The sequence below is a fragment of the Opisthocomus hoazin genome, chromosome 24 (genome assembly GCF_030867145.1).
Source record: "Opisthocomus hoazin isolate bOpiHoa1 chromosome 24, bOpiHoa1.hap1, whole genome shotgun sequence".
Lineage (NCBI taxonomy): Eukaryota > Metazoa > Chordata > Aves > Opisthocomiformes > Opisthocomidae > Opisthocomus > Opisthocomus hoazin.
In genome coordinates, this window is record NC_134437.1 from 6,703,948 (window position 1) to 6,836,815 (window position 132,868).

Sequence of the window (132,868 nt, forward strand, 5' to 3'; positions counted from 1 at the left end):
ATGCAAGATGGCTTTGCTACGGATCCCATTGACGTGTGCTAGCGTGAGTCACCCAGGGAATTCACTACCCTGTAGGCAACAGGTTGAGTGAGAAGTGTCCAGAAAGCCCGCAGAATATGGCACGCTCACTGTTCGTACGGGCTTGCTCAGCCGTGACGAGCGTTGGTGCTGGATTCCCTGCCAGGTTTGCCACACGTAGGCATTGGACGAGTGCCTTCATCCCCGGTAGCCTTGCTGAGGAAGAAAAGCTGGTCTCAAAGCTACCTGCCTTAGCCGTTGAGTTTCCAAAGGCCGCCTGTTTACACTTGTCTTTCCTGGGCCGGCAACTCGTGGCCTGCAGAGTGCGGTCTGTGCAGCCATCTCCTTGTCCTTGCTTGCCTTTCCCGCTTGCTTCCTCCGGGCTGTTGCTGAGGGTTCTAAGGGAGCAAGGATAAAGCGACAGCTCGCTTGGCCTTTGACATCTCTTCAAGCCAGAAATAAAGCACCGGGAGGTTAAATTTTATGTTTTACTTAGCCTTCCCCTCTGGAGACGTGGAAAGAATTATAGGAGCTTGATCTATAGCGTGGCTGGGCAGCTGTGATGGGTGCTTTATTAAAGTCTATAGCAATCAAGCTAACACAAACCAGAGCCTTCCCCTGTAGCTTTATGTAACCCTTTAAAAAGTGATGGATGTTTTGCAGCAGGAGTTGGGGGAAGTCAGTAGGCTAGGTCAAACAGCACAACACGATAACCAGAACAATTAATGGCGCTTCATGTGAAATAGCAAGCTCTTGGCTCCTCAGATATTGTATGGTTTATAATCCAGGACAGATTGCCTGTGAAGTATGGCTCGCATCAGAAGTGTGGCTACAGAGCCCTCGGTACCATCAAGCTGTTGCGTGGAGATGATCCTTTTCGCTGTCTGTGATGTCTTAAGTAGTTTTTTTGCTACTGGTTTTGCCCCAGCTGGATCCCGTGCTCTCGAGAACTGGCAGCTGAACTGTTCGCTGAACTCTGGTGGCTGCGGTGCCTTTGCCATCAGCTGCCATTTGTGCAAATTCACGGAATCAGCTGCAGAGCTGTAGCTGGGCACGATCTGTTTTTGTCTTTATAGCTAAGTGAGGATGCCAGAAAGCCTGCAGCTTGAATTCCCATCTCGAAGTGGGTTTGCAGGACCCGTGCTCTGAAAAAGCCTTTCTTTTGTTTGCTGTCCAACACAGAGACTCTGAGCTGGGTGTTGGGAGAGACAAAGAATCGAACAGCACAGAATGCAGCTTGCTTGACGTACCGGGGCACATTTTCCTCTCCCTCAGCACCTTGGCTATTTTGATCCCTTAATTAACCAGAGACATTCAATTTTCTAGGTACCTGCAAGTAGGCCAGGCAGCTACCTCTCTGTCTTCTTTCCTAAAGCTGGAGAGGGAGGCATCAGACCTCAGCAGGAGGAATCAAAGAGGCAATTCCTGCTGAACAAACACCACTCTTAGCAGGGTGTAAAAAACAGCCTCCTGGATCTCCCTGACCCCTGGATCTGTGCAGGGGCTGTAGGCGTAGGTCTACTCCGTGTCCCCGTGCAGTAACGTAGCGTTTTATGCAACGCTGTGTGCTGTTCCGTGGGGTGCAGCCACATCATTTCAGGGCTTCTTGTGAGGTTGGCACAGAGACTGAGGTCCTCATGCCCGTAATATTTTGTAGACGACTGCATAAAATTAATTAGCGTGGGGTTTTTTTATCAGGGGTGTCAAGTACGTCCTCTTGTCTCATTAAAGCTAACGCTGTTCTGAAACTCCTGAAGGGAGACGGGGGAAGGAAGAAGCGGCGTTTTGGTTTTCTTAAAGTGTCTTAGAAAGAAAATTAGTGGATTGTTGTAATTATCCCCAAAGCAAGAACAGAAAACTCACAAAATTAGAAACTAATTTTCACTGCAACTTTTTAATCTAGAAGGTAACTTTCATTCCGAGTTGGTGGTTCATTTTGAAAAGACAGACTTTTATTTTTTTTGACAAAATAAGTCGATGTTTTTGAAATTGCCTCCTGAAAATGTCTCTGTTTTTTTTTTTTCCCGTGATATACCTTGCTATTAAAGGTTTTCTTCCTGACTTGGAAGACAAGGTGATTTCAGATCGTTAACATTTTTCACAAAGAGGACGCGGTTCCCTGCAGGACCCTGGCTTAGCCTTTCGGCCGACTCGGGAAGCCAGCACTCCCTTAGTTGCATTCGAGTCGTGTTTGGTCGTTTGGCTTTGGGGCAGAGGCGATTTTGTGATGGTTTTCAAGACTAGAAAAAAATATCCTTAATTCGCTTCGTGAAAACTGAAAGGAACTGCGCTGGAAGATGGCAACCCCCCCCTAAAAGTGCGTCGAGAAGGGCAGGTATTTGCAGCCCTTTTTCAGCTGAGCCACGTGTGGTTCCATTGCCCTAACCATGGAGCAGAATGCTTGCCCTCTATATTCTATTTATAGAAAACATGTACAATATCATCAGAACGTGAGAGGGGCTGGACTTAGTAAATTGCATTACCCTACTGGCGGAGTTCAGATTCCTGTCCTGGAAGAGCGTCCGTAACAAAGCAGTCTGCTTAATTACCGCTAAGTCCAGCAGCCTTGAGTGAGAAAAAACAGATTTTGCAAAGTCAAACCAGTTCTGCTGTTACCTTTCCGGCGCACTGTCCTTAAACAAAGCAGTTACATCTCTGCTTAACCTTGCGGTGAATGAATTTCAGGTCTCGAAGCCAGGTCTGAATTTAGCTTGTGTTTTTTTATCTCCAGAGGTGTTTCGTTAGCTCAATTACAAGTGACATGTTCCACTATGTGCTGTTGACTGAAGAGGCTCAGCCAACCTAAATTCTTCTCCAAACAGAATCCAATTAACTTCTTAGTCCTACTTCCTTTAATCCTCCATGCCTCATGACTCCTGCACAGCCACACCTTTTAAAGAAGACCAAAGTAAACTACCTGAGATAACTACCTACCTAACGACTGAGGTGTTGGTACTTGATTTCTTGGTTGGGCTTGGGTGTGTGCTGTTATTGTTCAAAAAAGTAAGAGCCTGTGTTTTTTGTGGTGGTCTCCAGTGACAGTTTGCTCTTGCGTGACCCACCATGTGAGCAGGTCTCTGCGGAGACCACCCGAGGACATACCTGCTGTCGCGAACGTGCTTGCGAACGATGCGGTTTGCCAACGTGAACTCCAGATCCTGGGTGAGCACTGCTCTGAAGGCGGTGGAGGTGCCTGGGCGTTACACGGGCTTCCTGCTCGGGGCTGAGGTTTGCCCTAGATCCATTAATGTTTTGGCAGCGGCGCTTCCTCGCTGGTGTTGTCAAGACAGTTAGATGCTGAAGTCATCAGTAAGGCATATAGCCCTAAATGGAGGGGTTGGAGCGGTGACCTACTTTAACACACAAGTCTTGCACAAGCCTGACCTTCTCCCCGCCATCCACCCCGAGACCTCAGCAGCCCAAACCCGTGTCAAAGCATCCCGCGCGCTGGTCTGCTCGCGTGTTCAAGTCTTGCTAGCGAGGCAGCGAGTCCGTCAGCTGGGGCCAGGAGCTGTGATTTGGAAACCCTGAGTGCTTGATTTGGCTGCAGCCTTGCTTTGCAAATCCACACAAACATCTCCTTTTCTCAATTATTTTTTTTCCATGGTATCCACAGTCCGTGTCCTGAAGAGCTTGTACTCCCTCTGAATTAGGGGTAGGATTATTACTGGAATTTTGTCTGCTTGCATGCTTAAAGAAGCTCTCAATCTGTGCTGAGATTTAGGCTGCAGTAGTTGTCGGGTTTTGTGTTGTTAGCAGACAGTTATTTTTTAAAATAGTTCTGTTTTCGTCTTACAGGCATTTTCCACCAAACGTGACTACAACAAATGAGCGGTAAAACTCAGAGGGAGAACGGCATAAACGTGGGGTCTGATCACAACAGGTTACAGCGAAGCTATGGGCTTACACCCCAGAAACTGAGGAGTACAGTAAGACGTACAGAGAAACTCAATCTCTTCCAACGAGGATGCTCTGAGCATTTTGTGGGTCTTGGATCAGCGTGATCCAACACTCTGCGTTCCAGACAAAGCTGGTTTTGGAAGTGTTGATACAGACAGCACCATAAAATTTCCTATCTTTGCTGGGTTTCGCTTTTTATTGGTTTGAATAGGCTGGCAAGCGTGTTTCCTAAAAACCCGGCGCGTGGACTGACACTGGGAGCGCCGTGTCACTGTCCAAAACGAGTCAGTGTGACTAGAAAAACAGGCATCTGTCTCGGGAGGGCTGACGGGCTCTGGGTGGGAGTCGGGACGTGGTGTTTTGGTGGGGTGACACGGGCAGGTCGTCCAGCCTGGTGCGTGCATTCGTGCTGCTCGCTGAGCGAGGAGACAGGATGAGCGCTCTGTAACGTGGGAAGGCAGCGGTGAGGCTGGACGGAACGGCGAAGCCGATACGGAGGGAGCCAGTCTGGTCAGGTTTTCCTCAGGCAATAATCTGTTTACTGACTTCTCTTCGCATAACATCTCTCTAAATCCTTTTTTGGCATTTCTGCTTGTAATTCCCCTGACCTGAGCATCCATCCTTCCTATCTTGCGCTGTCTTTTGGACGGTTGGCTGCTAGCTGAGCTTAGGCGGTTTCTCTGCCCTGGGCCCGGCTAACGTGGCTGGGTTTTACGTAGCAATGGGCCCGATCCCAACCCTGAGCTAAGCCTGCCCAGAGGCTCTTTCCCCAGCTGACCCAGGCTGAGGTGTTCGCAGGTGCCTGTCGGGTTCGAAGCACGGGCGAACCGCGTCCCTCGGTGCTTTGGGCCGGTTGGAATCTGCACGGCGTTTCTGGGGCTTTAGCCTATTTCTTCGTTTGACGTTCTCCGTTCTTGGAGATGTTTTGCTCCTGCCTGTCCCCCGGAGAGGTCAAGTGCTTCCCCGGGGAGGTCAGCCTGTAGTTTTCCATGCGCCCAGACTGCTCCGCGCACGAGGGAAGTTGTTCTGTGATAATACAGCCGAGCAGGCAAAACCACAAGTAAATCAGACTGGGGTTTTTTCCCACTTTTAATAACAGTTTACTATTCTGTAAGTGCATGTAAAGCACATGCCCTATTCTCCCAGCCAAGGAGCTTGACAGCTTGTCAGCAAGAACTACCCTAGGTCTAGAGTGACTGATTTATACAAGTAAAAGCACACGTGCCAAGACCTGGCAGCAGCTTGCTCCTTTTTTTTTTTTTTGTGACGACTTGGCAACCCTCTCTCTTCTCCTTCATCCAAACTTTTGCCTTTTATAGTCTTTGAATAACGCCTTTTTTTTTCTTAATGTATGTAGCAGTTTCCCCTCCCTTCTCTTTCAGCCGTTCGCTCTCCTTATCTGAATTGGCCGTGGGACAGGAGGTCTTGGCTTCACAACAAGCAGTTCTTGACTGAGTACACACAATCACAAACCTGATTGCACACGGACTCGTGTTTTTGTGCACGGGAATAGGTGCATCAGGGCTCCGGAACGCTTCCTTACCTGTGCGCTGCTGTTCCCATGCTCACGTGTTGTCCATGCTTGTGCTAAAACTCACCTTCCTTTGCAGAAGCATAGGCACATACAGGAGCTCCCACCAGTGCAATCAAGGGTTTATGCACATGTTCTTCCCGTGGAACGCTCATTTAAGGAATTACACAAATTTGTCTGCATATCCAAGCGGGAATTCTTACACGCATACCTACACACACCAGTGTAAACCACCCTGCGGGATCGCACGGCCTCCAACATAGGGCCCAGCTTGATTAGGTATGAAGGTTTATTGATTTGCTCTTCTCGCTCAAGCCTGGATTCAGGTACAGGCTCCTGCACAGCTGTGCAGCCACGCGGTTTCTCAGACACACGCATGCTTAGGCACAGACAGTCTCTCACACATCAGCTTATAGATTTATGATTTGTTGTGAGAGTGGAAAACAGCTGCTGCGGGCTAATCAAATACAGCAGAAGATTTAATGCAAAATATTGAAAAATACTGTCTGGTGGGAGGGTGAAATGCTTAAAAACACGCTGGTCTCGTGGCGCTAGGCCAGCGCAAGAAGATTTGCACCTGGCCGTGACGAACGTCAGCAGCGGGTCTGGAGGAGGCTGCTTCACCCTGAGAGGGCTGCCAGACGCACGGGCTGAAATTCACGCTGGGTTTGGCCCTGGGAAGAAGCCGCAGAAGTTTGAGGCTGCGGTTTTTCAGGGAGGCGCAAGCAGAGCTGCTGAGCGTGGGCTGGTAGGAAAGAAGAGTAGCCCGACTCGAGCAGAAGCTTTGCAGCACATGGGCAGAGCTGGTCGAAGTTCTCACTGCTGGCTCACCTCTGCCCGCCGCTGCGGACAAATGGAAAGCCTGTTTCTCCAGGGCTGTCAGTTCAGCACCTTCCACCAGTTCTGCTAAGGCTGCAAAGGCTTGGAAATAATTAACTGCAAAGGAAAGAATTTCATCTCGGGTTTCTGCTGACTGACGACACAGGCAATTTATGATGCCACAAGAAGCTCAGGCTGGGATTATTTCTGTGTAACTCCCAACGCTGCTGCTTGGCAGCTCGGTGACTGTGTTGGAAGTGACTGGACTAGATTAATACCTTGTGGATTTGAACTATAAATTTCCACGAGTTTTGGGGGCTCAGCTTAGCTGAGTACAGGCTAGAGCTGCGGCACTCACAAGGTCCTCATCTCCCTTTCCCGGTGCCGGTAGGTGGGACTCCTCAGCATGGCTCTCCCCTTTCTCACTCAGCAGGTACCATCTCGCCCATCCGTCTCCAAAGGTGAGACCGCAAAGGCCTGGGCTGTGAGAACAGCACGGGATCAGGCTGCAAAGTGTCCTTCCTTGGCATCCTCAGCGGGCCTGGGCTGCCGCTCGCTCTCTGGAAAACGAAGCGAGCGGCTCCTGCTGCCTTGGGTGCTGGGCAGAGAAAATGTGGTGTCTGAGCCGGGCGCTCAGATGTCGCGGCTGAAGGACAGGTGTGTTTTGTTCCCACTTTTGGTCTGCAACGGGAGACGAGAGGCTGCTGCTCCGGTGGTGGTTCCGGCTGATGGATCCTACCCACACGTGCTGTGGATGCCTCCCTGCCTCTGCTGTGTGTTCCGAGGTCATCAGGCGAACGGCGCTGTTCAATCTGTTCTTCGCAGTGAGACACCGACCGCGCGTCTGCATGCTGGTGAACCAGCAGCTCTGACTCATGGCTGATGGGTGCTCCTCTGCCAAGGAGCCCACGTTCCCTCTCTCCGTGAGTGGACAGCCCTGGGTGGCATAAAGTACACACAGAAACGCGCCATCCAGGGATACGAGGAGCATCTGCTCCGTCCAGATGTTCAGTCATCTGATTATTTGTTAGATTGGAGGACAGGGACCCCCTTCAGTTATGTGAGGCACTCGCCGTTCCCAGATGTCCCCGCGAGTGTGGGGTGGGGGGAGAGCTGGCGTCGTGTGATGCCAGCAAGGAACAGAGGCAGAGGTTTCGTGCTTTTTGGAAAACACTTGAAAGGCCTTGGAGCTCTGGCTAATCTCCATTGTTCGTGTGTTTTCCGGCAGCAGAATGGCAGAGGAAGAACAGAAAGAGGCAAGAGAGCAGAGCTGAGAATTAGAACTGGAAGCCTTTCCCGTGCTCAGGCGAGCTTGGCAGAATCCGTCGTGGCAAATGGAGCTGGAGGCAGCAGAATCCAGGCTTCAGCTTGGCTCGGCTCGTAGACCCCGCAGAGCCTCCTTAGATCCGCGGGAGCTCTGTGAGTAGCCGAGCGCACAGCAGCCAGCCTCGCCGAAGCAGACGCGAGTGCAGCTGTCGAATTCAGCTGCGGAGCAGGGCAGGGGCCGGCGTTGCCCAAATTTGAGGACTTTTCGCCCAGAGCTGTTTTATGTCATTGATTTTTCTACAGGCTTAATTTCTTCTTCCCTAAACGAGACTCTTAGAACTACCCAGGCGCTGACCCATTATTAATGACCATTATTAATGCATATTAATACATGTGCAGCAATATGCTGCCAAATGACAGGCACCAAGTCGCCGGTAAATGTCCAGCAGAGCTGTGTGTTGTACCTGAAACGCGCTGAATTCCGTGTTCAGCCTTTAATCCCCCCCACTCCCAGCACGCTGCGTTTTAGCACTGTATGGGCTATTTGCAGAGCGCCGTTTTGGTCTGTCCACATCACTCTGTCCTAGCTGACGGGTAGGTAGTTTGAGATGCGTGGTTCCCACCTGAGTTTCGTCTCTGATGGAGACGTTTCCGAGTCCAGCTAAGCCTGAAACAGGCGTGACTTGAGGAATAGAGGTGGCGTGGCTATTTTTCTGTGCGGCTTCAACCAGGTACAGACTAAAGCAAGGCCAGAATAGACCTGGCATCGTCTAGAGCAGGGCCAGAAAGAGCTGTCCCTTCAGTATATCCCTCCCACTTCTATTCACCGAGGGGAAACATTGTGCAGCCCCCAAACTTTCCCCCTCAATACTTGTTCCCTTTCCTCTGCACCAGCAGAAAAGCTTTCTTAAAAAAGAGTCATTTTCAATTCAAGATTTTATATGTTTTGTTCCTGACGGTGAGTCAATGATTTTTCCAGTCCCTCCCCCACAATAAACAAGTGCAGGCTGAGTGTGGTCCAGAGGAAAATGTGAGTTACACATGTCCTGGCCGCATGCTTCTTCGGTACCAATGATAACCATATGGTGGCTTCCAGACCCCAGCTCTCCGACGAGGGGAAGCGTGAGCGAGAATCGGTGCAAGCTCCTGCGGAGTAGGTACATGACCCAGCCTTGCCTGTAGCTCCTTGCATGTGCCTGGCAAACCCCTTCACGGCCTACTGACCAGGGCTGCGGTGCCTTGTCTTGTGGTTCAGCCTCACCTAAGCTGAGGAGGATTGGGCTAATGAGCTTGGTTGAGAAACTCCTGGAGGACAGGAACCCTCATGTAATAAATTCCCGTCACTGAGCCCGCAGCTCCTGTTGCACTTCTCTGCTCCAGCACTTCGCTGGGGCGAGGGAAGCGTCCTGCCCATCGCCGATCCTTTCCGTGTGAGCACAGAAACGGCGTTTTCTGTTCTGGGACAGGAAATTAGAGGGGTTGGGAAAGGGCAGAGACAGGCCTCGGGCTAGTTTCAACGTTTAGGGGCAAACCAGGTACAACAGGCACATTATAATTTTGGCATCTCGCTCATCTAGGGCGCAAATACTACCTACCATGCCTAGCTAGACCAGCCCACCACCTGCTTGTCAAATTTGAGCCCTGTCCCCAAAGCAGTGCAGGAAGCACAGCGTGCAGCAGGCCCCCAGACCCCCTTGCGCACCGTGGGTGCGGAGCTCTCGGCTCCCCCTAAGTTGGCATCGTCGTCGCCGTTCTCTGCGGAGTGATAGGAAAAGGCGAAGCCCGGATGTCTCGGAAGACGTTATTCCCATCGCGACCTAAGTACCTGGGAAGACTGGGTCGTGGAAGAAGGTCCTCTCCCTTTGAGGCTGGTGTCTTAGGTTCTCTTTCTCCGAGCTCGCCGTGGCTCACACAGTGAGCGAGATTTCCCCGCGCACGGTTTCCCATTCCTCTTTGAAAACAGCCAGTCCCTGCAGGCACTCCGTGTCTCACTTACCTGTGTTTCTACTGCCTAATTTTGAGCTACTAGGGGAGCAAACGGGAGGAGGTTCGTTGATTATTTTCGGTGTAAAATCTCAGCTAGGTAACCTTTCTTAAAGCTGAGCTAAATACACAGCAAACACAAGCTTTGCTCAGGCAGCAGCTCACAGGAACTTGGCAGAGGCCTGCCTGCGTTTCAGAATCCTTGTCCTTTTTCTAGATGAAAGCCCTGCAGAAGGATTTGTTTTTCAGACAGAAGGCAAGCCAAGTTGGTGATTTCATCCCAAGGCAGGCTGTGTCAAGCTGGTCCTATTCAAACACGCAGGAAATCAACCTTGGAGCTCGTTCAGAAATGAGGATGGAGAGCAGGGGTAGAGAGGGGGCCCCCGAGGAGGACAAGAGCTTGGATTCTGAAGCTGAGCTCGGAACAAGCAGGGCAGATACCTGCTGTCGGTGTAGTGCTGTGGGGACCCGTCCCTCGCCCTCTGAAGGATTAACTGGCAAGGTTTCAAGTAGCATTTCTGAATTTCCAGCTCTTCCAAGAAGTTATCCCATCTCTGTCCTCGCAGAGCCCAGCATCGCTCTGCTAAGAGGTCAGGTGGCTACCGCAGGCGAAGGCAGATTTTCCCAGAGTCCCCTCATTCCAATACATTTTTTTTCTGTTTAAAGCAACCATTGTCCAATTAAAACAGTTGCTTTCTGAGCGTCAATGTGGATTACTGAGGAGAGAAAGAGGGGGAGCTTGCTCCGAGCAAGGGAATGGGGAGAAGGGAGAGGGAAGTGGAAGAGGGACCCCTGCAAAGCCCCTCGTTGCAAGATCATCACGTCAACGTTTGTAGAGCGGCTACGTAACACCAGCAGTAGAGGGGAGGCAGGGGATGGTAGAGATCAGAACTTTTGTTCTTGGGTCTGCCACAAAATCTCTGAGAACTTTGGGCAGTCCCTTCCCCGGGAGCAAGGGGAGCTCAGTGGGGAGAAACCTGGCGTCGCTCCATCCGCTGCATTTCTGCAGCTGCAACCTTGCCTGCTGGTGGGCGAAGGCACCGCTCCGGGAACCTCCGTCGCTGTGCGGCGTTCCGAATACAGTTATTCACACGGGAAATCAGCGGGAGAAGCCTGCTTGGGATGTGTGTGTGCGAGCTTGCGTGATTCTTCAGCCCTAAATAACGTCTGCGGGGGCTTCTGAGCAAGGCAGGCAGAGTTTGCTGTCACTGCTGGCAAAAGCTCCGACCTGCCCCTTTGCGCTCGCTCTGTCTGCAGAAGAACCTCAAGGACTCCAGTCCTTCCTTTCTAGCAATCGCTTTCATGGGTCCAGGTTTTAGTGGTTTGCTTTTTTTTTATTTTAAATCAAGCCCTTTCTGCTGTGAATAATACCCACAAAACGTTCGCAGCTTGGCCTGGAGGATGGGAAAAACGCAGCCGCCAAAAGCCAAGGCAGTTTCTTGATGTCGATGCTCATTAGGTGCTTTTTAACGATAGTGGCTGGTGCTGGGATCTGCCCACGCAGGCTGGAGGCTCAGGAAATACGATTTGGACACATCTGCTCCAGGAGATACTGTCAGACTTGGGGAGCATCTTGTGGTAATTAGGGGAATTCATTTCCTGACGTAGTCCAGGAGAGTTTTTTCCCGATGAATTTTTTCGTTTGTGGGATCCTTTAAAATTTTATTTCCTGTTTTTTTTTTTTTCCAATAACTGGGGGGTTCCCAGGCGATATTTAGACCCTGTGTTCACATACATAGCACCTTCCTCCTTGCTGCGAAGCACCTGGCAAAGCTGGGTAAGAAGTATTTTGGAAGCAAAGGAAGAGAAACTAGCAGCCACGGGCTCGAAATACAACCTAGAGTTGTGGACCTTTCCTGTTTTGTATCCCTGCCATATCTTCTCCCTTCTCCCTCCTCGTTTCCCAGCCTACGTGGGTGCATCTGCTCGCCAGACAGAAAGCCCCTGCGAGACCCCGGTGCCGGGGTTGAAGCAGACCGGAGTTTTGACTCTGCTTTCCCAAACACTGCCCTGAGCTCTCCCCCGCTCGCTGCTGTGCGAGGGGTCCGCGCTCACTCGTGAAAGACAGTCAGTTTTGAAATCCTGTGCGTTCTGTTCCCATTCTTACTCTTTCGTGTAAAAAAAAAACCCTGGCTGCCAAGAAAGCCAATGGTATCCTGGGGTGCATCAAGAAGAGTGTGGCCAGCAGGTCGAGGGAGGTTCTCCTTCCCCTCTACACTGCCCTGGTGAGGCCTCATCTGGAGTACTGTGTCCAGTTCTGGGCTCCCCAGTTCAAGAAGGATGAAGAGCTACTGGAGAGAGTCCAGCGCAGGGCTACAAGGATGGTGACGGGACTGGAGCATCTCCCCTACGAGGAGAGGTTGAGGGAACTGGGCTTGTTCAGCCTGAAGAAGAGAAGTCTGCGAGGGGACCTTATAAATGCCTACAAATATCTGAAGGGTGGGTGTCAGGAGGATGGGGCCAAGCTCTTTTCAGTGGTGCCCAGTGACAGGACAAGGGGCAATGGGCACAAACTGAGGCACAGGAAGTTCCGTCTGAACAGGAGGAGGAACTTCTTCCCTCTGAGGGTGACGGAGCACTGGCCCAGGCTGCCCAGGGAGGCGGTGGAGTCTCCTTCTCTGGAGATATTCCAGACCCGCCTGGACAAGATCCTGTGCAGCCTGCTGTAGGTGACCCTGCTTCGGCAGGGAGGTTGGACTAGATGACCCACAGAGGTCCCTTCCAACCCCTATTATTCTGTGATTCTGTGATTCTGTGTGTTTAAATCAGCACATTTCCAAATAAGGTTTTTGCGTGCTCGCTGCGGATCTCCGCGCTCGCTCCTTGGACCTCAAATGCTTTCTGTAGCGCTGAGCAGTGACAGGGTTACGTTAACCTCTCCGCTCAGCTCGGCACATTTATTCCCTCAAAACCAACACAGCAGCTGTAGACGCTGACATCTGAAACAGTCCTGGCTCTCTTCTTCATGGCACCGAGTTGCTCTCTGGGCTGTGTGGATTGCACGGAGTGCCCTGCAGTGGACGCAGGCCAGGAAAGCAGGTGCTCAAGGACGATGAACCCTTAGGGAGGAAAATACAGGCTCGGGGGCTGTTTTCCTGTTGGCCGCTCTTCCCATCGGAACAGGCGACCGCTGCCCTCTGAGGCAGAGGCAGGGTGACTCCCAGTTCAGCTGGCTAACTGGTCGCCTGGGAGCAGTTTCACTTGGCATGGAGGAAGCTGCTTGGGCAGCTGGCTAGACTGGGTGGACACTGGGCTGTTCTGTCAGTGGTGGGGACCAGGTGGGTTCACTTCAGGCCAGGCTTGGTTTGGGGCCAGGTGCAGCTCGACCCAAATCTGTCAATTAGGCTAAACTTGAGCAACCTGCCTGGGTATAAATGCTGCTCCTCGGGGGAGAAGAGCTGGCTAGCTCTGCCTTCTGCTTGGGGAGCTTCCGCAGCCCTTCCTGGGGAGCTGGAAACCTGAAGGAGAGGAGCTGGAAACCTGAAGGAGAGGAGCTCAAGTGGGAACGTGGTGTTGCAGGAGGTGAAGGTCGGAGACCTTGGCTGAAACTCCTCTGCATCAGATGGAGGAGACCAGGCTGTGCTGCTTTTGGGATCCTGTGGTTGGCAACAGGCTGAAAAACCAAGGTGGAAAGTGAGTAGTACAGCCTAATGCTGAAGTGCAAATGCCCTTTGAGTTGGGGTGGAGGGAGTAAAGCTGTGCAGTGACTGTATTTCTACCAAGTCACACTCTGGGGAGCGGAGAGCTTGGGAATGCTGCTGGGAGAGGAGGCAAGGGTGCCTGTGTTTTAGCTTATGAAAAAGATCTCTGAGAAAGCAAAGGTCATCTTGGAAAAGCCTGCATTGAGTCTCAGAAACTTGTGAAAGTAATGCAGGGCTTCCCCTTGCTCCTTACTTTCCATTTCTAGCCTGACTGGCTGCTGGAGCCCTTCCCTGGGTGGCTGGGGTTCTCGAAGGCCTTTCCTCTCCCTGAAGCAGGGGCAGATGACAACAACAAATGGCTGTCTTGAAGAACCGAAGCTTTTTTTGGAGCAGCTCTCTGGTTCGTATCCAGATGACCGTGCTGGGAGGACAGCGTGATCAAAAGGTGCTGGGAAGATGCAGCTGACCTGAAGGTAGGGGGAAGAACTTGCTTCAGTGTGAGCTGTTGAAGGTACCTGGGAGGTGGGCTGGGAGGGTGAGGGTGCTGCTTCGCTCAGTGCCTTTTGCCTGCGCCGCGGTCGCGTTGGTGCGGAGACTGGAACAGTTTTAATTTTGTTCCTAATTTAATGCGCTGTGCACTGCTCGTAAAAATCAGTGGTGTGGTTGCCTGGTGGGGAGGTGAAAGCTGCTTACCTGACACATACAGTGAATAACAATGAGAATTAAGTTCCACGTCTCAGAATTGTTTCTGCCTTCTCTGTTTCTTACCACCCCTGTTGTTAATTTTCCTTTGACTTCCCCATTTGTTTTTTCCAGCCTGTGGAAGCCGAATGCTCAGAGGTGACTGCCCGGCATCCATCTGTGTTGGTTTTGAATTGGGGAAGGTTGTGACCCAGCAGCAGGAGATTTGGTGGATTCCCCTGCGTGTGCTGAGATCAGGTATGGTTATGGAGGGGTCTCTGGGTGGAGGGGGAGCCTGTGTTATGGCACGGTAGTTCTGTGCCTGCCCAGGGCAGGGGGAATGGAGGTGGTGGTCACGGGGCTTGTGTCTTTCAGGAGTCATTTTTTGTTGCCTGATACTAAGAAATGAGGGGTTGTCATGGTTACCGGCCTCCTCTTCCTGGTCTTGCCAAATGTCTTCTCCAGAGCCCCGGGCTGGGAGCAGGATTCAGCGTTTCTCTCCTGTTGAGATCGTGCTCCGATCCAAGCACCTTGAATTTCAAAGGTGCCTGCTTTGCCACGCTGCTGTGACGTCTGCGGTGTCTCTAGAGCCTTTGGTACCTCTGCCTTCCTGCTGATGCTTAAGAACAGGGAAGAAACATGCAGTAAAAAGGACTGATGGGCATCCTTCGGGATGCAGAGCTGCAGGGTGTCTGGGTGGGCCTGTGGGCTCTTGGTTCCCTGTACCGTGCGCGGTCTCAGGGACTCAGTGCAGGCGGTGCCTCCTGCAGAACAGCTCTAAGGTGTCAGAGATAGCTCTGTCTTCTCTCTTGTCCTTGTTTTCTGTGTGCAGACCACACCGTGTCTAGTTAGAAGGTGACCTGAACCATGGGGGTCAGTCTCTGCAAACCTTATGGCTTGAATCTGACTTTTATTTTCCCCCTCTTTGTCTCAGTGCCAGTAGAAGAAGCTCGAGGGGGAGATGAACAGATGAGCAAGGAGTCTGTTTGGGGGTTTTTTGAGCTGGCTTTGGTCAGCATCGCTTTAGGGAGCGAACAGAGCTCTGAAAAAGGGCTCGTGCGAGTCCCGTGCAGCAAGGGGATGGCAGGGACCGCAGCAAGCCATGCTGCAGACATTCTTGGAGGCGGAGGAAGGTGAAGAGCCTCAAAGGAAATGTGAGGTCATTTCCCTTTTAACATAGTACATTTCAGAGATGCTTGAACAATTAATCAATATCTAAATCTGCAGTCCATTACAGGGCTTGGCGACGTGCTATTTTATAGTCTGACAAATGGGAGCCTGCCTGTGCTAATAGACCGAATCCCCGAGCTGCAGTAAAGGTTACTCTCGCATGGCGAGTGATAACTTGCTCCTCCCTGCCTCTTTTGAGATGAGGTCAATTACATTTACCATTTATGGAAGGTGTTCTTCCAATTAAAATGACGAGGAATCCACTTTTGCTTTCTTTATTTTAACCTTTTAAAGTATTAACCACTACCACAAACCTGGGAATGGGGGGCAGGGGAGTCTCTCGGCGCAGGCGGCCAAGTGTTACAGCATAGCTTTGGCTTCGGGCGCCGAGGCTGCTGGTGAGCCCCTTCGTAGCCCGTGCTGGAGCATCTGGTCGTGATGGAAGGTCAGCTGGGCAACGGAGTCGGGTCCCACCTCCTGCGTGAGTGCCTGGACTGTGGGGGCTGAGCAGCTGTGTCCGGTGTGCTGGGCTCGGAGCTGGGAGTCTGCGTGGCTCAGGACGCTCCTGGGGAAGGAGCTCGGCTGGCGAGGTCGTGCCGGGAGGTGCAGGCTGCAAACCCTTCCAGTTCTGGCTCCCGGGTGGCTCGAGTGCCTCTGAGGAGGGTGCTGGGCTCGCCGGTTGCCTGGGCGTCCCCAGCCCTCCAAACGGGGTCCCGGGGAGGTGTTCTTGGCATGAGGTGTGCGTGTCAGGAGGCCTTGTGCGTACAGCAAGGATCCCTTTCTGCTTTGCTAGCTCTGCAGCTGGTGGTGTTGGCCAGCACTGACTCCTCTGTCCTGCTTACCTGGTTTAAAACAAGTTGGGTGTCTCATCCTTTGGCTTAACGAACCTGCCCATAATGGTGCAGGATGACATTGGGTGTTTTTTGTTTTTTTTTTTGTACCTACCTCCTTCATTCTCCAAAAACCAGATCACGCTTCTCTCGCTGCTTACTGGGAGCAGTGGACAGGGATCCACTCCTGGCTGTCCCGTTAGTTAACCTCGGCCCCTCTGGAGATGGAGAGGGAATGGACTGCTGCGTCTGCTTTGGGGGTTATGGGTCAGCAGTGTCACAGCAGTGTAAAGGCATTAATCATCTAATTAGCATTAATAGGGCCATTACTATCTTAATAAAATGACCGATTATGACGTTGCACTTGTATTTGAGGTTTAGCAGCTGCAGCAGCCTGACTGAATTGTATGTTTGTTAATCCTCCATCAGGGTGTTCTGTTTCACTGAGTGATGTTTATTTAACATGCAATAAGTGTCTTAGCGAACCTCTATGAAGGGCATATGTGAAAACCTTAATTTGAAGCATTACAGGAGAGAGGGAGACTGTTCAATTCATAAAATCCTATTTAAACACTGCGAGCTCCAGACCCCAGCCAGTGCCAAAGCAAACAGTATCCTGTAAGCTCCGTGCCAGATGTCTCATGTGGGGTATACTCCAGGTCCAAAGAAAATAAGGTCTGAGGGGAACAGTTTGGCCATTGAATCTCCAATCCAGCCTATATAAAGGGGTTTCGTTTCCATTCAGGAAATGCAGACCTCTTCTCTGTGGATCCTGTTCAAAGTGTGTTTGCTGAACGATTCTTCCCAGCAGCAGCAGTTCTCAGTAGCACCTACGCCTGGGAGCAGAAACTGGATCTGGTGGGAAGGTTTGGGATGTTTCCCAAACCTCTCTTTGTGCTTCTGAGAAAGAAGAGACAGTAAATCGCGTAGAGGCATCTCTGGCCGCTTCGTGTGGCACCAGCTGGTACCCAGGTTGGTGTTCAACACCCTGGCTGTTCTGGGTCAGGCGTGAGATGAAGCCTTAGCTAACCCAAGTTCATTTTTCTTGTGTGTCCTATGACTTTAGGTAACTTGCTACCGTGGTTCGTCGTGCTCTGGGCCGGCCACTGCAGGATACTGGGGAGCTGAGCTTTGGGAGACAGAGGTGGTGCCCCTGGAGAGCCTGACTTCGCTCTGAGCCTGGCCTGTTTGGTTCTGGGTGCCTCGGTACGGTACGTGGCAGGTAGGTGCGTGTCCGTTTTGCCTGTGTTCAGAGGCAGTTGGGTGCGAGCCAGGTCTGAGCAGGCACCCTGTAGCGGCGGTGAACTCGGTTGAGAGGTAGGATCCTTTAGTGCTGATCTGGCACCGAGTTCATGCAGCCACACGACTCCTGCTTGGCTCAGACGCAGGCAGAGCACATGTATAGACGTGACAGAAGCTGTGTCTTGAGCTTCTCTGAGCTTTTATAGTAACTCAGCTCCAAATCCAAGCACAGGCACTCCGATGCCAACCTGCTGGGCCAGGACCAGGTGATGTGCTCACCTTTCCTTCTGCCTATCTGTGACCCCGTCCCGCTGGGTGGGGGAGGGAGGGATGGGCAGCCCTGGCAGCCTTCAGGGTGAGCCACGTTCGCTTTGGGTGAAACGCAGTGATTGGAGAGGGACCAAGGCTTAAGGCTCCTGGGTGCTCTTGCCCACCCTGCGCTGTCTCCCCGGGGGAGGCAGCGTCATCTCTGTGAAACATCTTTGCTGGAGTGAAGCCTGCTGCGTGTCTGTATGAGGTCATCTGCTGCAATAGTGATGTCCTCTGTGTTTTCTCCTTACCGAGGTGGTTCTGAAGTGTCGTCCTGCCTTGGAGAAGGAAGCGGAGGGGCTGAGAGGATTGCCTGAGGCCATTCCACGAGGCTGGCATGGAAGCTGTCCCTTCTCCAAGGGAGGATCCTGTATGGGCAAGAGTGTCATCTCCCTCCTCCGCGGCTCCTGTCATCTTAAACTCCTGCCTTCCTTCAGTCATGGTGCAAGGTATGGCTGGAAGGGCTCTCCAGCTTGCCGAGCTCTCCTTGCCGCTCTGACCGCGTCCGTGGCCTGGGTGCCAGCGAGCCCGGCAGGGCTCTGCTTGGGGCGAGGGTCTCGCTAGCTGCTGCGTGGGGCTGGAGGCCTTGCCGCTCTTGGCCAGCAATTTACCTTTCCTTGCTTGTAATCTCTTCGGGGCAGCAAGCCAAGCAGCCCCACGGGTGTGATCGAAAGACGGGATAAATATTCCAAGTGGCTTCATCTATAGGAACAAGCGCGTGGGGGAGGGAATGAGTTCATCTCCTCCGCGCTCTTGGCCACGGCAGGGCTGTTCCTGTGTTCCCCCGCGTGCCGCGGTGGGGTGATCGCTCTGTCCCTTCCCTGGAAGAAGAGATTCATCTGAACCTGCCTCTTGGGAGGCAGCCGAAATGTTCCTTTTCCTCTCGTCCCATGACTGCTAGGGAATATCCAGTGCCTTGCGTTGTCAGGAATAATTCTGCTGTCCGGGAGACTGGTGCATTCCTGGAGGTTGGCTGCTTCCTCGCATGCGCTGGTTTAGCTGCTTTCTCCCAGGTTGGTGCCTTCAGCCCTTAATAATTTCTCTTCTTGGAGTAGCAGGTGGTTGCAGCTTGCCTGCAGGAAGAGGTCTGACCTACAGCAAAGGACATCACGGCTCTTTCCCTGCCTCTGCCCTAGCCCCAGCGACCACGGCTGCGGTCGAGCTGCGGAACACGCAGCCCCTCCGAAACCCCCCTGGCAGCAGGACAAAAACGAAGTGTGTCCCTGTGGTTTAAGGAATGGCTAAACCAGTCTGCAGGCTTTCCAATCCCATCAGTCCCACTTAAAAAAACAAACCAGCAAAACAAAAGCACAGAAGCTTACTGACAGAAGTTGTAACTACATTTTTTTTCTGTATAGAGCTGCCCAAACAGGCGGGGTGAAGCTGGTGTGAGCTTGTGTGCGGCGAGTGGGACGGAGCAGCGTGAAAGGCGACCTGATACCCTGTCACGCTGAAGATGTCTCAGGCTTCTGTCGGTCACCGAGCTGCGGGCAGGAGGGTGAGTGAGAACTGTGCTTGGGGGAGTGGGGTGAGGTGGCGTTTCTGAGAGGGGAGGAATCCCATCTCTGATGGGGAGTGTTCCGAGTTTCCCCTCTATCTGCTCCCAGCTCGGACTCTTCTGTTCCTCAGGGTGCTTGCCCAGGGCTGTTGTATCTGAGTGTTTAAACAGCCGTAAGCCTGTTTATTTACTAAGGCTATAAACTCTTGAAATATGAATTCATCGTGGTGCAGATGCCTTGTTTTAACAGGCAGGCTGGCTCTTGGCTAGCGTGACAACAGTGACAGACCTCCCAGCCGCTCTGCCGAGTCTCTGGCAAGGGCAAGTGTCCTTGCACGGGCAGCTTCTGCCTTCCAGAGATCCAGGCAGACTCAGGGGGGTGATTTCTCTCTCTGGGTTTATCTGCTAAGCGTTCTGGGGAACACAGCAGCCAGCGCAGGCCTCCGATGGATGAACCGTGTGCTCCAGTCATCTTGTGCTTGCTGGGATTTGCTGGAAAACTCATGAGCTGTCCAGTATCTTCCAGGTGTTAGCAGCAGCTCTTTCCAAAAGAAACTGTGAGGCTGATAGTCAAGGAGCTTTTCCTAGTGGAGTTTTCTTCCTGACCCCAGGTGAGCCTGAGGTGTGTGGCTCTTGAACACCGAAACCAGCAGTGTCCAGTGCTCAGTCAGGCCTCAGACTTGGTAACTGGAAGAATTCATCCAGAAACACGTAAACATCACACTTTGACTGCACAAGGTGTAAATTCTCGTTGGTTAACTCCTGTCTCAAGTGCCCGAGCTTGGCAGTTTGACCAGTGAAGATGAAAAGTCACCGAGGTGGCAGCTGTCAGCTCGCTGCCCCTGGCCGTTGTGTGGGCTGCGGGTTTTCCTGTGGGCGCTGATGTTTCTCCTCTCGTTAGAAGCTGCTCGTGGCCCCGAGCTGAGTGTGGCCCGAGCAGCCCGGGGCCCAGATGCTGTGTGAGAGCTGTGTTGATGGGGCTGACTGGCTCTGGCAGGTTCGCAGCCGTTAATCATCCGCCTTACCTGTCCTGCGCTGTGTAAGCTGTCGCCTCGGCTAATTCCTGGAACCACAAGAACTGGAGATGGGAGAGATGTGAGGTCATCCAACTCCTCCATTTTCCCCCCATGGGGGAAGGCTTGTTCCCTACACTAGATTTTCCTGTACTGGGTCCAGTTTTAAGTGACTCAAGCAGCAGGGTTTTTGCCGTTTCCCTTGGGAGCCTGGCAGACTTCTCGCCATGAGAGAGGTTTTCCTCGTCCTCCACCTGATCCGTTCCCCTCCTCGATTCCAGCCTTCAGCTGGAAGAGTGGCCAGCGCAGAGCTGCAGCGGGCTAATGCTCATCAGATGGCTCGAGTACTGATTAACTCCTTCGGGGTCACTTTGCATGTCCTGAATAAAAAGGCTTTTAGAGGAGAAGGTTACGGTGATGCTGGAAGAGTGACGAGCACTGATAGCGTGGGCAGCGTGAGCACCCAGAGCTGTGCTGATGCATGGGAGCTATGGCTTTGGGGCAGATTTTCTTCTGTGGAATACAAGTGTACTTGCAACTGGTGGAAACTGGTGAGATGACCCCGGGAATGTTCAGCTACACGGCACACTGAACACATGGCAACTGCTGGTTTGATTTTTAGGAGCTGCTTGTGCTGAGCACTAATAGAGAAGCTTGATTTTTTTATTTTTTTTTTTCTTAAGCTGAGGATTTTCCAAGGTCAGGCCTTGGGTACGCTGTCAAATGGGAGCCCGCACAGGAAGGGGGAAATAAATGTTGAAAGCGTGGGGAAGGGACAGAACTAGCAGCAAGGCCGGTGGTCCACCACTGAGATGATTGCAGCAATATTTAGGGCGAGCTGGGAAGCTGGTTGTGGTTAGGAGGTCTGTGGTAGCGTGGTATCCCCTGTGATGGGGAGCTTTGCTCTTCATTGAGGAAATAGAGGGTGGGCAGTGGGTCTGTGCTCCTTTCATGACCTCCTGCCGCACAGCTGGTCCTTCCAAGCCCCTTCCAAAGGGAGGAACCGCTGCTTTCGTGGGGACGAGAGGCTCCTCTGCGCTGATGAGCGCTGTGGCCATGCTGGGGAGGGCGAAAGCCCGAGAACCTGACTAATGGGGACGTGAAGACCCACCGTCCACGTGGCCTGATTCACCCGAGGGCTGCGCAGATGGAGCCCTTCCTCCAGGAACGTTTGATCGCGCACCGCTGAGGTCACCCTTCTGGCGAGCGCCCGCCGCGGTGGAGACCCAGTCATCTGGCAGCGCGTTGCTTACTGCGGTCTCCAAGGCAACGCTCCATGCCCGTTCCTCCTTGGAAGCTCTGCTGCTTCGTAAAGAAGCTGTCATCCTGCTTACAGTAAGTGCAGCAGATGTGAAAGGTTTTTACCTTTGCCAGTGAACTCTAGACCGGGACGCCGTCGCTCTGAGGAGCGGTGCTGCCTGGGGCATAGCACTTAGAGCTGAAGGGTGCTGTCTGCCCGCTCGTGGGGTCACAAGCTGTCTTTCTGTCCTGCCAGTGACCCTCTCCAAGCCCGCTGCTGTGCTAGCACGAAGAGCCTGGGCTGCCCCGAGGATGGCTGGAGATCCCTGCCGAGGCAGGGCCTTGCCACGCTGGCACATGCCACGCCAAGAATCGTTTCCAGATGAAGGTTCCCAAGGTGGGTTTACCAGTCCTGTGGTGTTTTAGTGCTGCTGGTAAGGAATCACAGAATGGCTGGGGTTGGAAGGGACCTCTGTGGGTCATCTAGTCCAACCCCCTGCCGAAGCAGGGTCAGAGCAGGCTGCACAGGACCTTGTGCAGCTCAGTCATGTCCCGTGGGGCTGTTACCCGCCTCCTGTGTCTCAGAACAAGTCCTCTGAGCTGCTCAGAGAGGGGCTGTGAGTTGGGGTAGGGTGGGTGCTTTGTCTGCTGGCTATGCCCAAGACAGAAAGCAGCTCCATCGGGGCCGTGCTGAGCACTGCCAAAGCTCAGCGTGGAACTGGGAGGCTGGAGGTTTGTGTTCCGTCACCTGCAGCTCCCTAAGAGGCTGCTCTTGTTCTTCCTTTTCAGGTTCCTCAGTAATATGGAGATCGGGGTCTGGTGCTTCCTTCCTGCTGAGGGGATTCTGCGTTGGTGGGGGAAAAACTCTGTATGCTGTTTGTGTGAAAGACCCACACTGCTGGGCTCTAGGTGGACCTGAGGCCTCTGTCCAGCTCCAAAATGGGTGTTTAGTGTATGTTCTTCATCTCGGGGTCATCAGAGACTGGTGAGAGGCTCCTGTCTCTCTGGAGAAAGCCAAGGCTGCTGTCTCGGCGCGGACAAACCATCCGATGGCTGGAGTGAAGTGAGGGGATGGTAAGAGCTGGCTCAGGCAAAGCATCTCCTCTTCACTACGTGTGACAGCGTGCTCCTGAGTTCTGGAAGCTGCTGTCCTTGTGCCCGGCTGTGAGCCCTGGGCGGGAGAGCGCTGGGGTGGGTGCTCCGGCACGCTGGGCAACGCGTGTGGGGACGGCGGCGGGTGGAAGGGCTCTCCCTGCTGCCACGGGCGCCGTCGCGGAGCAGCCATACGAGGGGCGATTCGAGGGCCGGAGGTAACTTGCTGCTTTCTTGCTTGCAAGCCCTAAAAGCTCTTTTTTTAATCTATTTTGTCCACAGCTTGCAAGTGATGGGGACAGGCTGGTGTTATAGCCCGGGGTAGCATGAGCTGAAGCTTTGCTGGTGAGCAGGCACGTGAGACTCTGTCTCCCTGGTAAGACAAACCCTGAAATGTTTGTAGTTTCTTTTTTTTCCCCCGCTTTCAGCTCTGCTTGGGCAACAACCAGACCCCGGCCTGGTGCTCTTGCTGTGCGTGGCCATGGGGAGCGGCTGGGCTGCCCCAGCCAGGCTTTCCCAGCAGTCGCGGGGATGTTTTCCTTCGATTCATCAGCTGTAATTCCTCCCGAGGGCCTGGCTCGCTGTCCCGGTGCTTCACCTCCCGCAAGCCATCCGTTCCCCTTCGGGATGGGCTGCTCGGGGCGCTGACCTCCAGGCAGCCTTGCCTGGGGTGGCTTCCAGGGGACGCGGCTGTGTCCCGGCAGCTCCCAGCAGCGCGAGATCCCCTGGGCTCCCTGACCCTGGTGTTTGTGCTTGGCTTCCTGGGCTGAGGCGTTGCCCACAGGGATCTAACTGGGCTCCCTGATCTTTGCTTTTCTCACAGTTTCTAAGACGACCGAGGTGCCAGTGTGAGACCCTCGGATGGATGTTGTGTGCTCCCCTCTGCCTCCGAGCTGCTGCTGGACCACGCCAACCCCTCACCTTGCTGCTTCTGGGTGTGAGTGCCAGCACTTCCCACCCCAGCCGGGCAGCGTTTCACCCTGCCAGCTCTGAGCACCAACCAGAGCTGGGTGGGTACAGAGGGGGAATAGTTTAGGAACTGCTGGTGGACGGAGAGGGGAAACCCAGCAGGCTGCTGGCCATCTGAGGCTTGGACCTTCAACCCGAGGTGGGACTTTCCAGACTGATTCACTTTTTTTTTTCCCCCCCCGAAATTACTTCACTTCGCAGCTGGCCTGGCCCACAAGGTGCCTGCGAGCTGCCTGGCTGGGCTCTCCAGCCAGCGCTGCCTACACGGGTTTCCCTTCCCTGCCCGCTGACTCTTTCTTTCTCCCCTTGGCTCCCTCCTCGGAGACCTGCCCCTTGGCCGCTGGCCCTGGCTGCCTTCTTGGTGAGGATTCAGGAGCCCTTCTGCCTTGGCCGAGAGGGACATCTAGTGGGGTCGGAGCTTGGGGACCTGGTGCTTGTTTTATTAAAAAAAAAAAATAAAAAAATTTCTATGTATTTATTTTTTTCATCCCTAGGAAGGGCTGGTTTGTGTAGGAGCTGAGTACTGGTGCCCTCGGAGCCAAGGGGACCTCTGGTGGGCCAGTTCACGGGGTGATTCTGTCTCCACCCGGTGCTGTGGGGGTCTCAGGGCTCTCTGCTCCCCCAACATGCTCTGGAGGTGCCTCTCCTCCAGCGAGGAGGTGTCTCCTGGCCTGATCTGGCGCGATGGGCCCTGGGGACACTAGCTGGGTGCCGAAGGAAAGAGCTGGCCTTCACAGAGGGAGCAGCGAGGAACTAAGTGCCTACAAAATGGCTCTGCAGCAGCAAGAGAACCCGCTGCTTTCAGATGGATCCTGGTCTCCAAGAGCCCCTTCTGTGTCTCCCAGCTTCCCCCCTGCCAGGGCTGAGCTTTAAAATGGTGTTTTGTCCCTTGGTGAAACCCTGCTCTTGGTACTCCTTCTCCTCCTCTTCTTGCCCCGGTGGTGAGCCAGCCGTAGCAGCAGGGAGGAACGTGTGTGAAGTCACATCTCGGCTCACCTCCCTCGTTGGGTGCTGGGGCTGACTGTGGGTGTTCTCTGCTCTTGGCCTAGGGTCTGCGTGCCTGCCCTCGGAGGGAAGCGGAACAGCGTGGTGGCCTGCCCCTGCCCCAGCTCCCACCAGCAGGGATGACTCCTACATCTCTCCAGGTACGAGGCTGCTTCCAGAACTGCTCTGTTTCACTCCTGGATCCCCCAAACCACTCGATCCCAGCTTTTTTCCCCAGGCTGCCCAGAACAGCAGCGTGGAGCTTTCAGAGCCCAGCGCCGGGGATCGGTTCCGCACGTTTCCCTGGTCAGGAACATCACCCAGAAGCTCAGGAAGAACCACAGAGCCAGAGTATTAGAAAATATCTGTTTATTAGAGGGTCTGGGCTTCACAGGGAGTTTTACAAAACAATGTATTTACAGGCACGGAGGGGGCTATCTCAGCTCGATTGGAGTGTGCGCTCCATGGGCAAGGAGACGTCTATGCAGGAAAAAGAAATCTAAGGGGCACATTCACAAGTCTTTCTGTTACATTTATTTTCTTTACAAAAGTAAGAATGGTCTAAGAGTGGTGTCTGGCACTGCTAACCCCTGTTCTCGTTGCAGGAGCTGAACTCCAGGACTCTTCAGCACCCAGAAGCCGTGTCAAGACCTGCTGCTGTGCTGCCAGCCGTGTCCCTGGGGGTGAGCGACAGCCCCACTTCTCTCCCTGCAGCCCCCAACTCGGCACGACCAGAGGACAGGAGGAGACCACGGCGGCGTGGGACACCACGACGGGAGGGATCCCAAAGGGGATCCCCCCCAAACCAGGGTAAAAACCCCATTCCCCCCCCCCCCATGACTCAAGACCAGAGAAAGGGGTGCGGACGGCAGTTTGAAAACAAACGAAGGAGATAGAATATATTCTACAAGGTTGTTTTTGAACCTGTCCCAATAAACTTTGCCTCTAAACACACCAAGTGTTTGTCTTTTTTCTTTTTTTTTTTTTAATTTAATTTTTTTTTATTTTTTAAGTTTATTGTTTCTATATACCTGGAATGCCTGCTCATTCAACTCAGTCATGGGCGCTGCGCTGGGGGGGAAATGTCTAAGTTGAGCTGTGGAATACAAAGGACTAAACCAAACCCTCAGCTCCACGTGGAGTCCCAGATGCTTGCGGCGAGGTAGAGGGAGGGCTCAAGTTCACAGTAGAGGCTGGAGCAAAGCACAAAGCCCACCAGCTCCAGCCAGTGTCACACAAGAGGAGCCTGCACCCAGGCAGGGCTGCGCGTGTCCCTAAAGGCCCGTCTGCTCTCTGATCCAGTCCCGCAAGCTGGTGACACGGGTGTAGACTCCGGGCTTGTTCCTCTGCGCGCAGCCGTCGCCCCAGCTCACCACGCCGGCCAGGAACATCCGACTGCTGCCCTCCACGCTGACCAGCGGCCCCCCGGAGTCTCCCTGCGTGGGCACACACACAGTACCATAAGCACCAACCCCACACAAAGCAATAAACAGAGTAAATCACCAAAAAAACCCCCTCCACAACCACTAAAAGGCTGAAAAAAAATATCTAAGTCAGCTGTCTGTCCCATTTCATGCCTGTTTCTCTGTATCAAGGAAAAAAAATTATTCATATGGCCAAAATGAGTATTAAATCACTGCAAGAGGAATCACAACACAGCTAAACAAGCACCCTGTCTGGCTAAGTGAGGCCCACAGCGTTCTCCTGCCTGGTTTGGAGACTAAGTCGTGCGTTGGTGGGCTGCAGTTTTTCAGACTAAGTCATGCGTCGACCCAGTTCGCTGCTGGTGCTCCGTCCATCGTCCCGGTCGAGGAGGATCCGCGGCGATTCGTTGCACGGTCGGCGTGGAAATGCCAGAATAAAAAGGGCCTTGAGCTGACGCTGCCTACCTGAGGCTAAGCCCGAGCGCCGGCTTACCTGGCAGGCGTCCACGCCGCCGGTCAGGACCCCGACGCACATCATGCGCGGCGTGAGCTGGTCCGTCAGCAGCTGGTTGCACACCGTCTGGTTGATGAGCCGGATTTCTGCCTTCTGCAAGATGGAGGCTCCGCTGCCTGCGAGGAACGAGGGGCAGCGTGAGGCGTTGGGAAAGCGGCGTTTCCCTCCCCGCTGCAACAAGCCTGCTTTTTCCGGCAGGACCGAGACATCCACGTCGCACGCTCCCACAAAAAAAATTGTTCAATTCCATTTAAACCCCAAAAACAAGGCAATGCCAGCGCTCACCTCCCTCCGTGGTCGCTCCCCATCCGGTCACCCACAGGTCCTTGCCCACGGGGAAGTTGTGGGTGGCATCGGGCAGGCAGACGGGCTGGACGACGGAGGAGAAGGTGACGGGGCTCTGCAGCTCCATCACGGCGATGTCGTAGTCGTAGGTGTAGTCGTTGAAGTACGGGTGGGAGACGATGCGCTTGATCTTCCGCGTCTGCACGTTGGCACCGTCGCGGTTGCCTTGGTCGGTCAGGCCCAGGTAGGCCGTCCACAGGCTGGTGTCCGAGTACCTGCGAGCCGCAGAGCCCAGGGTGAAGCGCAGTCTCCTCGACAAGAGCCTCGCAAAAAAAAATCGTGGCTTTTTTCCTCGAAACGGCGGCTCCCACCTACCTGATGCCCTGGAGCTGCAGGAAGCAGTGCGCCGCCGACACCAGCCAGCTCGCCGAGATGAGCGAGGCCCCGCAGATGTGGCCCTGGCCCTTGGCGTGGAGGCTGACCTGCCACGGCCACTCTCCCACGTCCGAGTTCTGCCCGCCGACGATCCGAGACTTCCTGGTGTAGGAGCGGGTCCCGCAGTCTGCGGCGGGGGGGAAAAGGCACTTGGTCACTCCTCTTCCCGCACAACACCTCCCCTGCGATATCTCCCGGAGCACAAACGCTAAATTTGCCAAAATATTTACTGGCCAAGCCATAAATGTGCAGCTGAACCCCCGCATTATCCATGTGGATGCTGCTGAAAGCAGCAGCTCGGCTCTTTTCGATCAAACCACCCCATAGCAAAACCCAAGGGCTCTCTCTGCGCTTCAGTATTTCTCTAAGAGGCCTGGAAAACCACGTCCCCCCCTTCCCCGGGGTGCTCACCGCAGTTCTCCTCGTCAGAATTGTCTTCGCAGTCCTGCTCGCCGTCACACTCCGGGTTCTGCTTGCTGATGCAGCTCCCGCTGCGGCATTTGTAGGTGTATTCCTTGCAGGCGACCGTCGTCCGCACCGCTAAAGGCGGGACGAAGGGAGAAGGGTTGGTTCTGCGGAGGTCACGCTGTTCCCGAGCCCTTCTGCCCACCCCCAGGATGCGACAACCCCATGAAAAGCTGCCCGGCGGCGAGGAAACCCCCGGGATCCCACCCTCACCTTTGTCGCAGCTGCCCTCGTCGCTCCCGTCCCCGCAGTCGTCCTTGCCGTCGCACGTCTGGGCGCTGGGGATGCACTTCCCGCTGCTGCACTTGAAGCTGTCGGCCGCGCAGCCTGGGGAGAGGGCAGATCCCAGCGAGACACGTCAAGCTACAGCACGCTGCATCCCCAGGCTCTAGTTCCTGCATCTTTCCTTCTCCAAACTTCACCCCACCACTGATTAACGCAGCCCTTTCTTTCCCAAAAGCCCACGGTTCCTACAGCTCCGCTCACCCTCAGGGTTCTCTGGGGTGCATCAAGAAGAGTGTGGCCAGCAGGTCGAGGGAGGTTCTCCTTCCCCTCCACACTGCTCTAGTGAGGCCCCATCTGGAGTACTCTGTCCAGTTCTGGGCTCCCCAGTTCAAGAAAGATGAGAAGCTACTGGAGAGAGTCCAGCGGAGGGCTACGAGGATGATGAGGGGACGGGAACATCTCTCCTATGAGGAGAGGCTGAGGGAGCTGGGCTTGTTCAGCCTGGAGAAGAGAAGGCTGAGAGGGAACCTTAGAAATGCCTATAAATATCTGCAGGGTGGGTGTCAGGAGGACGGGGCCAGACTCTTTCCAGTGGTGCCCAGTGACAGGACAAGGGGAAACGGGCACAAACAGAAGCAGAGGAAGCTCCAGCTGCAGATGAGGAAGAACTTCTTCCCTCTGAGGGTGACGGAGCCCTGGCCCAGGCTGCCCAGGGAGGCTGTGGAGTCTCCTTCTCTGGAGATATTCCAGCCCCACTTGGACGCGGTCCTGTGCAGCCTGCTGTAGGTGACCCTGCTTGGGCAGGGGGTTGGGCTGGGTGACCCACAGAGGGCCCTGCCAACCCCCACCATTCTGTGATTCTTGCCTGCTCCTTTCCGACACGGCACCGCGGGGCGAGCTACTTACCGCACTGCAGCTCGTCGCTGTTGTCGCCGCAGTCGTCCACGTTGTCGCAGAGCCAGAACTTGGGCTTGCACCAGCCGTTCTGGCACCTGAACTGCTGGTCGGTACAGGCTGAGAAAGAAGGGAGAGAGAGAAATCAGCCACCTGCCACCAGGTTTTTCCAGGTGTGCTCCACCATACCCTCCCGCTTCGGTACCAAAACACGTCCCTTTATACCACCCAGCTCAGCCAAACCCACAACAACCCCGGGGATTAAATGGGAAAAACACACTCCCAGCTGGGAGGAACTGGAAAGGGAGGGAGATCCCACTGGGAGAGGGCTGGATTAGCAGGAACCCGCGGCTCCGAGGCCGAGTCACCCAGAACGCGGCCCTCCCCGTCACCAGCCGCACGCGAGCCGAGGGACGGACTCACTGCAGGACCTCTCGTCGCTGCCGTCGACGCAGTCGAGCCACCCGTCGCAGCGCATGCTCCTGTCAATGCAGCGGCCGGTGTTGCAGGTAAACTTGCCAGGGCAGGCTGAGGGCGGGGAAAAAGGGACAAAACGACGCGTGAGCCCCTCTCTGCGTCCCTTCCCCACGGCACCCAACGGTCCCTGCAGCCTCCGGCGTTACAAGCAGCTTTTCCGCAGGAATACGGGGAGGTTTGCGGGATGAGACGCGCTCCAAATCCCCCCAAAAGGGCGCTGCCTGATTCACAGGGCAGTGTAAAGGCAGAGGAGGGACAGCCTTCCTCCCCAGCCCCCCCCAGCCCCCCCCAGCCCCCCCCAGCCCCAGGGTCTCAACTCACGGTCGCTGGAGTCGTAGGACAGGTACTCGGCAGAGAAGCCAGTGTCCGTGTAGGAGCGGTCTGAGTGGAACCCGACCTCTATTTTGTTGGTGGTGCTGACCACCACAAACTGGGCACGCTCCCCACAGTACCTGCAGGGAGAGAGAGCAAAGATGAACGAAGAGCTGCGGGGCAGCGCCCAGCAAGCCTTCCTCCGTCCCCGAAGCCCCCGCCAGCTGAGGGGCCCAGGAGTGGAGCGCGGGGCTGGTTCTGGCACAAGCTGCTGGACCTTGGGGTCCGCACGCAGGAGATGAATTTTGCTGCCGTTGGCAGACGATTTGGGCCTGCTGTGGACATCAAGCTGGGAGCTGCTGGAGAGAGTCCAGTGGAGGGCTATGAGGATGAGGAGGGGACGGGAACATCTCTCCTACGAGGAGAGGCTGAGGGAGCTGGGCTTGTTCAGCCCGGAGAAGAGAAGGCTGAGAGGGGACCTTAGAAATGCCTCTAAATATCTGCAGGGTGGGGGTCAGGAGGACGGGGCCAGACTCTTTTCAGTGGTGCCCAGTGACAAGACAAGGGGCAATGGGCACAAACAGAAGCAGAGGAAGTTCCAGCTGAAGATGAGGAAGAACTTCTTCCCTCTGAGGGTGACGGAGCCCTGGCCCAGGCTGCCCAGGGAGGCTGTGGAGTCTCCTTCTCTGGAGATATTCCAGACCCACCTGGACAAGGTCCTGTGCAGCCTGCTCTGGGTGACCCTGCTTGGGCAGGAGGGTTGGACTGGGTGACCCACAGAGGTCCCTGCCAACCCTGAACATTCTGTGATTCTGTGAGACCATCCAAACCCCTGCCCGACCCAGCGATGCCTCTGACCTCGCGTCCGCCGTGCCCCGGGACCCCTGCGGCCTCCGAGGCTGCAGCATCCCACCCCACCGCGGGCTGGCAGGACCCAGCCAGGGCCAGGGATGCAGCTGCCGACTCCGAAACCTCCTCCCTTTGAGGAGGGGTCAGCTCCCTTGCCCAAAACGTCGCGAAACGACACCGCTCGCTTCCCCTGCGCAGCACCGAGCCGCCTTTCCGGCCCAGCTCACGCCGGGCTGTGCAACAGCAAACAGCGAACGCATCGCAGGACACAAAGCGACGGAGATTTGCTCATTCAGGGGAAACCACGCCAGATGTTTCTGCTTTTCCTCACGCGAGGCTCCACAGTGCCAGGGGGGACTCAGCCGCAGCACGTTACAAACCCCAGGTTGAAGCCCCGGAGCGAAGCGTGCGGCTCCCCTCACACCACGGGGCGTCGAGCTACGAGAGCAGGTCAGACCCAAGCCCCCCCCTGCCTCGCTGCACCCCCCAGAAGCACTGGCACGCTCGTTCCCACCACAAGCTGGAGGAAAGCCCGAGGTGCCGCGGAACCGCACGCCTACCTCGTGCCGTTGATCTGCACGTAGTCCTTGGTGCAGGAGCTGACGGGGATGCCGGGCTCCAGCACGAAGAACATGTTGAAACGCACCTTCACGTTCTTTTTCGAGGGGACCTGCAGAAGGAAGCAGAGTCAGAGCCACGTTGTTTTCCGGAGCACAGAAAACGGGAATAAATTTGGGGGGGAAAAGGGTTTGCTGCGGGGACAGAAGAGAAGTGAAAAAGGACAGAAATCCAGCAGAAAAACAAACACCTTCTTGAAAAGCCACCACGGCTCACGCTGTCATTTAGATCGTTGCTTGGCTTGCTGACCCCACAACCCCAGATCAAACAAGCACTCAGAGGGGCAGCTTGAGGCCAGAGACTTCTTCCCCACCGCCAGTTTTGCCGGCAAGTGATCGGCCTGTCCCAAAGCCCACGTCCTCTAGTGCTTTTTTTTGTGTAAAGCTACAGTTATCGGGGGCTTCGGTGAGCGTCACGCGGGGTTCGGGCCTCTCGCAGCCTCTCCTGCCTTTGGCTCCTCGAGCCTCCCTCCAGTCGCGCCAGGCTGGAAGTCTCCAGGCAGCTACGCCGTGAGCTCGCTTGGACGGCGTCCCGCACCCGTGAGCTCATTTGGCAGAGTAATTAAGGCCCCCGTCTCACCTCTATGTTCCAGACACAGTCCGTGCTCGGGGGGTAGTGTGCCGGGTAGTAGGGAGTGGTGAAGGTGCCGCTCTCTCCTTTCAGAGTCCCACCGCAGGCTGGAAGATAAGCAGGAAGATGGAAGCGGGTGAGGGACATGGAGAGATGAGGTTTCCCCAGGCTACCGCCCGAGGCAGGAAGGGAGGCAGACGCTAAGTCGATCTCTGCAGAGAGCAGCTCTGCTCCAAGGCTTGGAGGGAACCCAGGAGATCAATTAGGTGCTTCCTGCATGCACCAATCTGCGTGTCTAATCCACCGTAATTCTTGTTTTGCCCTCCTCGGGGGACGTCATTACAGCAGCCAAGAGCACCGAAGGCAAGGGATGCTCCAAGAGCCAGGACGTGACCTGCTTCCAGGTCTCCCGGCCCTGGAAACGTCCCCGGCAAACCGACCGCAGCCGCAGCTGCGCCCGCGGCGGGGAGAGGTGAGGGGGGAACCGGGCCAAGGCCTCCGCTCACCCTTCATCTTCGGGAGCTGGAAGAACTCAGCCTTAAAGCCGGGGAATCTCCCCTCCTTGTTGGTAACCAGCGTGACGAGCATGACGTTCTGGGAGGACAGGAAGGTCAGGTTGTAGGAAGGGGCGTAATTCCCACAGAGCCTAGGAAGGGAGGGACAAAATCCGTTAGACACAGCAGCACAGGTCACCTCTGAGCAGGGACAGGAGCTCAGGGACCATCAGGACCTCTCAGTGTCACCCTGCCACCAGTAACGGGGACGCCCACCTGACCAAAGCGTGGGGCTCCACGGGGCTCAGAGAGTTGTACACCTTGATGTAGTCGCTGTCCTCTCTGCACTGCTCCAGCTCCAGCGTCTTGAAGGTCAGGCTGATGACGGAGCCGGCGTCCGCCCTCAGCGTCCAGTAGCAGCGCGCGTTGTTGGGGTACGGGCTGTTGGGGAAGCCCGGCGTGGTGAAACTGGTGATCTCCCCTTCCTTGGCGTGGAGGGCGAACATGCAGCTGTCTGCCCAGGAGAGAGGAGGAGAGTTAGCACGACACAGGAGGAGGTTCTGCCCTGCCTTTCTCGGAGACTGCAGCACTTGTAATTCATCGTTCCCGGGCAGATCCCTCTTGCAGGGAGCACCCTTTGCTCATCAGCACCCAAGGGATGGGCAGCCAGGGCCACTCGCTCGTGCTAGGTAATGGCCGACCCCAAACCAGCTCCGGGCAGGACACGGGAGCCTGCCTTGCGCACGGGGCACCTCTCTTCAGGTCCCTTCCCACCTCACCAGGGAAAATGCCACCCCAACAGAGGTCTTGGGGATGCACAGAGGCTGTTAGGAGACTGAAGAAGATATTCAAGACCCGCCTGGACAAGATCCTGTGCAGCCTACTGTAGGTGCCCCTGCTTCGGCAGGGGGGTTGGACTAGATGACCCACAGAGGTCCCTTCCAACCCCTATTATTCTGTGATTCTGTGATTCTGTGATTCTGTACTTACTGTCCCGTCCGGAGTTCGCTATGCTGGGGTCGGCAGCTGCAAGAAAAAACAAGAGGCGTTGTCACCCTTTGGGCCGTGGAAAGTCTCCGGGTGGAAAGCTGAAGTGGTCCCTGGGACCAGCACTGACGTGGCCTCGCTCGAGGGGTCTCTCCCTGCGAGCTGGCCAGGGGCTCCGGGGAGTGATCTGGCCCAGTGATCAAGCTTTGCCTCTGCAGAGCATTCGAGCGAGGGGAGAGGGTCTGCGCAGCCTCCCCCAGCGACACGTGTGTCCCCCCCGTCCCACGCCAGAGGCCCGGGGACGGCCGAGCCAGCACTCACGGAAAGCGACGATCGACTCCACCTTCAGCATGGGGTTTCGCAGGCGGGGGTTCCAGTTCTGGACCAGGTTCTGCTTGTTCATCATCGCCCTGTCCAGACTCTGCTCCCGATACTTGGGGACGAGGAACTCCGACCAGTAGTAGGCGATGACGCTGCCTTCGCTGCGGGGGAAGAGGAATTAAGGGGTGAGAGCATGGACGGACACAGGAAGGATCGGCAGAAGAAGGGTCCAGGCCACTTTTCTGGAGAACGGCCGTGGGGAAGGGAGAGTCTCAACGCCCAGTTAAGCAAACTGCGCCCAGCGAAGGTCCCTGCCCGCCCGGGGGGTCCCTTTCACCACCCACCGCGGCTCGCAGGGCTCTGCTGCACCACACGTTCGAGTTTCCCCAGACATCTCCCTCAGCACACAGTGATGAGGACTGGCAGAAAAAAAACCCTGTTTTCAGGTCGCTTTTCGCTGCCCGCCCTTTGCTGCGTCACTCGGGGTGACTACCGAGGTGCCTCCGTCCCCAGCAGCCCGGGAACGAGGGTCTACGGCTGCGGGACATCCCAGCATCGCCCTCCTCCAGCCTCAGACAGGGCTCAGACAGCACCTGACACCCACCTGAAGGCAGTGATCACTGTCTCTTTGTGGTAAGGGCCAATATCTGCATGATTCCTGTAGATCTCCTCCACCTGAAAGGTTGAAAGAAGGGTGTTCAGCACGTCTGGAAGCGAGGAGCGGGGAAAGGCTCAAGACAGACACGGAAAACCAGGGCACGTACCCGGCATCGCTGGCTGCAGGGGCCAAAGACAGGAAGGGGGAGAGCCGAGAGTCCCAGAAGCGCCCAGCCCTGCACCCCGCTCTGACTCAGCTCGCCCCGCTCTTCCCCAGATACCCGAGTCTGAGGGGAAAGGCGAGACCGGCCACGGCTTCAGCGCCAAGGGGCAGACACCCTCCTGCTTCAGCTCCCAGCCCTGACTCCTCCACCGACACCGGCATTAACCCAGGCAGGCTCCTGGGTGGCAGAGGCAGGAGAGCCTGTGGCCTTGGGCTGGAGCTGTGACACCAAGGCTCCCTGCACCCAGCCCAGCGTGTCACGGCGAGCGGGGAGAGCTGAGAGGAGCGAGAAGGCTCCAAGCAGTCCTACACGCGAGCTCCCCGTGGCCAGGGGGCAAGAGGAGGGATGCAAGAAACCTCTTACCGTGCTCTTCACCTTCTTGGCCAGCAGGATGAAGTCCGGCGAGCTGGAGTTCTCGTACGTGTCAATGAACTCCCAGTTCAGAATCCGCAAGTGGCCATTGAAAACCTTCTGGACGGGCGCGTTCCTGTCTGGGAGGCAAGAGCTCGGGGTCAGAAAGGGCAGTCAGGCCTGGGATCGCGGCGTGGCAGGTCCCCCGTGACCAGAATCAGGGGATGGAGTGGAAGTGCTGTCCCCCCACTTCCTAGAGCCTTCCTGGACCTAGAGAGGGCACGCGTGAGCAACGCAGGAGAACGAAGCTTTTCCCCGTGGATGCGCTCCCGGGGTATCGCCCTACACGCCATCACCCATCAGTCACACTCACATTTGAAGTGCCAGACCAGGAGGCCGGTGACGAGGGAGACGAGCAGGAGAACAACGATGGTGACGGCAACGACCACCCGCCGCTTCGGGCCGCGCTTCTCCACCTTCTTGGAGTTCATGGCAGGGAGGAACTCCACCCCTTCCTCCAGGTTGTTCATGTCCTGGGAAGGGGAGAGAAGGCAGGACGGTGGGAAGGCTGTTCCCAAAGCTGGGTTTGGAGAGGTCCAACCACCAAGCAGCCGAGAGCAGAGCCTCGGCGTCGGCTCCACAGCCACCCTGAAGGCTTCTGCTTTGCTTTTCCACGCGTACCTAACTCCTTTTTGGACCTAACACACGGTGATCGGCTCGAGTAAACTCACGGGCAGGTCCACACAGCCTCTGTGACCACGGCAGGTCACAAGCCCATGACCTCCAAGGTCTCTGCCTGCCGGCAGATGAGACCGCAGACAAAAATTCACCCCTGCAAAGCGCTCGCTACTTGGCAGGCCCGTCACCCGCCGCTGATGTGGCACCGCGTGCTCTATAAATAGCGTTCCTGTAACAGCAGAAACCGAGCTGCTTCCTCCCTCTACGCTCGCACGACTCTCTGGATGCCTGCTGAGCCAACACAGCGCTCCTACATTTCTGCTGGGGATTCCCCATTCAGAGCAAATACCCTTTAAAATAAATAAACAGAGAAACGAAGATGCACACGGAAGACATCCCCCAGCCCACGACCAGCCAGTCTCTCAGGACTTGAGGTGCTGGCTAATGAAGAGCAGGTCCTAAAGGCAGCTGCCAAGGAACGAGGAAAGACACCCGCCGCTACCGCCGCCCTGCGCCGGGCCGGGTGATGAAGAGGAAGGTCTCCGTCGCCGCGCCGAGCCCTCGGTGCCCGGGGGTTTCGCTTTCTCGCTCCTTTACCCTGCCTGCCCTCCATCCCTGCCCTGCTCGGTACCCACCTCCGGCCCAGGGGGGAAGCAGGACGGCTGCAGACCCAGATGTTTCCAGAGGGTGCCACGCAGCTCAGAGCATCCTCGGCACGGGCGGATTTCGGGGGCCCAGATCCGCACCGGCTACCCCAGCACTTCCTCCGGCTGACACGCGCCGAGGGAGCAGACCACATCTTCTGCTTTCTTCTCGTGCCTCCTCCAGGTAGGGAGGGCTCCCTGCCTGCTGCAGACTGCCCAGACCGTGAGGACGCCTCGCCTTTCCAGCCGCCACCTTCCCATTTACCCCTTTCCTGAGCCTTACTGGGACTCCATCAGCCTCCCGGGCAGCGGCGCGGGGCTCTGGACGACAGCAAGGATGCCACATGGCAAAATGCACAAACTGGCTGCATCCCAAAGCATTCCCGCTCTCCGGAAGGGGCAACGTCGTCCCCGCAAACACAACGCCGGGTCAGACGCTGCCCGTCCTCTCTCAGCCCAGGGCTGACACAAACACGTGCGAACGGCTCGGGCTAATCTGATGCCAGCGTCACAAACCCCTAAAAGTCAGCAAAAACCACCAGCAAAGGGGATCCCCTCGACAGGGGGACCTCCGAGCCCCCTGTGCTCTCCCAGGCGACGAGCCACCCTCGCTCTCCGGCGCGATGGCTTCGCCGGCTTCTCTTTCCCAAGCCTCCCAGCGCAGGAAAGCCCAGCTCCTGCTTGCATCATTCCCCCACTCCTTTTGCCCTTTTCTTCACCCAGTCTCTGCTCTCTCCTCCCACTCTCCACACCTCACCAAAGCCTCTCCTCCCTGCGGTATTCGCCCCGGGCCCTTTACAAAAGAAAGGGACGTGGCAGGCACCTTACCCTACATTTCTGAAAAGGGCTCCGTAATCCACAAACGCTTACTAGAAGGCCACCAAGACCTGAGCAGCCAACTGGTTTTCGCACCGTCTGCTCTCACTACAGCACGGGAAAGAAAGCCTTTGCTCACTTGTGAGATTTACTGCCTAAGGCGGGGCAGAAGGAAACCAAGGTGAAGCACACCATCGCCCAGGGGCCAGGCTGTTTCCATCACCAACATCCAGCCACCGCCAGAAGAAACAAAAGACCTAGCAGGGCCACCGAGGACAATCCCACAGGGGATGCTCAGATTCCCGCTCAGCTTCCACAATCGTACAGGAAAAGCTTGAAACCGTAGCCCAAGGAAACTTCAAAACAGAAGACACACACAAAAAGAGCTTAAATACATCCTCAATCAAGAAACATCAAGACATCCTAAACCAAGAAGCACTTTGATCAAAGTCAAGACTGCCTGGAGTTTGAGGCGTCTTCGGAACGGCCATCTCATTCCCATCAGTTCCCAAATCACGCAAGAAATCCCCCCCCAGACCGGGTAAAGAGAAGAAACCCGCCGCAAGGAAGGAAGGAGGAAGAAGAGCCTTGCCTCCAGCTTGCAGGGGGAAGGCAGCGTCTCTGTGTGCTCCGAGAAACAATTTTTGGGCACAGGCTGCTCAGTCTTGGCCTTCGTAACACGCTCCCCTGGCAGGCTGAAGTCGACTCGGTGGCATTTCTTCCCCGAAAGCAGCATCGAGCACTTCTGGCATGCCAGGCGTAACTTTACAGGGCTGCTGTGGCAACAGCGAAACAGCACAATGAAATAGGTTTCCTCGGGCTACCACGAGAGCAAAGAAAACCCTGTTTTCAGCTGAGGGTCCCTCTGCAAAATTCCCAAGATTCAGTTGCACCAAACTGTCAGGAAAAAACAAAAAAATGGGGCCCAGCTGCGAGCAGGAGATGCTGCTGTACAAGGCCAGCCTGCACAACACCCTGGTTATACCACCCTCTTTTGAGCTAAAGGTTGTGCCTCTGCAGAGAGAAAAAATCTTAGATGGGAGGAACTCACCAGAGTGATGAAACCAGGAGAAAAACCCAGCTCCCCTCCGCCTCCGACACACACAAACGCTCTCGCCGCTCCTCTGCCTGCCCCGCGACCGAAGGAAGTTAGGCAAGAAAACTCACCGTCTGATCTTTCTTTAGACAATTTCTCTGCTCTTCTTGGAAAAAAAGGATGAAAGATCTCAAACCTGCGAGAGTTTACAGCACGCCTGTGTCAGTCTTGCTCCCAGGCTGAGACGGCAGCGACAGCACCAAGGAAATTACAGGAGCGCGGGGACTCCTAGGGAGGTGATTTCTGTTCCTCCTCCTGTACAAGGTGCCCAAGCAGCCACTGACACCGTGACCCGGTGATCAGCGGCAGGCAGGAGACGGGATCCAAAGCGGTTTCCCTCCCTGCCCTCTGTTTTGTATTCCAGATCCGTCCTCACACCTCCCGCGCATCGTTACGTCCCCCAGCCAGCCCCGACACCGGAGTGCAGCCGCTCGGAGCAGCCGTCGCGTGTCGCAGCCCGGGTGAGCAACAGCGATCCCAGCGAGCCCTCTTCTCAAGGCCAGGCAAAGGATCTGAAGCATCCCCCAAGCACTACAGGAATGCCAAATCGGGTCGTGCCGGGAAGGTTTCACACGAGGTCCCGTGTCCCGACCTCTGAGTAAGAGGCTGAATCTTCCCTGCCCGAGCTCCGCACAAAAAGCACCCGTTTGACCTCGGCACCGGCCCTGCCCGTGCCCGAGCAGCGCGTCTCGGCCTCGGCTCGCTCGCTGTGCCGCACGTCCCCTTCGCTGCCGCCGCTCCTGCCCATCGGGGGAAAACACCTCCTCCTCACAGTTCAATCCAGAGAAAAACGACCACAGTTGTCATCTCCTTCAGCCAACGGTCGCTGCACGTCTCCCTCGCGTGTACCGAGCAGTCCGCCGCGACGGCAGACGTGAACCGGAGAGGACCTGCAAGCACGTCCCGCTCTCACCTTGTCCATGGTTCCCCGAGAAGCAGCCTCCAGCCCAAAGTGACTCAAGGTCTGACTCTCTCGCCCTTCTCAAGGAAACTACTCCAATAAACATTACTAACAGAAAACCTTCCTTGATATTCTCTCCACCTTAGTCACGCGTTCAGTTACTTCCTCTTGCTCCTCCTCGCTCAGCCCTCACCGTCACCATCGGGCTCCCCGCGGCAGGACTGGAGGTTTCTGGTGGCCACGCGGTGCCCGGGCAGGAAAGCCACATGCCAGCCAGGAGAAAGGCTCATCAGAAAGACCTTGCCCCGTTTCTTCCACGCCTCGGTTTCCCCTGGAGCAGAGACTCCACGAGGAAACTTGGGAAAAGGAACAGGCACAGACAGATGCATAGAGCGCTCGGAGGTCTCCTCCACGCAACTCCTCCGAGAGGAGAGCTCGGCGAGCAGCCCTGTGCGTAAGCAAACCTTCCCACTCCCCCTCCGTAAGCCCAGCCGCGTGATGTATTTTTAGACAGCAACCGTGCTCTGCCAGACTGGACAAACCAGATGCAGAAGTGAGTAATTCTGTCAGGAGGAAATTCTGCAGGCACACGGGGATGGTGGGAAGTCCCGCAGCCGACTCTGGGCTGGAGATGCTTACCAGAAAGCAGACGTCCTCCTGCAAAGGGGGACCGCAGAAAGGGCAGGACGTGCCACAGAGTATGGGCTCTCCAGCAGCGAGATTTCTGGGATCAGCATCTCCCACAGAACCTGATTTCTGGCTTGTCTGGTGGTCCCAGCAAGACAGCGCGATGCGCCCCGGGCACCAAAAGCCCTCGCTGCACCCCTCTCCTCCAAAATCGGTGCTTCGTCTCCCGCTCTGCGTCTGCGCCGGGTTCGCTGGACCCCGACCCACGGAAGGACTGGGCTCCTGGCCACTAGTTTCACCTGTCCCTCATCACCAATGGTTATTTTGTTTGTCCAGCACAAGGCAGCTACGAGATTCAGCTGCTTCCCTCGAACTTTACCACGTTCCGGCCTCAGCTGGTCTGCCACGGGACTGCTCGGGCCCACAGCTGTACAGAGCACAGCAGGGAAGAGCAGACGTGCAACCAAGGCAGCCTCACCGCCAAAGACCCACTGTTTGGCTCTGATGTGCACGGCCAAGAAAAGGAACCCATCAAACGTGAAGTTGGAGGTGGCCCGGGGAGGTCTCGGATGAAGCAGAGTCACTGGACTACGCGGTTGGACTCTTGCTGGGTAATTACACCCCGCCGATCCCGGCCTGTGTATCCGAGAGGCAATTCCCACCTCCCCTTTCCCAGCCACACCTGCCTCAGGTGGCATTCAATAAAAACTAAAACAAATATCACGGGAGAAACCAGAGGAACGAAACCCACCGGCTCATCAACCAGCAAGCTGGGATCAGAGCTCGGGACGCTCCGGCCTTGGAGATCAACGGGGTGGGCTTCAGCGCAAGAAGAGCCGAGAACGTTGCATAGTCAAAGCCCGAGGTTCCCCAGATCGTACTGCAAGCTGACACCAGCTTTGTGCTGGCGGCATCAGGGGAAACCGCCTGTTTCCCGTGAGGAAAAACCAAAAAGGTCCAAAAGCTGCTGACGTGTGGTGTGCAACCCGCTCCAGCCGGGCAGCTCAAGTGCAGCCACGCGACTCTGGGGATCAACTCCCGCACCGACTCTTGCTGCCAACCCCGATACTCCTCCAGGAAGAGATCCGATAAGAATAATCTTCTCACTTCTCACTCTTGATAAGAAACCCATGAAAAGAGCTAAGTTGCTTGCTGTAGGTGACCCTGCTTCAGCAGGGGCTGGACTAGATGACCCACAGAGGTCCCTTCCAGCCCCAACCATTCTGTGATTCTGTACAGCACGGTCAGGCTGTTGCCCCAACACGGGCAGTAAAGCACCGAGGAAACTTGGCCAGCGTGTTATTTCTCATCTCCAGTTCCTTATTAAGGGCAATGACACCATAAAATACCGGCATCCAAACCGACAAGGGAATACAGAGCAGCACAAAAAGAACACCGAGTCCTCCAGACTCCCTCCCTTCCGGGCACAGAGGGCAAGCGCCACAGTGAAAGAGACAAGTCACACACACACCCCCCTATTTCAGACAGCAATTTCGAGCTCAATCCTCACCAGCCTTCGACTGTCTTGTGACCATCCTGAGTCACCCGAGAAACCAAATTCCTGCAGGTTTATTACAGAAGAAACCCAAGTTAATGTTTGCAGCGGACAGCGCAGGCTTGGCTCGCGGCCCCGCGCCGGGCTCATCAGCGCGGCTGCCTCACGCAACCCAGCGGCTCTGAAACAGCCACCCGGCTTCTCGCTGCGTTTCGGTCGCAGCAGAGACTTTTACCCTGAAGTCTCGGCAGTTCCTGGGGAGAAGGGGGAAATGCAGCTACCTTACAAGCCTGATACACGTCGCTATGGGCCATGAAATTCCTCCCCGCCACACACTTCATGTCCCAAGACCAGACAAGAAACATGCCATGGATGCAGACAGCTTATTTAAAACTCTCTTAATCCTTTCCTGGTACAGAACGTACTGCCTGAGCAGCAGAAACGCCCTCCAGCAGCCCCACAAAGCCAGCTGCGCTCCAGACCTCGACCGAACACGCCACGCTCATCCTTGCATCTCGCCCACGCTCTTGACCGACTCTGAAGGGTTTTGTGGCGGATCTGGCCCGCGATATTTGAACGTTCGGAGCCGACAGCGGGGCGAACACCAGCACCTCCGACCGGGCAAAGCCTTTGTCTGGCAAACCCACCCCTCTCAGCTGCCCCTTCCTCCACCCCAGCCCAGAGCCTGGATCTCACAGCGCTTTATTTACAAGGCAAGCCCCGGCGGCCTTCGGGTGGAAACGGCATTTTCTAACCCTGGGCAAGGCGAGAACCTTTGCTCTGACACCTTCCCCCCGGCCAGGCCCTCGACAACGCTCACGCTGCTCCCTCGGTGGCTTTACACAGCGATCGTTTGTTTGCTGAGCAAAGGTCTGGCGTGCTCTCGATTGGCCTCAGCCTTTTTCTCATCGTGCCTTCCTCATCCCAGCTTGGCACCAACAGCAGCAAAACTGGCCTGAGCAAGCAGCTCACGCACCAGCCCCTACCCGAGAGGAAAGCTCTGCACCTTCCCGAGGAAGAGGAGCAGCTTCTCCTCGCTGCGCCCCAGCGCTGTCGCAGCTCCTTCTCAGTCATTGCTAACCAACTCACATTTGCTCCGCTGTCCTGTTTGTAGGGAGCCAAGTCCAACGACGCTCGGTCCACGGCGGAGAAATCCCTCGGGCTGTTCGCTGCCCGGCAGGCAGGCACCGTCTTTGGGGAAGTCCTCCCGGATCAGACCAGCTCCTCTTAAATGGACGCAGGGGGGGGAAACTGATCCAGAACCAGGGGGAAGGACCCGGCGCTGAAGGGACTCGCTCGAGCGCTCAGCCCCGCTGTGAGGACACACCAGCGTGCAAAGCTACCTTTTGTCAGGAGAAGAAGCCCGGCGGGGAAGATCACGCTGCACGCAGCAGTGTCACCCCGACCCGGGCAGGGAACCCCGAGCTCGAGCTGCCAGAGCATCTCCTTGCCGCTCCCAGCAGTCACGGTGGCCCCGGCAGCCGCAGGACAGCGGAGCTGGAGGTGAGGGAAACTTCTTCTCGCTGTAGGCCAGCTTTCTGACAGCTCCATGGCACAGGACAAACTCCGGAGGTGCAACCCAAAAACAACAGTCCCTGCCCGACCCTCGGCCAGGAAAACCCACACAAAAAGCCGAGACCGCGGCTTGACCTCGCTCAAGTTTTGAAGCACGCTGATAAAGCCCCGGTTAATTAACGCAGCCCCAAAGCCCTCGGTTCAGGTCAGACCTTCTGACGGCCCGAGCAGGTTTAGTTAGGTCTGTTGCTAAACAACGCTACGAAGGGTTCGCCTCCCCGTGTACTTTGTCTTTACTCCCATCCCCAGCGCGTAGCTTCAGCCGAGGTGGTCTAACGTCGGCCGCACCGCGACCGGCAGGGATTTCCACTTTCCCAACGCTGGTTTTTCTCTCCCTGGCTCCGCTGAGCTCAGCAGCGTCCCCCCAGATTGGTTCTCCTGCCCTGACCCGATGGCGGAGGGGGGGAGCGGGAATGTCCCCCTCGTCCCGAGGGATCCGGAGCCGCCCCGCTCACTCCTGACCCGCGAGGCTCAGAGGAACCGGAGCGAGCGGAGGACGAGGCGGCTCGGCGAAAGGCTGGGTGCTTTCGGGAAACCCCGCCGTCCCCCCCAGCACCGGGTCCCGCTCCTACCTTCGGCCGGGCGCTGTACCTCATGCCGGCACCGGCGGCCGTGGGGCCTCGCTCCATGGCGAGGGCGGCTGCCGCGCCGGCTCAGGCCGCCATGGCGGGGCTGCTGCTCGCCTCGGCACGGCTGGGCTCGGCACGGCGCCCGGCTCCTCCTCTCCGCGCTCCGGGCAGGTGCGGGAAGGCGGAAACGCTCCGCGGGTTCCCCGACGCTCCCGTGTCCGGCTGCTGCTCCCGCGGGGGAGAAAGTCGTGCCCGGAAAGCCGTGCCCAAAAGCCCCGCATCGTCCGAAGGGACCCTTTGGCCAGGCGCTTCGCTTTGGGAAACAAAACCTGAAAAAGCCGTCTTTGATCAACGCCAGCCACCCGCAGGCAGCTGGAGGGCTCGCCAGCACTCACGTACGCAGCGGTTTCTAGGGCAAAGCTTTATGTACCCGAGGTCTTGTCCCTTCTCGGGTGACAACAACTCCCATGGTACGAAACCCCGCTGCGAAGAGGGCACTTCAGCCCCTGGGACAAGCCTGCTCTCCCCAAAAACATCTGGCACACTCAGAGGTTGCCAAAGGAAAATATTCCCTTTCTCCCAGCCTGCAACCTGCTCTCAGCTAGGGTGCAGCGCTTGAGGAACGAGCCATCTCTTACCAAGCAGAGGAGACCAGCTGCAAAACGACGAGCCACACAGCGGCACAGCAGAAATCGCACAGGTATCCAAATTTGGCACGCGTCAGCAACAGCTCCCGGGGGCTGCGTGGCCCAATATTAAATGGTGCCCCCGGAGAAGAGAAGGAGGGACCAGCAGCAAAGCCCTGGGTTCTGAGAATGCTCTCAGGCAGGTCTGAAAGCGGCTTTTAGCACTGAAATCGGCATTCCTGACACAGTCTTGCTCCGTCATTTTCTCCTTCTTGGAAAGATGGCTCCTCCCCGCCTCCAGGATTTCGATTTCTCACGTTGAAGAGTAAGTTAAGATTAAAGACAGCCAGACCAACGTTATATTTCTTGGAAAAGATCTTCCCTTCTCTGTCTTACACGTGATAGTCTATACCAACACGTGACATGCCCATCAATCTACCTGAAGGCTGAACTGGCCATCCCACCGCTGATCTGAACCCCTTTACACCCCAAAATTGATTTTTCCCCCACACCTGAACATCTAAATTTCCCAGAAAGCTGTTTTTGGTGTAACAGGAGTTGCCCACTGATTCACACGCCGCAGGGAGATGCTTGCTGGGTCACCTTTGTTTACGCTCGCTCTGAAATGCCCCCTGAAAAGTGTGAGTTTTGTGTCCCTTTCGCAGGTGTTTCTCCGGGGAAAAAAGCCAGAGGGTGCCAGGTCTCTGATCCTGCATCTCCGGATTCCAGGTATCCCCCTTCCAAGGGTGGCTTCGTTAGTCAGCCTGCAGAAACCACCCGGCTGGCTGATGTCAGGAGCTGCTCAGCTCCCCCGCTGATGCCCAGCCCTGCCCAGCGCTCCGGTTTTACAGCCACTCCCTGACTGGCTGACTGCAGCGCTCCAGCCTGACTCGATTTCCCCGCAAAACAGCGTATTTTAGGTACAAAGGAGTGAGTCCCAGCTGAACCGCCGCTCTCCGTTTCTGCTAATTTCTCCTCTTCAGCAAATCGACTGATCTCCTCCAGGAAGGTGCCAGGCAAACACCCCTGATGCAGCTAACGAGGGCAAGATGCCGACTCGCTCTGTGAGGCCTAAGGTCTCTCTCGCAAAGATCCACAACCCGTGGTTTCACACTGAGCTGCGACTGCCCACTGTTTCCTGTCCTTCAAGCCGCTGACATTTTACCAACTAATTCATTTAGCCAGCTGGCTCTTTGAACGAGGGGATGCAATCACCGTGGGGGAAAAGAAGAAAGCAGTAGACATGCTAAACACAAAATGTTATATAGCTGGGAGGCAGCTGGTTCAGAGCCCTAAATGACAGGATTCCCGTTTCTCTGCTGTGATTTATTTTGTGGCTGTGTCGCTCAGCCACCGCGGCGGATGAGGGCCCCCTCTTTCTGGGCACCGTACCGTCCCAAAACACCAAAGCAGCCATTCCCAACAAGCAGCCTGCCAAGTGCTTTCGCAGTAAGACACTCCACGCGTCCCTCTAGTCTGGCCGAAGGATGCCGAGCCCAGCCCAGCCGCGACGAAGGGAGATGTAACTGAAGCATAAAGATCGAGCCACTTACCCACGTGCAGCAGTCAGCAACAAAGCCTCTGTTTCTTCCCGCTTAGACCAGTTCATTCAACAAAAGCTGCCACCTCCTCCTCCTCCTCACGTCGTCCCTTCGGATCAGCGTGGCCCCAAGGGCATTACGAGAGCAGCGAGCCGAGGTTCAACGCGCCTTTGGGAGGAAGGAGAGCACTCGCTTTAGGCACCGCTGACAAACCAAGTCCGTCTTCGTCCGAACCGCATGCAAGCTGCGAGAGCGAGACCGCCTGGAGCTCGACCCCCGGGAGAGTCCCAGAGGAGACGTGGATTAGCTGCAGGAGCAGTATTCTCTGAACAGGCGGGATACTTCCACGTCAGCTCCCAGCCCTGGGAATGCCATCCACGGGAAAGCAGGGAAAACACAGCTGCTTACATCGGGAGCGAAGGCAGGCTGCCTGCGGGGGAGAAGTCTGCTGGTGGAGGCAGCTCCCAGCAATTCTACCTCCGTGAAGGAGCACCATCCATCCCCACCGCCACGCCAGCGAAGGGCCGGACCCAAACTGGAAAAGGCTTTTCCTCCCCGCAGTGTGTCTCAAGGGTTCTGCTCTACTCCCAGATTCAAATTTCACCGGCAGTGCCCTCCCACCCAGATTCCTGCCAGACAACCCGAAACCACCTCTTGTCTGCAGCTAAAACCTTCAATCCGGTCCGGCAACTTTGAGAGCTGATACAAAAGATTGGGAGAGAGATAAAACTCACAGGGTGTCCTGTTACTTTGCATTCCAAAGGGTAAACACAGGGCTGATTCAGCGGGAGGAGGGGAAAACGTCACCCTGGGGTTTCCAGCTGAACCCGCAGCCCCCGAGAGCAAAGGTGAACGCTGGGTACCCCAGACCGACACCCGCACGGGGACAGCTCTTCCCGCACCCCGGCCGGAGGCGAGTTGTCTTGGTGTGATTCAGCCTCTCCCATCTGGAAGGCAAGGAGAATAATTACTGACTGTGGAGAGTGGGACCTGGAAAAGTGCAGGGAGCTGCCCTCAATTGGCCACATGCTGCTCCGAGGCAGAGCCGACCCGTGGTGCTACTTTTCAGAAAGCTGTTGAAGGATTACTGTGTAATTTGGACGGGAACCCACGCTTTGATCTCCAATGCTTCTCTCAAGAGCTCTGGAGCCAGAGCCCTGCTTCCAAAACGTGACTTTGGCAGGGATCACAAGTACCTCTCTGCCCTCCTGAGCTCACGAAAGCTGGCCAGAACAAGGGGCACCAGCGCCCAGCCCCGTCCTGTGGAAGGTACGGCCACGAGCGGCCAGCAAAGGACGTGACAGCGTGCAACCAGCTTGCAACGAGAAAGTCCACCCTCGGCCCTCCGACGCTTCCCAGACAGCTCTGAGACACGCTGTCAAAACTACGGGGCATCGCTTCCTACGCCTCAGTTGCTGATGGTGCCAGTGGAGTCCAGAGGGAACCCAAAGCACTAGGAAACACACCACAGGCTGTAAGCTTTCTCCCAGGACTGCACTATTAGCCGGGTGTCTTTGCTGAGCTCCTCGGTGGCTCGTGAAAGCAGAGAACCTCTTTTCCTGAGCTCTGAATCAGCAACAGCAGCGTTTGCCGGCCGAACTGCAAGTGCAACAGAGCGGACAGGCTTGACCGACTGGTTTCTGGCACTGCCTATTTTGAAACCTGGCTGCAGGCTCGGGCACGCCCAAGATCGAAAGTCAGTTAAGGTCCTGTCTGCCTAACGAGCTGCGAATGCGTAAGCTGAGGCTGTGACTTGGCTGGGAGAGAGATGCAGCCAACGCGCTGGAATTGCCCATTTCTCCTCTGTTTCTGACAAACAATAGAGCTGACCCATGCTGGCTTGCCTGGCCACCTTATTTCCCACAGAAAATAGAAGTTCAGACTTCGTGTTGGTGTCCCTTCAGCTGTTTACAACCACAAAGAAAGTACACAGCCTTGACTTTTCACTTCTTCCTCTCACTTCCCTTTGTTTGGGCAGGGGACAAGGGATGTGGTACGCCGTGAGGGGTTGTGCTGGTTTGTGGTCCAGCTCCTGCCGTCTTTCAGACAACAAACCGCCTGATGCCCTTCCAGCTGTCCCTCAGGTGGGGTACGGTGAGACTGCACGTGCTGCTAACACACCCACCCTGAAGCAGGAAAAGCGGCTGCCCACTCCGAGTTCAGTCTGTCAGAGGTGAGCAGCAATCCCTGCTCTCTGCCGAGGCGATGCCAGCCCTCTCCAGGATGAGGTGGCAGGCCGGATGAAACACCCTGCTGACTGCATCAGGCGTGCAGACCTGCTCTAGTCCCTTCTCCACCCCAGAAGTAGGATCACTATATACTTGTCTGGAAACTCCCCTCCTCCCACGACAATTTATTCTAGCATTAAGGTGCCCTTACTTTCTGTGAGTTTTCGTAACATCCAACCTAGATCACCCTCACCGCGTGAAAAACTGGTAAGCTCTCATTTACTTTCCCCTGGCTCTTCTACCAGTTCTCTGAAGCTCAGACATTTTTTGCTGGCTCGCAAGGACTTGTCGGGAAAAGGCTGAAGGAGAGCCCTCAGATTCCTCCCCCCAGATGTCAGGGAGATGCTGGCAACCTGCCTCACCTTGCAACCCATCTCAACCACCAAGAGAAGAGAGCGCTTCTCTTGCAGAATCAATGAGCTGGGAACAGTGGTTCCCAGCCAATTAGTTGTTGCTCTCTGTGATGCTTGATTTACATCATAAAAAAAGCGGGAAAAGCACAAGCAGGGATTAAATCCAGCCCTAATGTAAAGCCTGATCCTTGCTACAATCGTTAAAATCCAGGCACATGGACACAGTCAATGCAAGCTTTCTTTCTACTGGAAGGAGCTCCTGGGTTTGCTCTCTCTGAACAGACACAGTACCCTTTCAGCCTGCTCACGTCACTTCGACTCACCTCCACAACACAAGTTGAAAAATAAAAATGGAATAAATCCCAGCAACCACACAGAAACTCAGCTTTCTAATTACAAAGGACTCTCTCCGACTCACCTCCACAACACAAGTTGAAAAATAAAAATGGAATAAACCCCATCAACCAGACACAAACTCAGCTTTCTAATTACAAAGGACTCTCTCCGACTCACCTCCACAACACAAGTTGAAAAATAAAAATGGAATAAACCCCATCAACCAGACACAAACTCAGCTTTCTAATTACAAAGGAGTCTCTCCCTCTCGGTCACAGCTACCTGAAAACACAGACTAAGCTCTCACATTGCCCCTCAAAGCAACAGGGTGCTGCTCCTGGGACAATGGAGCACTCTGGGCTTTTGGAGAAATCCTCAGCTTTGCACATTAACACCTTCCCTCCCGCCCAGCTGTCCTAGCCCGCAGGACTTGTCCTAGCCCACATTTAGAACAACCACCTAGTTAAGCTTATGATTTGTGGTAAGCTGCCAGCTTACCACATACAACGCTGTGACAGAAAATGGAATATCCTCCATCTCTGCTTTACACCAGCTTTAAGACCCCTTCACAGCCATTACAGGGGCCAAACGAAGCTGGAAGTGCCCTGTCAGTACAGGAACACTGTTAAAAGCAAACCTCGATACAACGGCTTACCAAGTTAACACTTAACATTTAAGCTACCCAGTCCACCTTAGCCACGAAACAGAACTTGTGTCCTTACACCAGCAAAGCAGTGCAAAGGGAGTTCAGTGATTCACGAAGCTGCAGTGACTCAAGGGCTTCTGACTGCCTATGCCCGTGATGTCACTGCGTAACTGAGCACGCGGGAACAATTCTCACCATAGGCTTGCTTAAGCAGCTGAAAAGTCCTTTATTTTGAGTAATCAAGCATATTTTTCCATGCACAGAAGCATATTTTTGCATGTATGTCTCATAAATACCAAGTAGCCATTGTTTACCCAAGCACAAACCGAAAAATGTTTCTGTTGCCAAAAAATCCTTCAGAATGACACACAAGACCATTAAAGTCACTTACCGGGTTTCAAACCACGCCAGCATCTTTGCAGGTCCTCGCTTCCAGGTCCTTTTTAACTCTTCAAGCGGTATCAGCACAACAAGTATAACAGCATGACCTCTGGCAGGTTTGCTCTTCTCTTTCCCAGGCCGTGAGGGCCTTGCTCCGGGTCAGCACATCCACTTCTTTTCGCTCCCTCCTGTGTTTGGTTGGTGCCTTCTGCTCTCAGTGTTGTTGCGAAACCGCCTGATCCTGGAGCTCCGAAAGGCCAGCACGTTTCTGCTGCAAGGATCTTGGTTCTGGCAGCTGAATTATTCTGCTCCAGGTCTCGCAAACTGGAGGGCAGTGAAAAAAAGTAACGTCAGAAAATGCGGCTGCAAGGCGTACCAAATTGGTTTGGTGATTACTTCTAGATGGAAGGAAACCAATCGGTTCTTAAAATCCTTACCTCTGATTCAGCAGTTTTCGGGCCTCAACGCAGCATGCCACATACAAAATTAATCCACACTCAAGGGGTCACTTGACATCACACGCGTCACGCCTAAATTAAATCATTAAAAGCCCAAATTCGAGCTACTCATCCAGAATTCTTTTTACAGCCCGCAGAAATGGTTGCATCCAGAGAGTGACTCACCCGACGAACCACTCGAGGGAGGTCCAACGAATTGCCCTGTGTGGAGGTATCCGTGGTGGCAAACACAGCCTAGGGTCAGCAGTTCCCATTTCTCTATCTCAAAGTTCAACGCACAAGTTAAGAAAGATGAATCCAGCCTACCATCTCCAGATGCCATAATTTCCCTTTTGCAAACTATAGTTATTCTACTCCTTGTTATCCTCAGCTATCCCATCACTTACTGGGATGTAGCAGGGCTGGACAGCGAGAGGCGGGGCGAGAGAAACGGCATCCGTGCTTTGCGAAAATGAGCCCAAGTTTCAACACATTCACAAAACTCCCATTAAACGATAGCGCTAAGCTTGTATTCAAAAAGCTTCATTAGCTGTAACGATGCTACCCTGAAGCTTTTCTTTACTTGAAGTCACCCCAAGGTGAGTTCACTGGGTTATGAGGGCATCCTACTCAGGTATATAAACAGAGATTCCCCTCATGATTTAAATAACACCGAGCAGTTGTTACAATAAAGGCTTTGAACAGCCTGTGGTAGTTTGTGTGGCACGCTCAGACCGTGTAAGCAACGATTACACATTGTTCTCTTGGTAGAAAGAAACATCTGCCCCACAGTTTTTACCAAATCAAGGCTCTTGGGTAACTCTAATGAGCATCTCACTGTGATGGAAACAGGCCGTACTTCCATTTTTCATAATTAAAAAAAGCAACGGCAAAGATGCATCAGACAGAAAGCCCCTTTGGCTTCAGGCAGAACAAACAGATGGAAAACGGGTAACGTCAGCGTAATACTTTCTCTAGTGCTCTTTCCTCTGCCTGCGTGCTCCCCTGCGCAGCTCCTACTGCGGTGCTTGTCCGGAGCCGATTCCAGTCGCCAGAGCGAGAGGACGCAGGAGCAAACACCCCTTGGAACAGAGCCTGGCTTAAACACACGCTCATCCAGTCCCAGCACACACCACAACAATAACTCGAGCCCCTCTCTGCCCTTCAACCTACCGTGTGGAGGTTGGAGGTTACTTATTAAAAACACAGGCTCCTTACTCGCAGTAGCCTAGGGGTTATTTTTCAACCAGAGTGGAAGCAGCTCATCAGACGGGTGGCCGCTGAACCGCAGAACGGGCTGTACGCAGGTTCTGTTTAATCCAGCACGTGCTCCTTCAGAATAACAAGCCCACGTCACGACTTGATGCTCTTTCCCCAAAGATCCCAGACTTCAAAGGCGAACAGAACGGGCTCCAGCGAAGCAGCAAAGAACCCAAAGGTTGCTCACACAGTTACAGCAGAAAGGAGATGGTGATGACCTAAACAGCAAGACTCCAAAAAACTCGGCAGCAACAATCTGAGGCACAGTGAACTCATGGGATTAGATGCAGGTTTCTTGTTCTTAATACCGTCAAAGCCTCCTGTATCCAGTGACCAATTCACGCAGTTCCTCGCAAGAGGATTCACAGAAATGTAAGGGGCTTCACACTGAAACCATCTATCAGCACTTGATTTTTTGACACTGAAGAACTTTATTAATTGTGAACAGAACTAACACAGCAGGATTATCTTGATTACGTTTTGAATTGAGAGGCTCTTTCACATAAACAATAGCAGGAAGTTGCTTGTTGTCTCTTTCATTTAACTTCACAACTAAAAGGACCTCAGAGCATCCCCGCCTCCCTCCCAAACCACAGCCTTTCTGCTGTCTCACCTGATAGTCAAATGTACAAAAAAGGTAGAAAAACTGACAAAGCAGGACAGGTGCTCACAAAACCTTTATCACTCCAAATTCTGTTCCCAAGGCATATAAACCATAATTCCAGTGCTTGCTTTAAAACGGTGCACCGCTGTGCCCCGCTTACTCAATACCTGCAGCCAGCCGCTTCCATTTTTGCTGAAGTACCCGGTTTCCTCCAGCCCACGCCTGAAGTAGGTCAGCGATTGTACGGAGAGGCCGACACACCCAGCCTGAAGCCCGGCAAAACGTCCCGCTCCGCTCGGCTGCAGCGGCTCTGAACAGCAAGGCGCACGGCTCCGGCCACGCGGAGTGCTGAACTGTAAGGCTTGGTTCTTTAAACAGATTATAGTCAACAATTGGGAACTCGGAGCAAACCACGTATTTTCAAGAAAGAAAAAAAAAGACCACAAGAGAAACCAGGTTAAAAAGAGCCATCTTGCAAAGAAGATGGACAATCTGTTAGCCCTTGGCAAGCTACACAATCATCGTACACTAAACAACAAGCTGTACAAAATCGAAAGGAGACGGCAGAGAGATTTGTAAGGCTTTCTGCCCTCCACTCCTTTCCTGGTCCAACAGGTCTTCCAATCTCATTCCGAGAAAGCTTCAAGGTCATGTCAGAACAGCCATGAATTCACCTCCGGTATGTGCAAAATTCAAATTTAGGTATAGAGATAAAATCGCAAAGGTAAAAACAAAACTAAAGGCCATGATCACGGTTAAAATCTTTCTTCTGAGTCCAAGAGACCACAGTCTTGAAAACGTATTTCAAACTTTTCAAACAAGCTACAGTCTTTTTTTGACTAGTAAAAAGGTTTATTTGTTGAGGAAAGCTAAAGGAGGATCCTTCCGTGGAACCCTTTCTTTTTGCTTTCCAGTACATTCCCGCTTGCTGACTGAGTTGTTCACACACCGACTTTCTGCATCTCCTCCACCCCTCACTCTTCCCCGTGGTTACCAGCTTTTTTACAGCAAAAACCGTCTTGACTCTCAACCTGCCTTTGACAGAAATTGGACACGGAAGCGGCATCTGTTCAAAAGGAGTCTGAGCTCAGAGATAGGGGAGAGGTATTTAAAAAGTCCATAAATAGTACACTGAATGTGTGAGGGATCTACTGCCAGGCTATGTTACAAACAAACTCCTGTGTCCAAGTCACCATTCTAAGTCACCTACGTAAAAGCAGCGACAGGGAGACTCCAGCAACAGGAGGCACCTTCTTCAGGACTTCGAGAAGTCCCAATTACCTCTTCCAAGCAACTCTCCCTGGTTAAGGAAGACCCAAGATCAACTGCTTTGTCTACAACCCAAAACGCACCGAGCTGGCATTTGCAAAAAGCCCTTCGGGTGGGAAGAGAGCAAAGAAAAGGAAGACATTTCTTGAACGCTCAGTGCTACAGAACTTGGCTTTACATATCCGGACTGAAACACTTTTCGTAGGTACAGCATCTTTTGCTGTGGAGTTTCTACCTAGACATCACAATGCTGACTCCAGACAAGCAAGGTGACAGAATCCAGTCCGATCCCCAGCCGTGACTGTGGTTAGGTAGTCTTGGGTGGTTGGATGGAGGGTGACCACGGACTCAGGGAAGCTCTTGGAAAGCGATCCGTTTCCAAACCAGTGTTCATAGCTGATCCTGGGTCTGCTTTGGAGATGGAGCTGTTGTCACCACCACAGTGGAAACTGCTTTAGTGGAGCCAGACACTGTTCCCTGCTGGAGGTGGGAGGCAGGGACAGTTTGAATTCGAACCTGTTTGAAATGGAAAGAAAAAAATTCAACTCCTGTCAAGAACAACCTGGTGACACATTGCACCTGCGTCACACTCTGAAGCGCTAATAAATTCTCTGCTTCTGCTACCAACAAAAATTCAGTCATATGAACAAAAACAAGCACCAAAACACACTGAGAACAGGATCTGTCACAAGAAGATCACTCCGTCCACTGTTCACTTGGGATGGTGGCAAGAGATTTCAAGATTTGGGAGGAAGACCTAGAACCTAGTTTGAGTAAGAACCTACATGTCAGCTGCTTTTACAAGTTTTCAGAAGGGGCACTTGGATCCACTGGGTACTTCCCTTCTAGAGACTTGTTACCAGCAGCTGTCACCGCACTTTAATTCTTTGGCAACACGGAACACTAAGTTTCCAGACAGAAAGATGGATACGCAAAGAAGCGACGTGACTTCTTCAAGAAATGGGGACCACAGAAGCCAAAGTACAGAGCACTACAAAAAAAAAGCCAAGTGTATAGAAACAACCCTTCGAGCAGCTGGGAACATTTCCTGACAGGATCGTTGGGTTTACAGTCATTATACTATCAGTGCTTCAGAGAGATTTAAAAACCGTATGCGGGTGGAGGGAAGGTAAAGGAGATGACGCATTAACGCAGGCACTACAGCCAAGCTGTGCACCTGTACTTTTTATGGAACCCCGTAAGTCCTCATGGAGGTGTTCAAGTCACAAAAAAGCAAATAAAATCACTCTAGGTGCCATTACCTGCGTGGCCTGGCCTTGCTGCTGCAGCTGCTGTAGTTGCTGTGCGGTCAGAAAACTCACGGGCTTGTTCCCAGCGATCAGTTTTGTCCCTGCTGGCATCGTAGTCAGGATGATATTTCTACCTAACCCACTAATGCTAGGGAAAAAGAATTGCTGAAAGGTTAGTAAGCGGCACAGCTTCAGACTCACAAATTGTTCTTCAGTTGCTAGGAGATTAAAGTTACTTATCTAATTTACTAACGATTTAAAGTAGTGGGTTTTTTTTTCCCCACAGAACTGGCAAATACACAAGTGACAAGTTTATGTTGACATTTATCACTGTGACAGAGAATTACTTTATCACACGAATTAAACCCTCTAATTCCAGACCGTGCACATCATCAGGTTAGTCCGCTCAGACCTTAACGCTTCCCAGGGAACGCAGAAAACAGCCAAGCACGCAGTGTTCTGCCTTGAAACATTAACTCAGGGAGACACTACCAGAATTCACAGAAGAATAAACAGAACGACTTCGGTATCTGAATGCCAGGGGAATTCTCACTGAGACAGTTAACACTTCCCTAGTTTCTTTAATGGAGAGATGGCCTCAGATGACATGTATTTTTAGGTACGTCACCAGGTCCATTGGTGCTCAAACACACAGAACTAATCTAATAGCTGGCTTCAAGGAAAAGAACGTTTTTGATTCACGGTGTCTGCTAGAACCTACACCTCAGGGCACCTAAACACAGCCTATACTCTCCTTGCAAACACCATATTCATCCAGTTTCTTGCAGCTAACAAACATATTCACGGACTGCAAGCCCACTCCACCCCCTGCGTGCTAGGTCCCCAGGAACCTACCGAACACAGACCTTCCTCAGCCTATTTCTAAAGCAAAACGGCCAGATACAAAGTACTCACTTGGCCCCGAGGTTGCCCTTGATGATGGGGGCAGTCACCACGCTCTTGCCTTTCACTGGCTGGCTGATCACTGACAGAGGCACTGTTATTCGTGCTGGTAGTTTCCCCTAGAGAAGTTCAAGAACACGTAAGGAGCCGCAGGGAGTTCAGCAGAGAAACTGCTTGACAACATACAATTACCACTCAGCTTGCTTTTTAGGAGTCCTGGGAGCAAAAACCAACAGCAGCTTTGCTGATGAAAGCTGTGCTCCATTTCAAGCTCATTAAAATTCACCTCCCTCTCATTCACTTCACAGCTGCCTCGGCCCTGAAAACCCACATCATCTTTGCACCACAGTATTTCTCTGGCAAGGATCATCGCATCCGTTGGTGATTTTTATCCTTACAAAGCTGTGGTGATGGCGATTAGCCTATTCAGCTTTCACAGCACAGTTTATAGTGCCTTCAGCTCTGGGCATTGAAATTGTATTAAACGAGGAATTCAGTAAAAAAGTTACTAGCAGTAGCAAGTACTTCTAGTTCTGACATCGTTCCGAGGGAAATTATTTCAGGGGTGTGGGGCAAGACGCTGAGCTGCACGAGGCAGGACTTTAGATAAGCAAAGTTTATTTCATTCACTGGCGACAAGGGAAGTAAGGGAAGATGTATCTGACTGCCTTCTGGTCATTCAGCATTTAGCTACGGTTCCAACACCACGAATTTAGTTGCAGACCCCCATTCTGCAGTACTTTATTTGAGCCTTTGCCGATGCAGAGAGAGGTTTTCAGCCATCAACCATGAGCACATCTCAGCATTCCCCCTTTTCACCCACCTCCAGAAAAAGGTTAGCGTTACTTACTGCCTGGGATGTAGACACTACCGTGGTGCTGACGGGTACCTGCCGCACAGCAGTGGCTCCTGTGCCTATAGTTATGGGAGTCCCAGCAGCTCCCGAGGCCACAGCAACCGCTTTCGACACTGCGGCGCTCATGGTTGGTAAAGAGACCGCTGAGGTATGGACCGTGCCAGGCACGCTGACTGCTGAGGAAGAGGGAACTTGCTTAGCGTGAGTCGCTACCGTAATCGTCTGCCCAGCTTTGGGTGGCATCACCCCCAGCCCCTGCACGATTCTTATAGTAGCAGCCGGCTTGGCCTCAGTGGACGCCACCGTCGTTACGGCTTTGCTCTTCTGATCTGCCACAGTCATGCCCAGGGCAGGCATCAGCCGGAAAGCGGAGCCTGTTGGCTCTGCAGTCTTTAAGTCGGGAGTCACTTTAACCACTGTGCTTCCAGCTGGGCTGGAAGAAGCCGAAGTGGCCGTGCTCGTCTTGGCTGGAGAATCGGCAGTCTGGACAGGATTGGACGTCACGTGCAAAGTTGCAGAGATGCCTTTCCCGCTAGCACTGCTTCCCGCAGCCGCTGTGAAGAGGTCCTGAGTCAGTTTGACGGTGGTGACTTGAGATTTGGCCAGGGTGGCCATCATGTCCGGGGTGATACGCAGCACAGTCTGTCCCTTCGCGTCTGTGGTGATAGAGGACGGGGGCAGGCGCAACACGTCCTTTCCCTGGATCCGAAAATTGGTCGCCGTCAGCGGCATGCCACTTCCAGGCTGGGTCTTCACGCCAAGTTGCCCTGTAATGGCCACCTGGAAGAGACCAGAGAAACGGCTGTATCAAGCCAGGAGGCAGTCCAAGGCACAGTCCAAGTAAAACTTCCCAACGGGATGTTTGCTCCCATCACAACTGAAGCAGCACCATGCTAGCACTCCGTACGCTACTGAATATAGTTCTGGTTGCGCCTCAGACGGCGTTCCCAAAACCATCTAGAATATGAAATACCGTGGAGCTGCTTGTTCAAACAAGATCGATGAAAAAGAGGTCAACATCTGAAGACGGTTAACTAAAGAACCTGCACTAACATATCCTTTACCTGCACGTGAAAATGGGGCTCAGACACATCAGAAAAACAACTGCCTAAATCTGTACAGTCAATAACTCACATAGCATCACTGCTCACTACAGCTTTTACCATCTTCTCACATCTGCTATCAAGTCTGTCACAACAAGCGGCAACCAACGGGGTGGTGGAGCCCAGTTCCTTGTCTGCCCCTCTCTCTCACCTGCTTGATGATGTTCTGGCCAGCTACGTTCTGGATGACGGTGGTAGAGGAGGTGCTCGTAGCGGAACTGCCTGGAGAGCTGGTTACAGGCTTTACAGCGGGGCTGGGCGCCGCAGACAGTCCCGTCACAGTGATGCCTGTCTGTCCTGTCACGGAGCTTCCTGGTCGTTGCACCTGCACTGGGCTGCTTTGAGCTTTTACCGGCAGAGTCATCACGGCCTACAGCAAGACACAGAAGCAGCCTATGAGCAGGCCAACACGATACTAACAGAATAATAACCATGCTTTTTGCCTTGTGCCTTATAACTTGCAAGTTCTGTGGCCTTTTTACTGTAACGCACAATTTAATGGTCCCACATAAACAGGCAACGGGGTGGAAAAAGGAGCACTGAACGGTATTGTTTATGCAAAACTGTTTCTGTGCTCCTGCTCTGCAGTTATTGCACGTTCCAAGCAAGCGAGCAATCCCTGTGCACCGCACCGAAATACTAGAAGCAGTCAGATCAGAAGGCAGAGCTACTCCACCGCTTCCATGCAGCCAAACTCACCTGAGGGAGCACTTTGGTTTGCGCGGCTGTAGCTGGAACGCGGATCTGAGGCACTGACGTAGGTTGCTGCTGCTGCTGGGTTCCCACCGGGGCTTGCTGAGACACAGCGGGGAGGCTGGACTGGGCTGTGACCACCCGGACCTGCGGCAGCCCTGAGGCGGCGGTGTGACTTACCACCCGGGGCGGGGGTGGCTGCGGCCCAGGCTGCGTCTGCGAACTCTGGGCTGTGGAAAGCAACGTCCCGAGCTGCGGCATGGTAGGCGATGACACCAGAAGAACACTACAGAAAAGATAAAGCCAGTAGGTCAGCAAAGACGTAGGAAACGACTGAGAAAGAACCAGTAACATTCACAAGCGATGCATGAGACAGAAGAGCTACCTCTGGCTGGGTTTTGCTGGCTCTGATCCAGCGCTAGATACGCTCTTGCTAACCACGGACATTGGTGGGGGTGAAATAGGCGTTGCTGGTAACGCTGGTGCAGTTGGTGTCACGGGAGTCACCGGAGTCGGTGGCATGCTGGAGTCACTAAGGCTCAGCTGACTGGGCTCCGATGCGCTGCTGGGGAGTGCTTTCACAGAACTCTCCTTGCTGCTAGACTTCTGCAAAGAAACCACGTCAAGCATGAAGGTCTTTACAAAAACTGGTTTTGGTTGCTACAGTCTAGAGAGAGGGCTGAGCACTTTAAACCGAGTTCTGTACGGTTATGAACGATGCCCCAGTGCTAAATCCTGAAATCACAGATAACTGACTGCTTTCCTCAACTGCAGCCACAAGTGGGATGGCGTCTTTGGCTGCTCCTGTCCTCAGGGAGCAGGGCATCTCAGCTGTCACAAACATTCACAACATGCGTATTTCCACCTTGGTTAATTCCCCAACAGCGACTACTTTAGAGATATTTGGTATCAGCAACAACAGCAACAACAAAGACTTCCAAACCTGACAACTTCAGCACAGAAGGGAGAGAGCAGAAGACACGTTCCATACACTCTGCTACAGATTAACCTCAAAACTAGATCTGAAAGACCATCCCTCAGTTAGGGAGCACAAAGGAATTCCACTGACCTTTCTGCTAAGATCAACGAGGATAACAGCAAAAGCTGGGAGGAGCGAAAGTTCGCTCTTTCCCCCTTCATTCTGTGCGCTGGTGCCAGACTAACGCTGACATTCATATACATAACAAACTGATAACTCAAATAGACACTTGGTTTTCATCAGCCACCATGGATGCAGAATTTATGCATTAATTTAGTCCACATCTCTTTCCCAATCCCCAAAGTATCTGTGCAAAGAAATCTACCATTTTAGCCGGAGGTTTTGGCTTCTGCTGCAGAGCTTTCTTGGCCTTTGCTGCAGCAGCTTGCGCCTGGTGGATCCGTTCTGCAAATACAAATTAATGGTTAGAGCTCCTGACCACGAGCGAACTCCTTAAGCAAGAGGCCAAGAACTGTAAGTTCATCTCCAGACAAGAAATCAAACACACATTATCATGTAACAGTGCAAAGAAAAATACCAAGTAAATTTAGCCCAAAAGGCTGAAAATAAGACACACAAGTTGTGAGTGTAGACACATGTGCAGTTCTTGTACACGGGATGCTGTTTTTCAAACAAATACTGCAAACTGACACACCGCTCTGCAAGACTGGATTTAAGTGCTGATGGGCACTTAATTAGCAATTCATTGGCAAACTGAGTAAAGAAAAAAGCTAGACTGACAAATTAATGTTCATTACCCAGCTGCACTGAAGAAGCTCAAGAGCTAACATTTTCAATTCTTAAGATAGCAGCCAGCCACGCTTACCAAACTCTTCCTCACTCCTGTCCCGGTGCAGGTAGATCCACAACTTGCGTCCAATATCATATTTCACACAGGGATCTTTCTCATAATGTAACCGATCCAGAGCACCGCTAACAACAGTATTAACCTGAAAGTTCAGAATTCACAGAATTACGAGATGTCCCCGGCTGTGCTAGCCAAAAGTCAGAAACAGAAAAGGAACCCTATCTGGCATAAAACCCGAGTAAGCTGCTAGCAGGCCATCTGAGCAATAACTGACGGAAAGATGTTGCAGCACAGGATACTGTTTGCCACCCTGGATCTAACAGAGCTTCCACCAAAGCTGAGAGCTCTGAAAATTGACTGTTTCTGAATCTAATACGTGAGCAGGTATCTGACACCGTGTTAATTCTGTGGCTTTTCTAGCTGTTTTTTCAGCATCCAGAGTTCGGTGCAGATTTGCAGCAGCTCACCAGCACAGAACACAGTTCTCACTTGCCAAAGCAGCATAAAAAAATTATCAGGCCTCAGCCACTGAACATGGCCCGGGTCTGCGCAGTGTATTTTTAGGAGAATCTGTCTGAGGCTTGACACGACATCCGACTTACTTGAGCACTTGTGACATCGGGCGCTAGGAACTGGGAATCTTTCAGCAGCTCACAGATTTCAGCACGAGTTCCTTCTCCGTTAGGAAGGCGAGCGGCAGCATCACGAACTGAAATACAAAACCACAGCTTAAACCTCCAGCTGTCACTAGGCAGTTGTGTTCAAGTACTTGGGCAGGCGTGTTTCTGTGTGGTGCTTTTATCCCCGCTCTCATAGCACCTACTCGCTCACTAAAATCTAGCCCCCGTGATCCCTCAGAGATACGAGCAGAGATTATAAAGGATCATTTTAAAGTGCTTCAACTGTGCTGGCTTTGTGCTAGGAGTGATGAACTTGGGGAACAGCACTGAGCCCCAGAATGATTTCGCAACACCCCAACTTCACAACAGTGTACTGAAACCGCCCCTCTTCTATTTTCCAGTTATCTAAGCCTTAGTTTCAGCCAGTCCCATGGATTCTGTTCTCTATTGCCTCTCGATACAACAGTGACACACAGATGCCTTCTTTTCTAGTTATTCCTGCTCTCAGCACTTCATCACCCTTATTTCTTCTTCGATTATATCATCCCAGCCTGCCCACCTTTTTCTTTTACAATGTAGATTCCCAAAGCCATTGCTTGGGGGGGTGTCTGGGGAGCCTTTTTCTTTTTTAAAAAAACTTCTTTGGCCATCACCTTACCGAGGGACAAGATGGTGACATACGCTGGTCGGTCTGAGCGTAGGAGAGAATGCTCTCGGGCTTTGTTTAATGAGGTTTCCTTGTCAAACACCCCCTTCACAGGACCAACAACCGACTCAAAGCCATGCATACGGAAAGTGAAAGCTTTGTGGGGCTGGCTGTAACGGTAACGTTCCTGTATTTGGAAACAAGAGGACTGAATTTAGCAGGAAACATACAGCGCAAAGTCTTCAAGCTTGTGCTATGTTTAGATCATATTATAAGTTATTATCATTCTCTAAAGTTTTTTTTTTAAATCAAAGGCTCAAATACCGCTGTATAAACTTATTTTGGCTCAAGACAAGCACAAACTACTTCAAGCAGGACACAAAGCATCACCTAACCAAAGCGTGCAGGCGCAAGACATTAGGTTCATTGCTCAGCAGCTGCACAGACTACGGAGGTGCCAGATACACCTTCCGCCCAGCAAACATCCCTTCCCCCAGCAACAACGAGCCCTCCTCCAATCTGGCAAAGGAGAGACTTCCAGAATTTAACCTGGATATTCTACCACGCACACAGCGTGTGTACCCAGGGAGAAGAGTTGTCATCACGTGTTTACCCTACAATACACACTTAACAGTTACTACAGACAAGATAAGGAAGTGTACGGGAACACTTCTCGCCACTTGTCTTCTGCTAGTTGTACATGCTCAAAAAATAGAGAGACAAGTCATCCTCATACGCTGGGGAACAGCAGAGGAGAGAAAAATGTCAGCACAACTATTTTTATCTACTTTTGCCCAATAACCATTGGAAATACAGGTGGTTTTGAAGTAAGTAGCTAGGCTACAGCGTTAGCAAGTTATATGTAAGGCCAAGATACCTACTTCAAGGCAGAAGAAACATACTAATTCTTTACATTAACAATGATTGTGCAGAGTATAAAACTGACATCCCATATAAATTCTCTTGTTTTTCTGTTTCAACATTAAGAAAATTTAAAATTAAGAAGATCTTCTTCTTACCTGCTCCTGAAACACGCGCTTCTCCTCTCCAGTGCTAGGTCGGACTACATAGTCAGTCCTTCTGAAACAAAGGTCACCATCAGTTCTGAGCAACAGCAAGCCCACAACAGTCCCAAAGAACATCCCAAAGTATTAGTCACCTCACCCTTGCTGCAAATGCTTCTGAAAAAAATTCTGAAGGCATTTATGACAATATAAATGAGGCCTGCAGAGATCTTAAAATATGCTCTACGCACTACCTGAAGGTAAGCAAGGACTGTAAATAATATAGTTATCAGGATGTAAATTAGATTACAGTTTTGCTCTGATAACATATGTGAACTTGGAGGAAAATCGGTTGACTTTGTGAAGTCTAGTTACTGCATTTACAAAATCAGACTATCCAGTTCAGTCTTGCCCCATGACGTAAAAACTTTTTATTTTAAGCAACCAGCCACTGAGATCCAGAGGCACGAGGACCAAACTTCACAGCTTTAGCATGCACTGCAGAAGCTTTCAAGCAATACCATATACTCACACTCTGGGAACTGGCGTTGTGGCATCTGAGCTGTCTTCATTCTCCTAACAAAAAAACAGAAAACTGTCAGTACTGGATATAACTCAGCCAGGTTTTGTGCTGCTAGAAGGTGATTTTTTTTCTGACTCACTTTGAAAAAAGTCTGGTCTTTGGTCTCCAACCAGAGCTGAAACAGTGCTGCCAATTCCTTCTCGTGATCTTGGCAAGAACCTAGTCCAAGAAATCAGGAAAAAGAGGAAGCAGAAGTCCTTTATTTGTTAGGAAGTAGTTGCTTGTACTTCCCAGTCACCTCCTACTCTCTTCCTCCCTCTACGCATCACCAGGAACAAGGCATCTTCCAGACTTCACAGATGCTCCTATTTCAATATCTGCACATGTCCAGGCTTAGAATAAAACCTAGTTAGTCCCCCAAGCCGGTATGAAGGGCAGTGCTTCATCTCCTGGCATAGCAGGTAAGATACTCTTTGAGATACAGCCACCCAACATTTAGAGTTGGTTCCCACTCTCTAAAGTAATCCCAGACATCGAGTCCCTGAGCTTCTGCTCGTGCCTACATAACCTCCACCAAAGACTGTAAAACAGAACACAGGAATAGCTTCCTGACTCCAAATCTCTGCCAGTTACAGCCTGCAAATATGATCACTAGAATCACTATAGTTAACAGTGGTAAATTCTGCCTGGTAGCTAAACAAACGAACATAAACACAAGAAATCTGCAGTTCACTCACTATGAGCCTGGGCACAATGATTATCAATTTGCCCTATGGTTCCCACTTTCAAAAATGAGAATAGTAACTCTTTGCTCCACAGAGAAGCTTAATTCACTTATAATTGTAATAACTCTGAATAATTGGAAGGCATGTCCCACAGAAAGGAAAATACGAAGGTGTTCAGACAGATTTGAAGGGCCACATAAATACAGCCCCGTGCCTCTGCTCACTTCGTCTCTGTCTGCTGCTGACACTAACATCATGTGAAAACCCTGAATCCAGTACACGTCTCTGCTCAGCTAAGAGAAAAGGCCTAACCAACGAATTAAGAGCCCTGTTTGTCCTTCTCTCTGGGCTTCAGCAAGCTCAAAAGTTAAGTCCTGGAGAAAAGAACCAACCTTTACTATAGCAGAAATCATAGCAGAGCACAAGATACTCACCAAGCAATTTCCACTGCTGAGTTTTCTCCTTGAATTCAACAAAAGGTGAGAAGCTGGAAGGAACATCTGCAATAGAAAACGTGCATGTCAGAGACATCATACAATCGTCCAATCCCCAAAATCCTAATGTTGTAATGCAGGCTGTTAAGACTCATGATGACAGATAAGGCATTTTAAGTGATTATTTAAGTGCACCTCTAAATTTACACTTGCCCAAAAGGAAGGTCAGCATCTCAGAGTAACAGCGCAAGCCCAAGAACGGAACAGAATAACGAGTCTTTCACCTGTCAGATGAGACCCTGTTCATGCTGTGAGGCACCAGGAACTGTTACTGTACGGTGACTATTCCTGGGCTCATGGGAAGCAAACTCAGGATTTACAGTTTTCACCAGCATTACAGGGAACATTCAAGTATCCACGCTGCAAAGGCCACTACCACCTACGCCGTCTCTCCCTTTCAAACCTCCCACTAAGCAAATGAGAACCACAGAATAATTTAATTCGAAAAGAACTTCTGAAGCTTAGCTGGTCCAAGCCCCAGGTCAAAGCTGGGCCAATCTCATGTTTCCAGTGGATTGTTCAGGGTATCTTCTAGTGTATTTTTTATTATCTCCAAAGACAACTGCAACATCTTTGCACCGGGAAGAGATTAATTTCTTCCTGCTTCAAGCACCCTGCCTGAAGTGTGTGATCTACACAGGAGAAACTGTCTGTCCAGAGGCAATTTCACACACAGTTTCACACACTCGGGAATCAAGCTGGGTCTTAGCTACTACCCACATGCAAAAAAAGTCTACCACAATCAAGAAATGTAAGCCATAAAGCCTATCATAGAAACGCTGTAATATAAATCAGCACTGATTAGAACTGAGGTACAAGCATCAGTAGTATTTTTAAGAGCCATTCTTACCTCTGCTGTCACCTGTCAAGTACTGCAAGGCCGGTAAAACCAGTTCAGACCAGTTAGGGGCAAAGGAGAACCAGTTATTTAGTGCGCTGGCAGGAGAAGATTGCCAATCTAGAACTTTATCTTCAAGCTGAGGAGGAAAAAAACCCATTCTATTAAAGATCTTGTGCTTGAAATTGTAACTATTTTAATAAAGAAGAGAACAAAACTTCTAAACATATCCAGAGGGCAAAAAAGGGTTTAGATACGTAAAAATTACCCGACTTCTTCAAGTAACCATAAGATGGTATTTCAGACAACAGACATCAAAAAGGGGAAGAAACTTCCCACCAGCCCTGGCCTTAATACTCAAAATGTATCTAACCATGACCTAGAGAATGGGTACGGAAAGACTTACAGATTCCACTGACTCAATTTTTGAAAGACGTTAAAAACAGAATGCGGTATGGACTCCTAAAGGCTTTCACTGTTTAAATATGTCGTCTAGTAGCTAATATAATTTGCAGCAGGGCACCTCTGGAGAAAATCCCTATTACATAGCTATAAAACCCCCTGTCCCCTAATTTTGTTTTCTGCAAAGATGCCGAGGTAAGCGGGTGGTTCCTTACCACAGAGAGAGTAGCAGGTCCTTCCAGAAACAGTATCTCCAAAAGAAGGAAAAAGAAGCTGGAAGAGATTTCATTTATTCCAAGGCACGGCTTCATCTCTTCAAGAGGTCTTCACGTGAAAGAGAACACAAGCAGATTAAGTTCCCTGAGTAAATACTCACCTTCACATACAAAGGTGAACACCACACATTTCACACACCCCAAGCTGCAGAAAACCTGCGCACGTCCCACAGAAATCCGAGCGGCAACATCTGCTGCCCTCTCCATCCGTGCAAGGCGTTCAGGGCCCTTCGAAGCACTTACTCCTCTTTGACAGATGACAGAGGGATGGGGGAAGGATCCTGAGACATCGACGGGATTCCATCGGCGTTGCTGAGAGAGTCAGCCAAATCTTCCACCTCGGATTTAATCATCTTCAGCTTTTTTTTCTTCTTATCTTCCTTTTCCTTCACCTTCTTCTTGAGGGTTGCGAGGTCGAATAAAGCTTTAGAGATGGTAACAGGTAAGAAGAATAATTAGAAAGCTCCTTACCATATTTCAACAAGAGTCACAAACTAACTATATATTTAAACACATCTTCAGAAATTCATGCAGTGTGCACTCATTCACACATCAGTCATTTCACCTTCCCCGTCATTTCCATGAATCTTTATTTTTCCCTTCAATGCACTCTGCTTAATAGAAAACCCCTAGTTTTTAAACCACTGACCTGCTAAGGAACCTTTCTTGCCAGCATTTACTCGAGTCATAATGTCCTCAAGAGTCAGGTCTGTCGTCACCAGATCGGGGTGATCCTGTGCAGGACAATGGGACAGAAATTAAAAATGGAAAAGGACAACGTGTTAAGATAGCAACGAGGGTACAGGAGATAACCAAGTGCTGAAATGCCCCAAACTTCTTTGGGATCAGCTTATAAAGTTATTTACTGCAATAAAAGCTGGGACGTCTCCCAGCCCTGGAGTCCAAAATTTTGTCTCTCCAAAACACATCGCTAAAATCACAAAATCCTTGTAAACAGCAGCATAAACAGGTGCTGCATACACACGCTGACAATTAAATACAGGTAACGACAAAGGGTGGTTGCACACAAAAAAGCAGCAATCATTTTGTCACCCAGAAGTACCCTGACCTGCACGGCTAACAGACAAAAGACTAATGGATAAAATGCAGTCCCACCCCCCCCAGACTTCTTGACATCTTACAGGCTGCCGTTTTCGTTTCTCGTGGTGCTTCTTCAACATCATCTTCAGATCACTTTCCCCAAGTTCTATCTTGTCTGCAACCAAGAAATATTCAGAGATTATTTGCAGTTTTCCATTATCGTTACTTTACAGACTTCTTCAAATGCCATTTTCCATCCATTCCCACTTTCAACAATCTTCAAATTTCAGTAACTAAATTTTCCTTATTTGAATTTCATTCTTTTAATCAACCAATTTATTTCAATACTTTCTTCCCTGGGGTCATCAGATATCACTGTCGATGCAAGCACGGAAGCGAAAAGAAGCGAGAACCAACTCTGCTACATGAAGGGTCTGCAGATCTGGTTACAGTCACCTTAGCAGGGATTCACTCAGCACATCCACCACAATGTTTTGAACTGGACCATGTTAATGCTTCAGCCATTAAAGGCAAAATACAACAGAGAAATCAGCAGTATTACACAAACTGTAGACCCCTGTGTTAGAACGCTAGCCTTCCAAGGAGGAAAAGATAAAATAAACTGGGAGAAGAGCCAACTGTTTTGGAGACTGCAAAAATGAAGCACGGCAAGATTTCCCACCAAACAACGGATTTTCAAACCGATTTCTTGCAGGGTCTCAAAGTAACTGTCACCCCTAAATCCGTGTTGACCCCCCGATTTGGTTCTCACCTGCTGTTTTCATGTCCAGGGTTGACAACGTGGGGATCACTCTCAGGGGAACTGGTGGACTTGGACAACCTGCTGGAGAACTCGGAGGCCAGGAGCTTAGATCTAAATAAAGAAGTAAATTTATTTCCGTGAGACCTAGCACCGATCTACATCCTATTCCCCCTTGTTTGCTAGAGCACAGCCAATAACGCTGGAGTCCAGTTTCCATTCCTCTATCAAAGACACCATCCTCACACCAAAACTCTGTCTTTCTGCATTCACACCTCAAGTCTTTAGCTCAGTTCAGGGCGTTACCTTCTTCATCAGAAGACAAGGTGGTGTCTCCACACTCCTCCTTCACTTCCCTCAGAATCTTCAAGTAGCGCCGATGCGTCCGTCTGTCTCGTTCTTCTGCGTCATACGTCGGTGAGAAGCGCTTTCTCCTCAGGGTCATATCAGGGCCTCCTTTCCTAGCTAAATCCAGCAAGTGCTGGGAGATGGGACACGTGTGACATTAGCCATCTCAGCTACGGCGTTGTAAGCTACAACAGACAAGCTCAAGTGACGTACTTTCAGCAAGTTTAACATCTGGAGGTGGTGTGGAAGGCACCTCAGTTCTTTAAGTGATAACCCTTAAAAACGTATCAGTATCTGCTACAAGAGAGATTTTAGACCACTGTTTAAAGGGGGAAAAAAGCAAGGAGAAAATTCTGCACCTTCATCTGCACAGACAGCGATACCTCACTGTCATTTTACGTGGAATGCTGGAGCAACCGAACCATCGGTCTGAGATCCGCTTGGGCAGTTTCCACGCCAAATGCGTAACACAGACAGGGAATATTGTCTCATTTGAAGAAAATATTTTACCCCTTACGGCTACAGAGGAAATAACTTCCTACACGGTTTCCTATTCTTTTTCCCATATCACCGTGAAGGGTTTTATACAGAATTATTCATCCTCATTCACACATCCCATACATATTTCAACATCTAACTGTAATGAAATGATAAGCAAGCATTGACACTCAACACACTTCAGCTGGCAGCAACTAGCTGACAACAGCACCCACAGAGGAAGACTTGGTCAGGGGTTTACAGGCATCAGAATGAAGAGTTTTGTATCTATTTCATACAGGTCCTCAGTGAAGCTGGTGAACTCACACAGCTACGCACTTAGCAACTTCACTTGTTTCACAAGGACAGAAATGGCACAAGTACCAAGCTGCTTTGTTGTAAACACAACCTATTTGCTAGATAGAGAACACAAGAAAGCGACGACCGCGCCCCCAAGACACTCACTTTGCGGGAAGCGAGGATCTGCTTGAGGAGCCGGTAGAAGTACTGCTGCTGAGAGCTCAGGTAGCGTTTGTACTGGGACTTGAAACAGAGCTGCCGGTATTTCACAACTTCAGGATTGAAGTGTCCATCTGTAAGAGGCAAAAAGCACTTCAGTTCTCATCAGCTGCTAGCTGAGAACTTAACCCTGAAAACACACAGAGGTTTGCGACGCTCACTGACCCCGGAAAAGTTTCTGGGCGATGTGGAGTGGATTTCCGAAACGGAAGTTTTCGCCACCGAACAGCGCAGAGATGAGTTTGTTCTGATGCTCTCGGTTGTTTTCAGGAAAGTGAGGCAGGAATTTTTTTAGGTGGTCTTGCTGCGCATCTGTCAGCACCTCCTGCCACGTAGACAGGCTGACAACTTCAAAGAAAATCTCGGGCTAAAGAAAGCAAAAAACAAGAGTGAACAAAACGCGTACGGGTTCCTGACAATTTTTTAGCCCTGAAAGCTTTCTCTGGGTAAATAAGACAAGACAGGAGACTGTCTCACACCAAATGAAGAAAACCATGGAGTATAAAGTGGAAAAGTGAAGAAATTAACGATGCTATCAGCAAATAAAAGATAAATTCAATACTTCTAACAAACAAAACTTTCTCAAAGGCATTTCTGAAATATGAAAGATTGTTATCTAGAAAAAGAATCTAACAGAACAGTTTCAAATGACGTTTTCCTGGGATTAATCAAAGCCCTCTTTGACACCTTTTCCAGGACAGTCAGCAGTATTTCCCCTCTTTTCAGCCTGCTCTGCGAGCCCCACACTGGGCGTTTAACCAGAACAAGGCGAAGCATCTCTGGGCACTACTCACGTCCTCCAGCAGGTCCTCGGGCAGGCTGACCCTGGTGGCACCCAGCATGCAGTCCTCCATGATGCGCGCGCCATTGCCCTCCCCGCAGGGCCCCAGCTCCAGCGGGTCGGTCAGCATGTGATCCAGGGAATCCATCCTTCACCCGCTCCCCGGCGACGGCGGCAAAACGCCTCAGGGGCCGAAAACCCCAAACCCAAGCTGAGGAACCGCAGAAACGCAAGCTACAGCATCGGGCTGCGAGACAGAAAAGAAACGACAGCGTTAATTCACCGCTGAGGAAGGCTCTTCCAGGCTGGGAAGTCCAGGTGACCCCATTCCACTTCACCTCACGCCTGCAGGAGCTGTTGTCGGTAAAACACAGGGTGAAACGCGACATCCGCGTCCCGCCAGTGGTTGGAAGGCACAAAAATTCCTCTCAGGTTGTGACCGGGCCAAGAGCCCCCGCTCCCCTCACGCATCACTGGGAAGAGCTGCGCAGATCCAGGACCCCGCGGGGTAAATCAACAGGAAAACCCCCGGACGATTAAAACCGGGTCACGGAGGGAGAAGCGACAGGGAAATAAAGCGCATTTCATACCCGCCACGCCGGCTCCGGGCCTCACGGCGGCGTCTGGACGCGACAGCGCTTCCCGCTCCCCCCCGCGCCGAGGTGACGGCTCCCCCCGCCCGGGCCAGGCCGCCCCGCAGCGCCTAGCCGCCGGGGAACCCCCCCCTCTCCCCGGGCCCGGCGGTAAGCGGAGGCCCGGCCGCTCCCCCCGCCGAGGCGACGGGCGGCCCCGCAGCCTCGGGCCGCTCCCCTCAGCCCCGCCGGGGCCGGAAGCCCCCGCACGCGGCCCGCACCGGAAGCAGGCGGCCGCTCGCGCGCCTGCGCCGGGGCCGCGCCTGCGCAGTGTGCGCTGAGGGAGGGCGTGGCCCCGAGGCGGTGGGCGGGGCCAGCTCCACGTCGCGACGTGCTCCATATCGCGACGTGGTGGACGCGATAGCAGCCAGGGCGAGTTTCACTCACCCGCCCCCCTAGCCCCACTGAACAAACAGGACAAGACAGTATTATTTTTTTTAAAAAAAAGAAAAATTTATTAATTTCGGGGTTTTTTTTTTTACACTTGCCAGGTCAGACCAGACGATGAACACGACAGTCACCAACTGTACACTCGACATACACCGTTAAATAAGAGCAGGGGCAGAGCAAGGAGCCCGAGCAGCCCCAGAGGTGCCAATTCAGGGTGCTTTGCTTACACCCCCCCCCCCACTCTCGGAAAACCCAGAACCGGCCCCAAAATGCCTCCGGCCCGGAGCCATCTTCCAGCAAAACGCAGCCCTCGGAGACAGCCGAGGGGACTCCGGCGTCACGCTGAGATCGTGGGGTTGCTCCGCTTTAAAAATAACAACGACAACAACAACAAGTCCTATACCTTCTGCACTGCAGAAATTGGGGGTAAAAAAATCAAAATCCATGCAAGCTGTGGCCTGGCCGTTGGCGTCTGTCTCAGAGCAGGCCCCTGGTGGCTGTAGTCCCTCAGTCGGGGAGGAAAATTCACCAGTTGTCCATTTCCAGGGATGTTTCCTTCGGAACAGGGCGTTCGTTCAGCTTGGGGCACCGTGAGTCACTTCACCCAGGGACCAGCTACGCTGCTGCAGGACAGAGCAGAAGCTTCGATAAAGAAAATTTGAGTTCGGAGTGGCTGTTTGAGAACTAGTTTCTGGAACACGCTGTGGGTTTCAGCTTTAAACAACCGGTACGAGCAGCCTCAGCCTGTGATCCTTTCCATCAAAGGTGATGAGAGCAAAATATTTTTACCTGCAGTATCGTTAAGGGGAAAAAGTTTGATGGTCATCTAGAAAGCACTACAGATCTTTTAAAACTTCAAAATTGCTCCCGTAGGGCGTTATCTGCCTGGAGTATCCCATTTCCAACTCTGTTTTCCTATCGCTCACACCCTTTTTTTGACTCTTCCTTTAATCCAGCAGCCTGAAGAAAGCCAGGACAAAAAAAAAACCCTCCCTTCTCCCACACCACCCCCATCGCGATGCCCTACAGCATGATGAGAAGCCCTCAACAGACGCCCTACAGCATGATGAGAAGCCCTCAGCAACACGGCTCGAAGCGAATCAGTGGGAACTGCGGTCGCTGCTCCAGCTGACAGGCTCCCAAATCCGCTCAACTCAAAGACCCTCACCACTGCGCTTGACTCAACGGGAGCTCTGGTCCTCATTAACTTCACCAATCTCGTTAACGCCCCAGTACAGCGGCACAGCAAGGAAAGCAAAATCCAGTTTTTGCCAAGTCACTTCAGAGCTACCTCAAGGCAGTTCTGAGCTGGTCAGTGTTTTTCTCACCACACACAGCCACTATTTCCAGGCCACATTAACAGATATCTTAATTACCAAAGCAATACCTGCTGCAAGGCTTCGCCCGCAAGCGACCGGACATCCTCTCGTCCAGCCCGAGTGTGAAGTTCTCTCATGTCTTAAAAGCTTTAACTGACACAACCTGTCAACATCTGCAGCACTTGCTCGCCCGGGTAATCCTCAGATAAATCTGTGGGAGCACTCATGCAAAAAAAAAAAAAAAAAAAAAAAAAAAAAGGAGTCCCAGACTCACACTCAGAGCAGCACAACAGAGAAAACAAACCAAAAAACACAGTTCTTCAGTCTCAAGGGCCATTGAGACCCAACATCCTTCTTTGTTTCATAAATAAAGGTATCCTGTTACACACAGACCTTCTGGGATGAGCTTTCAAGCAGAGTGAAAGGAGGCTTAGACATACACAGTATATCCCATCAGGAGTTGCAGTTATATCCTTGAAAATACCAGAACGCATTCGATAACCAGCCAACAAGACTGCGAAGGAGACTTACACAAGATCAAAAATAAAATATTACACTGCCTTAAAAGATAAACCTTCTCTTTCCCTTTCTCCTGGTCCCTAAACGCAACAAATTCCGTAGATAGACCAGGCCTACCGAAGCAGGCAGCCCTCACAGGTGGCTTTCTGTGTCCCATAAACAGTGGTCCGCTAGCATGTTTCTGGTGTTTCCCGAGTCCGGGGCTGGTCGTTCTATGGAACTGTCCGAAGGAATTACAGTGCATCGTCAGCAAGGTATTTGGAAAAATCACAGTAACCAACCCTCCGCCCAGTCTGCAAGGGAGAAACACGTCTACTTCGAGGTGGCAACAGAGACAACGACCCTGCATCTTCAGAGGCGTGCTCCTGCACCCTTGTTTTCTCCTGGCTCAGCTTTACATCACAGCAGAAGCTGCTGTGCAGGCCAAGTGGAGCCTTTTTGTGTTTACAGGCAAAAAGGCGATTTTCCCTGCAAATGTTGGAGGGGAAAGAGTTGACAGCAGCTCCACACTGCCATTATGTTCTGTTATGATTTCAATCAGTTTGTTCCAAACGACACTGGTTTAAGACTGCACTTTCCCTTCTTTCTGGAACTGCTCGGTAACATAGGGCAGGGCAGACAGCATGTAAACACTTCTGGATGGTTGGAAAAATAATAATTTAATGGACTGCTTCGGCACATCTTCACAGCTTCATTGTTCTGTCCATCCCCGCACACCCAGGCGAGGAGCCCCTGCTTGGCTGCTGCTCTTTCTCCAGGCAGTCTGCTGCACTGAGCCGGTGTATTCCCTTTCACCCTGGCTGCTGAAACACAGACACAGGAAGCAGTTCTGCCACATCCTGGCCATTTACACCATGTCCTCCTGTTCAACGGCTCCTATTAAATAATACACATACAACACAACCTGCCAGTCAGCCTTCCGTTAGGCAAGCTTTTTCCCCATACAGTTGAAATAAAGTTGTTTACTGGAGATACTTCCAAAAAGGAAAAAATAAGGGTCAGCAGACATGCCAAAAAATAAAGTCCAGAGCAAGCAGAGGTTTCACTTCTCCTCCAGTCCTTTTTGTTAAAAGCGGCATACAATGGTATCCCAGAAGGATTTTGAGGGTGCTTCTTACGGTCACCGGGGACTTCAACCCTCTTAAAGCATTAACAAGAGCTCCAGGATTTTAGTTGAAGTTACATGAGCATATATTTTGAAACATACTGAGCTCCAGGATACCCATGTATCTGGGCTTTCGGGGAGAGGTGACAAGTACAAGCCAGTGCCACCACAAGGCTTCTTCATTCGTGTTCCGCTGAGAAAGTTCTTGGTTTAGTGATGTGCACTTCACTGCCGCCGCTGCCGTTGGTGGTTGTAGTGATTATGTACTGGGTGGTGGGCTGCTGGCCGCTCGCTTGCGATTCCAAGGTATCCGTGTGGGCCGGCGGCTGGGAAACGCCGACCTGTACCTCGCTAGAGAGCGAAGGGTTTTGTTTGACATCCAGATCGGGCTGACCTTCAGATATCACATAGTGCGTCTGCATGGGGAATATAAAATATAAGCAATAATTAATTGTTGCATCTTCTGTTTCTTTTCTGTTCTAATAGGCTGTAAACACTTTCCTGTTGCTGCGCTGGAAGACATTTTGCTAAGAACAAGGAATTCTGAAATGAAGTTGCATTTCATTTGAATGAATTCAAGAGCAACGTAACTCTTGTCCTTTGTTTTGAAGTACACTGGACTACTTTGGAGTCGATTAACTTATGAATGGTTAAATTAGTTGCACAATTAACCCATTACTACAAAACAGCAATTTTTAATATAACTATTCTGAAAGTTTTTTCCATTTTCCACATTTCCAGTGTCCAATATCAACGCAGTACAACGGCCTGCCTCCTTATGCTGGACTGCTTACTATTTGAGACAGCAGTAACTCTCCTTATTTTGTAATCCTACAGAAAACAGAAAGCTATCAAAACGTTTCCAGAAACTGTTCTGAATTTTGCTTTAACGGATACAGCTTACTCTCAAATATTTTCCAGACTATCAATACCACTTAATCATGCTTTGCCCTGCAAATGTGACCAAGTGAACACTTTAAACTTCAGGGACTCATACATATAGGGGCCAGACAGCAGGGGCCCTGTAAATGGCTAGATGCAGAAAACTATTTGTAATCACCACATGTAAAGAAGTACAATGCTGCTACTTAAAAAAACCCAGTACCTTTTCCTTGAAGCTCATGAGGTTATTATTTCCTGCCTTCTGTAACTTAGAGTTTACATCATGACTATATTTGAACAGCAGGCTTTAAGCCTGCGTTATTTAGGATAAAAAAGGGCATGATTGTTTTCCTTACCTGAGTAACTGCTTTCACTTGCCCTGTGTTGACAGTGGTGACCGGTGTACCTACAGCGGTCTCTGTGATCACGTACTGGCCTTGGGGAATGGTCATCATCTGAATCTCAGATGCTAAAAAATGGAAATTGGAAAATCAAGACCTTCAGTGAAACTCAAAGACCACCTTGAAAGAGAATAGCTTACTGTCACTAAGACTTCAAGCCTGAAACAGTGGTTGTTGAAAAGATATTCAGGTACTGTGCAGCCTTGTAAAACTCCACAGGCCTCAACAGAATTACGCCAGCTAACCGTCAGCTGCAGTTTTGGTAATTCACGCCTAGACAAGACATCCTGTTCTCACCCAAGAAATCACAGAATTACCATCCAGAGCTGCATGGACATGAGAAATCATTTCACGTCACCCTCATCTCCTGTATGATTCTTTCAAGCATCCATCCAAACTGGAACAAGCTGCTATCCAACACATCCACGCTTGCTGAATGCGGATTCTTTGGAATAAAGGAGCCCAGTCTGCCTCCCCAAACCACAGAGTTGGATAATTATAGACCTACAGTAGAAAAGCTAGTACAACCATTTTCTTTTGTCAAAGCCCATTTATCCTCTTTGACCTCTATGAATATTAATCATGAAGCTTAATGAGCTCTTAAAGTACTACCCCATTTGGTAGCTGGAGAAATAGAGCACGTACTAGTGCCACACACGAGCCAACTACTCTTGAGAGCTACTGCTGACACTTACAATAGCTCCGAAACGAGTTCCATGTGCTGGGAAGATAGGTGTGCTGAACAGAAGACCCTGGCTGCTGCTGGAGGGCTTGGTTTGGTGCAGATGACGTTGTCTGCATCTGCGAGGGGCTGAGCTCCTGCTGAGATTGTTGTGAGGAGGGACTCAAAGGCTGACCTCCAACCTGGGAAAAAGAGAGATTAAGTGTTTGCAGTGTACTACGCGTTGCATACCTCTACACTGTTATAAACTTATCCTTCTTAAGATGGGGGGCGGGCAGCAGGTTCTGTAGCATATCAAGCCCAAAGAACAGCAAAGCTCTCCTCCCTCTCCTCCAGCTTGCTTCACGCTGCGGTTAGCAAGCAGAGATCAAGAAACTGAAATAGCCACATTGCTTGCCAAAGGTTACATAGCAAGTCTGTGGCAGGGAACTGAGATGAGAGGCTAAACACTACCCAACAGCATGAAAAGCTTAACTTCCAGTATGTGAGGAATGTCCATTTCCGTTTGCATACTTCAGTTGGCTAACTTCAAATTTGTCTGCTCCCAGCCATTTATCTCTACCTTGTACATATCATTAGAAAAATAAGCCACAACAAAACCCCTCCCCAAACAAAAACACAACAAAGAACCCCCATACAACCTACGAACATCTGGGAACTACTTGATCATCTCAGAGATGTTCACGTGAGAGTCATTTCATGTGTGGTCCTTTAAATGACACAGAAAAGACTGTCTCCTGCATCAGCGTGTGTAATACGCCCGCTGAACAGACTGGCAGGGAAAACATTCCCTCCAAGGGCAGAGCGAAATACCTGCGATGATGACTGAGTGGCTGGCGATGGCTCCGAGACCTGGATGTGCTGCACCTGGATGGCGTGCTGGGTGTACGTCTGGGGGTCATGAAGCTGCCCAACGTCTACTGTGGAGTGCTGGGACTGGTGAGGTGAGGTAGCCTGGGGAGAAAAAAAAAAAAATCAGAGCAGAGGCATATACTTCAAATTCTTTGCAGAAGTAGTCGTGTAAACCTCTTCTGTGATACAAGGGAGGGAACAATGAGCTACGAGCCTTAGCGAGGCCATGGAGCGCTCCCGTTCAAGCCTGCGCTTACCCTCTCTGCACTCCCAGGAGATAAAAGAAGTAGACTTATCAGATGTAATGGCACTGAGACAGTGACATCGATGGAAAGCGCTTGCCTAAGGTCATACAAGCTGTCTGTGGCAGAGGCTGGACTCAAATCAAAGGGCCTGAAAACCCAGATTAGTGTCAACCACTGGACCATCCTTCTTTGTAAGCATCTTTCTATAAAATGGATACATAGTCAAGATCCGCAGACCCAACACCGTAGTTTGACATAGCTCTGTACCAAGACAAGTGCTCAAAGTGTTGCTGATTAAAGGCTTTCTTGAGCAACACCTGCTAATGATACCAATTGGAGCAGTTTAATTACAAGTCACAGCTCTCGATAAAATTAGTATTAGCTGCAGGAATCGGTATTCATGCTCTTGTATTGTTAGAACAGCCACGGTCAATATTAACCAGGGCCACTGTTTAGGCTTTTATTAACCAAATTCATAACCTAATTGGTAGTGAGGCCCAGAGAACACAGAATTTCAGATGCAAATACAAAGACACAGTAGTTTCAGCTTCACCCAGTGGATAATAGATTTGAAGGCTACGGGCATTTCTTACAGCTGCCTGAGTTATTTTCCTCAGCTCAGTTACTCTAGTTACACTCTGTTTTTATTTTTAGGAAGCTATTGAGCATCACAGAGAATAAATATTCTAATAAATGATACGAAGGGAAAAAGCAAGCGCTTTCTGTACTTCCAAATTTTGGCTCTGGCTCACTGAGAACAAGGAAATACAAATTCATCTTCTCAGCTGCAAAAATGGGTCACCCACTGCCCCACTTTTCCAGTTGCTACAAAACCTTTCTAGAGAAGACTCGAGGCAAAGGTGCCCATACAGCTAAAACTAAATTAGGACTGCGTTGGTAAGTCCTCAGTAAGCTGATAAAGACTTGCAGGACTACGTATGCCTAGTACACAACACTTACAATGGGAACCCTAAGCACTATCTATCAATTTACCTGTAAAAAATAGTCTGCACCACTTCTTGTAACGACTCTAACAAACTTACGAGCACTACAGCCCTAAGAAAGCACAGGCTTGATGTGCATGGAGTCGCAAGCACATCAAGTCCCCCACCAGGTCACTCACCTGGGCCACTTGAACAACCTGCAGCTGTATGTGCTGAGGCTGCTGCAAGCCAGTTGTGGCCTGAGACACAGGGATGTACTGGATTCGCTGGTAGTCTCCCTGGGAAGTTCGATAGTCTGTTGTGAGGGTCTGGGATATCTCCGTCATTGCTTGTGTCAGTAAATCTGTTGTCTGAGAAAGGTAGAGACACAGACCATCATCACAGAGTCTACTGGATTTAACACTTCTGCAGGACTGTAGCTCTTATCACACTGAATCTACACTTATACCATTGGGCCTAGTCATTCATTTACAAGAGCTTATGGTGTACAAAGGACGGGGTCCCAAGCAATCACCAGGGATCATCCCTGGGATTGTTCTCCTCTCGTCTAAATGCTCATCGGGAACATTAAAGGCTAACTTCACATACAGTAAGATGCTTGTAATCTTCTGGCTTATTAGTATTCTATTAGACAACAAAATCAGTATTCTATTAGACAAACGTCCTGCATTGTTAACAGTTTACTTGGCTTCCAAGTCAAAAAGTGCTTCTTGGACATATTCTGCCTCTCCTCACCTGCCAGAGTAATACTTTTCTTGACAGCTGTATTTCCTAAGTGTGTAAACACACTTGGCACCTAAACAGGTTTATGAAGCCAACAGCACCCTGGCTCAATCTGCCCATTTTCAAGCAAAACAGTCTTTTATCCCATTGCAGTCTTCAAATAGCAAGTTTTAAACTGAGGTTAAGATTTCTAAAACTATGCAGCACCCCAGCACCACTAAGAGACAAAACTCATTTTTCTAGTCTCAGCTTTCATTTCCGTAGCAGCTGATGTGTTAACAGTGGCGAGATCAGCCGCTGGAGGTTCCTATCACTCAGTTCTGCACCATCTAAACGATTACAGAACGATTTTGACCCCTCTGAACAGTTTGATCCAGTCCTCAGTCATCGTTAAACATGTCCTCCTGATCCCAAATACCGCAAGCACCTCGAGAGAACAGTCCCAGTGAAAATCCACAAGATAGATATTCTTGAGTTAGACATGTGTGGAAGTATTACGTGGAGTCAGTAGCATATGGGTCTGAATGAAAGGAGGGAATGAAGTAGGAGAAAAAGACAAATCCTTAGAGCTCCGAAAGAGAAATATGTAGTTCCTGGCAGAGGGGAAACTACAACACACAGATTCAGGAACAGAAGTATCTCAAATAATGTCCTAACACATGCTTTATAACGATGTCTGCCAAATAAGCACTAAGACTGCTATACCAGAGGGCTTCTGTTCGTTTCCCTCCATTGGCCTAAACTCACAGGTCTCAAATCCTTACCACAACAGTCTCTCCGGTGGTGCTGTCGGTGGTTAGAACAGCAGGCGTGGAACTGATGACAGCTGTCGCCAGCGGGGCGTGTATTGTGTTAGGCAGCTGAGCAAACTCCGGGTGCTTCTTGCGAATGTGCTGTACCATCTTCGTCTACAGAGACGCAAAAGAGCGTTAGAAAGACGGTCAGCAGCTCTGCTGCGGGCCAGCTGAAATCAAACAGCCCTACGGACCATTAAGGCAGCATCCAGATTCACACTATGGGATGCTCTGGTCAGCAAGAAGGAAACAAGGATCACAAAGTTCCTGCTGATTAGAGCTATCTGGTACCGAAACATTGCCCTAAACACCACAACCCGTAAGCTTTTTACCCCAACACAGCTAAATATTTTGGGGACCTTTTCCAGAGGTCACCTTCTCTGCATTTTTCCTTACTTCTCTCCCTTGTTGCTGTCAGTGAGCAGTTCCCAAGCTTTTCCATTTGTGACCGCGCCCTGATAACATTTCTGTTTCTTCTTTCAAGCTCACGCTATCTATTTAGGGAACCTTTTTGCCATAAAATGAGCAGGCTGTGCCTGTATTGTCAGCATGCAGCACAAAACCAGCACTCTGACTCAGAATAAAAGAGCTCTGCTTGTGGACTGACAGATGACAGAGACCGTGAAAGAGCATCACCAGGGAGAGCCCATCTTCAGAGGCCACGAGACAACCCCGTACCTTGCTGCTGTACTGCTTGGAACAGTGGGGACAGCAGACAGGAGGGGTGGCTATGGTGCCTGTCAGCTGGGTGTGGGTGCTCAGCATGGGATCCGGCTCCCCAGGGCCCGCAGGGCGCAGTTTGCGGATGCTTGGAGGTAGCTCAGCACCAGGATGGTTCTTCAGGATGTGCGCTTTGCGTTTACTGGCACTCTTGTACACCTGCAGGGTAAAGATTTGGGATGAAAATGGTGTAATCCTGATGTCCGTGCAGAAAACAGCTACCAGTTATCTTCATCTGGAAGGTCCCAACGTTGCTTTGGACAATATGCCTAGTTACATCCCCAAACAATTACAACATAATGCATGAATATACATACACCTGCCAGTGTTTTATTAACCTGCAATAACCACCCCTTTCTGTGCAGCATGCAGAAGCCATTTGAGAACTTGTGTGCCACAACAAAGCAAAGCAGGACAGGAAGATATGAGGAAAACATGTTTTGCCCAATACTTGGAAGGTCAAGCATCAGAAGCGCTGATCAAAGTTGTAATTTGGCCAATGTTAATTTGTCATGAGGGTTGATGCCTCCGCTCTCATACACAGTATCAAACGGTTTTAATAGCCTTCAGCAATCAACATTTTTTAATTCTTCCTAGGCACATCAACAAATGATTATTCTGTAGTATTATTTAAAGCTAGCCTTTTTTTCACCCCCTTTCAACAAAAGGAAGGAGGCATCAGAAGAACATACTGAGGATAAGAACAGTCAAAATACACTCTCTGGCAAATAAAAGCCCACATGCATAAAAAGCTAAAGCCAGGGAGTATGAACAGGAACCCCAAGGCCATGCAGAAGCAGTTTCAGGCTCCACTGAACACTGGGAATTACTGGCACGTGACTAAGTAAGCAGCTTAAAATAAAAGGCATTAGAGACTAACTTTCAGAAGTGATACAGAAACCAAAATAAATTAGTGTTCAGCAATTATAGATAGGATACTTAGCACTGGATTGCAAAAGTGATACAGGACTAAGGGTGGGTGACTGCTGGCTGGATGACAGTATTTAAGCTTTACCAACTCCCAAGACAGAAGAAAAGAAGGCCTGCAGTTTTCAATTAGCATTCAGCTACCTTGGCCTAAATGCATTTCTTCTTAATTTCTTTTGGATAGCGCTGCAGAAATGTTGCTGGTAAGCACCTCAAAAAAAGCTACAAACCCTGCCAGATGTTTCTACACCGAGACAAACTGGTTGCATACAGGTCTAGGACTGAGCTACCCTCCGAGGGGTGACTTCCTTACATACCTTATCACAGTACTGACAGAAGTAATCTCTGTTGGGTTTGATGATGGGCAACGTGAGCTCTGGCACCTCTTCTATTTTCATGTCTGGATGTCTCTTTGATAAATGATTCACCTTAACAGAAAGAAAGAGAACAAAAGAGCATATTTCAGATGGAAGCCAAGCAATTGCTTGTTCTCTTAGACACAGGTAACAGCCAAACCAAAACTGTAATAACGCTAGTCAGCAGCACCAGAAGCATTTGCTGCTGCAAGGGCTATTGTGCTTTCACAGTCGGCTGCTGAAGGCAAACATGGCTTTGCTAGATCTCATTTGCAGTTTCTCTATAGAAAAATAAGATGTGAAGGGTTAAAATAGCTTGCCAGAACTCCCTTGAAGCTGAGAGCGAGGTAATGTAAAGGACCTCTGCCCAGGGAGGCCTTGGCTAGCCGGGATCACAACCCTCATGAAATCTTTGCAAATAACATCTCGCACTGCCCAGCACCACTTACACAGTGGCAGTTGCACGGCGTGGCCAGGAGAGGCCCCTCAAGAAGCAGGAGAAACAAAAAAACCCAGGAAAGACAGGAAAACTGAGGCAGTAAGACTGAACTAGGCAATATATTAATCTTATGTTCTGCTAAGCACGTTACACATCAATCAGCATCAGCATTAAGATACAGTAGTGACAACCAGACACACACCACAGGCAATGAGATACGCAGAGGCACACATTTGATGAAGAGTCTAGACACAGTTTTAAGAGAGATACAATCTTAACTCAGCTGCAGAATTCTCCCAGTTTAACAGCATCCTTGTGTTCCAGCCATTGGATGGCCATCTTTATTCCTTAACTATCCATCAAAACTGAGCACATACCTTGCAAGAGAGGCTAGAACACACAGACACTCACCAACATGCCCCTCCGGCGGAAACCCATCATACAGAGCCGGCACTTGAACATGAAGCTTTCGTAGTCAGTGGAAGCTATCCGAGGCTTGAATGTTTTTGAGCGGCTGATTCGATCAGCTTTCTTGGCCTCCCTCTCTGGGTTGTGCATCCTCTGCATATGCTCTCGCAGTTTGTCTTTCCTCTAGGGAAAGAGAAAGTCGAGGAGAAAAGTATCAGCACCGCTTACTGCCTTACTACCTGTTACAAGGAAGAGCCATGATTTAAGTTGTTCAGAGATCTCTCTGGCTGTTCCTCTCCAGCGCTGTCATGAGACAGAATTGCACGCTCAGCGTCAGACAGCTCAGTAGGAACCCTCTGGGCTTTGGTTTATCCTTCAAACCAAGCCGAGGTTGCTCAGCCACAAAAGCAGAAGCCAAACTAATGCTAGTTTAGCAGCCTCTGAGAACAAGTCCCTCCACTCTGGCTCTTTTTTATCTAAAATATTAGGTCTCAACTCTGTACAGCTGGAAACTTGCATCAAATAACACTCTTGACTCAGGAAGACCTCAAGTCCTACAGCAGTACTGAACCTACTGCCCGGAAGCAATCCAGCTTCTCCGGACATACACTGTCTAGCACGTGCTTCTTCACCCAAAAGCATCCAGTCCCTCAGTATCCCACGAGAAACTAAGTGACAAGGAGCAGGCTGCTGCCACCACAGTTTACCCGGCTCACAGCCTACTGCATCTATACTGGAGGGATCTGAAAGGCATTTGGATGTCACGTGCTGATAAGATGCATCCCACAGACAGGCACCTTGGCCAAGAATATTATTAATCCACTGATGAGAGCTGCTGGGGTGGATCGTGCCCCTTCTCCATCAGAAATGGATGTCATAGCTTGACACGCGACACGAAGCGGTGCACGCAACTTGCGTGCACGTCTAGCATGTTCACACACGATAGTTTCTTCCACCTTTGAGAACACGAGCTTGTCTGCTCAAAGGAGGGTAAAGAATGGTGTTCTCCACCTGTACCAGGAACGATCCGGTCAAGAGTCATCTTACCTTGAACTGCTTGCCACACGTGGAGCACAGGAAGTCTTTGCGGTCCGAGTGTCGCAACATATGGAGTCGCAGCTTGTCGGGACGGCAAAAAGCCTTGTCACACTCCGTACACTGGTAAATCTTTTCTGAATGGAAACTGCGTACGTGTTTCTTGACCTAGAATTGCACAGAAAAATGGAATTTATTCAAAAGAGAAAAGCATGTGGTAAAACACTCTCAGAAGCTCTTAGCACAAAGGAAAAAGAAAGAAGGAAAAAGGTTCTAAGAGTTCTCTAATCTGCTTAGGCTTAAAAAGTGTTTTATCAGAACAGCTGATATATTGGCAATAGTTTCTATAAAGCCATAACATCTCTATTCTGCTTCTGGATGGAGGATTTGATTTCTTCAACACTGATTCTTGAAGACATCAGCTGTTGCGCAGGCGAGCACTTCATGGGCAGCAGAAGTCCATGATGTACCAGTTTTACTGAATCATCCTTGAGTTAACAAGTTTGTCTGGGGTTCCTTATCTTTACTTCATTTATCAGAAATATAAATACAAGGACTAACTCCTTTCAGTCAGAGAGAACAAGCTTGCAATTACAACTGGCAACAAACACACACAGACAGAAAGCCATTTGCATGCCATTCCTGAATGGTAATTACTTTTGCATATCTTGGGACTATCCTTGACCTCTTCAACCATCTCATGGGACTTTCTCCCCCCAATAAAGTCACTAATGAGGTTTAACATCTGAAATCCAAGCTCTGTTCAAGAAACGGATCCCTAATTGAATCTTTAGCATCTTCTAACACTGATCATACATGGAACGACTTAGTATCTTGATCTGTTCCACGTAAAAGTATTTCACTAGGCAGCAATTTACGGTGACTAGACTTAATTATTTACATAGCACCAAATGAAAAAAATATCATCTTTAAACTCCAAAATAGAGTTGAATAGCTGGAAAAAAGACATGGGACCTTCTTGTGACTGGCTCAGTTTCACGGGAAAATTTATGGGAAATTAGGTTGCAGTACAGCATTTCTGAGTCATCAACATTTTCCCTTGTTCAACATTTACAGAAGATAAAGGGTTTTAGCCAGGGTGGAATCATATTAGTAAATCACTTTCCCCCATCCTTTCCTCTTTAGCCTATTGGCTAGTCTATCAGTTCCTATTACTGGACATAAAGTGGATTTCTACATTCCAATTTCAGTCAGGCAGCTCAGCAAGACATATCAAGCTCTTTGTCCATGTGAAGCATCATGAATACGTACATGGTACGTCTCAGTTTTTTTGTTACTGAACATCGAAACAGCATCCTTAAATTGTAACAACTATCTCCTCTGGTGGCTGTGCACGCTGCACAAAGTAGTTACATTACTCACTACCCCAGCGCAACCTCTCCTAAGCAGTGTGCAGAGAAGAGGAGTAAGTACCCAGCTGAAGCCTGGGGGGAAGTCAGGAAGCAGAGTATCCTGATCTGTTCTGGCATTTCTGCAAGGCATGCAAACAAATTACCCTGACAAAAACAGTGAAGGGATTGAAAGATATTTTTATCATGTAAAAGCACAAATGCTTTTGGTTCAGAGTCTTAATGGCAAAGGACAAGGTGTATTCAGGGATATGCTGCATACAACAAAAGACAATATGGTTTTGTGCCGTGGATCTGTACCAACCAAAAGTAGTCGGGACCTCTGCTTTGGGCGTTTTCTGGGGATAAGGGACCACCTGTCCAACAGTACAGTGCCTTCTAATGCCAGATTAAAGTACCACAACTGACTACTTAGTGGAAAGAGCACTTCAGTGGCGTAAGACAACACCTAGGAGTGCTTGGTCACTCCTTTTTCATTGCTGACTGGCAGGGACCCCTTTTATCTTGTGACAATGAACTGACATGCGTCGTTACACAAGAACAGTACTGAAAAATTCATAAACCGAGTGCTCGCAAGGGACCCGGAGCCAGTGCTTCAAATCAGCACGGCATCTCACCTGGATAAAATCTGGGAAGCGCTTTTTGCAGGTAGGGCAGGTGAAATAGCCATCATTGACATGGATGGCCACATGATCTTTCAGCAGATCCAAGCGGTCAAAGGACTCGGGACAGAAGATGCAGGAGTACGTTTTCTGGTCCATGTGGAACTTCATGTGGCTCTCGAGAGCGCTGCTGTTGATGAAGCCCTTGTTACAGATGTCACAAGTCAAAGGGCAATTCCCTTCCCGTCCGTGAAACCGCAGATGCTGATCCAGTTTGTCCTTTTCGCGGAAGGCCTTCCCACACTGGAGGCATTTGAACGGGCGAAAGGATTTCCGTATGAACAGGTGCTGAAGAGCTGCATTCTGAAAGAAACATGGAAAAGACCATTAGCTGTTATTATTATGTGTGGATTCCACATTCAAATGTTTTCAAGATTAAGTATACCGGATGATCCGTGAACCTAAACTTAAAGCTTTTGTGTTCTAGATACTGTCTCCATTTTACAGAGGGGGAGGCTGTGACAAGCAGAAGTTGAGGGATGTACCTGCAGTTACACACTGAATTAGGAGAACACAATGCAGGACTTGGCTCTCCAGTTGCTGTTTTCTGCCAATTCAGCCAACTTCTGTCTTTAGCATGGCATTTTTCTATAAAATAAAACTAAGTCTTCTGAAGTACAGACCTGGGCATGAGAAAAGCTGCAATTCCAGCTGATTTGGGGGGATTGGGTCAGAAGTTCAGCCACCATACAAAGCAAGAGCAAGCTAATGCCCTGCCTTTCACACAGGAGCAGGGCTTAAGAAATTCCACAGCCCTTTACAGAATCAGCTTCTGCACCAAACATCACCAGAGATGTGCAGCGGTGGTTTAGCATTGCCTGGAAGACTTCTGGTGGAGCATATGCTCAACCTTTTTGTTATTGTCAAAAGCAAGAACGGCACTTCAAAACACTACAGCAGGGGCAGAAGGGCAGGTTTACGGGCAACACGTAAGAACTTGTGAGCAATTCGCCTCTCTTTGCCATTTAGCATACATCATGTGCTAGAGCCTGAAAATGAAGATGATGAAAGACAAACACGCTGGTGCTAAATCAAGAGGAACTCTGATCGATTCTGCAGTCTACTCCAGGGGGAGTTGATTACACACAGTCAAACTTGAAATTGCTTTTTTCGGTATTGCAAGAAACTTCAGGAATATTGTGAATTGCGCATAATGCCGGTTGTGTGAACATTCATTTTAAAGTTTAATGTACCAGGCTGCTCTTATCTGTTTTTCTCCACTCCTGCTGCACACAATTTCTCTTCCCAGTCCCTGCTTTGCTTGGGTGTGTGCTCTCCTCCAGTCTACCTTTTCTGTAAGATTTCCTGACTGTTGTTTCTTCCCTTCCTCCCCTTCAGATAAAAGTTAGAGAGCCATCCCAGTCCTGATATCAGCGATGCCTGCTGGAGAAACAGATGCTGCTGGACACATTGCCTGCAGAAACAGGCAAGCACACCCTGCACCTGCACTTCAGTGTTGGATGACAACTATGTGGGATAGTTGCAAAGCTAGAAATCAGCCATGCCTCTGCACGGGTGAAATCCCACAGCACAGTATCAGCCCTACTGTACCGAAAGAACACTGCCATGTTGCCGTTTCTCTGCAAGAAGCCTAAGGAATATTTACTCTTCTCCACAAGAAGATCTATACATCAGCATTTATGGATGTCTTTTCAGATGTGACACACAGAATCTACATCTCAGTAGTTACATTGCTGGCACCTATGCTTACACATGTTCAGTATTACATACTTGAGATACATTCAAGACAAATCTGCAAACAGATTTCCTTGGTTTCCCCTCCTCTTTTCTTGAGGGAATGTCTGCTGTGTCCCTTAAGTGTGTGCCAACAGCTGACAATGAGAAAGTAAAGGAGCTTTACTGTTGGAACAAGGGAACAGCTTGGCAATATTGTAAAATGCTGTGCTAGAGATCAGATTAGTGAACCCGAACGATCCTTTTCACCTTCTGAACTGCAGAGGGAAACTTATACTTTCATTCTGGAAAAAGGAACACGAGAGCAACTGTTTCGCTATGAAACAAGCTAGCAGTTTAATACAGGAGCCCCAGATGAGCCCTCCCATGAATGGTCATCATCTCCATTCTCCATTTTACAAGTGGAGACAATGGGAAATACACGGATCTGCTGTAAATGACACAGTGAGCTGGAAGGATAGACGTGTGCTATGTAAAAATTAACACGTTGCTTGGAGTCAGAGGTATCTAATTTTCCCCTTAACCATATGCTAATAAGCCAAGTAGTTTAGAAGATCTGCACCTCAAGCTCCTCACCGCACTATTGCTGTCCCCCGCTGTTTGTAACCCCCAGCCACCCGACCCATAAGACAGCAGGCCATACGCCTACACCGTGTAAATCAGAGTCCCACTGCTATCTCAAAGGCTACAGAAGGGTGAAACATTTTACTGCTTGTCAGTTAGTTAAACTATCTAGTATAAAAACAGAAAGAGATAACTAAGTGTTGTCTCATAAACAGATAACATTGATCCAGTGCAAACAACTGTGTAAACAAATCCTCCATAACTTCAAGATGGATATTATAGTATTTCATTCCAAGCGTTTTTCTCCTATAATATTCACCTCAAATTTGCAATTAGTATGAACAGAACTAGAAGAATGCAAGTTGTTATGCAGATAACACTTAGTTCTGGATATTGGTTGCTTAAAGAAGAACAAATGTGACAATGCATGATGCAGGGTCAACCAGGAGACACTAAACAGAAGTTGGACAAAACAACATGGAAGGTGATCTTGTTACGTACCATTTGATTAGATACAGCAAAAACCCAACGAAACAAAAAGCCAAGCCAAACCTACCTGCAGCTCCAGCTGAGCAGGCAGCATTGAGGGAGAGAAAAATATTTATGTTATGCAACGGACTTTGAAACAGAAGCCTTGACTTCTGCAATAGCCACGCTTCTGCGGGTCACTACGAGGGCCAGCTCTTCTAGCTGGAGTTTACTCTTTACTCAGGCAAAACTCCTTTGAGGTTTTTGCCTCAGGAAACACGAAGCAGATCTTCAAGGTTTACCCTGTAGTTAATAACTGCCCAAAAGGGAGTTAAAGGGCAAAGATAAAAACCACAGATCATCCTGAAGGTGTTTGGTGACCTTTCATGTTTTCTCAGAGTTGATTAATAATGACGTAATGTGTACTGCAGAGCCACAGCGAGAACGAAATGCTTTTAGCAGCAGAAGGGAGTAATTAGGGCAGGATGACAACAGGGCAAGGGTTAAGAGAGTGAAAAAGTCGAGTAAGGACTTTTATAACCTCATCTTACTGTTTGTACTCTGTTGTACAATCAGTTGCATTTCTTTCAGCATGAAGGAAGTGCCTGTGCTTTCCAAATCCTATCGCTATCCCTGCCAGCTCCTTCCTCGGAGTAAAGCAGTCACCTCTGCAAAAGACCTTTTAAGATCAGCTCTGCACGTAAAAAAAGCAATTTGGACATGCCGATGTTTCTGGGATGAGCCCATAGACACTCTGGACACTGCCCAGAACTGAATTAAAAACAAATATTCATTTTGGCTGTGGACCACAACGTTCCTCTAATTTGTTACTGGAGGATCCTGAAGGGTGGGTGTACCTCTCTTCAATGCTAGGGATAGGACTGCCGTGTTTAAGGTCTGACCTCCCAAGCAAGGCTCTAAAGCAGAGGCTGAAAAACAAACTGATCCTATCAGGACTTTAACCCTGTGGCACCAGAGTTCAGTGCTTCCAGGAAGAATGAAAGCACTCTCAGAACATCACTGCCTTCAACCTTAGAAAAAGATGAAACTATTCACACAGAATTGTTTTTGAAAACTAAATCCTACATGAGTAATAAAGGAAGAACTGGAACTACAGAGGTCTTCAGATCATAATCAGAAGCCAAGACTTTCTACCTGTTCTGTGCAAGTGAATGATGTACTACACATCTTAAAACCAAGTGTTTTCTTGCTTATAACATTAAGTGCATGTTATTATAACAAGGTGATGTGAATAGTTGAATTGAACGAGTGCTCATAGGGTGCTAGAGCTTGCTGTGATTTTTCAGTGCATAAAAAAACAACGCTTGCTAGTTTACTCTTATCTCAAGTTCTCATTGCTCACAGCCTGATGCAATATGGAAAGGTGCTGTGCAACCACCCATCTGCCATTCTGCCAGTGCCCCTATCTGGAAACCTCTCCAGAACTCTGCTGAGCACAAGCTGCCAGAGGCACAGGAAGTCAGGGAGATCTGGCGATACAGACACGCCACCGAGCACTAAACCACCACTGCACTCCTCCGAGTTGTCATCCCTGTGCGACAACATTCCAGGGAACAAAAGCTAAGTCACAAGGCAAAGTAGTAACTTCAGAATCTCTGTCCCTTTCTTCCCACATTTACTGTTTAAGAAAATCTTCAGTTCATATTTGGGTTCACAAGTTCAGCGGAACAGGCAACATCTTCTCTTCCCATCACACTCAGGCCTCAGCTTTCTACTGAGGAAGTTGTGGCACATCATAAGCAGTCAATACCCATGGTTTTTACAGTCAAAAAACTCAGCATCTATCTTTGTACTCCGGTATTCACCCTTCAATATGTTCAGTAAAAATCCCCCAAGCTTTTAACATATGAAAATCAAATTACTGGTTGAAACTTGACATTCACAGAGCGCAAGCATTTTATAGGGTCAAAAATTCTACAGTCTAGAAGTGCCAGAGCCAAATTCTTCCTTCAAGACACCCCGCTGCATTTATGGGTTAACACCACCCCTGGTCTCGCCTATATATTGCTATAAACTGAGAGCAAAATTTGGCTCAACACCTTCCTCTATGGAACAGTTACTCAACTCTTTTCTAATCCTTTCTCATGCCCTGAAAACGAAGCTTTACCACTACTGCAGCTGTTCCTTTCTGTAATCAAAATTCTTTTTAAACACGGAAGAACAAAAAAGATTTTAGGCTAAATAAACCAATCTCCCAGTTACATGGCTTGAAGGATTATTTGCTTGAATCATTTCCCTCCCACACATAGTAAAGAAAAAACAGCTCACCCAGTTGACACAAAGCTCAGGCTCAAAGTGCTCGCTGCTGGTACACAAAGCTCTTAGCACAGGTTTTCATCTCAAAACCCGGCAGGTTTTCTACCCCAAATTTTATCACTAAATATCATCCTCATCAACCAAGGGGATGTAAAGCAAGGTCGTGGTTCCTCTTTGGCAACTCTTTGCAAGGCAAGAGTTCTGAGAGACAGATGGTGCTGTGAACAAGTCATTAGTCTGTGCCACAGCACCATGATTCAGCCGGCTGTTTGAGGCACTCCTGCTTGCCAGCTTGGACCGACTGCGTTTCCATGAAAGAATTATTGTGCTGGAATTGAATCGGCTCCAGTTGCTGACCAGTTCTCACTAGCATCTCATGAGATACTAGTGCTTTACATGAGATTTGTCTTCTTCTCAGTGCAAAGCAATTTGCTAGGAACGAGCCGCTTTATTCGGGATTTGGAAATGGATACAGCAGTGGGAGGAAGAGACCAGCTGGTCCTGGCAGGCAGGTCCAGCATTCTCTGGGTGACAGCACACGGAGAGGGTGAGAGAAGGCACGAGCCGCTGTCCTCTTGGCTTACCCTGATACGCTTTGCTCGCCTCATGTCATCTGCTGTCATGGTGCTCTGCGTGGGCACCGTGCTCTCCTCATGCTGCGGCTGGATTTGTAGCGGGTGGTTTTGTGACTGCTGCTCCAGTGCCGGCTGCGTCTCTGATGGCACCGGCGTCTGCTCCTGCTGCTCCAACCCATTCAGTGTGGCTTGTCCGGCCTCATCAAACTGCCCCTTGCTGGAAAAATGCAGCAAGTCCTGAAATCGCAAATCATACAACCAGTGATTATTCCCCCCACCCACTGAAAAATGCTTTGATAATACTCAGCAGACAGCAAGATTTCTATAGATTTAATCACAAGCTATAAACAAAACGGATCTCCGCTAACGCTTTCCTGCTGCGTTCTATTGATGCTCTCAGCAGATCACCTCCACCTACAACAGCACTCAGAGCGCTAGGGAAGGTGACTCTCTTGGCCATCGTGTTTTCTGATCGGACACAATCAAAGCGACGCAGCTGGTAACAGCCAAGCCAGTTCTTCTGCACTTGGACTATTGCTGCTTTAACCAAAGGTGACGTAGGCTGACCTGTGAGAAATGTTACTACCAAAGTGACTAGCACAGATCAGGGAAGGCAGAGAATTTCTGTCTCGTTGAAACTGTTGTCACTTTGAAACATGATCACATTGCTATGCCATGTCTTCTCCTTTCTAACAAACTAGCTGCAGTGCTCAACTGGAAAGTGACAAACGAGATCATTATTCTGTGCACTGTCTGTTTTGCTATCCAGTTTCCAAGCTCTGCATACTCTCCTCCACCCAGCTGCATACATCACTTACACTTATCACACAAAGCTGCTTTCCTCCATTTTTGCATTAGCAAAAGAGAACAGGGAGGGTGTTGGGAGCAGGAAGCACCTATCAAAAAATCTACATTCTTCCCATATTAATTCCACTAACTCCTCTGGGATGAAATAATCTCATACTACAAGGGGAAAAAAACCAAAACAACACACATAGATCGCTCCTTGACATCGCTCAGTGCAACCAGAAGTGTATCAGCTCACGGCTGGCACTGTCAAATCACAAAAGCAGGTGTGGGAGAAGAAGAAAAACATGGAGGTGCCAGAGGGAGCGCAGCTGTGAATGCTCACCAGATAGAGACACTTTGCAGAGCAATACACCAGCCCATGCCCAGTCCTGGTCTAGGTGGCAAGTTTCCACGCTTGCTGACACTAAACTGTGCTCACAGCGTCCCAGGTCTGAAGTTCTCAGGCAGATGAACTTGTGTCCAGCCATTAGCAAGGCGGGCAGACCTCCAAAGGCTTGGGACATAACCATGGCCCTGCTTGACCATACAGACACACAGGAGCTAGCTCCGGGCCATGCTCCAAGCCACCTCCAGTCCATGGGCCATTCAGCCACATTAGCATGGGACTGCACCCAGTAAGCCCTGTCTCTCTGCAGTTAAGAGTTTGGGAACAGCATTATGCTCACTTGTCTACATGGAGCTGGCTTGGGTCACGTCAGCTTGCACTTGCCCGTGCTTAGTGCAACGTTTTAGGCCGTGCTCCACGCTCAGGAAGTGAGCGGCAGGCAGTCATAGGCAACACACACATTCCTCCTTCTGACTCAGCGCTGAACCACGACCCAGCGAGACACCAGAGGAAAATTACTGCTCCAGGTATCAGCTTCCAGCTAAGTCATAAAACAGAGCCACCGATCCCTCCTGACACCTTTCGTAAAAGGACCTGGTGGTAACCTAAGCATGGTCAGCAAAGAGAAATTAGCATTTTACTTATATAAATACATCATATTAGGTCCCTACAGAATTTAACAATCAAACACAAAAGAACATCTTGCAATAACTATAGCTACAGGAGGCCCCTTTTTTTTTTAACATTAAAACATCATAAAGAATCATATCTCAAACTGATTTAATCCTACAAGCAACAGTTGTAAGAGCAGGCTCTGACCTCACGTTCCAGAAAGGACAAATATGAACCTAAATTCCCATTACAGTTTTACTGTCTAAATTACTTTTGTGATGCTGGCTAAACTGCTGCAATAACCCATCTCACTGCTAAGTGCTTCAGGAGGAAAGTTGCTGTACAAATGCAAGTGGTTTTAGAGTTTTTATAGAAGTAGTGTGCTCCCCTGGCAGCAAATCACAGCTAAAAAACCAAGAATTACTCTGGTATAAATATGAAGCACACCCTCAGTTTGCACTGATACCCCAAATTCTTTTAGTCAAGGGTTTAGATCCCCCATGTGGATTTTTTTCCTCCTCCCCATCTCCAAAAATATACCTGCGTCCCTTCTTCACACTTTTCCCCATTTTCACTGGTTACTTCCATACGCATGAATTTGGGAGGGCGTCCCGGGCGTCTGCCTGGTCCAAACCTCCTCTTTCCTCGCCCACGACCTCGGCCTCTGGCTCTGCAGAATACATAGGGCTCCAGGTTACAGACAAAGAAGATGGATTTGGAATCTCCACTGATTTTATGCATTCTTTCTCAGCATCACTATTCACCCATTCAACTCCATAACAATGGCCTGCAGCAAATCAAGTCTGAAGAAATTCTGGCAGCGAAAAAATAGGGTACTGGCTGGTACCTATTCATTTTGTGCTCTTTGAGCAATCAAAGTCCAGACCACATTAAAATGTATTTCAGTTATCGCAGGATCGAGAGGACTGCTGGCTTCTGGCAAGTCCTCTGCCATGGCAACTCTCCTACGTCCAACGCCCCAGCGTACGGTGTGCTGGAAAGCATTTTACAGCTAGACAGAACAAATGCACAAGGAAACCAATTTAAAACCTGAAGCCATAACATCCTCCCCAAAAAGGCACTTCGCCATTGATGTCAAAGAAAACCAAAGGGAAGAGTTTTCTGTGTCCAACAAAAAGAAACCCACAGCAAAACAGAGCCACTTGCTAAGTTTCAGGAAAAAAGCAGCACCAATGTCTTCTGCTCTGATGGACGTTTGTAGGTTCAGCTTTTAATAGGTCAAGATAGACTACCTTGCCAGCCCAGTGAGGAGCCAAAGCATTAGAAGTCTTGTTCTCCAAGCTCTGTACCTGCATATATCTGAGAAGCAGCAGTATTTCAATATTGTGGTATGAAATACCGCAATTTTTAAAAAGTCACTGGCGAAAAATCAAAGGCAAACAACAAGAACCTTACCAGTTTCAACTAGGTATTTATTGCCCTCAACCTACTTCTTTCGCCAAGTTTCTCACACCAGTCAGCTTCCTGGTGCCACAGTCTCACCTTCTGCTGCCAAGCCATTCTCTCAAGGCTGTCAATAAGATCTCTAGGGCAAAGACCCTTCCTTCTGCAAGTTTGGGGAAGCACCACAGTGACACACAGACAGAGCTAAAGCTTTCAGTACCTGCTGAAGAAGTCCAGCTTCTCATCATGGGAGTTGAGGTGCTGCTGGAGCTGCTCTGAGCTCATGAAGCGGCGATTGCACTCGTAACACGGCCAGTTCTTCTCTTGCTCTCTGAGAACTACATTCGAGTGGAAATGTCAATAACAGCATTTCAGTCACCACCAATTAAACGCCTCATTTTCCCCCCCCCCAAAGCCTTTCTGTCCTCTGTGGGACGTATTTCTTCCCTGAAGGTTAGGCAGACGGCGCAGAATACCCAGCAACCGCTCCATTTAGCTTTGCTTTTATCCCCTCTGCACTGTGGCATGACTACTGCTCATCACAGAAAGACAAAAGGGCCACTGGGGACAATTCACATGCACTATATACAGCGCTTAAGATTCAGCAAGATTTTTAAATATGCTCTTGTTTTAAACAGCACCTACAGGATTGTGTCTCTGGTATAATTTTGGGGAGGTCAAGGGAAATTTCTCAATCTAAAGCAGCAGCACATCGGTTTATTACACAGACTCAACATTAGACATCAAGTACAGAAACATTACTATTTCCAGCAGCAACCTAATGCTTCCCAGAAACTGAGGCAGAAGGTTAAACTTTTGTAACATTAGCACGAGGAAAGTTAGCAGTAATAAGTCTCAATAACACAGTCTAGATCTGGTTCAGCTTTTCTTAACCTAGCAGAAATTTGGCAGCACTATGCAGGCCATAGACTTGAAACTTAAGAAGTACAACACCTAACCACTATCACATTGCAAAAACTGAGAGCAGAAGAGCCCAAGTTACCCTTCCTTTCCTCCTCAGATATGTCATGGATCTTCTGGTTCACAAACTCTGCGTAAGAGGCAGCGTACCACACCTGCAGCAAGGACACAAGGTAACAAAACACTTCTAGATGCAACCAGAACTAAGAGGAATTCGTTTAAAAATGGTTTTTAAGCAATACATTTACTTCACTCGCCTCAACCACTAACTCTTATCGCTCCTTTCATCCTCAATAATAAAGCCTATTGAGATCAATATGCCCCCACTGAGGAATAAAAGATCTTTGCTCAGAAGGCATATCCATTTAATTTTAAGGTATAGCCTCCTAATACGAATGTTAATCTCACACATGGCTACCAGTAGCTCTAAAGGAAATAAGATTTATCTCTTTAGACCTGACTGTAATATTGTAAAGGATGGATGTCAGCAGAGTACTGTTACTTCTTGCACCAAGAGGAAGAGAGAAGTTTTTAACTCGGGAGATTTCCCATTTCCTTCCCGCTCTCTTTGCATAGACAATAGGCAGCAGTGTCCAGAGACTCATTTAAAATGTTTCTGAACTTCTGAAGGATTGGAGCTATACGGTCCTGCTTCCCAAAACAAAGAACCACCAGCCTGCAGCACGCTGAACCCCTTTCTTTGGAAGAGAGGACTAGGAAGCCTTTAGCAGAGAAAACCACAAGAGGCAGAAAAACAAAGTTTTAGAGCCCCAAATCAGATGCTCACATTTTGCTCAGAATCCTTGCATTCTCTCTCATTTTAATTATACTGTTCAATTAAAAATGTTCCGTTTCAGAACAGATTTCTTCAAGAAGGCACAAACACATTTTCAGTATGAAAAATCTTGGTAAGTTTAAACTTGCAGTGGGCCACAACTGTTTTCAGAGCAGCCGTGAGTGGCATTTCCAGCTCCTTCCGAGACTCACTAGCAGGTGCACGTTACCTCACAGGCATCTCACTAGCTGGACAACCAAGAAAGCCTGGAGCGCCTCGATGACTCACCTGTCACGCAATACAGAAGTTCTCAACTTTAACTGACTGATCCACCTACTCCAATCTTCGGATAAAATTTATATCAGTGTCCTACATCCTCTCAGGGAGGAAAACCCATTACAGACCCTAGGTAATTAGCTTTCAATCATCACACTAATTTTACCCCAAAAGACACATGAAGCAAGAAAAACGGTGCCTCTACAGGCAGGTCTGTACAAATTTAATTAAAGTCCGATTTCCAACTGATTTAAAAAACTGTTGAGAAAATGATGTTTGGATACACTTAAAATGGATTAACGAGGTTTCTAGTGATTCAGCTTAGACACATTAAGGGCTGATTTCAGAGTAACCAAAAAGAATCCTACTCTTCAAAACCAGAAAGTAGTGTATAAGCAGAGTCTTAGCCCTGGTTTAGCTAAGCGTGTTTAAAACAGTTTTTTGTTCAATTGTTGAAATCTGCGTGCAAGAAAAGATTTGAAGAATGAATAGTTTCCTGATATCAAAGTTTTTAGGTTGCCCCCAGTTCCCCAGAAGATGTTGAAAACGAAGGCCATCTCAGCCAGCCGCGCTGCTTTGAGCTCAAAGTAATCAAAACGTTTTTAGAGGGAACAAAAAGTAACTCACTGGGAAGTCACAACATCCTTTATCAATTTCCACATGCAAAGTTTCAAAAGTTCCAGGAAAGCCAGGTAAAGTGAGAGACCACAGTCACTTAAGGCACCAGAAAACAAGTCAAGGGCACACAGGACTAACTGGAAAGGGCATCCAGAACCATAAAGAATTAGACTGCTGCAAAAAAATTACATTGCATCAGTAAAATATATGTAGTGTAAAGCATGACAGTGATAGACAAATCATTTACATACTTTAATTTTCAACTTCATCATTTTATACCAGAGGCAAAGCTCGTTTAAAATGCGTATGTCGGTGGCTAACTACTTACTGACTTGAGTGACATTTGATTCAGGCCATCACGTCCTGTATCAGAAAAAACTCTTTACAGCAATCGCTCCTGGCCCTTGAAGATGCACTCTAGCAGCAACTCTAAGACATCATTTCATCAGTAGAAAAATGAGTCCCAAAACATGAGCAATGCCATACCTTGAGTTCCTGCTTGGGCTCCACGTTTTTAATGGTTGTGTAATAAATATGGTGGCCGTACTGATACGCTACCAGGTTCTGTTCCAAATGGTTTTGGGCTGGACGCACAAACATCATCCAGTTGCAGAGAGCCTCGCTAGAAAGTTCAAACCACAGGTCCTCTTGCAAATCTCTGTCTTTTCTGTCACCCTTGTCAAGAGACACCTGTAGCAAAATCCAGTTACATGTGACTAACTGCCTGGCAGCAGGGTCAAAAGAATCCAGGTTTCTAAAAAAACTACCACGACCGTGCAACTTTAGCTACGCCTTCATTGCTTTCCTAACGTAAATGTTCTCTTTGCTAACAGGGATCCAGAAACAGGCAGCGCTTCAAAAAACACTTGAAAACCATTAGATTTAACTGGAGAGACACGATGGACCCTTCCACGTCATTCCAGGGCAAGAGGCATTCATTCAAAGGGTCAGGCACAGTACTTCACGTGTGGCTACAAATGAGGCAACGAAAGGAGCCGCAGCTTTAGCAGGCTATAGGGCATCAGACGTTTCTAACTGGCAGATCCACTTCTCCTTTCATTTGCTCACTCATGACACTGCCCCAGACTGGAAGCAACGCTTCTTTTGCTGAACGTCATTTGGGTTCCCGAATCTGGCTGCGGTCACAACTTCCTTGTCAGACACTGACCATCAGAGAGCAGCGCTCCTAAGACTGTGGACCTGATCTCCAGCAAATAAAGGACCAATTCATATAATGAAACCAGTAAATAACTGGATAAAAGCGTGCCAAATCCATTATACCTCATGCCAACAAGTTGTACGAGGAGGTAGAAAAAAAGAGTCTCCTCTGCATCTTGCGGGAGAGAGGAGGAGAAGCAGAAAAATCGTATTTTTAACTGAAGTTACAGCATGACACAAAATAATGCTGCAAAACATCCTCAGATGGGGCAGCTCTTTTTATGTCCAGATGCTGCTTCAGCCCTCGTGCGAGTGATTCACAGCATTCCACGTTACACATCCTATATATCATAACACCATAATGCCAGAATATTCACCATGGTTATTGTGTCTCCCTGAACAGCAGATTTCAAGCCAAAGCAATCTGGGTATTTCTAAGTTACATTCAGAGATGGATGTAAATCCGGTGAAGTAACTCATTGAGGCAGAGCAACACATTCATGAATATCAAAGCTCAAGCACAAATTGATCCCTCTTCTCTCGCACACGTCCCCCCTTACCTTCAAATGGATATAGCAGTCTTTGAGTTCCGTTTGTCTAACCAGGGGTCCTTCCACAGGTCCAAACTGCGTGCGTTTGGGGATACGCCTTTTGGAGAACACGCCTCCCAAAAACCTGTCTATATAGAGCACCAAGGGGAGGCTGGCTCTGGCCCTGGTCAGCACGGGCCGGTTTGGGATCGGGTGCAAAGGCCCGTGTTTTGGACACACAGAGGGATGTGCGTTGTTACACTCTTCGCACCCTACAACACAAAGTCAGAGAGGACACGACTGTTCAGGCAGACGCTCACACACCAGCTCAGAAGAGACAGCCTTATCTCTCTCTAAACATCTCTGGCTCAGCTATAGGACCATTTCTTCCAACAGTCTGTCTACATTTTTAAACATTAGAGAGGGCAGCCTCCTGCAAAATGAGGAACAAAGCAGCTCAGGGACTCCACCTAAGACAGCATCTTGTCTTTTTAGCGAGGCAGCCAAATATAAGCATATATTTCTGGGTATAAAAGGGTTTTCTTACTACTGCTAGAAGCTGAACGGTTTTTGACTCTGTTTACTTGAGGGCTGATGGAGGGCAAAGAAAAAAGAGGAGGGTTAATACACTGCACACTACTTCATACGCTTACACAAATCATTGGGATCAAAGGGTCGAGGTGGATCCGGATCCCATTCATCCATGTCAGTGTCTTCCCCATCTTCTTCCTCATCTTCATCCTCATCATCTTCCTCTTTTGTTTCCATCCTTCCCATTTGATTCTGCAGAGGTGCCAAAGGGTCTGAACCATCCACTGCCTCCATAGGAGGTAACACTTGGTTATGCACCGGTAGTGATGCCTGAGAAGAGAATTCACAACAAACAATCAAAATTGATTCACGAGGGAAAAACACTCTTACAAAGACGAGCAATGAAGGTTCTTGCTAGTCTACCCTTCCTGCTTCCTTTGGTAATGGAAAGGGGGACAAGGCAAAGCACAGTGATGCTATAATCGACTGCCAAGCGATGTTTCACATCGCAGCTGCTGACAGCCTCACTCAGGACAGCTCTGTGCCCCTACCTAGCTCTACCCTGTCAAGGGCTGACTTCTCCAGAGAAGAAGCCGAAATCAGAGAAGTTCTGGACCCTCACAGAAGGTCTGAAACAAAGTCCAGCCTCTGAAAATCATCTGGAGCCTAAAGCTGTATTTTAGCTTCTTCTGCAGAAGCGCGGGAGTCCTGCGCTTTGGCACATCATCTTCTCTCCTGTCGTACAACCCAACAAAAACAATCCCACAGAGCGCACATGTAGAGATCAACGAGGGATGAGACAACACGAGGACTAGATGTAAACTATGGGACATGGAAGACAACTGAAGGCACTGTATTCTCTCACTAAAGTTGACCCCTTTCTTTCCCTACAAAAAAACCCACAAAAATTAGTTCAAGTGCACTGCACAGACCATTCCATCGCCCACGCCAGCTTCTCAGGCAGAGAACAAGAAATACTACGCACAGTGAAGCTGCCTTAAAAGACTGGCAAAGAGACCCAGTGGATGTTGGTCCTACGTGACAGTGAGCATTACACCTTCCATTAATTTTGCTTTACAAAGCCCAGAATAATATTTTAAGGTGGTTGCTCAAGACAGAACGTTCTGCAGAACAGGTGTCTCTGTATACTGTCTACATGATCTCTCCTGAAAAAACCCCACACGCACCATGGTGAGAGCATGAAACACAGTACAAGTCTGCACTACAGCCCTCTCGCATCTCCTCCCGTATCACTCAGACATGTTTCATCCCCTGAGACAATGGAGCAATGAAATCAGTGTACTTGTACATTTAAAAGGAAAGGGTGCCTGGCAACTTACTCTATCTGCTTGCGGACCCTGCTCCAGAGCCATTGGCTGGGGGGATTCGGCAACGTTGCCGAGCACGGACAGGTTGGTGGGATTCATGCTCTGAGCAGCAGCAGGCAAGAGCACAGTTACCTAAAATTATAGGCACTCATTTTAGCACTGCGTCATTTCCATCAGTCACTTACATACGGGCAGTGCCCTGCATGCAAAGCTCCCTCGAGTCCTACACTAGGGCGAAAACTGCAGCATTTTAACTTTTTTTAAATATGGATGACAGACTTGGACAAAACCTGCAGATCCAGAGACAAAGGGAAAGGCTTCAAAACTCAGCCTAGGTTTTGCAGCTTTCGGGTTTCCCATCTCCCAATTTTGGCTTTAAATTGAGGTCCTGTCTAACCAGGGTTGTTCTCTCCTTCTCTGGAGATATTCAAGACCCGCCTGGACAAGGTCCTGTGCAGCCTGCTGTAGGTGACCCTGCTTCGGCGGGGGGGTTGGACTAGATGACCCACAGAGGTCCCTTCCAACCCCTACTATTCTGTGATTCTGTGAAACTCCACTAAAAGCATGTGTGAGGAGCTCTTCAGCTCTTGGTAAAGCCAGTGATACGTGGCCTTTTTCTCTTATCTCCAAAATTACTTTTTTTGCAGGAAAAGGTAAAGAAGGAAAAAAAAGCATCTCCTCTTTTTGCCTATCTTTTTCTCAGGCCAACCAAGATCCATTATAAAAACAAGACGGTGTATTGACCTCATTGGAAGATCAAGCACTCAAATGACAGGATTCCAACAGTTTTCTTTACGTTACTTGGTCACACCATACATTTTGGTTGTTTTCATACTCATTCTTTTGTGTAGTAACAAGCAAATCGATGCATGTTACCATGCTACTCCCACCCATTCAGCAACAAAACAAAGCAGAATTAAGATCCTAGGAATCACCTCTCCTGTCTTTGGTTTCCTGCTTATCTATACAGGAATTTGCACCCTTATCCCACATGATTTTTTGTCCTTCTCTACAGCTGACATCATGTGGCTTCTAGTTTGTGCCTCTGACTGTTAAGCAGCTTTTATGCTAAAATTAAAGCCCCTGCCCCTCTACAGAGCACTTAATAAATATCATATAAGTCTGAGAACAGTGAATAGTGCCAACATTGACGGAGCAGACAAGGAAATCCATAACACAAGCAGATAGTCTTAAATTTTCAAATCTAGTTTTGTTTAAAGAGGTGTTAAGAGTAATTTATGGAACTGCTTAAAAACTACAGCAAAGAGACTCCAGGGAACCGTGTGACAGCGAGGAGGAAACCGCCAAGGCAACAGCTGAACCAAGCTGTCTGGTATTGACATTTCTGATACCAAGTGGCAAAAGAAAAAGCATCGTTATTCATTGGCACACCTCCAGGTCTGCCAGCAACAAGAAGTTCACACAAGCTTGTGTCTATTTGTACCTCATATCAGCATTTCCTACTACTAATCACACTTCAAACACATCCTTACTTTCACTTCCATGCCAGACACTGCAAGGAATATAGGCAGTGTATTTCAAAACCTTTCCATTTCTTTTTAAGATAAAGTTTCTTTTCAAAGACAAGAGTATCTTCAACTATTATTTTAACATTTATTGTCAGTTCAGAGACGTCCCACATGAAAAGCTTTCGTACAAACACCTGCAAAGGCAGGAGCTGCCACAACGAAGGACACACAAACATCTCTGCTGGGACTGCTGTCACAGACAGCGTTGGCAGGGAGGACGGGCTGAGGACACACAGACAAGTGCTCATGCCCTTGATACTCAACGTGGGATAGTAACAGCACATCACCTCTGCGGTCAGCGTCCTTCGTACCGCACGTAAGGAACCTCTACTTTTAATTACATCTAATATTTATTGGTTAAATGAGCTTTAAGACAATTAAATAGGATTTTTTGGCTTCTTAATGCAAGGAAACTGACATGACAAAAAAAAATTCCAGGATGACACTCCAAATCCCTCCAGAGAACTGGAAGTACACGGGTAACACCTTTACTGTGTCAGTCCTACCGTTTCCTGCCTGTACCTCGGTTTAGGTGGTCGTCTTTTAGCAAGAATAAAATTTACTTTCAGCACACACTCAACCCTTCCCTCTGCTGCAAGACTGTCAATAAATAGGCATTTTCATGACTCTGTTAGCAATGATCCAACACGTCAATTCACACACGCCATTAAAGACTCACCAAGCAGTAATGACTAAGTCTCCATGAGAAGTGAGAAATTTGAACCAGAGATCTAGATCTGAAAGCACCTAGACCCGATTACCACAACACAGTACCCAAAGATACTAGTAAAAGTTAATAGCAAAACTTTCACTTTCATGACAGATGAAAAAAGAAAAGTCATCAAAACTTTTATAACCACAGGCTCCAGGTTTTTTTTTCTGTTCCTCAACCACTAGACACTGGCAAGCACATCAGACCCGAGACACCCTGGTAAGGTAAGGAAGCCAGTAATTTAATTGTAAAACCTGAAGAAGTTCATTTCCTGTGAAGTTTCTGGTAAGTCTAGAATCTGATCCAAAATTTCGATCCCTTGAGAGCCTTTTATGAATTTAAAGGCATTTGGATCAGAATCTGTATGAGGACCCAGTCTCTCCCGAATGATGTTAAAATACAGTCAGCCACACCAGCTTGCTGGCTTAAAGGCACAACGTTAGAGGGTTTTTCATTATATCTGGGGCAGTAAATTAATATTTTTGTTGAACATGAATTCAAAAACCAAACACCTCAAACTCTCTACCTTTTTATTGTCATTCATGCACAAACTAGTCAGGACAATAGTGGCTTGTTATAAGCTTTTACCCCTGATCACAGGGATGACAGTACGTGACCAAAGGCTGCCATCTGACCAATTCAGAGATCCCTTACTACGCTCTAGCACCACAACAATGTCCCTTTACCTTCGGTGACAGTTGGCTTATAGTTTCAGGCCCAAGGAAAACAGTGTCTCCCTCTTACCTGCTGGGTGGTGGCATCCTGTTGGACGTAAGCCACTTGGGACGGATCTGTAAACAGAGTCTAGACAAAGTGAAAAAGGCTTATCAAACCGGCCTCGGGGTGGTTTGCTCCCAACTCACCCAAAAGTCACCCTGCCACCAAGGAGTGATGCACATCTCATCCTTTGCCAACTTCTGCTCTGCCTATTACCACAGCGGACTAATTCAACTTACTCAAGTGAGCTTACAAGCACAGATATCAAACTAAAATTTGGTAGCGCTCCATAAAAAGATAATACTGTATCTATCTGGCACTTATCTATACACACTTAAAGTGCTTCCCGGGATTGTTATAAATTTTTTTTAAAGTACAGAAATCATGTTGTCAACATGAAATGCTACAGAATGAAATTCAACAGCTGTATGAAAGCTAAGTAATACTTGAGGGTGGGACACAAGATAACTATTAATTTTCTCTTTCTGCAAATTCACAAGAGTGCCTCAAAAGAAAGCACGCAGATATCCAGCATATCCTACATGTAAACGTGATATGGCCAGGATGCTGCATTTTTAATTTCAGAGGAGACATGCCTATTCCAGTATTCTTACAGTAGCCTGCAAGAACAGCCCTGATGGGAGGGCTTCCCCCTCCAAAAAGCAAGACTCAGATGAACACTAAGTATTGACTGAGGTCAGACTTGCTTACTGTGCCAAAATTTGTAATATCTGAGCTTGTAGCAGTCTGGCTCCACCAAAATAAAGCATTGCATAACAGAAATTCCATTAGCACTTAGATAATTTCACCTCAGTTGCAAGGCAGTATCTTAACACACTTTCAACAAAATAACATGCAGAGTTTTGGAGTTACTTGGTCAGTCACTTCCCGGGAGATACCCCCTCAAAATACCTTATCCTCTCAGAACACCCCACCACCGAGGAACTGCTTTCATGTAACAGCTGAGAGCTGCACAAGAGCAAGGCCACGCCGTGCGAGGCTACGCCAGCGTTGCTGCGGGTGTCGAGTACGTGCGCTTTGCAGCCCCGCTAATCCCTCCTGTCAGCAAAGACATTATAAAACATTCTCGACAAAGCACGCCTGCTCCTCCTCCTCCTTTATCTGTCCACACAGAGGTACAGATGCATAATGTATTAACCCCATATAAATACATCCTGTCAATAGAATAAAAGCTATTTCATGTAATTATGAAGAGGAAAAAGAACCTAGGTCTATCAAATCAACAACTTCTCTGAAGGGAGACTACAAAATTAGACTGAATACACTGAGATCCCCTGCAAAAAGACATGACTGTTATTGTAACTATCAATTATGAGAACAGCACTATGCAAAACAAGGACTCTTCCAGAAGACACACAGATTACTCTCAGCATTTTACTGAATGCAACAGAGGCTGAATTTCTGGAGAGATTATCCCTGTTTTGGAAGACACCTTTGATTTAATTATAATCTCGTCCACCTCGAGTGAAATAACCAGCGTTTCATAATTCATAGCCTCGACATCCTTTGATAACCCCATTTGCACATCAGACAAACAAACAGCACAAGGTCCCTGTTCAGCAACGGGCAGATAAAAGCGTTAAGAGCCAACTGCCTGCTATTTTCCAGTCACATCACTCGGCTGGTAACTGGCTTTCATCTCAAACAAGATGGTTTTGTTTTCTAGGTGCCAAAACGGGGTGGGCTCAGAACCACACATGCCTGCGTAGCTTCCACGGGATGGATGTAAACGAGCGTGTGCTCCGAGGTGTCCACGGAGGTGTAGGAGGTGCCATCCGCCGTGTAGACCACTTGCTGCGAGGGACGGTCCTGCTCATCACTGTACACGATCTGTGCCACCGTCCCTCCCTCAGGGACAAAGTGCACCTGGGGGAAAAAAAACACAGATCCTGTACTGAAAGCGAAACCTCGGCCTAGGGGAAACAACACCAAACGCACGGGTTGCAAGGTGCCTTGGAAATCAGAGAGTACCTTGTGTCCCAACCACCTAGGCAATTGTTTTGAAAACCATTAAAAACTCACTGTATTACCTACATTTAAAATCTCAACAAGTTATGCAGGCAATCTAGAAATCTGGACATAAACTACCATCAGTTTCTGGTTTTACCCTGCATTTTAACTCAAGTCCTGACTGGTATTAAGGGCACCTTCCCATACTTAGCTCTTGGATGATGCTTTGAAAATTCATCTGAGAAAGAAAGTCTGGATTTGAGCTGGTGTATCTATGGGATTTATTGGTACATTGTTTCCCTCCATTCTCATATTCCTTTCTGGATTTATGGTAATTACTTCATTCGGCTAGTTCTGTAGTTGGAGGCAATTTTTTCCGTTTGATGAACGGCTAACAGAATCTATTAACTTTGATATTGCTTCAAGTAATAGTATTGCACCTATCATAAGGCAGCAACAGCCTATGTTAGATTGCTCCGCTGCAATACGTACATGCAGTATCAGTAGAAAACTCCACTATTTAAACAGAGAAACCTATAACTGAAAGCATTAAGCAATGATTCCAAGGACTACTGGGACAAGTTCTGTCTAGGGCAGCAGTTTAAATCCAGACAAGTTCATTTTGACAGAACATTGTGATCCTAAGCTGACAATTAGCGTCCTGCAAGCTAGAATACTTAATTACTGTGCCAATAGGAACATATTTATCTTCTGACCCCCTTTACGTGCTGAAAACCTTTTTCAGCACATGGGAAAAACAGGACAGTTAGCATGAAACCTAGTTTTAGTATCCATATTCGTATTCACATAAAATATGTAGCTGTGACATCATTTTATTTACTCTGTTTCACCTCTTTGCTCATGTTTCAGAAGACACCTGGCACTCCCCCGTGCATGCCAAGTGCCCATTCCGTACAATAAATCCCCATGCAAACATTCCAGTAAGGATGGATGCAGCGTTTCACATTTGGAGAGCACTCTGCAAATACTAATTAAGGCTTACAACTGCCATGTCCAAACGGTACTGTTATCCCACTGCACAGATAAGGGGACACAGGCCACCAGAAACAGCCTTTCTTCGCAAATTTCCAAGCTGGAAATTACCAGTCAGAATTTCTCAGCTCATGGGTCAAATGACATGCAGCACCCTCTTCGTAACATATTCAAAAGAATAAATCAATTTACAGTCTTCTGGAAACTCTCAGCTGCATTGTCTCAGAGACAGAGGGACTAGCTGCATACATCAGACTCCAACTGTATTAGTCACTACAATTAACATTTCTCCCTTCCCCACGACCCAGATGTCTGACTGGAATAAAATATGCATATTACTTTCCTCAAGGTCCACCCACAGCTCCAACCAATTCGACTGATGCCATCAAAATGGGCTGCCACAGACCACAGATTTTGTTAATATTCATTCATCTGAACACCCTTCCACTTTCCCACACGGTTATATGTCTATTTGGACACTGAAACTTCTACAGCCACCGGCTGGTTTCGTTTAGCTGGTTTCAGATGTCTGCGTACTCGCTGCTGCGGTTTGCACAGCTCGTTTTCTGAAGCTTTAATCCAAGATCACCACAGGCCCAGTTCAGTCAGAGCAGAAACCGAGAGCTCCAGAAGGCACTAGTCACCTGAGCAGTGTTCTGTTCCTGCTCAGCAGAGTCAGCCCACGCCTGAGGACTTTCCTCTTTTGAGTCCATCTCCTCCCTGCCGTGGTGCTCCATGATGAGCGATCTACTGGAGGAATGTCTGGCTGAAAAAATTCATCTGTTCACTGTGTTTCTACTTCCAGCAGGCAAGGTGATCTTCAGCAACATGGCTAGACAAGGAAAAAAAAGGAAGATATAGAGATATTAAAACAAGTGTCACACACAGAACAGAGGTATGAGGTATCATTATCAGCTACTGCGCTGTAGTAACACTTCCCATGTCCTGTTAAGGAGGAAACAAGTCAACCATTGCTACAATCACACTGAAGGATTATACCGAACACCTCCTGCACGTCTTTCCTTGGCCACAGCCATCCCAATATTCTTCACATTGTCCTTTTGGCACCTTAACACCCAGAAATCAATGAACGATGCAGAAAATTGACCTTCAGTTTCCAACCAGAAAGAGCTACATTGAGAGATGCATCAGAGGTTTCTCGGTTTGTCTGAAAGAGGTTTTGTTCAAGAACAAACTGGCTTTACACTTAACAGGCAGCTTTCACCCTGTACTAAACCTCAGTCCCAGTTGGTATTCAGGCAGTGTTACAACAGACAACTTTTAGCTAAAGAACAATGAAACTTAAGCTCTAATTCACGCGAGCCCAAAGATCCTGACAAATTGCTTCCAAGCTAGGTTTTATTCACATCCTGCAATTTTATTGGGGCCTCTCAATCTGCCATTGGGAATCTCAGAAGTCTAATTTACAGCTCCGGTGATTGGCTTAGTCAGTGGTTCAGCACCTTCCCAATCCTTCGTCTCTAATGTCATATTAAATCACAGGCCCAGGAATTAGCATGAGGCTGAGCCCATTTCATTTTTTCAGCTAGTCCAATTAACTTTATTTTATACTGAGTGCCTCGCTGGGCTGATCCAACGCCAGCACCTCGTCTGTGCACCAGGAAGAAAGCAGGCAGCTCCTTGCTGACGCTTTCATTTGCATTTTAAATGCAAATTATTTTAGTCATAATTTATTCCCATAAATGCTAGCAGTTGGCTTGTCATTCACTAACTAAAAAAAGATAAGGAGGGGAAAAAAAAGCATCAGGCACTTTCTGCCTTCTGCTGGTTTTGCCAGCAACAAATAAGCTTTGCAGACCTGAGCACTGACTGTACCGCTGGTCCTGGCCAGAACGTATAAATCACTAGCACAGAGAAGTCTCAGGCTAGCGTCACTGAACCCCACGGTGAAAAAAACACATATTACTTCCACACATACAAAGAAAAACAGTAGGAAAGGTATTTCTGGGCATCACTAGACAGCAAATCATGCCATTATTGGTGACTAGAACCTAACGCTTGCTTTCTCGTGCTGAGCAACACGGTACCCCTGTGCCACGCGGTCCCCCACGCAAGCAGAGACTGAGGAGCGGTGCGATGGCTGTCGTTAGGTTCTGGGATAAAGGAACAGAAATGCTATCTCTATTAATATGACTCGATACAAAACATCCAGGAAAAGCACTGAGGAGAAAAGGAAAAAAATACATGTACCTGCGCACAACGCTTTAGCTAGGGGATCTCATTAGCATGGAAAAATGAAATGCAATAAACAGTCATTAGGACTGATAAATACCAGCCTTCCTCTCCACATGTTGAAAGCCAAGGTCATTAGCAAATAAATATTATTTACAGATATATCTAAAATACAGCACACACAAGGTCCAATCTATAAATAATATCCTCCATCCCTACGTAGCACCTGTTAGCCTGCTATCTCAAAGCCGCTTGTTATGTTATGAAGGATTAATTCAGGGATTTTCTCACACCTAATCCTACCACTTTCCCTGAACTCCATCGCGCCTTTTATCAGGTATACCATCACCAAGGGGTCTAGAACTGCTGTGCATTTATGTCAGTAACCATTTGAACAACAACTTTTACATAAAACTAAATGCCTATCCTGTTGATATTCTTTGACTGGTTTACCCCAAACAGCTTTTTCCCCCGACTGTCATCATTAATCAAGAGCCAATTCGGGTAATTACACTAACAAGAGCCAGTAGGTTTAATCAATTACCTAATTGCTCAGAAAAATAAAAATAAATGCTAGAGGTTTCAAGTTTGGGTTTTTTAAAATATAATTATCCCGTTAATAAGAACATAATTAAATGAACCAGTGATTGAATTGAGAAAGGCACGGTTCTCACTAATTCCACACGGCGCAACAAGTAGCAGAATTTTTGGCTGACCTTCCCTACAAGCAGATATTGAAGGTCTGAAGGAAGATGCTGACTCACTCCTGCAGACTCCTTTTGGCACTAATAACTTACAACTTGAGCAGAAGTGAGACCAAAGGGTTCAGACGGGTCTTCAATAGACAAATCTGGGTGTCAGGATTCATATATGCCAAAAAAATGGTACCAAAAAGTTCGAAGAGAAAGCAGAACACAGTAATTTCAAGTTCTGCCATGGTTCTAAAGCTTAGCACTAATCTCAGGGAAAAATGCAAGGCTGAGCCAAATTCAGTGACTCTGTGGTGCAGTTTCTATAAGTGGTGCCATTATTGCTGTTTTCCACAGAAATGACAAAAATACACTACTCAGCCCGGCCAATTGTGTAGCAATAACAATCAGACATTATTAGGAGCCGCAGGATTTGCCGATGCTTTCAACTTCTGTACTTCAAAATACACCCCAGGACCTGCCCCTCTGGTATGCACTCCTACCAAAGATTGGATCTCCGTGAATGCTCATCATTTCTGTCATCACCAAAACACACAGAAAAGCACGTTTCCGTGAAAACGTGGACGTGCCGAGTCAGAAGTCGGTGCAGGAGCAGACAGGCCATGTCCCAGAGAGGTCCCGAGGACAGGCAAAGAGGAGCCCAAGGCAGGAGCAAGCGTTGAAACCTAAGTGGCACGACAGCTAACAGTGAGACAAGACCTGCAGGTAAGGTCAGGAGCTGGAAAGCACGATCAGCTCCAGAGTCACCGCCAACAAGACTGCCAGGAAACAGAAATACTCGACTAAGTTTTCCAACACTGGTGACAGAGAAGAACGAAATAACTTTGCTCACAGGTCCTCCACAGGACCCTCTCCCTCCTTAATCCTGCATGATCCTATTTTCTTCTTTAAATCCCCCTCTCAATATCCATTACAGCTGTGACACTGACAGCCACAGTGCCTCGAGATTTTAATGATTTCCCTGTGGTCTTCTCTCAGCAGAGACATCTCACTGCACAAGCAAGTGGCAGATGTCCAGCTCTGCACATAGCCACAATGCTTTTTTCAAATTAGCTACAGAAGATTCGTGATGAGCACATTCAGATACACAGCCTCTACTCTAAGCCTGTGAACAATAACAATTTGGGAGATATAGGTAAAGAAAATACTCTCTCAGGGGGTCTAGCTGGAAGCTCTCGGGTTTTTTTTTTTAGCAGAAATAAATGTGAAACTTTGGGCATTAGCATTGCTAAACAGCTGGCATGCAAGGCAACACACTCTGCTTGTCTCTGGTTGCTCTCCACACTGTTTGCCCACTGATTACCCTTTGCAGTCGTCGTTTTTTCTCCCCATATCTCGCACACATCAGGCATTCTCAGACAAACACCTCAGTGGCGAGTTCTGCAGTGTCCAAGAAGGGACACACAGGTTAGAAGACCGACCACCCATTGTATTGACCTCAGTTCTGTCACCACCCCAGCTCTGCATACAGCCTGGTAACTGTCATGCACATGACCAAGAAGCAATGCCAACATGTGAGATGCTAAACCATTTACAGAAATTGTGAGGACAGCATTTTCCTCCCCAAAATAGCAGCCACGCCTCACCCAGTCCATGCCGGGTGAGGACACAAACTGAAATGGTAATAGATATAAATATAACCCAGTATCACACCAGTACGCCAGCCTGCAGTGTGTCATATGCAATGTCAATTAAGACACAATGTCAATCAAGAACCCACAAAACTCGCTTTACTTTGAAAGAAACACACATCTAAATTGAACACTGATGTTACCCTGGACACGTCCAAATTGCGGCGCGCATCCTGGCACAGAAAATACCTACCCCAGTGGAAGACAGAGCTCCGGCAAACACAAGTCAGAATGAATTTATCTGAGGCAGCACCCATGGGTGCTGTCCTCGAGCTCGCTGTGACGTGCCCACGTTTTTCACAGGTAGAAGCACGTGCAGAGTTGGGAAGCGACACTAGCACACCACTGCACTTCTCTTGGCGAGACTGAGCAGGGCAGGGAACACCCTGGTGCTAACCACAACTAAAAAGCACCCGATTCAGAGCTGGAGCGCAGCCAGCGGACACGCAGTGCAGGGTAAGCGCTCTCCTACATGTCCGCTCCCCCATAATAACCAGCTGTCTGCCTCATCAGGCAAGCACAGGTAAATCCACCACCTCCTCCAGACGACACAGTATGCCAGTCACATTTACCTACCTCTTCTCAGGACCCTCTGGGGACCCGCTTGGTGTCAGAGACCTACGGCCTTCCTCTTCAGTTCTCACCTTTTACTTCCAGTCCAAAAATCTCATTAACGGCGAAGCTTCTGCTCTGCAGCTCCCGACGTCTGGAAAGTGTCTTTGTGTCACTGTCGCAACGGTTTCTTCATCTTTTTTGAAATCTCATTTGAAAACTCCTTTTGACCACCCTGATGCGCTCTAACCCCTCTCTCCTGTTCCTGCAGCACATGGTTTTCTCTGAAGCTGTAGTATTAAACCAGCAGCTTTCCCCATTCACTGCATTCAGCTCCGGAGGATGAGAAAGCCCCATTCAGGGGCAAAGATTGCAACAGCAACGTCCTCATTAGCCTTGCTGTCCCCAGCAGAAGACCCCTCACCCTCAGCCACCACAGCACCCATGCCACGTCACCTCATAGGTGCCCCTGTGACCCCTAACACCTAGGGAAGGGGAATGAAGGGCGCTTTAAGAGAAAAGCTCCAATAAAAGCAAAGCCACTGATAGTTTTTTATTTGGTATGTAAGAATTTTTGACACAAGTCAAATATAGTGAACTCCTACAGTGCTTCAGAGGAAAGCTCAGGTCTGAAATTCAGAGAAATGTATCACCAAAAAAAAAAAAAAAAGATCAGCAGTAACCATGTTTCCTTGGAATACCTGCTATTAAGGAAAGACAATTTCTTTCAATGCTGGGACTACACGAGAAGCTACATAGTCAAAAACCTCTGGGCACTTCATCTGCAAGAGCCTCCTCAAGTCTAGTTAAGGACATTCTGCTGAGAAAGCATCCAAGCCTGTGGCTGCCAAACATTCCTTTTTGTCCCGCCTCTGGGATGAAAAGAATGGGGGAATATTAAAGCCGGGCAAGGGGAAAAGTCCACCACCCTGCTCAGGGAGCCATAAAGCCACTGCAGTATCTCAAATGCGAATCCACTTTACAATAATGGTGCATAAAACAGCTAATGTGATTTACTCCCCAGCGTAAAAGAGGCTTGCGTATAGACTGGGGTTCCCTGCAGCAATAATAGCAGGGGCTATTAGCTTAATCCTTTAAGTACTGAGCTCACTGACCACTCTTTTTCACCCCCAACCATCTGCAAGGACAGCAAGAATCGTTAGGAAAGGGGGTTTTTTTACGACTACAGGTCTTCCTCCAGCTTTTAATATGAAAATGATTTATTAAGCTCAAAGGGAACATCACATGTGTCTGCAAAAAGCTATATCCCACACTTAAGTTAATTACCCCAGCTTGCCTAGAAGGCAGAGCCGGTGCATTTCCTGAGCTCCCTTGGCAAGAACGCGCCTTCATTGCAGCAAGAAGGTTTCTAACCTCATTGAGGACTGAGTCACGACCGCCGTCTCCTCCTCTGCATTTTCATCCATCAAAAGCACGTATTGTTTCAAGGAACCCTGGCTCCGGTGCCTTTTGGCTGAATGTTAATAATCAAGTAATATATAACCACAATATTTATGTTTTACTGGTGAGTTAGAAATGGAAATCATACAAAGGGCTGGGGCAACGAAGATTATTTATTTCCACAAAAGGAAAAATGGCTTCCATTTATTTAGTCATATAATAAATAGCAGAGCTCAGCCAAACACAAACTCACTCTTTACTCCAATTGTGCATAAAGAATCAATCTATCCACATCCTCACGGCACATCCATCACCAAAGCAACAATGGGCAGGAAGAGATCTTAGATCTCCAAGGCCAGTCCTCCGCTCCTGTGTCCACCACGTGTAGCAGCCCTTTTCCTAAAGGGACAGTGCCCAAGCACCAGAGGAGACAGCAGGACAGTCTGTCGCAACTATTCGCTCACAAAATATCAGATAAGTCGCTAAAATTCTAACTGCTTCTGCCACAAAACAGAGGAGATAATCAAGGACTCCGAGCACTACTCAAGAGGAGAGGTCAGCACACTCCACAGGCACCAAGGGCTGGGCTATAGATTTGCTCAGAGATGCAGATCCCTAAGGACATCTTTGTTTAGTCGTGATTCCTGTGTAACCGACAGTTTCTCACAGTGTCTGTCCTTCACCTCTGAGCTGGCCAAGCGACAAGTTAATTCTATTTCCATATATGCCCATGCTGCTCTTGGTCACCTCTCTTCCCATTTGCTCAACACCTACACATCCACTCCAGCAGCTAATTTCTTCCTCCTATCCTCAGCCTCCTGCATGTGTGATCACATTCTTCACATCATCTTCTTCCAAATGTTTCACACTCTAAGGCCCCTACGATATCATCATCTGTTACCATCACACACCACAATTCTCAGGCTGGAGCTACTTGAGGCAGTGACCCTGACTACTTCACTGATTTTTTTTATAAATGATAGAGGGAGAAGTACGATAAAGCAAGAAAATGGGGAAAACATATATTTGAAGTACAACACAACAAAAAAGGAAAATAAAAGGTCTGTATCAAAACCTGTGCTAGGCTGCTGTGTATGGAACCTTCGAGGCAGCGCTCTCGGGTGTTACTGAGAGCAAACAGAACCGTTCCAACACCACCGCTTCGCTCCGTTCCCCGCCAGCTTCTTCTTGCCATCTTTTCAGTCTCCTCTCCCTCCTCCCGCTCAGGCAGCTCTTCCCAAAGCCACCCTCAGAGGAGGAGGTTGTTTCCCTTCCGACAAGCGGATGGTGCTGCTGCTTCCCTCCCTCTCCTACCCCTCTGCATCTCTCTTCTGAACTAAATCACCTATTTTAAGTTCTTAAAATCCAGAAGACAAAACTACCTGGTTTCTACACGTTAAAGAAAAAAAAAAAACAAAACACAACTTGTGGCTTTCAGAATAGCTGCTTGTCTGAAGTACTGCAGGCCACGGAACAAATCACAGGACATCAGAAGTGGTGGGGACTTAACATATAACACTAGTTACTGGCTACAACACAGATTCTATTTCTGAGCCTTTTACTGGCATGAAATAAAAGTGACAAATACACCCGATCTCCTGTTTAAGTCTAAACAAAATTCACAATACTAAAACAGCCCCTGTAATTAGCTACACTTAGAAGGCAATTAAAGTTCAGTTTACACAGCTGACAACAGCTGCAGGTGGTCAGAAACACACTCGAAGTAGCTGCTGACTGCAGAGCAAATTACCATAAAAGAGCTCATCCAGTGATTTTCTTCACAGGTTAGCAGTAAGGGTGCCAGAGGAGAGCAAGCAACAACACACACCCATTTCTCTCCAAAAACAAACTGTCAATTAGTCAACCAGATAATAGTAATAACAATTACATCGATATCTCACCCTATAACCAAGGTAATAAAGCAGTCTTCATTTTAAACACCTCACACACAAGAGAAGCAGGAATACAGCCAAGTGCCAAAAAGCATCATCACAATTCAGGAAGAAAGCTCTCCGTGTAAGGACTGACTGGAGAAATACACCCTCTTCCATTTTTTTCATCTTCTAACTCAACCAATAGATGGAAAAAAATAGAAGAAAATTCAGTCATTGAAAAAATAACAGAAGGAAGCTGAAGTTCAGTAGAGTCTCTGTTTCCACTGAATCTCTGAAGCACTGATAAGCATCTTACAGACAGGCAGCTTTGAGCTTGCCCATTCTTTCAGGGCCCGTAAGAACGACGCAGGTATCAGCAAGACATTCGACAGGTTGGTGCACAGATACAAAGCAGGCATCGCAAATACCGACCCTTCCTCTCGCTCTCAGGGCTACGAAGCTCAGCAGCCTAAACCAGGTTTTCAACTCTGACCTACAGGCGCCTGCGAGACCCCTTCTGAGGGCCTGCAGCGAGCAGCTTAGAGGCCAGAGGAGACCACGCATAGCTGGAAATGTCTCATGCAGGGAAACCAGCCCTATGAAGGGCGAGCTGTCCCCTTAGGACGGGTAGGTCTGAAAGACGTAGCACCAGGACCTCATTTTTCCATTCCAGCTTAACGATTTAACAAGCTCCCATTAACAAGTTCTTCATGCAACTGCAGTACGATGCAGCAACTCAACACCAAACCCTAGTGAGCAAGAGGTCTGCAAGACCAACCAACCACGTGTTATAACCGTATCTCACACCACAAGAACAGGCCTATTTAGCAGAGGCAACCACCAACACAGGCACAAAGACCAACGCTAGCTGAGCAGTGGCAAACACCACAGCTTAAGCTGCTTCCGCTCGCAGGCGGGCCTTGCTCTTCCCCTCAGGGGATGGGACCACCTCACACAGCGGGTGTCAGCAGAAGGCCCGAACCCACCGGCCCGGTCCTGCTCTGTCCTTGGATGAGCCCATCCACGCAAACCCCATCCGGGCACCTCGAGGCGGCGGGGTAATGGCTGCCACCCCTCCACACCAAGCCCCAGGCCCACCCAGACGACGCAGGCGCCAAAGAGCCCTCAAGCACCGCCTGCAAGCACCTCCCCAGGCAGCAGCCCCCTCCCTCTCCTCAACTCCTCTCGGGCTGGACTGCGGGTCTTCCCCACCCGCTCTCCCTTATATACCCCCCGCGCCCCACCACCGCCATCGCCGGCAGCCAATCCCAGGAGGGGGCGCGACGCCCCCCTCCCCTAACTAGGCCAATGGGAGGCAGGGGCGCGAGGCGCGCGGCCAATCAGGACGGGCAGGTGCTCCCCTCCCCGCCCGCCCGCTTCCCGCCACCGCTCCCCAGTGTGAGGAAACACCGCGCCCTCCTCCCCCCCCCCCGCCCCGAGAAAGCGCGAGGCGCCACCACCCCCCGCCGTGAGGGCGCCCAACGGTCAGTCAGCCCCAACCACTCTGGCCTGGGGGGGGGGTGAGGGGGGGGACTGGGGCTGGCAGAGGAGAGGACACAGCCCGGCAGCCGACGGTAGGGGAGCTGGTCTAACCACGGGGCGAGGGGAGAGAGCGGCCCAGAGTAATGGCGGGCGGGGGGGGGGGCGCCCACAGTGAGGGGGAAGGGGGCAACAAGATGGCTGCAGCACCCCCCCGCCACTGAGGTGCCGGGGTCCGGACTGTACCATCCAGGGAGGGGGGAAACGGGGGTGGGGGCAGCCCCTTCTACCTCTGTCCGGGGAGGGTGGGGGATCCCGGCTGGGGCGGGGAGGGGGGGGGGAGCGGACTGTACCTCTTCCGCGAGCGGGGAAGGGAAATGACTGCGGCCTGCTCCCCCCCCCCCACTAGCGGGAGCGAACGGTTTATCCCGTCCCCAGCGCTAAGGAGCCGCCAGCTCCGGGCGCCATCTTGGGTGCGACTAAAACAACAAGTCCAAAACCCCCGGCGGGTCCCCGCGGCGCCCCGGGATCGGGCTTCCCTCCCGGACCGTCCCATCGCGTTACCTGAGGGGGTCCCGTGCGGGTGCCGCGTCCCGGCCGCCGCCGCCGGCCCCGCTGCGGCCCCAAACCCCCCCACCTGTCCTCACCTCACAATGGTAGCTGCAGAGCGGGAGGGGGGGGGAGGGGGGCGGCCGCCCGGACCTCATTACCATAATCTGCCTGGCAACAGGTCGCGGCGCCGCACGCTGATTGGCTGAAACGCCTCCGCTCGCGAAGACGGGGCACAAAAAAATCTTCGAGGAGAGACTCGGAGGCGGCCAGGTCAGGGGGCCGGGGAGCAAGGGGGAGACCCCGATCCGAGGGGAGGGGAGGGGGGGGGAAACCCCTGCCCGGGCCTTCACTCCCCCCCCCCTCAGGTTTCCGCGACCAATCAGAGTGCCGCTCTCATCCCCGCTCCTCTCCTCCAGGGTCCTTGCCGCCAATCAGAGCGCGCCTCTTATCGCGGCGCTCCGCCCCCTGCTGGGGGAGGACGTGTTGGGGGGGAACGACGCGAGCAGCGCCCCCTGCTGGGAGGGCGGGGGAGTGGACGGGGCGGGGCGCCCCCTGCCGGCGGGGAGGTCTCTGGTGATTTATCGGGGCGGGGCGGCGCTGCCGGGGGTCCCCCCCTTTTACACAGCGGGGAGGGACGGGTTCCCTCTCCCCGCTAGATGAGGAGGGGAGGCCGAAACCCCTCAGCGGCTCCCCACTGCCATGCCCCTCGGAGTGCAGTCCTCGGAAACTCTGTCCAAAACAGCAATCCAGCGGGTTTAATTGTAATTTTACCTATACACTCATAAATTAAAACCTGCAGAAACACCTATTAATGTCTACTGAGGGTCAGCCCATGGAGAAATGCCCCCGAAAGGGCTCCTTCTGCCTAAAGGGACCCAGGCTGGCACTGGGAAGGTTTACGCTGGCATTTCTTCTTTTTCTGTTTTTCCCCATGGTACATCCATCCAAGTCCTAAATGTCAGCTGGGCCAAGGATAATAATGACTATTATTCAGACATTTAACTAATTGGCCATTCCGGCGGGGTTATCGCAGTACTTTTGTTGCTGTTCTTAAAGAGGTGTTTGTGTTATGGCGGAACGAGGAAAATGCCGCTTTTCTTTTTCCTTCTTTGGCGTTCGCGTGTGCTCGGAAGGCTGTTTGATCCGGTAGTTCAGTAGATAGCTCTTAAATAAGACCACCTCTGTGTTGAGGACCTTTTAAGTTTATTCCAAGCCGCTTCGTGAGCTCCATGTGCACGTCCACAGTAAGCACTGTTCTGCTGAAGCGTGGGCAGCACCCGATCCCGCGACCGGCCGTCGTGGCCAGCTGACCCCAAACCCAGAAAGGCTGAATTTTGGTTAAAGATGAATCCCTGCTTCTACAAAAACTGGTTCAGCTCGTACTCTGCCCAAGGGGAACAGCGAGAGGGTCAGTTCTTGGGGCAGTTTAGCTTACATCTCCTCTAGGTCTGGCTTTTTAAAGCCTGCTCTACTCTTTTAAACTAAGAGGCACAGGTGTAGGCTGAAATCATCCCCTGTTGTACTGACCCATCCCTTCCCAGAGCAATCAAGATTTGGAGGAAAAAAAAAAAAAAAAAACCAGCAGAGATGCAAATTTCCTAACTTGTGCTTAGGAGCTTAACCATAAAACATTAAATAAAAGATTTTAAAACTGACGTGAGCAGAATTAGTTACCAATTAGAAGTTTGTTGGGGTTGTTTTTTCCCCCTCCATAATATTTTTTTACTCCGCTAGGCAGTTCTCTTAACTTGAATGATGAAAGTTAATGAGTCAATTTACTCCTCTGTCCTATGAAACCAGTTTCAATTCCATTACACCATGCTGAAAGCTTGGATAACAAATAGCAGAAGGAAATACGCACGACCAGAAGTGCTTTATTTTCTGTAAGTCTTAACATCTGTACATATTACTCTCAAAAAATCATAGTGTTCTCAGTGTTGTATTGTTATTTGGGATTTCTGAGAGTCTCCCTAACATTTTAAAGACTTACTGACTCTGATACAAACATGCTCTTGTGCCACGTTTCCATGCAAACATGCAGTTCTGCAACTGGGCACAGAACAGCACAGGACCTCAGTGCCATCACCTCCTGGTATATGGGTTATTGGTTATTCCACAGGTTATTTATTTTCCCTCTTAGCTTAGAAAGACCAATGCATTGCAAGCATATGTGGATGCAGCAAGCTGCCAGATGCAGAAATCATGCTGATCTGATTCATCATCTGCAGTATCTGGAATCTGATGTCATGCCTATTGTATTTCCCACATGTGACATGTTGTTTCTGATGCTCCACCACAGGCTTTGTTTTCCAATAGCCTCATGCTGTCAGAGAAGCCTTCCCATTAATTCATTCATTTCACATCTTCGTAGTTTCAATAAGCTACATAAAACAATTTCCCTGTTTGCCTAGATTGTGTGAAGCAGCTCTGTAACCCTTCGTTGAGTGCTCCTTTGCCCCCCTCATGTCCTGGGTCGTCAGATCCGTGTCTCCACCTCTGTGTCCTCTCATTTGTACACTGCTGTTTCAGCGCTGCCTCCGCTGCGTGTGTCCCCTCTTGCCTGTTCTGTCTCTTCCCCATGGCCACGACAGGGCTCATTCCTCCAGGCCACGGCACCATCTCCACATGGCAGCATCTGTGCTGACATCCTCCCAGCATCTGTGCTGACATCCTCCCAGCAAGGGCAGTTTTCTCCCTGATTTCAGGCTCCAGGTGGAAAAGCATACTGCAACCCCACCCCATTTAATTCACTTGTGGATATCTTTGACCTAACTCTTCCATTCCCTTCACCTAGTAAAGCCACTTCTACAAGTCTTTGCCTTGAAAACAAACCTCTTGCACCTGCATCACAGTACCCTAAGGCTGCTTCTCCAACCCTCCATCTCCTTACAGACCTCCTGGAAAGCTTTTTTTGTCTGTATCTCTTTGTTTCTGGTTTTGTTGGGGTTATTTTATTTTTTTTCTTCATGACATTATTCCATTTTGAGAGGCATATAGAGTAAAACACCACCAAGAAAAATGCTGAATTGCTGTAAACTCATTTGAGTTATAGAAGCAGACAATGCCTCGCTGGCCCTGTTGACCTCCCGGACTACATCTGTGCATGAGAAGTAGGTGCTCACGCCTCGATTTCCAAATTAAACCATGCACAGAATTGGGCTATGCATTGTGGTACCCATCTAACTTCCCTTGTGCAAGTCAGCAGCTGGCTGTGATTTAAAACACCCATCTAGAAGATGGAAAAACTTCAGCTCTCTCCATGTTTCTATTAGAACCTCCTAAATTACAATGCAACTGAAATGCAATTACTTTATGTCCTGCACAGCAAATACAAAACATGGTGAAGGCAGTGATATGAATTTATCAATTTAGAGCAAGCCAGAATAAATTTAATTAAGATGGCCTGATGCTCAACACATACAAACTTATCCTATTTTGGTTTCCAGGGTCATTTCTGCCCCAAAAAAGTTTACCTAGTTTTTTAAACAAGCTGAAATGGTCTCCTTAGACTGCAAGGAGAGGCTGGACTAAAAGAAATTTGAGGGTTAGCATGTTTTAATAGCATCTACCTATTCATCTCAATTTTAAAAATGATCTTACTTAAAACTGAATGGAAAACATACCATCAAAGGAAACATTTCATCACATACATTCACTACTGGCTACCCTTTTGCCTATTCTATACCCACCCAAATGGCATTTATCCCCAGTATTTAATAAGAAATACAGGCAACAGGCACAGTAACAAGCAAGAAAACAGTTCACATAGCCACCCCCGTAATCTTTTCTCTGCATTTGGCAAGAGCTGCATCAAGTCTTGGGAAAAGGGAGCTTTTCAGTTCACCATGAAAACCTGTTTAGCAAAGCCAAGCCATGGTACAGGGATGGGGAAAGTGAGCTCTAGCTGGAAAAATGCCTGCAGGGAACATACTTTGCACCACTCACACCATTATCTCCCCAATTCTGTTCAACCAACCTTTATTAAGGGTGCTGCTGTTTCTCATGGTGTCTTGAGATCTTCCCAGTTTAGGGGAAGATAGAAATCAACCAAGATATTTTAGCATTTCACAAGTTTCAACATAAACCACCTGTTTGGAGGCTTTTCCAGGGCAAGAAAAATATTTTTCATTCTTCTTGTGTGCAGTAGCAGCTGTGGAGCCCTGGCCCTTAAGCAAGGCAGCTGGGTGGTTGTGGTACCAGTAAGCATCCAAGCTCACAGGCTATGGCAAGTCCAGGAACACCCATGCAGCAGAGTTGTTCTTTGCATCGCAAGATTTCTGAATTATCAGAGCATTCCCCAGAAATCTGCACTGGACAGATGTAGTTCAACTTCAAATCCAGGTCAACTTCTTCATCTGGGATTACTGTCTATTTAGTACACGCATTTCTTCTCCGGGAAAGGCGTTCAACCATTATTGGCCTTACAATATTTAGCTGAAAACACCCAGCTTTGTTGGCTGATTTCTCCCTCCAGTTCAGGTGTCACCACTCTGCAGTGCTGGTTATGGAGAAGCTTTGTTACACCTGGAGATAATCTGGGCATCACCTGCAAAGCAAACAGAGAGGCTGTTTGGGTTTCCTCTCCATAAAAAAAGCTGGAATAACTCAGAAAACTATTAGCCATGCTTTTTGATATTTCTGAGTTTGCTAGAAGTTGAAGAGAAATCCGAGTTGAATATTCCCTATTAAAATTAGCCCTGTATCTAGGCATTATAACAAAGTCTTTAAAAAAATCATCATAAAGATTTACAAGATTTAAAGGATTTTTAGGTTTTCTAGAATGTTTCCCCATCTCCAGCTCCTGGGAAGGGTTTGTTAGTACACATCCTTTCAACAGTTGTTTTCAAAAAAGTAATGATGATAGAGTCAGTCTCACCCAGCCCCTGTTGGCAAAGAAGGGATCTTCACAGATATTCCTCCTGCTTCTGGATACATGTAATAGATAAAGAAGATAGGCAACATGGAAAAAAATTTCAGTGATAACTTACAGTAGATGCTTAAACAGCAGCCACATTTTTTAAAACAATTTGATTTTGTGATCTAATTTAGTATGTGCCAGCCATACACTCTGTTCATCAGGCCTTTTTATAGAACAGCAGAAAGTAAATCCCCTAGCTGGGAAGACTCAGTATTATTTCTGAGTATGTCTAAAGATAAAAATATTTGTATCTGTCAGATGATCAGTCTTCCTTCTTCCCCCAGAAGGTAGGAATTGCAAAAGCTGACCTTCTCAAGGATGTAGGAATTAGCAGGGGGGGTTTCTGAGCCCCCAAGTCCTCTCCCATGGCAGCCACCACAGTAGGCAGCCTGAGCAGGCTTTCTCTCAAGAGCAGCTATGAGTTTCAGTCTTGTAGCCTTGACCAACAGATTAAAAACATTGCTGAAGACAAGGTTTTTCCAAGGCCCATTTCTACTTACTTGTAGTTGTGCCAGCATTTCTGTGTAGTTTAAATAGGAGACTTTTTTTCTGTAGTGTTTATTCCCACAATTTGTAGACAGCAGGCAGCACTCCCCTAAAGTTTATTTTGTTAGACTAAGCAAGCCCTATATCCTTCATCTTCTCCTGTATAAGATGTTCCTCATCCTCCCATCTGCCTTACAAGCCCCTCTGCCCCAGTGGGGCAACAGGGCATTTAAAAAGAAGCTTTCATCTTACAGAACACCTTTCCCAAAGCAGCTTTAGAAACCCTTGTTGATTTTTAAGAGTAAAAAACACCTCCTGGGAAGCCTCTAGCTCTCATCTAAGAGTCTGGATCCCCAAGGCTGTGAAAGCACTCACCAACTACAGTTGCACCCTTCAGCAACCAAACAAGGCTTACCTGGAAAGGGGACTCAGGAGTCCTATAAGAATCCAGGTCACCAGGCAAGTTCAAGAAGGTGAGGCAAATCTGAGGTTCAGACAGGAATTAAATCTGCAGGTCACATTATAGGCTGGTAAAGATAATCAGGATTAAATAAAATCCAATAATTACTTACCATGTCTATAGTAATAAGATAGAGTCAAAATCAAGTTAAGACATGAGATCCATAGCCAAGTACAGCTACCCCTAAGACAAACACCCACACTCTTCCAGGATCACTCTACTAAAGAATGGGCTTCCAGGGCTCGGCTTAAATAGAGCTCCTGGGCCCGTGGGTGGAGGCTCCAGGTGAAGCTGCTTGGGATCAGCAGGATATATTAGTGGCCTCAGGTCACTGCTGGGGTGTTCCATGGGTGTCTGGGTGCTCTGGGTAGAGTTTTTGTTCCTGCAGTGGCTGTGGCTTTAGGTAAGGTAGGTGGGTTTTGTTTTCTTTAAAGTGTTGATTCAGAGGAGGTCTTAAAGGTGCTGTAATCCTATTTATTTAAGACTTGTGGGTGTGGTTAAAAAAAGCAGATTATAGTTTTGTGGGGGGTTATATGCTTTACTCTCTTTCTAGAGGCTTAAGTTCATACTTACTTTATTTCTAAGTTTTTCCTCACTCTTGTGTCTTAGCAGTAAGGAAGTCAGACTTCTGAGAATGCAAACGCTGCTGAAATTTCCCACAAGGTCCTAGGATTTTGTGGTTAAGCAGAAGAAAAACAGTATTTGTAATGTGAGTAGTATTGTGTTGCCATTAATGCTTTTGGCATAGGAGACTGCAGTACCCTGATTGAGTACCTGGTCCTGCCCTGAGAGCAGGCACCAGCAGCAGCGTGGGGCTGTAGTGGTGTAGATGTTGTTTTGGAGTGCATTCAAAATAATTTTGCAGTTGGATGTGTCCTTCAAGAGGGTGGTTGTTTTAATAGAAGTGTTTGCTTTAGTGACTGAATAGTTTAAAGGAGGGAATGTTTTGAGAGTAAATTGAGTTTCAAAGGTAAATATGTTCTGCTCATGCTATAGACAGATACCTGGATGTCTTTCAAAACAAGATCTTAAGATGGAGTAAATGTACAGCAAGCACCAAGATTTGTCAGTGAGTTCAATGCTGCTTTCTCCCTAAAGCTGACAAAAGGAAAATGGTATTACCTGAGACGTGTCAGTGAAGCTGCAGTCTCTGCCTGGGTGCAGATGGCTACAAATGAAAAACTCCTGTTGCCAGCCAGATGGGATAAACATGGAAACTTGTAGGAAAAACGCAGAGCTGTCCAGAGCAGGGAATTCTGGCAGATCCTCTGCTGTGCTTCAGACAAATGACACCAGAGGGGGAATGCAGATACTGTAGGCTATGAAGAAATAACATATAGTCTGCTTCACCACAATCTTTTAGTGAAGAGAACATACCCTGATTATTTTGAGCCAGTCTCACTTTGTTCTTTTTTTTTTTTCCCCTTTCAGGAAATAATCCTTGGGGTTAAAGCTCATGTGATGTTATGCAGGTGCTCCTGAAAGTTGTGTGTTCCAGGTGTGCCCGGGCACCTGGCCAGCACCACCTGAAACAAGGCATTTACACAGCAAGGTGAGAGCTTTCTTTCAAAGGCAGTTATGACATTACTTAATGTTTCTCTATTATTATAGAGTTGTTCAGCTGTTGATTTGCACTCTTGTAACCTCAGCCTGCATACAGTGGAAAAATTCAGGGTTTGCTCGCCTGAGTGTGAGGCTGCACTTCACTGTGAAATATTTGCTGTAGCTCCAGCTGAGAGGCCAAGGGGATCCTGGGGTGCATCAAGAGGAGGGGGGCCAGCAGGTCGAGGGAGGTTCTCCTTCTCTACACTGCCCTGGTGAGGCCCCATCTGCAGTACTGGGTCCAGTTTTGGGCTCCCCAGTTCAAGAAAGATGAGGAGCTACTGGAGAGAGTCCAGCGGAGGGCTATGAGGATGAGGAGGGGATGGGAGCATCTCTTCTACGAGGAAAGGCTGAGGGAGCTGGGCTTGTTCAGCCTGGAGAAGAGAAGGCTGAGAGGGGACCTTAGAAATGCCTCTAAATATCTGCAGGGTGGGTGTCAGGAGGATGGGGCCAGACTCTTTCCAGTGGTTCCCAGTGACAGGACAAGGGGCAACAGGCACAAATGGAAGCAGAGGAAGCTCCAGCTGAACAGGAGGAAGAACTTCTTCCCTCTGAGGGTGATGGAACCCTGGCCCAGGCTGCCCAGGGAGGCTGTGGAGTCTCCTTCTCTGGAGATATTCCAGCCCCGCCTGGACAAGGTCCTGTGCAGCCTGCTCTGGGTGACCCTGCTTGGGCAGGGGGTTGGACTGGGTGACCCACAGAGGTCCCTTCCAACCCCAACTATTCTGTGATTCTGTGAGAGTGTTTGTGTGTCCTGTGTCATGGTAGGTTTGCACTGCCTTAATTTTGCAGGCACTTAAGAATTCTGCTGTCAGTGTAGAATTGTGATTTCCCGGTGCTCTAAAATCCATTTGCTTGGGAAGACTGGCTTCAAAGCTAATACCCTGACTGTGGGGGCTCAGGTAGGATCTGGGCAGTAAGTTTTATCAAAGGATCCTGGGAGTTGACCCCTGATTTTTAAAATGCTTTGAAATGTGCTGCTTAGTGAATTTGCCTGAATAATGGAGGACCATGGTAATAGCAAGGGCATTTCTTAAAGCAAATTTAAAGTAATTTTGATGGAGAGACTTGCCAGCTGCAGGCCTATCCAATCAGTAGACAATTTTGACACTGAAAAGTCTTTTTTGCCACTGTAGTAAGACTGTCTTGAAAGTTATTGTAGTTGCTGAGGTATTTAGGAAGGCGAAGGACAGGAATAGACTGAAGATGACTAGGTCATGTGATATTTCTAGGATCAGTCTGATAAGGCTGAATTCATCTTCCTGGTGAGTTCTAGTTTCATCCAAGAATACCCTAAGAAGTTGAATGAGCCACTTCACATCCTTGTGGTCCTCAAATGCAAAAAGTTGTAATGAAATGTCTCTTCTGTTAATATGTGTTAATCTTTGTTATGAATTCCAGAGTGTGGCTCTCCTCCTCTGCCCTTTTTTCACTGACTCCCTGCAGAACTTCTAGGAAACCTGCTGGTGATGCCTGTTTTCATTTTTTCCTTCCCAGGTTTGACTCTTAACTAGTTTTATTTTGACCCATTCACTTTTGCTTATAGGGGTTGCAGAAAATGTAGAAAAATTTCACAAAATACCATTTCATTTAATATGTAGTAACTGCAACACAGTAAAACTGCATTGAAGGTGTAATTAAGATGAAAAGACAATGCAGTATTTGTCACACCTGCTGGGGGTTTATCTCCTTTCATAGTCTTTCACCAGGCTTTCTTTAACAGCTGACATGTTGGTTAATAGCGCAAATACAAAATAAAATGAATGAAAGAGGCCTTTACTGTACAGAATGCAGGATTCTTTCACGATGAAATACTCGGCAGTGAATCATGTGATTGTTGAAAAGCCATTGGCAAGCGTTTGGAGTGAAGGCAGAAAAAAGACTTAATGTGTATGGTGTTTTTCCTTGTCTTACTTTCAAGAAACACTTTCACCATGCAAGAGTTTTTAATGATGAGAACTGAAGTGCCCATAAATTCATTTGATCTTATTTTTCATTGCTGTACTTCTTGGGTGCGTTTTTAGTAAACTATTTCCCACCCCTTGCCAGATGCTGTTTTTGTTCACAATGAAGTAATAGTCCTTTGTGAGTGATATCACAGTGTTATACCACAGCCCTTGTTGTGACTTCTCAAATTTAACGTACTGAAATAGGTTCTTTGTTGGTTGTTCGGGGACTTTTAGATCTAGGGTTTGATTGGAGTCAGCCTGTAACAAAAAAGAGAACAGAGCCTGTAGGACAGTGTGCAATTTACAGAAAAACATGGAAGCGAAAGAAGGGCAAAAAGGAGAAGTTTGAATATTTGATGCAGTCTGTCTCTTCTTGTATAGCCAGAGGAAAAACTTGAAACAAGACTTGTGTAATTTGTTGTTTTTCAGGCTTTGAGATGGTGTGGGTATTTAATCACTGACCCTGCCGAGGAATCTACCCGTGTGTCTGTGCTGGGCTGCTGTGGTTGGTGCTGGATCAGCAGAGGTGGTGATGACCTGGCTTGGGGTCTGCTGCTGTTTCACACCACTGCACGCAGGCTCTGCACCCGTGTGCCAAAGCAAGAGTATCCAAATAGGAGTAACCTCTAGTTCTTCACCTAGATCACAGGCTTAGGCGCTTCTAAACTTGGGCTCGAAGCTTTGCTGCTCCCTTTCAGATGTGATCTGTGGGTTTTGTATTGTGATGACACAGTTCAATCCTCTGCTGGTATGAGGTGTATGAAAACTGGTGTATGTGCTTGTGCCAGTGTCCGTGTGCATAGAAAGGGATTCTTTTGAAGGGTTATGCAAAGGTATATTTTCCAGAAGACAGAACAAATACAAGGAACCCAGTTAAGTGACTTAGGGCCTGATCATGCAAGGAGCGGAGCGCTCTGAATTTTTAAATGTGGGTTGGAGCACTTTGCATCCCCTAGGTCTGTGTAAGGTTGTCAGGGTGTGTCTGTGCACCTACATGTATGTATAGGTTTAAGCATAAATTGATCTAAGCACATAATTACCTATGCTTATTTTTTCCCCTTGGAAGTAAACTGGTAATTATGAAAAAGAAAGTGAGATGGAAGATATTCCTTCTGAAATTGGTAAGTAAATATTGGTTTAAAATCTGTTCTAAGTAGACACTTTTGGAGAGCTTTTGAGCCTTTCCAGTCAACAAAGGGGCTGGCAAGCAGGTCTGTCATCCAGCTTATAACTTCAGGAAGTATGGGGAAGCTCTGATTTGACTTTTTAACAGAAAAGAGGGAGCTGTTTATAATACCTGATAGAATATTGGTATTTTTAAATGTGCTGATACATGAGGTTTTGAAAAATCAGAAACGTGGTCAAATTTTACCCTTGCTGTAGTCTGCTGAGACTGCACCAGGTAGTGTGCGGAGGAAAAACTTAGCCAAAAGCGATTTGGAGGGAAACTATTAAAATGCAGATAAATGAAGATGTCTGGCCAGAAGAATCTGTATTCACGTGGTGACTGTTTCATTACTCATACTGCAATGCTTTCTGAAGTATATTTTTGTATCATCACTTCCCATTTTAAATTCAGCTCTTAAATCCCAAAAGGGAATTAACTACCAGCCATTTGCATTTTAAAGGGAAAACTCAAACCTCAGAGTGTTCTACTTAAGACTCCTTTTATGTAACTTAGCCAATGAGCTACATCTTGGTGGAGACCTTAGGGAGGCGACCAAATGACAGACAAGGCAGGAAAACCTGGGCTAGGAAGAAGCCTTGTAATTTTGTTCATAAAATGCAGCATCTACTGGTATTAGTGCGAAGCTCTCCTGCAAACTGGTGTGTTTGTTACTGGGGCAAAATGCCTTTGGGGAAGGAAGGAAGGACCTTCAATCTTCTGGGAAAGTGGGGTGGCCAGAGCGCAGGCTGCTCTCTCTTGCTGTGTGTGAGGGGAAAATCATAGTAAAAAAAACAAGTTGTAAAATAGAGCAACTTTGAATTCAGCCTTTTGCAAGCCATGGGAAAAGACTGTTGGAATGTTACAGGAGAATCGAGGTGGGCTTTCTGAAACCAAAGATTTCTTGGGGGCTGACTCAACTTCTGAGAAAATGCGATTTGGGAGGGGAACTGAGGGGGCTGTTCTTCCCCCTCGGGCCATGGGTTTGGGGTGGAAGCTGTAGGCGGACCACTCCTTCCCTTGGAGACGTTGGGATTCATCTGCTACTCAAATGCCGCAGTTCCTTTCAGCTGTGTCTTGCTGTGTGCCTTTGTTCAACTGAAACAGACTTCAAATACATGTATTTATTTGCTATTGCCAAGAGGATCTATATTCTGACTTCTTGCTGCCTTAGGAGCCTGAATGCTGTGACAGTGCTGCTACTTGTCACTTTCTTGTGGTCTTCCAAAGAACTGTATGTTTCAAAGGTTATTAAAAAAAACAAACAAAAACCCACCCAGTGCAGAATATGAAGCTGTTCGCTTAAATGTGTTTATAAATAAAGAGTACTAGAGAGCACTGTCTGTATTTGGGGCATGTAAAAACAAAGTTGTAGAGTGAAGTCTACAAATGTGAATTCCTGTGCCTGGAATTCCAAAATCCCACTGATTTTTCCCCCTAACTGCACTGAAGAGTGGGCTGCTGATGGGCACGAGACCCTTCAGCTCCTTCCAAAAGTGGTCTGGTGACAGGGCAAAGCCGCAGGTCCCGCTCTTCCCTGTGATACCTGGTCCAACTCCCTTATCTCCAGGGCGTGCATTTCAAGAAGTGAAAATAAATATTCCTGTGTTGGCATAAGGAGAATGACTGGGTGATTGGGAGTCCTGAGGCTTCTAATGATGATTGTAACAGGAAATGTACCTTAATGTTTGTTTAAATAGAATGATGCAGACAGTCTATGCTGACACCAAATTAAAGTGAGTAAGGAGGGGATTTCTTGGTGGGGTTATTTAGCTTTGGAGTGTTCTAGAAGAAGTACTTAACAGTATTGTGCATCTGATGGAAAAGAACAGTTTGCAATGATGAAGCCTTGCAATATCAGACATGGGATGTCTCCTAGACATTTTAATATTCCTTATTGTCTGTTCCTGTGTCATAAGTTACTTCCTAACACACCCTGTTGCTTGCAAACTGAGTAACTGCACAAACAAGTGACGGGGTTTAAGTAAAAGGCAGCTCCAGTGTGCCATAAAAGAGCTTGTTGGCACAGGTTATTCCATGATGCCTGATGCAACAGGCACTGAATCAGACCTGATCGCAGAGGGAGGGGTAGATTTTTTTGTTGTTGAATTGCACTTATCTTCAAAGCTGCTGGAAATGAATCTAGGTTTATTCAGCAGGACAAGTCCTGAGATTTTTATATTTGATGTTGTTCGTTGCCGTGCTGTTTGTTAAGCTGATTTGGCTTTTAATCCACAGGTGAATACAGAGTGAAGAATTCAATCATGAATCAGATCTCTCTTGCTTGCCAGTAATGTAAGCCATTTTTATTTTCAATTTCAGCTTTCTTTTACAGTACAGGACAAAAATGAGTGGAAAGAAGTTAAAATTGTTCCTCTAGAGCAACTCTCTTGCATCAATGCTTAATCTTTCCATTATGTGTGATATCATTAATCATTCTGCTGTAATATTTGACACATGCATTTGTGGGACAAATTCAGATCTAATATAAAAGCTGCAATAATATTGACTTATGTAGAACTGCAGCTAATTAGAACATATTTGAATTTTCATCTTTCATGAAAGACCTCTATAAAATTAACACCCTTTCACTCTGTTGAAATAGGACTGTTTGATTGAGACTGGCAAGCAGATGGGAGGAGAGGAAAGAAACATTGTCCAAGGACAACAGGAGAAATCTCAGCATCAAAATGAGCCAGTATCTGTGGAAAAAATATGTGCAGTTGTGGGTGGATTTTTTAATTGTAGGGTTTCTTCTCTTCAAGCTATCATATGGCTTCTCTGCCACAAACTGCCCTGCTCAGCTCATTTAAGTTGGAATGCTTTGGTTTGCTTGATATGTGAATGACTGATCTTGCCATCTTCAGAGGCTAAATGGCATTTCTGTCTTCACAGGTGGACTAGAAGAGAAAGATGACTGGAAGCCTTCAGCCCATTGCAGGAAGATATTGGGATGCAAGAGGGGTGAGTTTACTAAATATTTCCTGCCATGCAGCCTCTCCTTCCTTTCTCCCCGCAGTGTCTTGCCTATGTGTTTATTTGTAGACCTCCAGATCCCCTGCCTTTTGAGTTCCATGTGTCAGGTTAAGTGTTTGCTACAGCTCTTTGAAGGACCATCAGGCATTCTTCTTCCTTGAGATCCTGCCAGCGCCCAAACCCTTGCATCCATCTGGGGAGAGAGAAAACGAGCAGCATAAATAACCAGCTTGTATAACCTGAAAACTGATGGTTAGCTAAAAAGGTGGTTAGGATCTCTTCTATTTTTGTGTTTGGGATCCTAAATCTGAGTGTGGGCTTATTACTCTGAATTATATCCTGGAGGTAAAATTCCTTTCCTGAATAGTGAATCCTACAGAAGTGCAAATCTATTCCAGAAAGGATTGCTTGTATCTTTCGGGCACGGCTTTGGTCTTGGTCAGTCTTCCTCTTCAGAAAAAACAAATGGTGCAGTTAAATTCACTGTGATCACTGGCTTTGCCCTCCATCTAGAAAACGAAAGATCATAGGCTTAGCATGTTTTCCAGATGCAAAGATTTGTATGCAGAGTACTGAGGGAGCGAGTGAGCAGGGGCTTCCTTTAGCAGCCATGCTCTTGTGCTAGCCTTAAGCATCCCTGACTGATGTGTTGTTCATTTTCCAATGCATTGCCATTTTTTCTGTGCTGATGCGCTTCAGTGAAGCAGTAATATTTCTAAACCTGGGAAAAAAAGGGGTGGTTTTGAAGTCTGTGGTTACAGGAGAGTGAGTATTAATGTTATGATTGTTTCCTTAAGTCTGTTACATGCTACAGCCCAGGACTGTGCTGGTTGAGATTAACCTAGCACAAACTGCTATTGAAATCTCCCCCCAGAAGAATCTCAGAATAGCTGCGTGAAAGCTAGAAGCACAGTTGCAGGCACAGAACAGAGCAGCAGGAAAATAGCCATCAAGTGTTAAGGAGAGACAATGAAGGGCAGACTTTTTCTCCCTTCTCTGCCAAGCCCTTTTGAAGATGTCTTTGAGTAGAAACAGAAAGGCTTGTTGTCCACCACTATTGACTGTGTCACTTCCTTTCCACAGATTCCTGTGCTGGTTTTCCTCATGCCTGCATTTACTCCTTTTATCCCTGTTTTAAGGTACAGCTCCACTTGCAGCACATCTGTTCTTATTTATTCTCCATCCTTTCACTTTTCTAAACTTCATTGTCTTCCCATAGAAAGCACTTTTCCGTTTTTTTAAGCTTGTGTCTGCCTTGCATTACTTCCAAGGCCTAGAAGGTCTCTCCATCTCTTCTGTTACTTTCTTTGCATGGAACATCATCATCCTCGGTGCATGTCTTAAACCTTAAGCCCAGTTTCTTCAGCGCTTTCCTTCATCCCGTTGCTGCTGGACTTCCTGCACCTTCTCTGCAATGTGTTGAGTTACAGATGGAAGATTGGGTTGCAGAGCTGTAGAGACCCTAGGCTTCCACAAAAATCTTGCAGACAAATATAGATATCCACTTCCAGAGTGGGTTGGCAACTTTCTGATGCTATTTATGGGTTTTGGAGAAGTAGTATTTCCCAAAGGCACTTAGACAGCTGGATGTTGAATCGAGTTCTAGTTGACAAAGACATTTTGTATTGCTTTATGTACCTTGTACAGCCTTGTTTCAGATACAGGTCTTGTCCTCAGCGCAGTATGGCTTGTGATGAGTTGTGGCAGTTAACTACTGTTTGTGTGAGTTGGATGGTGTAAGCTTTCTAGGAGTGCTGCTCAGTATGTCTCATACTGCTGAATTGTGCTGGAATAAGTAGTTCTCCCTACTCAAGCCCTGTGCAGGCTGCGATTATTTTCTAAATTCAGTTTACACTCTACCTCCTAAAACCAAGGCTGACTCAGCTCTACCTCTGCAACCTCTAACTTGCACATATCTGTCATGCAGAGTCAGTACTAATGATGTGATCAGCTGTTTAAATCTTAGATGGAGTTTTTTAATTGAGCTGTGTAATATTACCATTTACAGGCCACATTGAGTTTATGCTTTAATTTGTGGAGTTTAAGACAATGGTAAGAATATTCAAAGACTTTGCCACTTCTCTGAACTCATTCTCCAGGTACTGGCAGGATCTCAGCACATCAGTTTGCTAATGTTGCCCTGGTGACTTGAACAGTACTAGACACATTCTTTGACTTCTGTTTGTCCCTTTTAAGAGTGTAACATTGCCCTTTCAGGGCGTGTTTTTGCAGTCATAAGTATGCTCTTTCTGTTTACACAGTGTCATCTTGCAAGTGATAATGGGCAGAGCTGTTCACTGGAAACATTTCTTCCAGAATAAACAGTAGCAGCTAAAGGTGAGGATGAGCATCTCAGTGTTTGGTTAGCACACGTGTGCTGGGAACAGGGCACTAAAAGCCCTGGAACCAAGTGTGCAAAGTGGGACTCTTGGAAGGAAATGAAAGCTGCCACCACCTGAACAGAGTTAATGATGGGAAAGGGGTTCTAGGGAATACCACAGCCTTGCAGCATGTGGTGGAAGTGGTACTGTTGTCACAGGCAACAGATAACTACCAGTTCTCACCGGGAATATATCTCCATGGTAAATTAGCTGTGACCACTGTGAGTGTTGGCATAGCTGCTGTAGTGTAACCTGCTGTTCCTGTGTTGACTAGTACTGGTCTGAAAGCAACCACCTCCAAAGCCTTTCCCTGCTGAAAGCGTGTGTGTTTCTCAGCTGCTGGAATAGCCTTTGCATTTTGCTGGAGACTCTAATCTCAATCTCCCTTCCTGCTCTACCCAGCAGCCACATGAATTTGGTTGTGTTCGGAGCTCTTGATGAGCACCAAGGAAAGATTGAGACCTGGTGGCTTTGAACTTTTTTCTGGGGACTTTTTCTTTTTTTTTTTTTTTTTCCTGGGGAGGACTGATCTCTATATGAAGGGGAAACTATTATTCTTCAAGATATTGACTTGTTGCTTGTTTTTTTCAGTAGTGAACTGAGCACCAGTGGTCTTCCTTCAGAAGTGGAATATGCTGTGTTGCAGCCTCGCGGCAGGACTTTGGCGCTTAGACGCTGGTGTGTCCGCAGTGTAGTACTAGCAGCAGGCTGTGTTACTGGAGGTGAGAACGCAGCTGAGGTTGTACCTGCTGCTTATCTGTGAGACTTCCCCAAAAGTCACCAGGCTGCAATTCCTTTTTGGAAAAAACAGGGTAACATGGGTGTCATCAAGGCTGTCTCAGTAAAAATACCCCAAAGTGTTTTGGAGTGTTTGGACTCCAACAGTCCTTTTCACTATCCTCAAAATGTGTTAGCACACAGAGGGGTTGTGAACATTAATACTCACCAGGCACTATGTAAATATTAAGTGTATTTAATTTATGTAGCACTTCAAATGCTACATAAATTGAACCTCAAGTCAAAGGCCCTATCCAAAGAATTACAATGAGCTTGGACTTTTTGGCCTGGGGAGAAAGCAAAATACCTTCTTTTTTTGAGAAAAGGGATAAGCTTAACTCAGTGTCCTGTTATTTACTCATGTATTCATATGGCAGAATAAAATATTGAAATGTGTCTGTTTTCAAAAAACTTAACTCCAATTTCCAACTGAATTTGGCCAAGTTGAAAAGAAAATTGTATCTGCCAGAGGACTGCAGTAAGATTTAAAGGTTTTCAAATACCATAAAAAAGAGACTATAGTAAGTGACTAGTGGACCAGTCAGCTGTTTTAATTAAAACAGGGCTGCTTATTGATCTATTGTACAGATTTACCCCCATCTGCAACATTTCAGTAATATTCCCTTCAACCATTGCAGAAAATGGTGCTTGTAAGAGACACTAAAGAATATGGAAGTGGAGAATGGAACTGGTTTATAACTGACATTTTGTACAAAGATTTTTTTTCCACACTATGTTAAGCACTTTTATGTATTCATACAAAACTGAAAGGGAATATATAGAATTTATAGGATGATACTTTCTGGATGTAAATCTAATAGGTTCACTGATTGTTATTGCTTTAAAAAAACCCAGAAGTCTACAATGTATTAATTCATGTCAGATTTTTAAAGGTGTTATGTCTAAAAATGTTCTTGCCACTGAAACCAGTGGGAGCTTTAGTGGCTACATGGTCAAGGTGGGCATTCTCATTGTGAAAGCCAAAGAAAATAGTAATAAGGGATGATGATAAATGTTTTGTGCTGATATGGAAGGGCTGTTGGCAGCTGTGCTGGGTAGCTCTGCTTGTTCCTGAATGGCTTTTTAATTTCTTTTTCTAAGTAATGTGGTGGAGTTAAAACAGTGTCAATGGGAAGCTGGTGCAACTGTTCCTCAGTGGCACCAGCTGTGGTGGAACACCTGTGCCCTGCTCCAACTGATCTCAAGGAACCGGA

The 132,868-nt window shown here is 49.1% G+C and overlaps 3 protein-coding genes across 14 annotated transcripts; all 3 read right to left on the reverse strand.

The window, feature by feature from the left end:
• Positions 1–25,095: 25,095 nt before the first annotated feature.
• Positions 25,096–44,892, reverse strand: ST14 (ST14 transmembrane serine protease matriptase). Of its 3 annotated transcripts, none has more exons than XM_075442602.1 (19): positions 44,808–44,892; positions 34,601–34,760; positions 34,240–34,367; positions 33,660–33,730; positions 33,056–33,216; positions 32,738–32,773; positions 32,024–32,261; positions 31,760–31,899; positions 31,263–31,360; positions 30,626–30,735; positions 29,226–29,356; positions 28,851–28,955; positions 28,440–28,547; positions 27,522–27,635; positions 27,255–27,383; positions 26,784–26,970; positions 26,409–26,683; positions 26,103–26,239; positions 25,096–25,621 (listed from the first exon to the last, which is right to left on the reverse strand). In XM_075442602.1, exons 2-19 carry the CDS (start codon positions 34,755–34,757, stop codon positions 25,460–25,462), a joined length of 2,487 nt encoding a protein of 828 aa, XP_075298717.1. In that variant the 5' UTR covers positions 34,758–34,760; positions 44,808–44,892; the 3' UTR covers positions 25,096–25,459. The 3 variants fall into 3 exon arrangements, with proteins under 3 accessions (XP_075298717.1, XP_075298716.1, XP_075298718.1); XM_075442601.1 differs by lacking the exon at positions 44,808–44,892 and adding an exon at positions 42,632–42,769; XM_075442603.1 differs by lacking the exon at positions 44,808–44,892 and having other exon boundaries at positions 34,240–34,363; positions 34,601–34,621.
• A 5,963-nt stretch (positions 44,893–50,855) lies between these two features.
• Positions 50,856–69,028, reverse strand: NFRKB (nuclear factor related to kappaB binding protein). Of its 3 annotated transcripts, none has more exons than XM_075442600.1 (26): positions 68,693–68,929; positions 68,368–68,601; positions 67,739–67,940; positions 67,520–67,647; positions 66,536–66,710; positions 66,242–66,343; positions 65,571–65,644; positions 65,078–65,162; positions 64,672–64,852; positions 64,369–64,477; positions 63,764–63,890; positions 62,854–62,919; positions 61,834–61,913; positions 61,704–61,747; positions 61,187–61,244; positions 60,180–60,354; positions 59,504–59,610; positions 58,920–59,043; positions 58,419–58,498; positions 57,500–57,720; positions 57,121–57,400; positions 56,573–56,791; positions 55,313–56,098; positions 54,475–54,581; positions 53,572–53,707; positions 50,856–52,825 (listed from the first exon to the last, which is right to left on the reverse strand). In XM_075442600.1, the coding sequence occupies exons 2-26, from the start codon at positions 68,500–68,502 to the stop codon at positions 52,700–52,702; spliced, it is 3,927 nt and encodes a 1,308-aa protein (XP_075298715.1). In that variant the 5' UTR covers positions 68,503–68,601; positions 68,693–68,929; the 3' UTR covers positions 50,856–52,699. The 3 variants fall into 3 exon arrangements, with proteins under 3 accessions (XP_075298715.1, XP_075298714.1, XP_075298712.1); XM_075442599.1 differs by lacking the exon at positions 68,693–68,929 and adding an exon at positions 68,945–69,028 and having other exon boundaries at positions 52,700–52,825; positions 61,187–61,247; XM_075442597.1 differs by having other exon boundaries at positions 52,700–52,825; positions 61,187–61,247; positions 68,693–68,930.
• Positions 69,029–71,854: 2,826 nt separating this feature from the next.
• PRDM10 (PR/SET domain 10) lies at positions 71,855–115,168 on the reverse strand. 8 transcript variants are annotated; one of them, XM_075442524.1, is made up of 24 exons: positions 111,009–114,186; positions 109,659–109,899; positions 105,193–105,380; positions 103,307–103,471; positions 101,612–101,671; positions 98,639–98,758; positions 97,421–97,628; positions 96,798–97,039; positions 95,566–95,769; positions 93,493–93,565; positions 92,710–92,827; positions 91,626–91,755; positions 89,348–89,575; positions 83,715–84,062; positions 81,740–81,895; positions 80,696–80,875; positions 79,807–79,917; positions 78,521–78,721; positions 77,813–77,956; positions 76,505–76,675; positions 75,098–75,238; positions 74,298–74,466; positions 73,558–73,670; positions 71,855–72,735 (listed from the first exon to the last, which is right to left on the reverse strand). In XM_075442524.1, exons 3-24 carry the CDS (start codon positions 105,283–105,285, stop codon positions 72,499–72,501), a joined length of 3,612 nt encoding a protein of 1,203 aa, XP_075298639.1. In that variant the 5' UTR covers positions 105,286–105,380; positions 109,659–109,899; positions 111,009–114,186; the 3' UTR covers positions 71,855–72,498. The 8 variants fall into 8 exon arrangements, with proteins under 8 accessions (XP_075298639.1, XP_075298641.1, XP_075298640.1 ...); XM_075442526.1 differs by lacking the exons at positions 109,659–109,899; positions 111,009–114,186 and adding an exon at positions 115,099–115,168; XM_075442525.1 differs by lacking the exons at positions 109,659–109,899; positions 111,009–114,186 and adding an exon at positions 114,953–115,057.
• Between the last annotated feature and the right edge of the window lie 17,700 nt (positions 115,169–132,868).

Coding starts and splice junctions, on each gene's coding strand:
- ST14 (XM_075442601.1), bottom strand. CDS start 42,688: ATGGAGCGAGGCCCCACGGCCGCCGGTGCCGGCATGAGGTACAGCGCC. Junction 30,736..31,262: donor ACTGTGTCTGGAACATAGAG/GTGAGACGGGGG, acceptor TTCCTTCTGCAG/GTCCCCTCGAAAAAGAACGT. Junction 26,684..26,783: donor CTGCAGCTCCAGGGCATCAG/GTAGGTGGGAGC, acceptor TGCGGCTCGCAG/GTACTCGGACACCAGCCTGT.
- NFRKB (XM_075442599.1), bottom strand. CDS start 68,502: ATGGATTCCCTGGATCACATGCTGACCGACCCGCTGGAGCTGGGGCCC. Junction 67,941..68,367: donor CCGAGGACCTGCTGGAGGAC/GTGAGTAGTGCC, acceptor TGCTTTCTTTAG/CCCGAGATTTTCTTTGAAGT. Junction 65,163..65,570: donor AGAAACGAAAACGGCAGCCT/GTAAGATGTCAA, acceptor TGTCCTGCACAG/GATCACCCCGATCTGGTGAC.
- PRDM10 (XM_075442526.1), bottom strand. CDS start 105,285: ATGGAGCACCACGGCAGGGAGGAGATGGACTCAAAAGAGGAAAGTCCT. Junction 91,756..92,709: donor AAGCTGGACTTCTTCAGCAG/GTACTGAAAGCT, acceptor TGTATTCTGCAG/AGCCAGAGGCCGAGGTCGTG. Junction 75,239..76,504: donor AGGTTGTTCAAGTGGCCCAG/GTGAGTGACCTG, acceptor TTTTCTCCCCAG/GCTACCTCACCTCACCAGTC.